Source organism: Urtica dioica, chromosome 10 (genome assembly GCF_054948205.1).
Source record: "Urtica dioica subsp. dioica isolate 48M chromosome 10, U.dioica_male_clone48M_v1_H2, whole genome shotgun sequence".
NCBI classification, from domain to species: domain Eukaryota; kingdom Viridiplantae; phylum Streptophyta; class Magnoliopsida; order Rosales; family Urticaceae; genus Urtica; species Urtica dioica.
This window is the reverse complement of record NC_142765.1, coordinates 25,959,898-26,082,633: the sequence shown is the minus strand read 5'-3', so window position 1 is coordinate 26,082,633 and position 122,736 is coordinate 25,959,898. Positions and strand designations below refer to the sequence as shown.

The window sequence follows — 122,736 nt, the reverse complement described above, 5'->3', positions numbered from 1 at the left end:
AACCAGGTCTTTGCTATCACCAGACACTTTAATCGGAGTTGTTGATCTGCCGTTGATCGGGAAGTTTGGGTGCGGCTGATCGCGGACAAGTCGGTCAGAGAGAAACCATACACGGCTCTGCTTCAGATATCGCCAGATTCTTCTAGCGTTCAAGAATGGTCCACGACCACTTAATCGGGTACGCGTCTTGCTCTTTCCGTAACACCTCTTCATATATAGTTAGGCTATGCATCTATGCATAATTTTAATCATTATTCTCAGCCTTGACCTCCTGATTTAGTTCCTACATTACGTACAAAAGGGAATATAACTTTCATATAATTTCTGGTTTTCTAATATTTTCATATATATAGATATAAAAAAATGATTGGTTATCCTCCCTGGCTGTTTTGACTGGCTCTAAAAAAAATTTAATGTTTTTTTTTCTCTTTTTCTTTTATTTTTTTTAAGTGCCGGCCGGCCAAAATGTTTTAAAAAAAAATTTCTTTACATTTTTGGTCAGTCAAAATATAGGGGAGCATAAGCAACATATGATTTTCAAATAAAACTATATATATGTATGATTTTCAAATAAAACTATATTTTTTTTTGCTGGAAGTATGTGTATTGTTATATTCCCCAAAATATTTTCTACCGAAGAATCTAATGTTGGAGATTGGAGTTGAGGATATTGATTAAAAGTATGCATAGATGTAATGTCTTCATAAATATTGGATATTGTTTTGGCATTAGATTTCTAACATATTTTTCTCGTGTCTTGTCAATAAATGAACTACAATGGCTTGATCCCGAGAGGGTATGTAGGCAGCTCAATTATGAGTGCAGCCACACTTGTTTACTTGCAGATCTATTTCCGGGGTTCGACGAAAAGCCCATTTTCCACGGGAAGGGTTACTGGATTTTCTTCAGGATCCGGGCCGCGGAGGATCGTCTCACAGAGCGCCGAGGCAGACATTACAGGTACAAACACATCAACCCTCTGCCACGCTCAGGAAGACCGAGTCATTGCCTTCCACGTCATCGATCCAGCAACCAATGGTAATTTTCTCTCTCTCTCTCTCTCTCTCTATATATATGTATATATCGCACTGTGTATATATATATATATATATATATCTCACTGTATATCTCTTTAACTGACTGTTTTTGGTTCAGACGGAACGATGTCGTGTTTGCTCTGTGTGCGAAGGCGTTTGCAATATCAAGCAGGTATTTTTTTTGTCGTTTCTTTTTGTTTGCTAACTTGAAAATGGATTCAGAGAAGTGTTGTCGTTTTTTATTTATTTTATTTTTGTATGATAATTGTTTATATTTTTTTTATATAGGCTGATGTGAACCTCAATGTTTATATTACTATCAAGAATCAACCACGATTGAATGTTGTGGTGTATAATTTTATATATACACTTTGTCTTACTTATTTTTTATTTTCTTCTCTCAGCCTGGACACGAAGCCCACGCTCTTTTGTCGAGTGCCTCGCAGCTCAAACTGTTCCCCCGGTCCATCGTTGAGGCGAAGAAGAAGCTCCGGATCAGATTGTGATCAAATGGTTCTCGCCGCCGATCAGCACCCAACCTCGCTCGCTCTGTGTGAGCTCAATCTGAAACTGACATAGTTGTCAAGGGAATGGAGTCTCGAATCAGAAGGTATGCTTATTTCCATCTAAAATGTTCGTTTCTTTTTTTTCTTTCCATCATAATCTATGGATAATCTTAATACGAAGTATCTTATTCTCACTTTCGATCTCCTAGTTAGGTTACTAAAGGGATTTAACTTTCATGTATTTTCAAGGTCTATTATTTTTTACATATGTATAAAAATTATTGATTAACCTCTCCCCTAAATGTTTTGGCTGGTTCTAAAAAATTTTGTCATAGGATTTTTTTTATTTTTTTTTTGGTAGTGGGTTTAGGTTGGTGGGCCGGCCGAGTGTCTAGGCGTCTATTTTTTAGAGTCTGTCAAAGCTTTGGGGATGTTAATCAATATCTATTTTAAAAAAAATAAAAAAAATTGTATGAAGTTGCATTCATTTATGTACTTTATTATTAAGATATATGATTGATGTATTATTACCGTACATCATACATATACTTATTGTTCAACTATTATGTTACATCAAATTTCTAACAACATTTTATTTCTTATCCCACACCTCAAATATGAACTACAAAGGCTTGATCCCTCTCTCTCTCTCTTCTGAAAAGAGGAGAGAGGGTATGTAGGCAGCTCAGTCTTGAGTGCAGCCATTCTTGCAGATGCATAAAAAAAGATTGTTGCTTTGCTTCAACAACAGCCATTCAGTCACTATTCTTATCTTGAGACAATTCCTCGGCCCTCAAGCTCCTTCTGCGAGGATGACGACCTTAAATGCAGGTTCTCTCTCTCTCTCTCTTTCTCTCTCTCTCTCTCTCTCTCTCTCTCTCTCTCTCTCTCCTAACCAGCTCTTTGCTATAACCAGACACTTTAATCAGAGTGGTTGATCGGGAAGTTTGGGTGCGGCTGATCGCGGACAAGTCGGTCAGAGAGAAGTCCATCGGAGTCTGAATGGGGTCCGGAAAAGGCCATGGCGGTGGTCGAGCGGGCTATGCTGACAACTGGCTGAATCAACACCAGCGAATCAGGTTCAATGCTTGCTTGTCCCTAATGTCTCTTCAGGAATAGTACATGCATTGATAACTAATGTGTTCTTAACCGATACTCAGCATTCAAAGGTGTGTATGGTCTTTCCCGTGGAGTTCTCTTTGTTTATAACTGAGAGGTATAGGAATGTGAGTTAATTTGTGCGTTTTGTATTCTCAAGATGTGCTGGATTTACATGAATCTGTAGCTTTTAGTGGGATTTATCACAGGCTATTTTGTAGAGTGCTTAAATGTATTGTAAGAAAAGAAGATGAAAGCAGTAGTGTTGTTTCTAATAAGAGCTTTTGATGCTTTGTGGCAGTGCCTTCGTGGGTGAACAAGGTTACAGAGACAATAAGGGATCCCAGGGTAGTGGTGAATCTCACTTACCGTAGTGCGTGGAAGTCCATATCATCTCTGGTAATGCTCATTCTCAAAAAACATGATAAGATTGAATAGGCTTTGTTTGTCTTCACTAGAAATAAGATAAGATTGTTGTGTGCCTAAAAATCATATTAGATGATGTGTTCTGTCTCGGGTACGTACGAATGGAGTCAATGCCTTCTTCATCACGCTCCACCCCTACAAAAGACACCAAAGAAAATGAGAGGTTTTGATTTTTTAACCATCATGTTAATAAAACGAGCAGTGTTGTATTGTTGTAGTTTAAAACAACGAGCTTTATTGTATTGTTGTAGTTCCATAGTTGTAGTTTTAAAAAAAGTGCATCTGTGAAACGAAATGCTAACATTTTTATTTGTCTTGGTTTAAGGTTTTCTGCCCCGAAGCACGGCAAAGGTACTGTCTCTTGTATACATGAATACCCCCACACAATGGAGACCGGAATGAGAATCAAGGTAAATAAAATCATTCTTTTTCTATTCTTCTTCCTATAGTGAGCTCAGGTCCGATGGACACTGCATAATACAATGAGCTAACTCTTAATTTTTTTTTTTATTTTTTTTTTATACTCTCGTGATAACACTTGCACTTTCGTTTAGGTGTTTTTTTGGGGTAGAGGGTTCAATACACATGCCATCTTCCCTGCGTGAAACTCTGAGCTGCTGACCCACGACCATTGAATTAGGTACAGTGCTTGCTATCTTTCAGCCTCTACGTAAACACATTATGCATAATCTTAGGATACTCAACTTCGATTTCCTTCACAAAATTCCTAAATTGATTACAAAAGGGAAAATAACGTGCATTTTCTTTCTGGCTTTCTTATTTTTTGTATACAAAAAAATTTGTTGGTTATCCTCCCCTTTATTTGTTTGACTGGCTTTAAATTTTTTTTTTTTTTTTAAACTGCCGGCCGGCCCAAATTTTTAAACTTTTTTTTTTGCTAGTCAAACTGTTAAGGGAGCATAATCAACCTCTTTCATTTTCAAATAAAACTCTATATATGTATCTTTTTTTTGCTGGAAGCATATGTATTGTTATATTCCCCATACATAATTTCTACCGAAGAATCTAATGTTGGAGATTGGAGTTGAGAATCTTGAGATTATGCGTTAATGTATCGTTTGACATTTTATATTGTTTTGGGATTTGGTTTCTAACATATTTTACTTTTCATGCGATTTCGGTATATGAACTACAATGGCTTGATCCCTCTCACTCTCCCCTAAAAAGAAGAGAGAGGGTATGTAGGCAGCTCATTTATGAGTGCAGCCGTAACTGCAGATACATGGAAGAAGCACCAAAAGAGCCGTAAGTGGACTGCATCGGCTTTCAAGGTCCAATTTCTCTCTCTCTCTCTCTCTCTCTCTCTCTCCCTCTCTCTCTCTGATTGATATCTTTAGGCTTTTCTTATTTAGTGGTTTCTTTCTTAATTGCAGAGATGTTCTCCTTTGCCGCCATGGCCAACACGTTATGGTAAGTAATTCCTTTGCAATGAGGCGTCTGTGATCACTGAAATAATTGGGATGCTTCCATCAGGTAGTCTTGGAGAATCGGCCTTTGGCCTAATAATCTCATTTCTAATTATGTAAACTTGCAATCTTTTGACTAGGTTCAGGGACCTGGAGTTTTTGAACCCATACACGGATCTGCTCCAGAGATCGCTATCGCCGGACAGCTTGGTAAACCCAGACTCTTCTAGCGTTCAACAAAGCTCCACGACCACTTAATCGGGTACGCGACTTGCTCTTTCCCTAACACCTCTTCATTTATAGCTAGGTTATGCATCTATGCATAATTTTAATCAGTACTCTCAACCTTGACCTCCTGATTTAGTTCCTACATTACGTACAAAAGGGAATATAACTTTCATATAATTTCTGGTTTTCTAATATTTTCATATATATAGATATAAAAAAAAAAATGATTGGTTATCCTCCCCTGGCTGTTTTGACTGACTCTAAAAAAAAATTTAATTTTATTTTTATTTTTTATTTTTTTTTAGTGCCGGCCGGCCAAAATGTTTTTTTTAAAAAAAATTCTTTTCATTTTTGGTCAGTCAAAATATAGGGGAGCATAAGCAACATATGATTTTCAAATAAAACTATATATATATGTATGATTTTCAAATAAAACTATATTTTTTTTGCTGGAAGTATGTGTATTGTTATATTCCCCAAAATATTTTCTACCGAAGAATCTAATGTTGGAGATTGGAGTTGAGGATATTGATTAAAATTATGCATAGATGTAATTTTTTCATATTTGTTTTATATTGTTTTGGAATTAGATTTCTAACATATTTTTCTCGTGTCTTGTCAATATATGAACTACAATGGCTTGATCCCGAGAGGGTATGTAGGCAGCTCAATTATGAGTGCAGCCATTACTTGCAGATCAGCTTGATGAAAAGCCCATATTCCGCGGGAAGGGTGTGGGATTTTCTTCAAGAATCTGAAGCAGGTTTTTCTTTTTCGTTTCTTTTTGTTTACTCACTTGAAAACTGATTCAGAGAAATGTGTCGTTTTTAATTTATTTTTTTGTTTATGATAGTTTATATTTTTTTATTTAGGTTGACCTGAAGCTCAAGGTTTGCAGTGGCAAATCCGTCAGAAAAGCTCTTATGAGAGAAGCTGAATCGCTCTCGTCGGCGGCTGAGTCTCCAAAGGTTTTTCTGCTACTACTACCGCAAGTTGCTGGAGAGAAGACAACTCGCTACTCACAGGTCGCTCTTGGTATGGACTCTCGATACCCATACAGATTTGATTTTCTATTGGTATTAGTCTACTAACAATAACAATAGAACGTGTGAGGGACTAGTTAGGATAAATGTTAGTATAAAATTAGAATACAAGCAGAATAACGGTTTGTACAAATTGTTCAACTGCTATTTTCTTTATCCTTATTAAATTTGTAGGTCACTGTATAATATGATAGTAGCTGGATTGTATAATAATTAGTTGTAGGCATAGCAGCTTATACCTTTAATGGTCTGTACAACTTGTGCAACCAATCTCTCCTTTTTTATGTCTATTTTTTTGCAGGTACTGTGCTACATTCAACTGAACAACAGTTGATGTACATTATCACAGGTTAGAATTATGGAGTATGTATTGTGACATTGATATTTAGAATTAGAAGCACACGCGCATAAATCTATGTAACAATAAGCTCATCTCTCTTCCCGTGGGGGAGATGGAGCTTGGTAGTATTAGAATCTCGTAGTAAGCTCGTCTCTCTTCCCGTGGGGGAGATGGAGCTTGGTAGTATTAGAATCTCGTAGTAAGCTCGTCTCTCTTCCCGGGGGATAGGCAGAGCTTGGTAGTATTAGTCTAGCAATAAGCTCGACTCTCTTCCCGGGGGAGAGATTGAGCTTGGTAGTTTTAGAATCGCACAATAAGCTTGTATCTCTTCCGGGGGGATAGGCAGAGCTCGGTAGTACTAGTCTAGCAATAAGCTCGACTCTCTTCCCGGGGGAGAGATTGAGCTTGGTAGTTTTAGAATCGCACAATAAGCTTGTATCTCTTCCCGGGGGAGATGAAGTTTGGTAGTACTAGTAACAGTAGAATGTGTTAGTTCCAGGTATAATAGTGTATACCTTTAATGGTCTTTAAACCATTCTCTCGTTTTTATGTCTATTTTTTGCAGGTACATGCAGATAGTAATTTCTAAACATAAGATCGCCTCTGTTCTCTGGGGTTGAGATAGAGTTTAGTAGTACTAGTCTAACAATAAGCTCGTCTCTCTTCATAGGGGAGATGAAGTTTGGTAGTATTAGTTTACTGAAAATAGAAAGTAAGGGCCGGTGAAGCTTAGTACTGTAGATGTAAATATATTGTAGTTAATTAAGATTATGCATTGTCATTTATATACTGTTCATTAGTATTAATATTTATGTTGAAAAGATTTCTAAATATTAAAATATGAACTACAATGGCTTGATCCCTCTTAAAAAGAGGGTATGTAGGCAGCTCAATTATGAGTGCAGCCACCTCTTTCCCCTTTTTTATTTGCAGGAACAAAAGTGTACACAACATTTTGAGGAGAGCCGCCGATGCGCCATAAAAAGAAGAGTCGGGTTTGTTTCTTTGATTTTTAAATATATTTGTGTTTCAGCGATGAACTCTCCTGGAATTGCTGATTATGTTGTGAATGTCTTTTTAGCTTATGTAGAATCGAAGGTGGTACTCCTCCTCTCGTTGAGCTTCTTGACTACCCATTCGGACCGTCGCTTTTAAGACGGACGAGAACAAAAAACAGGTATGAAACCAAACACGAACTAATATCCTTGCATTTTCTCTTGCTGGAAGATATACTCAATGTTCCAGGGTCAAAATCGAGTTTATGTATTGCAGATTTTGGCATTACCCACCCTTGTTCAAATGCTGCCATACACTACGAAGCGGTTTGCACTTGCCACATGTTTTCCCCCATGATACTCTGATGGTTTGCCTTTGAGCATTATCTGAAGTGGTCAAGTATTGCAGGTTGGTGTGATTTGTAATCTTGTCCACTCGTCTCCGGATATTAAGAAGGAAGTTATACTGTCTGGTGCATTACAACCTGTGATTGGGCTACTAGGGTAAATAACCATATTTTTATTTCTCTCATTGTTTTCTGTTTTCTTTTCCTGTGTTTTGTTTGTGTTCCTTCTTATTTGAATTGTCATCAATATTGGAACAGATTCGCATTGTAGAAAGGGGAGCTGTGAAGCCATTTGCTTGCGATGCTTCAGTCTTGAGGCTCACAACTGAAGGAGATGGCAGCTTTTGCAATCAAGAGGCTAAATCAGGTCCTTACTTAAATCTCTTTTAGGCATACAAGAGAGTTTCAATTGTCAGATTAGCAAATTCTTTGATTGTCACAGAACCAAATGTTTTGTTTGCAATCTGACCTACTTTTACATATTTTCATTCTTGACTTGGTTCAGGGACCTGGAGTTTTTGAACCCATACACGACTCTGCTCCAGAGATCGCTATCACCGGACAGCTTGGTAAACACACTCTTCTAGCGTTCAAGAAAGCTCCACGACCACTTAATCGGGTACGCGACTTGCTCTTTCCCTAACACTTCTTCATATATAGTTAGGTTATGCATCTATGCATAATTTTAATCAGTACTCTCAACCTTGACCTCCTGATTTAGTTCCTACATTACGTACAAAAGGGAATATAACTTTCATATAATTTCTGGTTTTCTAATATTTTCATGTATATAGATATAAAAAAAAATGATTGGTTATCCTCCCCTAGCTGTTTTGACTGGCTCTAATTTTTTTTTTTTTTTTTTTTTTTTTTTCAAGTGCCGGCCGGCCAAAATGTTTTTTTTTTTAAATTTCTTTTCATTTTTGGTCAGTCAAAATATAGGGGAGCATAAGCAACATATGATTTTCAAATAAAACTATATATTTTTTTTGCTGGAAGTATGTGTATTGTTATATTCCCCAAAATATTTTCTACCGAAGAATCTAATGTTGGAGATTGGAGTTGAGGATATTGATTAAAATTATGCATAGATGTAATTTTGTCATATTTGTTGTATATTGTTTTGGCATTAGATTTCTAACATATTTTACTTGTGTCTTGTCAATGTATGAACTACAATGGCTTGATCCCGAGAGGGTATGTAGGCAGCTCAATTATGAGTGCAGCCACACTTGTTTGCTTGCAGATCCATTTCCGGGGTTTGATGAAAAGCCCATTTTCCGCGTGAAGGGTATGGGATTTTCTTCCAGAATCTGAAGCAGGTTTTTCTTTGTTGTTTTTGTTTGGTTTTTACACTTGAAAACTGATTCAGAGAAATGTCGTCGTTTTTAATTTATTTTATTTTTGTTTATGATAGTTTATATTTTTTTTTATTTAGGTTGATCTGAGGCTCAAGGTTTGCAGGGGCAAATCTGTCGAAAAGCTCAAGGTTTGCAGGGGCAAATTCGTCAGAAAAGCTCAAGGTTTGTTGTTTAATTTCTCTCTTTTTTTTTTTTTTGGTATCAAATTTTTCTTATCTCATGACACGTTATTTTAATTCTTTATTTTGAAAAATTCAGCATCATAGGCTTTATGAATCAATTGTTAGCTTAATAACAAAGTTAGTTGAATAAAAGAAGTGAATAATTAGAAATATCATAAACGAAAATGATACTACGGTGGATTGGACAACAAATAGCATTATGACACTGGAAATCAAAAGAGACCATGGGATCGGGAAGTATTGGAGTGACATTTTAAAAGTAGGATATTTCAGTTGAACGATTCACAACAACAATGCATGAAATCAAGGTGAAAATTATATTGAATTAGCGTGCCAGAGGACGAAACTCGGAAACGATATCAGGACTTAACAAATCAGATTTTGAATGTGTGGAATTGGCTGCGAGGCAATCTTTGGCTTTGGTTCGCGAAAGCTCCAAAGCCAAACATTCCCTTAGTTCGGTCACTACACGGCTCATGTTTGGCCGTTCGCTAGTCTTCAGAGACACACAAGACAATGCTACCTCAACAAGTTTCCACGCCGAGGCCACATCGTAAACTCCTCGTAACTTTGGGTCGACAATGTCGTTTATGTTCCCATAACTCTCAATCATAAAACGCACCCATTGACTCAAGTGAGACTTATCATCTTGACCACCACTTATGGCGGGTCGGCATGTGATTATTTGTAGCAAAACCACCCCAAAGCTGTACACATCACTTTTCTCGTTTAACTTTCCGTTGTTTGCCAAACTGTGCAAGAGAAGAAAGAAAAATTAATTAGTACTTCGTTTTTCTACTGATTGACATGTAATTAAACATGACTAATGGTCAACCGGTTAACCTTTAACCTGTTTTCATGGTAAACTGATAACCTTTTATTTTATTTTCCAATTAACGGGTGTAACCATCTTTTCAGGTAATTGGATTTTCCTGGTTTTTTCTGGTTATTTTACCCTTGGTTAAAAAAAAGGGTTTAAAAAAAATATATTTGATCAAAAGGCCAATGTTTACTTGCAATAACAAAAAGTTAGAAAAAAAACTCACTGGGGGTCAAGATAGCCGGGGGTTCCGATGATATGCATTGTTGATACATGAGTTCCGTCTTCGGTTAGGAAGAACTTGGACAGCCCAAAATCAGCCAATTTCGCCTGAAAATTCTCGGAGATTAAGATGTTTGCGGCTTTGATATCTCTGTGGATTATGGGTGGCTTACACCCGTGGTGGAGATACTCCAACCCTACATTTTAGTGATATCAAATTAACAAAATTCGAAGATAGATTGACTAGTACGCAAAAATGATATATAAACAGATCACCAAATTTCTCACTAACCTTGTGCCGAGTCAATGGCTATTTGAAGCCTAGTTTCCCAACTCAAGAGCCGGTCTTTCTTACCTATTTATGTATTAAAGTAATTAAAGAAGGAAAATGAGACACATCAGCAATAGAAAAAGGTGAATAAAATAAAATAAAAATAAAGAGAGAAGTAATATTAAGTAAAAACGTTGCAAGTTCTCATGCTCTTTCGATGGGATTCCTAACATTCTCCTTATGATGATGAATTTTAATAAATGACACGTCAGTTTGGGCCGAATTTCAAAGATTGAATTGTATACCCGTTTAAGTGGTAAGTATCTTAGGTTACATATATATAAAAATCAATTGACAATGAGTGAAGTAACTCAGAACATTATAAATTTTTTTAGTTCTTATTCTATTTTCAATAAAGAACTTTTAATAAGTTTGAATAACACCTGAAAGATGTGATTCTAAATCTCCGTTGGCCATGTACTCGTAGATAAGGGCTCTCTTGTTTCCTTGATCGCAATATCCAACAAGGCTCGTCAATTTCCCATGGTAAACCGTCAAAAGTAGCTTAACCTGTAAACCGAAGTCAAATCTATGAAAATAAACTAGGAGTCAAAAAATCACATCATAAACAAATTACGAAGAGGGCCGTGCCTCAGCTTGAAAATTTTGATATTGGCTCTCTGACTCAAATGACTTTCTTCTATCGAACTCTCGAGACTGAATTGTACTCGCAGTCGCTTTCTCTGTAGGATGACTCAATTTCACAGCCACTTCTGTGCCGTCCACTAAAACACCGTGGTACACCGTTCCGAACCCACCTTTGCCCAAAACTCTCTCGAAGTTTCTCGTCATCTTGACAATCTCAGGGTATGTGCATTGCCGGTTTTTAGTCTCTGAGAAAGCCCTTCCCATGTTTATTTCTGATTCTCAATTGTTTAGTGATTCTCAATTGTTAGACCGTCTCCAACCACTCTATAAATAGAGTTGAATTGTTTCCAACCCAACTGTATTTCCCGCTCCATTATAGAGTGTATCAAAAGTGAAGCTCTATGAATAGATTGAGATTTTATATTATTATAATAATAATTTCATTATTTTCAAAACAACCTCAAAATACTCGGTTTCTATCTTTTATCTATAATAATATTAATTTAATAATAAAATAATTTGCGGTATAAAAATTAATTCCAAAACAATAAATAATAAAAATTAAAAATATAAAATATCAAAAACATACAAACTTGAAAATATATTATATTGATATTAATATGTTTTTTTCAGCTATTTAACTAACCAAACTCTTAAAATTTATTTTTACCTTGTTTCATTTTCTTTTTGAGTAGCCTGAAAATTACAACTGCTAATGCAAGTAAGATGAGCAATACACCGACTGATAAAGCGATCGGAACTAGGACTCTGATCTTCCTCTTCCTGCTCTTGTGACTGCACGGAGATGAGGAACACAGGTCTTGGTTTTCTTCAATGCTGTCACCGAGACGATGAGAGTTGATACGATAATTGACTTAAAATTTAAAAGTTTGAATACAATCCAGGTAAATGAATAGAGAAGAAGACCTTAACGAAAGCAAACCACTTTTCGATCTTAGGATGAGTTCAGATGGAACTACACCCGAAAGGTTGTTTTTCCTCAAGTTCCTGAACACAAAAATGAGCTATGAACTGAATAATGGAATTTAAATAACTAACATACGCCTCCTCAATAACTTACAGGACTCTAAGATTTGGCATCTTGGTCAAGAATTGAGGAACAAATCCTGTCAAATTGTTGTTTGACAAATCCCTGAAGGGAATCAAAGAAATCGATTACCGAATAACATGCTAAAAAAGTAACGGAAATTGCTCATAGTATTAGTAAATGGGATTTTTTTTTCTCCTAATCAAGGAATTTTTTTCCCCCTACTATTATTTGGTCTCACTATTTTCATGTTAAGTTCGTCCTGAAATACTGAGTTTCAGGATAGGTTCGTCATGAAAATATTGGAACCCACTTATACTAGGGGGAAAAAAAGAAAAAAAAGAAAAAAAACTTGATTAGAGGAAAAAATCACTTCATTTACTAATATTATAGCCATTATTAAAAATAATCACAAAATGAGCTACAGATTGTTATTCTTAGGTACTCACAAGGACTCCAACATATTAAGATCGCCTATGAATCTCGATATTTCACCAGTCAGTGCACTCGAAGACAAGTCTCTGGTGGTTAACAAAGATTAATGGAATACGTTGTAAAGCTTAATTATCAAAGTAATATCAACAAACAAATATTATTAAATTAAAAAAAAAGGTATTAGTGCAGGTACAGTGATGTGACTCTTGGAGGGGTTGAGCCATCGGCGCTACAATTCAAACCCGTCCACAAATAGTTCACCGGAAGACAAGGATCTCCGACCCAGTTCCTCTTCACTCCATAACCCGATTTCACGTTCCCAATTGCATCAACTAAAAATATTCATAGAGAAAGGAAACACTAGTTAACCATGCAAATAAATGGATAAAGGGAATTTTACGTAAAAATTACCAAATTCATGTCAATTACCCGAAATCAATCAAAAGTCCAAATTTGACTGACCTATTACTCGTAGGATTGTGCAAGAGACTATTATATCCCTCTAGGATTTCGCGACAACACTGTCACGAAATGTTTAAGGGGTATTTTTGTAAGAAATTTTTGGTCTCTCCTCAAATTAGTAATAGAGTCAAATTTGAAATTTTAATTAATTTTTGGTAATTGACATGAAATTGGTAATAATTAGGTGAAATTCCCCATAGATAAATGTATATATACCGTCATCTTCATCGGTCTCCAGCTGCGAAAAGTACACAATGTCGTAAATCTCAAATGCGTTTAGAAGCGGAGGCAAAGTCGAATTATCGAGCCTGTCCAAGGTAAGGGCGTAGCTCGATTCACCTCTCAAAGGTTTCGAAAACCAAATGGTGTGTGTTTGTAGATAATCGGGCCGGTGAGGGCGGTACAAAACTTTTCCATTGACATGGACGTCGAAGGTTCGCGATTGCTTGGGTTCGAGCCGTTGGATTTCGGCACAATGAAGAAAGACATAGAAACCATTGTTTACACGTCCAAACTCAAATTTAAAGAGCAAAGGAGCGCTCTCATTTTCCGGCGTCGCCGCGGTTTTCATCACGATATTGGGAGGTAGAAATTCATAATCGGTGTCGGTAGTACGCACATTTTCGGAAGTCGAAATTCCTCTCCATTTGGGGTCATTATATGGACTCCATACGCGATCGGAAATATCATTCGGATACCTAAATACATACATTTTTTTTTTAAATAATCACTTCAAACCAAAGGTTTCACTTACCGATACCGACACGAGATTTCTACTTCGCTAATATTCAAGTTACTGGTTGAAATACCGATGGGTAAATTACAATTATTTCAAAGATGAGATACCGATCGAGGGGTATACAGGTTACCGAAGAACATATAAGTAAATCAAAAGATAAATTAATGGAAATAATCATATATATATATATATATATATAAACTCATCAGAATCAAGAAATTAATAAAATTGAAACGTATACATATACATATATATGATGTATATCTATGATCATCAAAATTAAGGATATAAAAATATAATTAAAAGCCAAGTTCATACCTCAAGCACAAAAGAACGGCTCCTTTTGGTATATTTTTTTTTAAGTGCTTTTAAATTCTATATTTGAAAAAAGCTTATTTTTTTCAAAGACGGGCGTTTGTTAAAATCGTTTTTGAATTAGCTTTTGTTATTAGCAAAAGCATATTTAACATTTGGTAAAATAAATATGATTATAAAAAAGACCAAAATAGACGTCTCTTTAAATATTAGATAATAATTATATATTTAGTAATTCATACATATATTTATATATGCTAAAACCATGTAATTTAAAATTAAATATTAATATTTATATACAATCAATTATACATTTTTTTACTAAATGATAAAAGTCACTATATATATAAATGTGACCAAAATTTTAGATGTTCTGTATATATTTATACGTAATATACATCTACCAATGTGTATATATATATATATATATATATATATATATATATATAATAATAATAAACAGTAAGTAGTAAAAGTAGCTTTTCAAAATATATATATATATATATATATATATATATATATATATATATATACATGCATGTATTTTTTCGATCGTCGCACACTTGCACCGATAGATTTTAATAAAATAATTATGAGTTACCTGTATGATTCATTGGTACTTGAACCAGCATTGTATCGAACAAAGAGCCGCAACGATTCGTTTGGTTCATACTGGTATGTGTTGTTCTTGATGGGTCGGAGCTCAAGCGCGGATATGAAAGGAGTCCCGAATCCGGTGTTGGCCAGGCAAACCCGAACAAAGCTCCGACCCGGTGCGTGTATGATCTCCTTCACCTCAGGGGTCGCCGCGTCCACGAACTCAACGGTGTCCCACAAGTTCGGTCCCAAGTGGATATCGAACTTCGGGGCCGAGTTTTTGGCGTCGTAGTTTCCGTACAAGAACGTGGCTCGGATCAAGTATAGGCTTCCCTGTACGGTGTTTGTCGTGTAACAGTTTCGGTTTTCCTCAGGGAAGCTTTTCAGTGTCAGTAAATGCTGTTCTCTGTTGACTGTGTACTCCGGCGAGATGACTTGGCTCTCGCCACCGCTCACGAACGCCCCGTCTGACACGTAGGTTATATTGGTTTTCTCATCCGTGTACATGGAATTTCCCGTCAACCCACAGTCTATGCTAATAAACCCTGACCAATAATCGTAAGAAAAAAACAAGAAATTAGGCTCCAAGTTCATTTTAGCTTTGTTTCTAAAGTTCATGTGTCCACAGTTTTTATAAATTAAATAAATGTCTTAATTTTTTCTTTTTATTTTTATTTTTATTTTTTATCAGATGTAAAAACATTTATAATTCAGGATCCGGACCACCATTTTTAATAAACTCGGCACCATTGCTCTCGATGAATTGATTATGTTTTTGATTAACCATAGTTCATGAAAAAAATGGGTGATGTAACTAAATAGCCAATTTAAAGTTATGAATTTGCAAAATAGCCAAGGTTTATCTCAATTTAGTGAAATATCCAAAATGTGCAGCTGTCTGATTTAAAAAAAATAAATTTAATCCCAGATTATTATTTTTTTAAATGATAAATTGCTTATTATAATCGTAAAAAAATTTAATCTTGCCGGTAAAAAAATTTTGAAAACGTAAATTTGATTATTTTGCTGAAAAATTAAAACTTTGACTATTTTACTAATCAATAAGTTTCAAATGACTATTTTGTACAATTTTTCCTTAAAAAATCTATTGCATACGAATTTAAGAAGAAAAAAATCAGCCGTTTATTTAATTTTTAAACTTGTGGGCCGCATGAACTTTAATAATCGCCTTGAAATTGACTTCCAAGTACAGTTTACATATTAAGATCGAAATTTCTTGGTATACATATTGTAATGATTATTTCTTCTTTAAACAAATAAGGTCATTAGTCAGAATTTTAGGCCCCGTTTGGTTTACTTTTCCAAATCCATTTTATGTTTTCTGATTCTAAATTATAGAAAACAGTTTTAGAAAAACTGTTTGCTTATGTTTTTAGAAAACAGATTTAGAATCATGTTTTTTTTTTCTTTGAAATTTGTTTAGAAAACAGAAAACAATTAAAAGTTGTTTTCTATTTTATCTCTATATAATTGAATGGAAAACATAACCAAACAACATTTAAAATATTCTGAAACGAAATTCTAAATCTGTTTTTAAAATTTAAAAATTAGAATCAGAAAACAGAATTTAAAAACAGAAAACGAGTTTAGAAAACTAAACCAAACGGCCCCTTAACCATCTAGTTTAGTTAATGAGAATCAAAATGGTATCTCCATTAACTACTTAGAAGACAACAAGATCTAGTGCCTTTTATTTATTATTTTTTTTTTCAGCTGTGCATGTTGGCCAGATTTTTTTGCTGTCAAATATACAGACATTCACTGAAATTAAAAGTTATATACGGATTGACTGAATTTAATAGTTATATACGGATTTTTTTTGCTGTCAAATATACACCTATTTATATGAAAACGAAAATAATAGTTATTCACTGAAATTAATTTATCTCACTCAACGCAATTGTAAAAAAAAAGAAAGAAAGACCAACTACCTGATTGGTCCTGGGAATGAGCATCCGATACAAGTCTTTCATAGATAACAAGAAATAGTATTGCAATGCGTAAATTCTTGCCACAACTCATTGCTGATCTTGAGATCAGAACTGAGTTTGATTATATATCTGTTTAAGCTTAACAGAAGAGCTTGATTTTTTTCGTTTGCATATAGCTGTGAAGTTTGGTGATATATATTGAATTTTTGTCTCCCAACCAATCATTATTTAAGGAAGAAATCAAATTGCCAGGTCAACTCTTGTATTATATTTTTTATGCACTAAATGCTGCGATTATATTAGGGCGGGGAAAGTGACTGAATATAAAATATATGTTAGGTGATTTTGAAGAATAAGAATTATTTCTACTTTATTATTTGATTAGGCTTTTGTTCATTTTGTTTGGCTTGATTTATTAAAAACAAATTAACGCGACCACTTATAATTTGCTTGTTGCTAACATCCAATCCAAATATATCTCGCTCAATACCGTCACTAGCTAACATCTTCTAACTTGCCTGGAACAAGTATAATTGGGTCAAGTCATAAATTAATGCGTAAAAAAAATTCCAGATCACACTGTAATATTATTGGACGATTACCACCAATACCCACATGTTTTTTCTTTCTTCTATTCTTTAATAATCAATTAAAATATTGGTCCAAGGTAAATGTCCAGATAATCTCCATGTTAATTTCTTATAATTTTCCTAGATCTGGTCTTCTAATTAACCCTTTTTTTATACGCGCCGTTTCGCGTAGTAGATGTTGGAAAAACTAGTTCTTTTTTCAATAAATTGTTCAATAAATGATAAATCTCTTATTTATTAAAAGACAAATTAGTGTGTATTGAGAGAAATAGGTGGAAATAGAGTCTCATATTGTTGAAGTCGCAGGAGATGAGTTCCTTCTATATGTATGTCTAGATGAATAATTATTATTATTAAATGTTATGAGACCATATTGAGAGTCACACGAGCAAGGTGACGATGTTGGAGTCAGACTCTAGTGGCTTCTTATAAGCGCACTTGAGACACTTGAGCACGATGCACTTGGCATCGGTCAAGCCCGGCTGAGTTTTCGAAAATCGTCGCTCCACATTCGTATTTCTCTTCTTCTCTCCATAACATAAATTTAGAAATATTGTTCTTGACTACGTTTGGCTCTTTTAGTCTTTTCTAGCGGCTATGTATATCTTCTATGTGTTGCACCGGCCGGCGTTGGAGTTCAAATTCAAGGCCGAGGAGGAAGGTACTAAAAAGTTCTTAATCTCGAATTATTTTGGTTTCAAAATGTTAGATGATAAACCGGTTCTTTCACAAGTGCACTTTTACGTGGGGAAATAATCATCTCCAGTCGGAACACCGAACAACCACAGAGCACCTAACAGTATTGTTCGAGATGCAAATAAGTGACTATCATAACTGAAAGTATCATAAAAGTACTTGGTATGATTAAAGACTAATCAAAATACGCTTATAATGACCATGTAAGCACATATATATTTGCGAGAAGATAAGAACGGTTATCATTCACATACGATTTGAGTGGTTTCCAAAATAACTATCTAGAACGTGGGATTGATCCACTCACGCTGAAACATGAACCTATATATAAAAAGTACAAGACCCTGTGAGGAAAAAGGTAGACACTCATTTTTGCATAATACAACCACGATGCACAACTTTTCATCTGTTTTAACCTTTATATTAAATTTCTATGTAATTATATACTTCTGGTATTGAGATTCGTCTAATATAAGAACAATATTGTCTTCACAATTGTTATATCGATCAAGTATGTTCGGTATATACTTGTGATCGCCGAGATACTGGTTATATCTATTTCTTAGCATCCATAATTTGGGGGTAAAAGAGGGGATACATCGTTGAATTTTGATGGCGAGTTCGTCAACCACCCGGAGCGAAAGGAGATCCTCAAAGTGAAGAGCATGAGCAGATCAAACATGCGCGAGCGCATGAGTCAATGCGCTGCGCGCCGCAAAATCGAGTTTATGTATTGCAGATTTTGGCATTACCCACCCTTGTTCTAATGTTGCCATACACTACGAAGCGGTTTGCACTTGCCACATGTTTTCCCCCATGATACTCTGATGGTTTGCCTTTGAGCATTATCTGAAGTGGTCAAGTATTGCAGGTTGGTGTGATTTGTAATCTTGTCCGCTCGTCTCCGGATATTAAGAAAGAAGTTATACTATCTGGTGCATTACAACCTGTGATTGGGCTACTAGGGTAAATAACCATATTTTGATTTCTCTCATTGTTTTCTGTTTTCTTTTCCTGTGTTTTGTTTGTGCTCCTTCTTATTTGAATTGTCATCAATATTGGAAAAGATTCACATTGTACAAAGGGGAGGTGTGAAGCCATATTTGCTTGCGATGCTTCAGTCTTGAGGCTCACAACTGAAGGAGATGACAGCTTTTGCAATCAAGAGGCTAAATCAGGTCCCTACTTAATCTCCTTTAGGCATACAAGAGAGTTTCAATTGTCAGAACCAAATGTTTTGTTTCCAATCTCACCTACTTTTACATATTTCCATTCTTGACTTGGTTCAGGGACCTGGAGTTTTTGAACCCATACACGGCTTTGCTCCAGAGATCGCTATCGCCGGACAGCTTGGTAAACACCGACTCTTCTAGCCTTCAAGAAAGCTCCACGACCACTTAATCGGGTACGCGACTTGCTCTTTCCCTAACACTTCTTCATGTATAGTTAGGTTATGCATCTATGCATAATTTTAATCAGTACTCTCAACCTTGACCTCCTGATTTAGTTCCTACATTACGTACAAAAGGGAATATAACTTTCATATAATTTCTGGTTTTCTAATATTTTTCATATATATAGATATAAAAAAAATGATTGGTTATCCCCCCCTGGCTGTTTTGAGTGGCTCTAAAACAAATTTAATTTTTTTTCTCTTTTTTTTTTTCTTTTTTTATGTGCCAGCCGGCCAAAATGTTTTTTTAAAAAAAAAATTCTTTTCATTTTTGGTCAGTCAAAATATAGGGGAGCATAAGCAACATATGATTTTCAAATAAAACTATATATATATATATATATATATATATATATATATATATGTATGTATGATTTTCAAATAAAACTATATATTTTTTTTGCTAGAAGTATGTGTATTGTTATATTCCCCAAAATATTTTCTACCGAAGAATCTAATGTTGGAGATAGGAGTTGAGGATATTGATTAAAATTATGCATAGATGTAATTTTGTCATATTTGTTGTATATTGTTTTGGAATTAGATTTCTAACATATTTTACTCTTGTCTTGTCAATATATAAACTACAATGGCTTGATCCCGAGAGGGTATGTAGGCAGCTCAATTATGAGTGCAGCCACACTTGTTTGCTTGCAGATCCAATACGACATTCCCGTCAGCCATCTGAGAGACGAGCTTCACGACATTCCCGCTCTATTAAAGAGAATAAATTGAGATTTTATATTATTATATTAATAATTTCATTATTTTCAAAACAACCTTAAAATACTCGGTTTCTATCTTTTATCTATAATAATATTATTTTATAATAAATTAATTTGCTGCATACAATTAATTCCAATATGATAAATAATAATAGCACAAAATAAATTAAAAATATAAAATATAAAATATAAAAAAAAATATGCAAACTTGAAAATATATTATATATATATATATATATATATATATATATATTTTTTTTTTTTTTTCAGCTATTTAACGAAGCAAATTACTCTAATATTTAGTTTTACCTTGTTTCATTTTCTTTTTGAGTAGTCTGAAAATTACAACTGCTAATGCAAGTAAGATGAGCAATACACCGACTGATAAAGCGATCGGAACCAGGACTCTGATCTTCCTCTTCCTGCTCTTGTGACTGCACGGAGATGAGGAACACAGGTCTTGGTTTTCTTCAATGCTGTCACCGAGACGATGAGAGTTGATACGATAATTGACTTAAAATTTAAAAGTTTGAATACAATCCAGGTAAATGAATAGAGAAGAAGACCTTAACGAAAGCAAACCACTTTTCGATCTTAGGATGAGTTCAGATGGAACTACACCCGAAAGGTTGTTTTTCCTCAAGTTCCTGAACACAAAAATGAGCTATGAAACTGAATAATGGGATTTAAATAACTATGCGCCTCCTCAATAACTTACAGGACTCTAAGATTTGGCATCTTGGTCAAGAATTGAGGAACAAATCCTGTTAAATTGTTGTTTGACAAATCCCTGAAGGGAATCAAAGAAATCGATTACCGAATAACATGCTAATAAGATAACGGAAATTGCTCATAATATTAGTAAATGGGATGTTTTTTTTCTCCTAATCAAGGATTTTTTATCCCCTACGAATATTGGGTCTCACTATTTTCATGTTAAGTTCGTCCTGAAATACTGATTTTAGGATAAGTTCGTCATGAAAATATTGGAACCCACTAATACTAGGGGGGAAAAAAGACTTGATTAGAGGAAAAAATCACTTCATTTACTAATATTGAGGCCATTGTTAAAAAATAATCACAAAATGAGCTACAGTTATGATTGTTAGTCTTAAGTACTCACAAGGACTCCAACATATTAAGATCGCCTATGAATCTCGATATTTCACCACTCAGTGCACTCGAAGACAAGTCTCTGGTGGTGAACAAAGATTAATGGAATACGTTGTAAAGCTTAATTATTAAAGTAATATCAGCAAACAAATATTATTAAATTAAAAAAAAAGGTATTAGTGCAGGTACAGTGATGTGACTCTTGGAGGGTTGGAGCCATCGACGCTACAATTCAAACCCGTCCACAAATAGTTGACCGGAAGACAAGGATCTCCGACCCAGTTCCTCTTCACTCCATAACCCGATTTCACGTTCCCAATTGCATCAACTAAAAATATTCATAGAGACATCACCTAGACTGACTGTACAAAGGAAACACTAGTTAACCATGCAAATAAATGGATAATGGGAATTTTACGTAAAAATTACCAAATTCATGTCAATTACCCGAAATCAATCAAAAGTCCAAATTTCACTGTTCTATTACTCGTAGGATTGTGCAAAAGACTATTATATCCCTCATCCCTCTAGGATTTCGCGACAACACTGTCACGAAATGTTTGAGGGGTATTTTTATAAGAAATTTTTGGTCTCTCTCTTCCTCAAATTAGTAATAGATCAGTCAAATTTGAAATTTTAATTAATTTTTGGTAATTGACATGAAATTGGTAATAATTAGGTGAAATTCCCATAGATAAATATATATACCATCATCTTCATCGGTCTCTAGCTGCGAAAAGTACACAATGTCGTAAATCTCAAACGCGTTTAGAAGCGGAGGCAAAGTCGAATTATTGAACCGTTCCAAGGTAAGGGCGTAGCTCGATTCACCTCTCAAAGGTTTCGAAAACCAAATGGTGTGTGTTTGCAAATAATCGGGTCGGTGAGGGCGGTACAAAACTTTTCCATTGACTTTGACGTCGAAGGTTCGCGATTGGTTGGGTTCGAGCCGTTGGATTTCGGCACAATGAAGAAAGACATAGAAAGCAGTGTCTACACGTCCAAACTCAAATTTAAAGAGCAAGGGAGCGCTCTCATTTTCCGGCGTCGCCGCGGTGTTCATCACGATATTGGGAGGTAGGAATTCATAATCGGTGTTGGTAGTACGCACATTTTCGGAAGTCGAAATTCCTCTCCATTTGGGGTCATTATATGGACTCCATACGCGATCGGAAATATCATTCGGATACCTAAATACATACAATTTTTTTTTTAAATAATCACTTCAAACCAAAGGTTTCACTTACCGATACCGACCGTATCGAGATTTCGACTTCACTAATATTCAAGTCAAAGATGAGATACCGAGGGGTATACAGGTTACCGAAGAACATACGTAAATCAAAAGATAATTTAATGAAAATAATCAAGAAATTAATAAAATTGAAACATATACATATACATATATATGATGTATATCTATGATCATCAAAACTGAGGATATAAAAATATAATTAAAAGCCAAGTTCATACCTCATGTACAAAAGAACGGCTCCGTTTGGCATAGTTTTTTTTTAAAAGGGGTTTTAAATTCTATTTTTGAAAAAATCTTATTCTTTTTTCAAAGACATGCGTTTGTTAAAATCGTTTTTGAATTAGCTTTTGTTATTAGCAAAAACAGATTTAAAATTTGGTAAAATAAATATGATTATAAAAGAAGACCAAAATAAACTCTTTAAATATTATATAATAATTATATATTTAGTAATTCATACATATATTTATATATGCTTAAGACCATGTAATTTAAAATTAAATATTAATATTTATATATAATAAATTATATATTTTTTACTAAATAATAATTAATTAAATGATAAAAGTCACTATATATAGATATATATATATATATGTGACCCAAATAATTTTAGATGTTCTGTATAAATTTCTACGTAATATACATCTATCAATGTATATACATCTACCGATGTATATATATATATATATATATATATATATATATATATATATAGTTCACTTATCTATAATATTATGTATATAGATATTTATATATAGTTCACATTAAAAAATAATAATAATAAGTAGTTAGTGTAGCTTTTCAATATATATATATATATACATGCATGTATTTTTTCGTTGCACACTTGCACTGATAGATTTTAATAAAATAATTATGAGTTACCTGTATGATTCATTGGTAGTCGAGCCAGCATCGTATCGAACAAAGAGCCGTAACGATTCGTTTGGTTCATACTGGTATGTGTTGTTCTTGATGGGTCGGAGCTCAAGCGCGGATATGAAAGGAGTCCCGAATCCGGTGTTGGCCAGGCAAACCCGAACAAAGCTCCGACCCGGTGCGTGTATGATCTCCTTCACCTCAGGGGTCGCCGCGTCCACAAACTCAACGGTGTCCCACAAGTTTGGTCCCAAGTGGAGATCGAACTTCGGGGCCGAGTTTTTGGCGTCGTAGTTTCCGTACAAGAACGTGGCTCGGATCAAGTATAGGCTTCCCTGTGCGGTGTTTGTCGTGTAACAGTTTCGGTTTTCCTCAGGGAAGCTTTTCAGGGTCAGTAAATGCCGTTCTCCGTTGACGACTGTGTACTCCGGCGAGATGACTTTGTTCTCGCCACCGCTCACGAACGCCCCGTCTGACACGTAAGTTATTTTGGTTTTCTCATCCGTGTACGTGGAATTTTCCGTCAACCCACAGTCTATGCTAATAAACCCTGACCAATAATCGTAAGAAAAAAAAACAAGAAATTAGGCTCCAAGTTCATTTTAGCTTTGTTTCTAAAGTTCATGCCCACAGTTTTTATAAATTAAATAAATGTCTTAATTTTTTTCTTTTTATTTTTGTCCGGACCACCATTTTTAATAAACTTGGTATCATTAACCATAGTTCATGTAGCTAACTAGCCAATTTAAAATTATGAAATTTGCAAAATAATCAAAGTTTGTCTTAATTTAGTGAAATAATCAAAATGTGCAGCAATCTGATTTCAAAAAAAAAATTTGACTCCAAGATTAATGTTTTTGAAAGTGATAAATTGCTTATAATAATCGTAAAAAAATTTAATCTTAAAAAATTTTGAAAACATAAATTTGGCTACTTTGCTGAAAAGTTGAAATTTTAACTATTTACTAATCAATAAGTTTCAAATGATTATTTTGTATAATTTTTCCTAAAAAAATCTACTGCATATACGAATTTAAGAAGAAGAAAAAAATTAGACATTTATTTAATTTTTAAACTTGTGGGCACATGAACTTTAATTATCGCCTTGAAATGGACTTTCAAGTACAGTTTACATATTAAGATCGAAATTTCTTGGTATATATATTGGAATGATTATTTCTTCTTAAAACAAATAAGGTCACTAGTCAGAATTTTAACCATCAACTTTGATTAATGAGAATCAAAATGGTATCTCCATTAACTACTTTAGAAGACAACAGGATCTAGTGCCTTTTTTTTAGGATAAATTACATAAATGCTCCATGAACTTTTGAACATTTAACAACGTGGTCTCTACTTTTATTTTTCTTACAGCGTCACCCTTGAACTTTGACAATCTTACAAACTTAGTCATTCCGTCTATTTTTCTCAACAATCCATCCATTTTTGCCCATGTGATTGGCATGTGACTATTTAAACAGGGACAAAATTGTAAAATAACAAAAAAAATATTGATTTTCTAATTATTTAATATTATTAAAAATTATTATTTATTATATAAAAAAATAAATAAAAATAAAATAATTATGTAAAATAAAAATGAATTGTAAAAATGAATTATTATTTATTATTAATTTTCTAGTATCGTGAAAAAAAAAAGTATAATGGAAATGTATAAAAAAAAGTATTAAAAAAGACAACAAACAAAATGAAAAATAAATTTTTTTAATTTTAAATATAAAATAATTAAATAAAGGATATATAGGTAATTTTAAATATTCAAGTTATTACACAAGTTAAAATAGACGGAATATACTCCCAAAATTTGACAGAAGCACTAAGTTTGTAAGAATATGAAAGTTTAAGGGCGACGCTGTAAGAAAAATAAAAAGTATGGACCACGTTGTTAAATGGTCAAAAGTTCAGGGGGCATTTATGTAATTTATTTTGTTTTTTCAGCTATGCATGTTGGCCAGATTTTTTTGCTGTCAAATATACAGACATTCACTGAAATTAAAAGTTATATACGGATTGACTGAAATTAATAGTTATATACGGATTTTTTTTTGCTGTCAAATATACATCTATTAATATGAAAACGAAAATAATAGTTATTCACTGAAATTAATTTATCTCACTCAACGCAATTGTAAAAAAAAAAATAAGACCAACTACCTGATTGTTCCTGGGAATGAGCATCCGATACAAGTCTTTCATAGATAACAAGAAATAGTATTGCAATGCGTAAATTCTTGCCACAACTCATTGCTGATCAGAACTGAGTTTGATTATCTGTTAACCTTAACTGAATAGCTTGATTTTTTTCGTTTGCATATAGCTGTGAAGTTTGGTGATATATATTGAATTTTTGTCTCCCAACCAATCATTATTTAAGGAAGAAATCAAATTGCGTGGTCAACTCTTGTATTATTATTTTTATGCACTAAATGCTGAGATTATGTTAGGGCGGGGGAAAGTGACTGAATACAAAACATATCATATGTTAGGTGATTTCATTTTTGTTTGGCTTGATTTATTAAAAACAAATTAACGCGACCACTTAAAATTTGCTTGTAGCTAACATCCAAATATATCTCGCTCAGTACAGTCACTAGCTAACATCTTCTTAACTTGCCTGGAACAACCGAACAAGTATAATTCGGTCAAGTCATAAATTAATGCGTACAAAATTCCAGATCACACTGTAATATTATTGGACGATTACCACCAATACCCACATGTTTTTTCTTTCTTCTATTCTTTAATAATCAATTAAAATATTGGTCCAAGCAAATGTCCAGATAATCTCCATGTTAATTTCTTATAATTTTCCTAGATCTGGTCCTCTAATTAATTAACCCTTTTTTTATAAAGGATAAATTTCTTATTTATTAAAAGACAAATTAGTGTGTATTGAGAGAAATAGGTGGAAATAGAGTCTCATATTGTTGAAGTCGGAGGGAGATGAGTTCCTTCTATATGCATGTCTAGATGAATAATTATTATTAAATGTTATGAGACCATATTGAGAGCAGTCACACGAGCAAGGTGACGATGTCGGAGTCAGACTCCACATTCGTATTTCTCTTCTTCCCTCCATAGCATAAGTTTAGAAAATATTGTTCTTGACTACGTTCGGCTCTTTAAGTTTTTTCGGGCGGCTATGAATATCTTCTATGTGTTGCACCTGGCGTTGGAGTTCAAATTCAAGGCCGAGGAGAAAGGTACTAAAAAGTTCCTAATCTTGAGTTCTTTTGATTTCAAAATGTTGGATGATAAACTGGTTCTTTCAGAAGTGCACTTTTACGAGGAGAAATAATCATCTCCAGTCGGAACACCGAACAACCACAAAGCACCTAACAGTACCGTTTGAGGTGCAAATAAGTGAGGAAATATCAAGATCATAAGTTGAGGTCCGAGTACTGACTATCATAGCTGAAAGTATTAGAAAAGTATTTGGTGTAATTAAAGACAAATCAAAATACGCTTATAATGATCATGTAAGCACATATATTTGTGAGAAGATAAGAACGATTACTATTCACATACGGTTTAAGCGGTTACCAAATAACCGTCTACAACGTGGGATTGATCCACCCACGTTGAAACAGGAACCTATATATAAAAAGTACAAGACCCCAGGAGGAAAAAGGTAGACACTCATTTTTGCATAATACAACCACGATGCACAACTTTTCATCTGTTTTAACCTTTATATTAAATTTCTATGTAATTATATACTTCTGGTATTGAGATTCGTCTAATATAAGAACAATATTGTCTTCACAATTGTTATATCGATCAAGTATGTTCGGTATATACTTGTGATCGCTGAGATACTGGTTATATCTATTTCTTAGCATCCATAATTTGGCGCTAAAAGAGGGGATACATCGTTGAATTTTGATGGCGAGTTCGTCAACCACCTGGAGCGAAAGGAGATCCTCAAAGTGAAGAGCATGAGCAGATCAAACATGCTCGAGCGCATGAGTCAGTGCGCTGAGCCCGCTGGTCGCATGATGCGTACGGCAGCTCTTTGGCAAGCATGCGAGCGCGTCGCGCACTAGGATGGCACGGCACACCTGGCTTGGGAGCGGCATGCTCTGGAATTTGGGCAGGCCTGGACTGGATCCATTCTAAATGGGCTTTTTCGTCTTTATTGGTCCAAGTTGTTTTTTCCTTGTAGGTCTGTCCTGGGTCTTGAAGGGGAATTCTTTACAGTCCCAAAGAATTTATTATTTCGAATTTTTCGAGAATATATAACTAATAACAATACCCTTTGAGAGGTACATCGAAACGTTAAAACATTTTGTTAGAGACATAGCTAAACCAGAAGGCTTTATTGTCGAAGCTTACATGGTAGAAGAAGCTTTAACATTTGTCGCAAGGTATCTCGAAGATAAAAAAGATGTTGTTGAAGATCAAGCTCGTGAACTCTTTGTTTTCCAATATGAAAGTGTGTGCCTTATGGAAAGATAAACCCGATATAGCTAGACGAGAAACAAAGAGAGGTGGCGAAATGGTACATCTTGACCAATTGTACTGAAGTTGATCCGTATTTGGCATAATCTTTACCTCTAATTATTTTTCTATGTTTAATCCTATTGTTTTATCTATAATTGAGTAATGTTTTAAAAATCAGAGAACATTGGGAACTCATGAGAGAAACTGGAATAGATGATGTCGATGTAGCGCATAAGAATGAATTCAAAGTTTGGTTTGCGAAATGGGTAAACGCTAATACAACATGGTATGTATGTTTATATGATGCAATCACTGATTAATTACTTTGTTTTGTAACCAGATTTATTTCCTTGATGGCGCTAACGTGCCGCATCTATTGGTCATTTGGATGAGACTTTCTAGCTTTTTGATGGGACAATAGTCGCATCCAAAGATCTTATTTGTCTTAATGTTATGGAGACACTAAAATCGCGTAACATAAAGTATTATTATCGTAGTGAAAAAAAATTATATAAATGCCAAATATTAAGTATTTTTTGTTGCTAATACTCTTAAAAAAAAGGACTGGGTTGAAACCGTTGAAGTCATACGCAGGTATTGAGGACAATAATGTCATTAACTCTAAAATTTATGACGTAGTGATATGAAGTTCATGTCCACCGTAGCATACAATAAACCTTCTCGTACCAGATCATATTGGGGTTTTCATAAACCTCTGGCTTGCTCGTCAACTCGGATCCATCGCAATGGCAAACTCGACCTCAATCACCAAAGCCATAACCAAACTCCGACGAATCAACGGCGACCATTCTTCTCTCTCGCCTCTCTTCTACAGTTCTTCCGCTGCGGCTTCACTTCCCGAATCTCTCTCCGCGTCTTCGCTCGAATCCGTAGGTGAGTTCTTAGCTTCTCTGCTTCGCTCTCTTCTCTTCCTACTGATTCCGAGAAAATAATCAATCGATTTTTTATTTTTCATGTTTCGATGTGTAATTGACGCAGCAGAGAAAGAGAACAGGTCGAGATGGTCAAAATGGCTGTTGTTTCTTCCCGGGGCTATGTCTTTTGGTCTTGGAACTTGGCAGATCTTTAGAAGACAAGACAAGGTTTGTATACTGATCCCTTTGCTCATTTTATTGTTTCTAAAAATGGTACCTTAGTGTGGCGTATAAATTGTGTGTTCGCAATTGGATTAGCTTTTGTTTGGGGTTAAACTCTCCAGGATTCTAATGTTGATGATACTAAATGATTATTTTGATTCTTGGCTCGAATGAATACTTTAAATGAATGAAAACTTCCTTGGTAAAACTAATCAACAGAACCTATATACATATATATACATATATATTTGTTTTACTGAATGGAATGGGAGATAACCACCTCCAAAACTTAACAAATTTTAAAGATGTCTTTGCTATGTTTTTTTGCGAGGAAATACTCTCGAGTCAAAACATAAGCAGTTAGAGAAAAGGGGTTAAGTATAGATTATGGAATGAAAGTTTTGAGTTTTTGTGCTTTCAAAGGATATACGGTAATTTGTCCGAGTAATTAGCATATTTTGAACAGTTATGTAGTATAGTAATGAGCGATTTATTTTGCAGGTGGAACTGCTAGAGTATAGGAAGAAGAAGCTGGAACTGGAGCCATTGAAGTTGAACCAAGCGTTTGAATCTTCGGCCTCTTTGGATTTCAGAAGGGTTCTTTGCAACGGAGCTTTTGATGAGGGAAGATCAGTTTTCGTTGGTCCTCGCTCAAGAAGCATTTCGGGAGTCACAGAAAACGGCTACTATGTCATCACTCCCCTTGTCCCCAACCCTAGCCATCCCCACAGGCAAGTCTTTCTTTATCGTGTGAACTCCGTTCGAAGAATAACACTTCATAGCACATTTACCTTTTACTTATCATTTCCGAGATGTTACATTCAAATTTTGGTCCTATGTCAGTCAGCTTTAGCCTTCTCTTTGGTTGAGTATCAAGGACCAATAGTGTGCCTTTTTCGTACACATTTGAAGTTTTTTCCCTCTTCGTATTGTGGAAGAAAATATGCTTACTACAGTTGAATTCTTTTCACAGCGAAACTTGTTAATCCCTCTAAGCACTTTTTAGGTATCCAGTATTGCTTAGCAAAAGGTTAAGCATAGGATGTAACACAAGGTTTTTTAAAACATATAATCAATTCTCTAAGAACTTTTTTTTTGCTTTCCCTTCCTCATTCATCAGCCTGTTAAAATTAGGAGTTATTGGCAGCAAAAGTACCCATGTTTTCGGTTTGTTGCAATTTCAATACCCGTTCTTCAAAAGTTTCGGGGAAAGTACCTTATGTTACAAAATCCTACCTCCGTTAGTCCATGTCACATTAGAAAAGGATGGGAAGACACGTGTAAGGATGAGATGATTTTGGCAACAATGGGAAAGGTTTTTTAACTTTAAAAAGAACCATATACATGAGAAATCCCTATAAAAAAAGCCCGAAATTGATGAATCCCTAAACAAAAGCCCAAGTACTTTTGGAGTTGAGACCCGCCGCGGTTTGTCAGTTTCTTCGGTTGAGAACAACAGTGAACCGGAGAACATATTTTATGAAGCCCGAGAGAGGCACGTGGTTGAGAAAGATGAAACATGAAGTTTCTTAGTCGAGAGGTCTCTAACCCCAATGAAACGTCCGTTGAGGAAAGAAAGAACTCCACGTATGCTCAACAGGCTATAGCCCCAGGTCTGATGTTCCTGAGACGGTCACAGGCTCATGTGGGCCGAGTTTTGTTGAAGGGCAAGAGTAAGAGACATGTTACAGCGTTCAACTGGGAAACGATTTGTATGAACATCATGCTTGAGGATCTGAACTCATCCTATCCCGATGTGGACCCAATTCCTATTCCATGGCTGCCAGGATCATTTTTGCCGAGCCCAAGGGACATGAGCTCAAAAGATTATCAAGGGAATTCGTCTTTGACCACGAGTCAAGTTCAATCTTCTCAGGATCAGCACGATGGAGATTCCTTTGATTCACCTGTTTCGGCAACATCGATGGTCTCCAATTTGACAGCCAGCAGATACAATAATGATGTGGAGGCAGTGTTTCCTTCCACCCCCATCTTCTGAAGCGCGTAAAGATAGATTATTCAAGATGGGCGTTGGGTTCAAATCCGACGAGCCTTGCTGTTGCCCGAGAAAGGAGCGAGGTTACCACGATCAGACGACCATCTTGAACTCTCAAGAGTTTCAGCGGCCGTAATGGGTCCAGCGAACTTGCTGGACAATCTAAATACTTGGCCAGCCACGGTGGAAGCGAGTTCTAAGAGAGTGGTTGATCCGGCGAGAGGTCATCAAATCGATTCGATGAACCCGTCGTCGTCGAAGCCCGTGCTGAGGCTGATGGGTAAGAACTTGATGATCGGGAATCGAGATCAGGATACGTACCGTGTTTCAGCAGCAATCTTCATTGTTTCCAAAATAATGTCATGCTTAAACTTGTCTTCCCTCCATTGTTACCTAGAATTTTGTAACATTAGGTACTTTTCCTGCAGCTTTTAAAGAATGGGTATTAAACTCCAACAAACCATTATATTGGGTATTATTGCCGCCAATAACTCTAAAATTAATTGGGACATTTCATAAAACATGTTTTGCAATATTTTAGGTTTATTTAGTGCAAAATTTATTTGGCTCACAACACAAGCCGTACCTTGTACCAGCTTGCAATCAGCGGTTCTGGTGAACAGAGGGTGGGTTCCCAGGAGTTGGAGAGACAAGTCATTGCAAGTCCAACACGACAACAGGCACGAATCAAAGCCCGAATCTCATGAGATCCAAGAGACAGAGACAACCCCTTGGTGGAAGTTTTGGGCAAAGAAGCCTCAAGCTTCTCAGGTATCTTTTGTCATCAATAAATAAATAATGATATTGTTGATGAATAAGCATTTATATAAATCCCGTCAATAACTTTACAGGATCAATCTCCTCCTACCCATTCTTCTTCCGAGATCATTGGTATAGTCCGTGGGAGCGAGAATCCCAGCATATTTGTTCCCGAAAACGAACCACGTTCCGGTCAGTGGTTCTACGTGGACGTTCCTGCGATCGCTCGTGCGTGTGGGCTTCCTGAGGACACTCTATACATCGAAGACATCGATGAAAACGTTGATCCAAGTAACCCTTACCCTATACCAAAGGATGTGAATACGCTGATCCGATTTTCGGTCATGCCTCAGGACCATTTAAACTACACGTTGACATGGTATGGTTCTTGGCTTCCGCTTTTTGGCTTTCTTGATCGCTATGACAAACATGACTTGAATAATTGTGTCAAGTAGTTTGATTAGAAAACTCTTGCTATCTGTGTTATGGATTTCTTTGCATTTTGTTTGACCAGGTATTCGCTATCCGCTGCTGTCACATTTATGGCATTCAAGAGAATACGGCCGCCGAAAATACGCAGATAGCGATGCTATTTGCTCTGAAGCAGAGGCGAGATAGTTGTTCATTGTAAGGACAAACTTCTCGTTTCGGTTCATCATATTTCCTCATATTGAGGCTGTTTTGTTGGCAGTTTTCTGGTTCGCTAATGATGTTAGCTTCTTGGCTCATAATTAAGGGGGAACTTTCTTGCTAGCATGGGTTTTTTGTTCACCCCTTGCAAAGTGAAATATAAACTAATTGACAAGAAGTCAAGGGGACATTAAATAGTCTAATGAATGATTGTGCGATTTTTTTGGGACTCGGCTATCTGCAGGACACAGATTGTTGAAGGCTCGGAATTGGGAGTGTATCGGAGAACAGGGTATTTTGGAACCATGCCCTAAATGACCAAATAAATAAAGGCCTAATTTCCCAATTTTTATTACACTGGACAGAGGAGGATGAATAAATTTTCTTTTTATCCCTCTTTCAGCGCCCAATGATTTTATTTATTGCTATTATATTTATATTTGTTTTCTCAATAGAGAAAGGACGCTATATTGGAAATGGCGAGGTTTTGTTCAGCACATGCAAAATAAAGTAATGGGAATTTGGGAATGGAATGAAAGGTGAGGATGGACGACTTTTAAGATGTAGCAACTTCAAGTGGTAAACTTATGTTGCTAGTTCTGAACTGGTTTGTGTAGCTTCATTTGTATATATTCATTTTGAGCCAAGAAAGGATAATTGAGGAATAGACTGTTAATAGAGAAATACAACACACAGGTTTCTTCATTTTGTGTACACTTGGCATTGTTACAATGATGGCATCATTTCCACTGGAGTAAAAAACGACATCAATAACCACTTTGGCCCACTGCTCTTCTCACTGTCTCCACAAAGTAATACGACACTTTTTGTTTGTATTCAAGCTCTGACGAAACTCTCTCACAAGTGGACGTCCCAAGCTAAGCTACGTAGCTAGTTTTCACGAGTGTTTTAAGCTTTATTTTACATAGTTTGTTCCTTTACAAGACTTGTGCTCTTGAATGTTGAGAAGACATCATTCTTCATTAAACGTTTCTCATTCTACATGCTTTATAAATAATAAAAAAAATCACGCCTCTTCGGATGTTTTGAAAAAACTCGAGTTGCTAAACTCTCTCTCTCTCTCTCTCTCTCTCTCTCTCTCTCTCTCTCTCTCTCTCGGCCTACCTCTACGGTGACTCCAGCCGCCGATTTTCCTTTGGCCCTGGCTAATGAGAATCACAGGTTGTACTCTACAAGAAACCTTGAGGTGATAGAGCGGTTTATAATATCGGTTAGAGAAATGATCTATAAAGTAATATAATTAAAATGATATTCATCAAATATTCAAATAATACCTGGTTATTAGCAACGTTTATTGATTTAATAAGATCCAAATAGAAACAATAAGGAGATTATCGATAAATATATTCTTTATCTAAAAAATACTAAATTGAAAAATGCTTGATTTGCCTAAATTGAAAAATCATCTATCTTAGTTGTATTATAGCGCAAAACTGTTAGAAATATATATTTTACCGAGTCAGGCAATTGCTATCTATTCTTCCGTTCTTAATGATGATATTTTTTTTTTTTTAACTAAATGCCATCGTATAAAACATTTTGAAGTTCATTTAGAACTTATGACGAAGTTTGTTACAGCTTGCATAGTAGATAAGTAGAATGACTACAGAACCATGGTAACATATAAAAAAAAATCACTATAATTATATAATCATAACAAATTTCTAATCTCGTCAGTTCCCATTGTAAAGAAGAAGGAAAACATAAATAAGAAAAATATAAAAAGAAGCTACATGGTCAGGGTACGGACATGCTCCACAAACAAAGCACGATGAAACAAAATATTAAAGAACCTGTCAACTTTACACTACAAGCAAATTTATCATTTCCATTAATCGAAATCTTCGCTATTTACCATCAACTTGGATTTGCTTTCATTTTCAAACATAGACTATACAAGATTTTTTACATCGGAGAACTTGCCAAAGAATATAAATCAAAGAATATCACAAAAGAAAGCTATGGACTCAGCATCTACAGACAAACGGACTCACCAAAACCAAGGTAACAAAAGAGCAAGTTAATGAATTATATTAAAAAAAAAATTAACAAGACCAAGATCAAACAAAAGGCGGGTGCGGCTTCAAGAGATGCATCGTATATTTAAAGGCGAGGTGTTCATACCCGAATGGATTGCTTTCACCACAGTTACGAACTTGAACACACAGTCTTTAGACAGACACTTAAGTTTCCACGTTGGAGAATCTGAAGCTTTGCCAGATTTTCCTGAGAGATCCTGCGCATGAGCAAGAGCAAGAGCCAATGTCACGCAGTTGTTATCCTTGGCCTCCACAACCTGGAAAGCAAGTTCAGACACGGCTTTGAGGTTATACTTTCCTGATTTCTTCCCAAACCCAAAAATGTAAAGTTTTACAAAATAATTTCAGTTCATCAACGAAATACACTGCAAGAAAAAGAGATACAGCATTGTTATACGGGATTCTAGCAGTTTCAAGTTACCTCAAACAAAAAACACAGATCCTGAATACGAGATTTTTAAGGCCTATTTGTCAAGTGTGGGTACTTTATTTGACTAGTTTTATATATTACAGAAGGCAAACATCGATTATTTGATGTCGGAATATCCAAAAAAAAGTTTTGGGAGTTGATAGGGCTTACCATCTCCGATATGTCAGCAATAGAACAATATGCATCAAGTGTGAAGTATGAGGGCATCGATGACTCGACCAAAAGTGAGCCAAACTTTCTGAGGTCTTCAGCACAGAGAAGCAGATTGACCCCAGCAACAAACAAAGATCTAGGGACCCATGAATCCTCTACCCAATATCAGTACATCACCAAACATCAAAACAAGAAAAATTAGTAAAGAGTACCTTTTTTTAAAAATTTACTAGCAATACAGGAAAAGCTGTATTTTTCATACCTTAAAAGAAGAAGATAACCATCATGTTTTGTAATACTTTCTAGTCATACAGATAAAGATAACAACATACCTTCATGGTTGTAGTTCTGAAAGAGCACCATCGCATATTGGAATATGCTTACTTTGCAACCACCAAATATTTGTTTCTCAAACAAATTGAGCTGAATCTGCTCCACACTGCCATTTATATTTCCAAAACCAAAGTCTATTATAACAAAGTAAATGGCAACGTAAATCTAGAGTACTTGTTATAAGTGTAATCAATAGAAATGATATGAACAATGAGTTTCAAACATATACAGTAAAAAAAATTGATGATTACCTTTTGACAGAGCATTTGGAATCTGTTCCTGATGAACCAAACATATTTAAGACGCAAAATAAGTGTATGGACTTTTCAACACTTCTTGTGAGGAAAAGATAGGTCAAGCCCTTCTCAATAGACACCCTGACATAGCCCCAGAGAGAAAAAAAAATAACATTAGTAATCTGAACTTCTGCTAGTCTCCATAAATTTGGAAGAAATTTACACCTCACAAGCTGAAGTCCCACGCCAACTAAAACTTCTTTGATGTCTTCAACCCTATGACACGCCAGTAACCTTAAAACCGTTCCTGCATATCATGTTCATACTTAGCTTCAGCAAACAATAATCGTTTATGGTAAGAAACAAATATTCTTGAAAACAGATATTCAACAAAAATGGATTTGAAGACACGTAGAACTATAAATATAAATTGAACTTAATCAGGGAAACACTGATGAAACAAATGGATCTAACAAATATTCAATACAAACCTGACTTATCGTCAGCAGAGCCAATGAGCAATATATACAGCTTCCTTAAACTGCTCAGTACTAGAGCTACATCCCTGCATGTGGAATAATAAGAACCATGAGGAATAACCTCAAGAAATAATGTTTATATAGTTATTTGCTTCACTTGGAGGTTGCAGTGAACAACACCACCCTAGACTTGGAACACAAATACAATCAGTAGGTATCCAAAAATCAAAGAGGACCATAAGATGGTAATACTTTAAGGCATCAAACGAGACAACAAGAACTTGAGTAACCAATCCGCTAACTTTTTATTTTAAAGAGCACCCTAATTATAAATTAAAAGAGATACCTTTCCCTGCCCAAAGAATCCTGTTCGAGCATGCAGTTGCAGCGCATGAATTGGTTACAAATTTCCCGATTTCTTGAATCTGCAACATCCGAATTGAAGTAATTCTCGATGAAATCATCATTTGGTTGGATGCACCCCATGCTCGGCAACGTATGTTTATTTCCATCGGCATCACAAAATTGATTCTCCTCTCTTCTTACATCTGAATTAAAGCTCACATTCAATCCTTGGGCTGGTTCTATACCCCCAACGATGTTGCTATCGTCTTGCGCCGTAATAACCCTTCTTTTCGTTTGAGGTTTGCCTCTTTTGCCATGTAGCAGATCACTCTCCGCATCACCACAGCGAATCTCAGGACCTTCATCACTGCATGATTGGTACGGATCTTCTTTATTTTGCATGTCAGACGTTTTGCTAGCAAAATAATCGGCTGAGCATTGACCGTTTTCTTGTACACGATGTCTCTGATTATAATACTTGTCTTTAAATATATCAAAATATGGCTCCCTCTCAAGATATATATCTGTATTTGAAAAGTTCTCATTCAGTGGCTGGTCATCCTCACTACAGCTTGTATCACTATCTGATGACGCTACTGAATACGAGTCCTCTGAGAACTGCACAAATTCTTCCTCTAAACACTGACGCCGTTTAAGAATATCTTTCCGGTACTGTGGCGGCGATCCAGGCGGAGCAGATGAATGAGATTCTGAAATACTGTCAATTGCTGTCAATGGTGAAACGTTTGCATGTGATCTTTTAGCTTGTGCAGACAAACTGCTCGTTCTTTCATGTGGATAGCTTTTCAAATGCTCGTCCCTTGGATCCATTCTTTCGGGGAGAAATTCACCACTTGTTCCCATCACCCCAATTCCGTTCGAGTATTCCGAGCCAGTAGACTTATCCATGAAGGGTCTATCAGATTCTACAACGTTTGTAGAGCTCTCCTCTCCTGAAGCTTTGAGAGAATGTGGAGCACATCTTAAGATCTCATCTGTATGATTTTCTTGCCCAGTAAAAGGTGTGGTCCCACAATATTTAGCATGATCCACCAGGTTCTCATCGGGATGATCCATCCACTCTTTGACTTCCCGCAACCAGAGAACAGATCGGTCCTTCTTCATTTGCTCAACTTTATTCATCAGATCCGCAATTTCAGAATCCTCGTCGGACAAAACAGTTTCCTCTCTGCTTTGCACCTCATTATCAATGGACATAGAATCCTGATCAGAATATAGACTGGTGTTTTCTCCTTCACCCCCAATTAATGCAAGACGGGTCATTTTCTTCTGCATACATACGCATGAATAACATAGTTTATAACGGGCCATCTTAAATTATTATTATTGTTTCGATCATCATACTTACCCGCCTTCTGTTAGACCCCTCGCCTTTGGCATCATAGACTGCAGGAGAATAAAACCCAAAGCTGGCAGGTCGCTTCTGCCTCCTGGCAATTATGATTTGCCTCTTCCAGAATTCTCTGGTGCTGATTTCCTTATTATCTAATTTGAACTAATACGCCAAACAGCAAAGGAAAAGCAATTAGTACGGAAAAAATCTAGGTAAAAAAGTAGTCATCGCGCATGGAAAAAAAAGTCTCGAGATTTAAAGACCCAAGTGAGTTACTTTGTGTGGATGGTTGATGTAGCTGAACGCTTGTGGTCGGTACCATCGTGCACAGCATAATGGATTTCCCTCCAACCATAAAGTTCCTAGACATGGAAGTCCAACAAGGAACTCTAGTTGTGAAAAATTTGAAATAATATTGTAGGAAACATCAAGGTCCTCAAGTGACTTCAAATTCTCAATCCCATGCAATGTAGACAGAGCATTGTTCCTCAAAACAAGTTTAACAATATTACAGGAGACCTGCAAAAGTGCAACCAACACTGATGTGTACGGGTCCAATCTATTTCCTAAATCAGAGAAAGTGACGAGACGAACGAACGACGAACGATTCGTACCTGGTTGAACGAGGAAAGCGATCTGAGGTTATTGAAGCCGAGATCAAGGTGCTTCAATTTGAGACAATGGCGGAGATTATCGACCTTGGTGAGCTTGTTCCGGCTGAGGTCGAGAGTTTCGACAGCTGGGAGGAGATGCAACGACTCGTCCATGAGAAGCAGTCCATTACCGGCACACGACACGAAAGACAAACGCTTCCACTGAGGCGACTCCTTTACTTCCGCGAGCCTGCTCGCAAACACGTGCCTCAGAGCATCCTGGGCAAACAAACACTCTAAAATTCAACCATTTCTCACCAAAAACACTCTTAAAGATCAGTTAATTTAATTCATTTCAATCTCACAGTGGAATTATGACAAACGATCTTCTCCAACGTGTGCCTCAGCTCCAGCAATCCCTTGGCCGCCGAGGACGACAAATCGCATCCCCGCAGCTCCAGAACTCTAAGCCTCCCAAACGCCGCCAGCGACACCGGCGTCGGATCTCTCGCCGGCGGTGCCAGCACGGACACCACTTTGAGCGAGGTCAGGAGCCGGAGGATCCGCCGGAGCTGCTCCAGCGCGCGGTGGTCGCCGAGGTCGGACACGTACGCGCGCAGGTAATCCACCGGAGCTCCGGCGAGCAGGCCTTCGAGCTCGCCGAGGGCCTCGAGACGGGACTGGACGTAATGGAGTCCGGTGGGGTTGAGCTTCAGAACTAGGGTTCCGTCGATGAGCGGACCGGCGTTGCCGTCTACGAAGCGGACAAGCTTCTCCAGGTAGCGATCTCCGGTGACGATCGCCATTGCCGGTTGGTTCTTGGTGTCTAGAGAGAGAAAGGAGGTTTTGGAGGGATCGAGAGAGAAACGGCCATGGCCGAAGAAGAGAAGCGAAGCGATCAGAGAAACGACAATTCGCTGTAATGAAATCAACTGTTGGTTAAATCTCTCTCTCTCTCTCTCCACTAAATCACACGGTTTTGGTTTTGGGTCTAATAATAATTGAATTGAGTTGGTTCGTGGTTATTTTATTTTTATTTATTTGGAAGGAACCATTCGCGAGACACCTGGCCAGCATGCAAACAAAGTCGCGGGCCCACTACCACTGGCGCATAATGTCAGATCTTTTACATCATCTAACGGAAAATAAACAATTAAGACTCTTTTCTAACGGAAAACAAAGAATTATGATGGCTACTTGATCCTTTTAAACAGAACTAAAAATATTCAATACTAAGAAAAATTGATAATAATTTAATAGAACTATTAAAAAAAAAAACAGTTTAAACTCATCGTGATGATTTGAGACGAATTTTAACAACTAAAAGCTCAATTGGTCTAGTCATAAAAAAACTCATCAAAACTCGAAAGAGTCTAAAGATCATCTAAAACTAAAATTGACCCGAACGGTCAAGCTCACGCTCGCACACGCCACGACACTTCACATAGTGATTGAGCGCAATGCATGGCACGCCGCACCATGCCACCAACGCATCGCGCCCCTACGATGAGCCTTGCCTCTCTTGCGTGCCACGTCAAAACATCCGCTCGGGCCGAGACTTCGTCCAAGAGCCTTTTTAGTTCTCCTACTCACCATAAATATCAATCTCCTCAGAGAGATTCAAGTAACTTTTTCTAAACACTCTTTACTCGATTCCAGAGTCTTGAAACATTGTCGATTACATTCCGCACACAATTTCCTCTGATCGAGCCATAAATCTCCTAAACACTCTCTATAAATATCGGTTCCCCCACCTCAGGCATAGCAATTAGAATCATGTTGAGCGTCAGAGCGCGAGCCAAAGGCACTGTTACTAAGCCACTCTAAGCTTACTTTCTCTTCTTATTGTTATAAGATCTCTGCGACGAACGAAGAACGTTCTTGAGTCAGAGGAGCAACTCTCGTGACTTATGAGACTGAATGCCCGGTTCTGAAACTCCGTAGAGTAAATCTCCTTTGAGCCCAACTTGGAAGGAGGATAAGCAACTGTTGGTATCACCAAAATTCCATACACCCGCCTTGGACACATCCATTTGGTCCGACCTTGGGTCAAAGCACCCAAAGTCTTAAATTGTTGTCTGATTTATGGCGACAACATTTTGACGCTAGAAGGAGGGGGGACTTCTCGACTCAAACAGTCCGAAATATCTTCCAATCTTTAGTGGTGTTGCCCCAAGAACGCCATTAAATGTTTTATACACTCAATTTCGCCAAACAACATTTTGTCCCTATCGCCCTCAAACAAAAATGAAAACAACCTCATTTTACTTTGTCTCATCCGCTGGTCTCTTGTATTCCTCGCTTTCGATCATCATCCTTTTACTTTTTATTACAATCTTATTATTGTCTAATTTTAAATCTTCTACTTTACATAAAGTTTATTAGCAATGATGTCAATAAAAATGTTCAAATATCAACAAAATGTCAATAAATCTTCAAACGAATTTCGGAATTTTTCAAACCTTTATTTTTTTTTCAGATTTTTTTAAAATAATCATTGTTATTTACTTTACACACATATTGAAAAAAAAAAAAAACTTCACACACCAAACGAAAAATCTCTAACTTTGCTTTTGTTTACTTTTTGCGATCATTAAGTAAATAAAAAGAAATATATATCATTAAATATATTTTTATACAAATACATATAAAAGGTTCATAATTTTGGATTACTTTTAACATCGAATTTTAGTCTTAAAAGTATTGAATATCATAGTTAGGAATAATCCCAAAACATAAAAACGTATCTTCCTATTTATGTCGAACTTTGCTTTCACTAAATGGGCCAATTAGTCTAGTTCAATTCTTAGGAATGGGCCTAGGTCCAAAGAAGATTCCGCGAGGGGAGTTTAAGCGCCAAAATGTTTTGCAATTCGCAAGAAATCGAGAAAAGGAAAGTAGGAGGAAGAGAGAGTAGGGCGAGGGAGAGTGACCGAAATGGGAAACTAGGAAATGGAAACCAAATCAAGAAAGGGATTTTTGCACCGTTGGGAAAGATTTGTATACCTATATATATGTTTCTCGAGACAAGGAGAGAGATTAAGAGAGAGAGAGAGAGAGATTAAGAAGAAAAAAATTAGGGTTTCTAAAGCGAGAGAAAGAGCGAGAGAATTCTCTCATTGTTCTCGATCTTCGACGATTTCCTTGTCTGAACCGAACCCAAACAGTCTCATTGTTCTCGATCTTCTTCGACGAAGGGAAAACCAGGGAAACCCTAACAATCTAGAGGAAATCCATTTCTGGAGAACAAGGTGAAGCGTAGGTTTTGTCGAAGGTAAGGGTTAGTCTTCTCTTTTTCCCTTCTTTAACTTTCTAGGGTTTTCTTTGCGATTCGATTCTTGTGTCTAATTAGATCGCCGCTTCTTTGTATCCAGATCGAGGATCGGAGATAAAGTTTGTGGCTCGCATTTTCTACCTAATTAAATGAATGCCTTTTCGGTTTTGAAAGATAAAACCAAAATTTCTGAAGTTATGTTTCTTCTTTCCAGGAGATATATTGCGAGATGCTCTTCTCCTTCAGCCACAACACGACACGAAGCCCACGCTCCTCCATCGAGTCTTGCTCATACAGAAGAGGAAGTCAAGTCGACAATGGAGCTCAGGACGAGGTATATGGAGGGATATCTGTCCAAGTCAAGTAAGTTATCCCACTAACAGGAAAGGTGTGAAAGTTTTTAATCCTAAGTAATTTCACATTCTTGATAGCGATTGTGTTATTCGTTAGCATTACGATTGCTAATTCTTGTCAGTTTTGATGAGTTATATGGAGAATTCCTTCTGATCGGGATGATCCTTTTTGGGGCGGCGATGAACAATGAGATCATCAAGTTCAGAGTCCAAAAGAACGCTGGGCCCTTTTTAATGTTTTTAGTGATGTTGATGGCAACGCTAATTGCTTGTTATTTTTACTTTTGCAGGTCCATTACGCTGGAGTTGCTTTGTATATCATCATGGTAAAGTTGCTATCACTTCTTTCATGCTTTTTCATCATGTGTTGCTTCATTTCTGTTCTCATGTACATAAATACATCTAATAAACAAAGCCCACACTCCTTTTTTTTTTTTTTTTTTTTTTTTTCTGGCTAGGGAGGATAAGGGATTTGGATCTCAGCTCAGCCCAAGTCATTACATCACTAAAAAGGTAAGGACTAGGATGAGACGATGAGTTAATTAATTACTTCCTCTCAGACTTATTCACAACTATATCAAATACAAGTAATGTTTCATTGTTTCTTTTATAATTGTCTTTACTTTGCCACTCAAGGCGCTGAACAACCAGAAGTACAGAGAGCTCAGCCAGGAATTCCGCGACATCAGACTCATGACCGGTGAGTTATGTTCATCTTGAAGCATATATGAGTTTAAATAAACATTGAGTTTAATTTTTTCTGAAGTCTCAGACTTACATGATCACGTTTTAAATGAATAGCATAAACTCTAAGTTGTCTAGTGATTTCTACTTTATTTATTGATGGAGCTTTTGTTGTCTAAGTTATGCTTACACACGAAAATGGAAGTTCTTAGCTATGGAGTTTTTTTTTGGGGGGTAACAATTCCCTATTCCACTCATGTATCTGAGAGCTTCAATAACAATGTGTAAGCATTATTTTGAAAAACTATCCAAATGATTTTAATTTACTGTATTAGTGCTGCTTGTAGTTAGTACTTTCTCATACTATTACTAATTCTAGTCTCCTTTGACGAGGTATATGGAGGGACATTTGTCGAGTTCAAATCAGTTAATCCACTAAAAGGAAAGGTGTGCAATTTTTTACTACTATGTAGTTACTTATTATTATTATTAAAATGATGTTATACGTTCCCATTACAATTGCTAATTCTAGTCGGTTTTGACGAGGTAAATGGAGCTGAGTTCTCATCCTTCCTTAGCCTTGTAGCCACTGTTGATGCTGAAGGGGAATCCCTTCTGATTGGGAAGATCCTTTTCGGGCAGCGATGAACAATGGGTTCGTCAACTTAATAGGCAAAAATCACTTCATCCAACATTGGCTCCTTGATAATGTTTTCAGTGATGTTGATGCCAACATTGATGCTTGCTATTTTTTTTCCTCAGGTCAGTTATGGTGTCGGGCTGGAATTGCTTTGTTTAATATCAAGGTAAATTATTAGTTTCTTTGCTGCTTTCTATTGTTATCACATCTATCATGTTATCACTCTAATGTGCGTATTAGAAGAAGAAAAAATTTCGGAATCAGGGCTTGCGCATGATCGGATGGTTCTCGCTGCCGACCAGGACCAACCTCTCGCGCTCTGCGTGAGCACAATCTGAAACTGATATACTCATCAAATGAATGGAGTCTGGAATCATGGCAAAGATGAGTACATTACACCTGCTTCTTTGCTTAAATAGTTTATGTACGATCTTAATTACTAATGTGTTCTCAACTAAAGGGAAAATAACTTTCATAGAGTTTCTATTTTTTTTATATTTTTTTTAACTTAAATATACAAAATGGTTGATTATCCTCTCCCTGGCCCTTTTTTCTGGCTCTATAAAATTTTGTTAGGTTTTTTTTTTAGAGTTTAGGTTGTTAGGCCGGCCCGTGTGTTTAGACTTTTGTTTTTTTAGTTTCAGTAAAAAAATGTTGGGGGGGAGCCTAATCAACATATTTTCTTTTAAAATTATATGTATTATTTATTTTTTTGGCTGGAATTATATGTCTTGTTATTTTCCCCAAAATAATTTCTGCGAGTAATTGAATTAAAGAGTTTGGTACATGGCATATTGTATTTTATAATTTCTCATACAATTACTAATAGTATATTTCTTTGACGAGGTATATGGAGGGACTTTTGTCCACACTGACGATTGAGCTCATGAGATTGGGTATGTGGTTTCTTGGAAGGGATTAGCCAAGGAGTGGCTGATCATGCCAAAGATCAAGGAGTGACCTCATTTCTACAGCAGATTCGGATTGCAAGACGATCAGAGATGTTTTGGTTTTCTATTTTCTTTTCCCGTGTTTTGTTAGTGTTCCTTCTTATTTGATTTGTCATCAATATTGGAACAGATTCACATTGTACAAAGGGGAGGTGTGAAGCCATTGCTTGCGAAACCAGTGGCGGCCATTCGGACTGTCGCTTTTAAGATGGACGGGAACAAAAAACAGGTATGAAACAAAACACGAACTAATATCCTCGCATTTTCTCTTGCTGGAAGATATATTCAATGTTCCAGGGTCAAAATCGAGTTTATGTGTTGCAGATTTTGGCATTACCCACCCTTGTCCTAATGCTTATGTCTGATGATGTTGCCATACACTACGAAGAGGTTTGCACTTGGCACATGTAACCCCATGATACTCTGATGGTTTGTCCTATAAATAAATGTTTTGTTTACATTCTAACCTACTTTTACATATTTCCATTCTTGACTTGGTTCAGGGACCTGGAGTTTTTGAACCCATACACGGCTCTGCTTCAGATATCGCCAGACTCTTCTAGCGTTCAAGAAAGCTCCACGACCACTGAATCGGGTACGCGACTTGCTCTTTCCCTAACGTCTCTTCATATGTAGTTAGGCAATGCATCTATGCATAATTTTAATCAGAATTCTCAGCCTTGACCTCCTGATTTAGTTCTTACTTTTAATCAGAATGCTTGTTATATTTACTTTTGCAGGTCCATTACGCTGGAGTTGCTTTGTATATCATCATGGTAAAGTTGCTATAACTTCGTTCATGCTTTTTCATCATGTGTTGCTTCATTTCTGTTCTCATGTACATAAATACATCTAATAAACAAAACCCACACTCCTTTCTAAAAAAAAAAAAAAAAAAATTTTGATTCCCTGTTTTTTTTTTTTTTTCCTGGGTAGGGAGGATAGATTTGGATCTCAGCTCAGCCCAAGTCATTTCATCACTAAAAGGGTAAGAACTAGGATGAGAGGATGAGTTAATTAATTTCCTCAGACTTTTTCACAATTATATCAAATACAAGTAATGTTTCATTGTTTCTTTTATAATCGTTTTACTTTGCCACTCAAGGCGCTGAACAACCAGAAGTACAAAGAGCTCAGCCAGGAATTCCGCGACATCGGACTCGTGACCGGTGAGTTATGCTCATCTTGAAGCATATATGAGTTTAAATAAATATTGAGTTTATTCTAATTTTTTCTGAAGTCTCAGACTTACATGATCGCGTTTTAAATGAATAGCATAAACTCTAAGTTGTGTAGTGATTTCTACTTTATTTATTGATGGAACTTTTGATGTCTAAGTTATGCTTACACACGAAAATGGAAGTTCTTAGCTATGGAGATTTTTTTTTGGGGGGTAACAATTCCCTATTCCACTCATGTATCTGAGAGCTTCAATAACAATGTGTAAGCATCATTTTGAAAAACTATCCAAATGATTTTATTTGACATCATGCTTTAGTGTTTATAACATTTGTAGCCTGTTTATTTTAGTTTACTGTATTAGCGCTGCTTGGATTTGGTACTTTCTCATACAATTACTAATTCTAGTCTCCTTTGACGAGGTATATGGAAGGACATTTGTCAAGATCAAATCAGTTAATCCGCTAAAAAGGAAAGGTGTGCAATTTTTTAATGCTATGTAGTTGCTTATTATTATTATTATTTTAAATCAAATTGCTTCAATAACAAAGAGGGAGGGCTACCACGTGAATTAAACGAGAAAAGTCACGTGTGTGTAAGTCACCTCTAAAATAAATAAAAAAGAGGGAGGGCTACCACGTGAATTAAACAAGAAAAGTCGCGTGTGTGTAAGTCACCTCTAAAAAAAAAAATAAAGAGGGAGGGCTACCACGTGAATTAAACAAAAAAAGTCGCGTGTGTGTAAGTCACCTCTAAAAAAAAAAAATAAAGAGGGAGGGCTACCACGTGAATTAAACAAAAAAAGTCGCGTGTGTGTAAGTCACCTCTAAAAAAAGAAAATAAAGAGGGAGGGCTACCACGTGAATTAAACAAAAAAAGTCGCGTGTGTGTAAGTCACCTCAAAAAAAAAAAAAGAGGGAGGGCTACCACGTGAATTAAACAAATAAAGTCGCGTGTGTGTAAGTCACCTCTAAAAAAAAAATAAAGAGGGAGGGCTACCACGTAAATTAAACAAATAAAGTCACGTGTGTGTAAGTCACCTCTAAAAAAATAAATATAAAGAGGGAGGGCTACCACGTGAATTAAACGAAAAAAGTCACGTGTGTGTAAGTCACCTCTAAATTAAACAAAAAAGAAAAGAAAAAGAAAGAAGGGTTTGAGGTATTGTTTTACTGTGAACACAGTTAAATCTGGCTTTAGGTGATTGTTGTATACCATGGAAGTAGAAACCTGCCCCATTGAGGTTACATTTTTAATTACAGTTACTAATACTATTTTTTTTTTTTTTTTTTATGAGGTTCATGGAAAAGGAATCCTTTTGTGTTGAATAGCTTGTCCCACAAAAAGAAAGGTACGCAATTTATATTTGCTCTAAAGCATATATCATGTAATAGCATAGATTCTTAAGACTTGTAGTGTTTTCAACCTTGTTTGCATAACTTATTTTTTTTCAAGTTTTGCTTATTGACTAAAAAAAAGGTTTTTAGTGGACATGGAGTTTTTTTTTGGGGGACACAGTTCCCTGTTTCACTCTATGTACCTAAGAGCTGCCATAACAATTGGAGAGCCAAATTAGTGTATATAACTATTGTAGCCTTAACTTACTTAACCTTTAGTTGTATTGGGGCTTCTTATTGTATATAATACTCTTTCACTGCAACTACATGTTTAATTACTGTTACTAATACTACTTTTTTTGCGAGGTTCATGGAAAGGGATCCTTTTGTGTTAAATAGCTTGTCCCACAAAAAGAAAGGTACGCAATTTATATTTGTCTTAAATTATATATCATGTGATAGCGTAGATTCTTAAGACTTGTTTGCATAACATCTTTTCAAGGTTTGCGTACCGACTAAAAATGAGGTTTTTAGTAGACATGGAGGTTTTTTTTTGGGGGACACAGTTCCCCATTTCACTCTATGTACCTAAGAGCTGCCACAACAATTGGAGAACCAAATTAGTGTTTATAACTATCGTAGCCTGCGTATTTAACTTACTTAACCAATAGTTGTATTGGCACTTCTTATTATATATCATATTCTCTCATTGTTATTGCTTATCCTAGTAATTTATAACTTTTGACGAGGTACATGGGGGATGAGTTGTCCAACTAAATGAAGAAGGTATTGAATCTTTTACTACTATTTAATAGCATATTCTTGGTTAATATTATTTGTTAATTCCCAAAACAATTGCTAATTTTAGTCCCTTTTGACGATATATACGGTTGACGGGCTTAGGGACCTGAAGCTTTAGCGTTCAAGAAAGCTCCAATGTGGCGATGAGTATAGGTATTCTTAAGCTCCCTTTCAACCCTGCTGAAGCCAAAGCCGAAGCCGACCCTGCTGATTTACAACTTTGTGCCTCAGTCGCTGAAGTCAGAGTTTTGCCCGACTATCACAGGAGGCACGTTCTAACTACTTTGTTTCTTTTAGTATTTGTCACTCTAGGTGCGTATTGATCGTGTTGCATGAAATACATTGTTTCTTTTCCAGGTTTTCTTCGAATTTCTAGTAGCAAACAAAAGTGTAGTGTGCGATGCATTATCAATTATTTTATTTTTTGTTATAAAGGTCAAAACAAGGCTTGTCTACCTAGGCCAGGCTACTCTTGAACTGTTGAAGTGGAGGGTGTTCTGGGAAACCCATCTACTAGAGGTTTTCTCGGCTGATGATTCAAACTGGGAAACAAGGAGCTTTTACATACGGGTGAGTACTCTTGAGTTTCCTTGGCAAGAAAATGAATTCCCTAGCTCTTTATGCATCATGTATTATCTTTTGACTACGCTTATATGTGGGGCTCCATTACATTCAGACCTTCACTCTTTCGACTATAGAAAGTCGACAAATGCGGAGTACTGTTGAGAAGTTTCTTGTCGATAACCAAGTTGAGGTAATTAAATTTTCTTAATTATTGTTTGAGATAACGCAGAAACTCGGGAGTAAAGGCTAAGGGAACCGAATATGAGTCCCGTCAGCGGCTCTTGGATTGCACACAGATACCTGCACGCTCGTGCTCGACGCCCCCTTTGACTTCTCCGCTGCTTGCTCGCACATCTGCACCAAACACAGCTACTTTCATCTTCTACTCTATATTCCTATTTTTATTCCTTCATGAACTTGCCTGGATGACAGGGTCGCTGATATGACTTGGCCCCGGAAGCAGGGTTCGTGCTGGTGTTGTGAGTGTTGATGATTTCAAGCAGAAGAGACAGGGCTTCAATACCTCGAAGAAAGGCTTGTGCGCCGCATCGAGAGGGTGTCTAGACAGAGCGGTTTCTGTCCCGAGCAGCTCCGATATCTGTTTGATAACAAGCGAGTCAGAGTGGAAAGAAACTCTGCAATCACAAGTAGTGAGACAGGTAAGTACAATCTTACTCTTTTTAGTCTTCATGATAGCAATAGTCCATGAGTCTTGGCCATCATAGAAGCTAGTTTGCTCTTGTTTCTCTGACCGAGGCAGCGTCCGAAGAAAATTGTGGCGATGAGCTGACCAAGAACCACTGAAGAAGGTACGCTAATTGCTCTGTCCCTTACATCTCTTCATAGATAGTCTATAGGATTCTCAACTTTGACCTTCTTAATTAAATTCCTACATTTATTACAAAATCGAAAATGACTTTCATATTGTTTCTGGTTTCTTATTTTTTTTATATATATAAAAAAAATTGATTGGTTATCCTCCCTCTTAGCTCTTTTGACTGGCTCCAATTTTTTTTTTTTTTTTTTAAAAGTGCCGGCCGGCCCAAAATATTTGGTTTCAGTCAAAAGTGTTGGGAGAGCATAAGCTATCTATGATTTTCAAATAAAACTATATATGTATAATATATATTTTTTTTGCTGGAAGTGTGTATTGTTATATTCCCCAAAATAATTTCTACCGAAGAATCTAATTTTTGAGATTGGAGTTGAGGGTATTGATTAAGATGATATATTGTATATTGTTTTGTAGTAAGTTATTAACAGCTTTTACTTGTTTTTTCTTGTCGATATATGAACTACAAGGGCTTGATCCCTCTCTCTCTCTCTCTCTCCTAAAAAGAAGAGAGAGAGAGGGTATGTAGGCAGCTCAAATATGAGTGCAGCCATAATTTCAGATGTATGGAAGAAACACCAAAGGAGATTGTTTTTATGCTAAAACAACAGCTACCCAGCACTGCCTCGGCTTTCAAGGTCCTATTTCAGGCTCTCTCTCTCTCTCTCTCTCTCTCTCTTCTGATTTGATTGATATCTTTAGGTTTTCATATTAAGTGATTTTTTCTTCTGTATTGTTCTCAACTACACAGATGCTGTTCTACTTTGCCGCCACGACCAGTACTTTAACCGCTTGGAGTAGCTGATCTTCACCATCTGACGTTATGGTAAGTAATTCCCTTTTTACTATCAAGAATCAACCTCAATCGAATGTTGTGGTGTATACTGCTATAAATACACTTCTTCTTACCTATGATTTTATTTTCTTCTCTCAGCCACGACACAAAGCCCACGCTCATTCGTTGAGTGCCTTGCAGCTCAAGCTGTTCCCCCGGTTGTTGAGGCAAAGAAGAAGTTCCGGATCAGATCGTGATCGCCGCCGATCAGGACCCAGCCTTGCTCGCTCTGTGTGAGCACAATCTCAAACTGACATAGTTGTCAAGGGAAAGAAGTCTCGAATCAGATGGTATGCTTATCTCCATCTAAAATGTTTTTTTTTCATCATACATCTTCATTAACAATCATCTATGCACAATCTTAATACCGACGATACTTTCATGGATTACTCAAGGGATTCAACTTTCATGTATTTTCAAGGTCTATTATTTTTTATATAAAAAAATTATTGATTAACCTCTCCCTAAATGTTTTGGCTGGTTCTAAAAAAATTTGTCATAGGGTTTTTTTTTTTTTTAGGTAGAGGGTTTAGGTTGTTGGGCCGGCCGAGTGTTTAGAAGTCTATTTTTCAGAGTCTGTCAAAGCTTTTGGGGGATGTTAATCAATATTTATTTATTAAAAAATTAAAAAAATACTTATAAAACTATATGTATTATATCATTTTGGGTAAGAATTATATGAAGTTACATATTCCTTTACGTACTTTCTGAGAAAAAAATGCTTATTGTTCAACTATCATGTTACATGAAATTTCTAACAAATTTTTTGTTTCTTATCCCACCCCTCAAGTATGAACTACAAAGGCTTGATCCCTCTCTCTCTCCTAAAAAGAGGAGAGAGGGTATGTAGGCAGCTCGATCACCGAGTGCAGCCGATCCCCTCAATTTCATCTTTACTTGCATAGAAGCTCCCAGCACTGCCTCGGCTTTCAAGGTCCTATTTCAGGCTCTCTCTCTCTCTCTCTCTCTCTCTCTCTCTCTCTCTCTCTCTTCTGATTTGATTGATATCTTTAGGTTTTCATATTATGTGATTTTTTCTTCTGTATTGTTCTCAACTACACGGATGCTGTTCTACTTTGCCGCCACGACCAGTACTTTAACCTCTTGGAGTAGCTGATCTTCACCATCTGATGTTATGGTAAGTAATTCCCTTTTTACTATCAAGAATCAACCACAATCGAATGTTGTGGTGTATACTGCTATAAATACACTTCTTCTTACCTGTGATTTTATTTTCTTCTCTCAGCCACGACACGAAGCCCACGCTCATTCGTCGAGTGCCTCGCAGCTCAAGCTGTTCCCCGCCGTCGTTGAGGCGAAGAAGAAGTTCTGGATCAGATCGTTATCGCCGCCGATCAGGACCCAGCCTCGCTCGCTCTGTGTGACCACAATCTCAAACTGACATAGTTGTCTATGGAAAGAAGTCTCGAATCAGAAGGTATGCTTACTTCCATATAGAAAGTTTGTTTTTTTTTTCTTCTTTTTATCATACATATTCATTAATAATCGTCTATGGATAATCTTAATACCAACGATACTTTCATGGATTACTCGAGGGATTAAACTTTCATGTATTTTCAAGGTCTATTATTTTTTTTATAAATAAAAAATTATTGATTAACCTCTCCCTAAATGTTTTGGGTGGTTCTAAAAAATTTTGTCATAGGGTTTTTTTTTTTTTTTTTTGGGTAGAGGGTTTAGGTTGTTGGGCCGGCCGAGTGTTTAGAAGTCTATTTTTTAGAGTCTGTCAAAGCTTTTGGGGGATGTCAATCAATACCTATTTCTTAAAAAATAAAAAAAAATACTTATAAAACTATATGTATTATATCATTTTGGGTAAGAATTATATGAAGTTACATATTCCTTTATGTACTTTCTGTGAAAAAAAGCTGATTAGGAACCGTACATAATAAGCTAGTTCACTTATTATTAACCTTGTGATTGATTTATTGTTACTGTACATAATACATATTGTTCAACTATCATGTTACATGAAATTTCTAACAAATTTTTTGTTTCTTATCCCACCCCCCTCAAGTATGAACTACAAAGGCTTGATCCCTCTCTCTCTCTCTCCTAAAAAGAGTAGAGAGGGTATGTAGGCAGCTCGATCACCGAGTGCAGCCACCCAATTTCATTCTACAAAGGCATAGAAGGCTCCCACACAAGAGACATCAACATCCAGCTGCTGAAGCCGATCTCAGAAATCTGAGCCGCCGAGTCAACAACCCGACCCTTTTATCCAAAAGGTAATGAAAACCTTATCGCCACTCTTTTATCCAGGTTTTTTAAGTTTTCAATTCCGATTTTTTAAAAACAAACATACCCGAATTTTGGTTACTCGTTCAAATGGTTGTTCTTAGGTGGCCCCAAGTATGGCGGTTACTCTTCTTGATATGACAGCCCCGCGGATGTTCCGGACCGCCGAGTCACGGTTTGCGGACGAAGCCGATCTTGGAGATCAGAGTAGCCGAGCCAACAACGCGGTCCCACATCCAGCAGGAGTAGAAGCATGAGGACTCATCCGAGAAAGGTAGTTGTAATTCATGATGATTTGATGTATTTTTTTTTCTATTTGCTTGTGTGAGTTGATAACCCAATAAACCTATCAGTATCGGTAATGTCCAGTGATCGTGTCAACGTCGTTCCGAGGATCGTCGCCCAAATCGACTGTAAGTCTCTTATTGATGTTGATGCCAACGCAAATGCTATCACTTCTTTCATGCTTTTTCATCATGTGTTGATACATTTCTGTTCTATTCATTTCATCATGTGTTGTATATCATCATGCTTTTTTTTTTCTTTTTTTTTTTCTGGCTAGGGAGGATAAGGGATTTGGATCTCAGCTTAGTCCATGTCATTTCATCACTAAAAAGGTAAGAACTAGGATGAGACGATGAGTTAATTATTTACTTCCTCTCAGACTTGTTCACAACTATATCAAATACAAGTAATGTTTCATTGTTTCTTTTTTATAATTGTCTTTACTTTGCCACTCAAGGGGCTGAACAAGCAGAAGTACGGAGAGCTCAGCCAATTCCACGACATCAGACTCGTGACCGGTGAGTTATGTTCATCTTGAAGCGTATAGGAGTTTAAAGAAACATTGAGTTTATTCTAATTTTTTCTGAAGTCCCAGACTTACATGATCACGTTTTAAATGAATAGCATAAACTCTAAGTTGTGTAGTGATTTCTACTTTATTTATTGATGGAACTTTTGTTAAAGTTATGCTTACTCACGAAAATGGAATTTCTTAGCTATGGAGTTTTTTTTTGGGGGGTTACAACTCCCTATTCCACTCTTGTGTCTGAGAGCTTCTATAACAATGTGTAAGCATTATTTTGAAAAACTATCCAAATGAATTTATTTGGCATCATGATTTAGTGTTTATAACATTTGTAGCCTGTTTATTTTAATCTACAGTATTTGTGCTGCTTGTATTTAGTACTTTCTCATACAATTACTAATTCTAGTCTCCTTTGACGAGGTATATGGAGGGACATTTGTCAAGATCAAATCAGTTAATCCGCTAAAAAGGAAAGGTGTGCAATTTTTTAATGCTATGTAATTGCAAATTATTATTATTAAATGATGTTATACGTTCCCATTACAATTGCTAATTCTAGTCGGTTTTGACGAGGTAAATGGAGCTGAGTTCTCATCCTTCCTTAGCCTTGTCGCCACTGTTGATGCTGAAGGGGAATCCCTTCTGATTGGGACGATCCTTTTCGGGCAGCGATGAACAATGGGTTTGTCAACTTAATATGCAAAAAGCCCCTCATCCAACATTGGCTCCTTGTTAATGTTTTCAGTGATGTTGATGCCAACATTGATGCTTGCTATTTTTTTCTTCAGGTCAGTGCCGGGCTGGAATTGCTTTGTTTAATATCAAGGTAAATGATTAGTTTCTTTTCTGCTTTCTATTGTTATCTCATCTATCACGTTCTTTCTTTGTGTTCAGATATCGCTGGACTCTTCTAGCTTTCAAGAAAGCTCCACGACCACTGAATTGGGTACGCGACTTGCTTTTTCCCTAATGTCTCTTCATATGTAGTTAGGTTATGCATCTATGGATAATTTTAATCATTATTCTCTGCCTTGACCTCCTGATTTAGTTCCTACATTAAGTACAAAAGGGAATATAACTTTCATATTATTTCTGGCTTTCTTATTTTTTCATATTTATATATATATAAATAAAAAAAAAATGATTGGTTATCTTCCCCTGGTTGTTTTGACTGACTCTAATTTTTTTTTTTTTTTTTTTGTCTTTTACTTTTTTTAAGTGCCGGCCGGCCAAAATGTTTTAAAAGAATTTCTTTTTATTTTTGGTCAGTCAAAATATAGAGGAGCATAAGCAACATATGATTTTCTAATAAAACTATATTTAAGTATGATTTTCAAACAAAACTATAACTTTTTTTTATGGAAGTATGTGTATAGTTATATTCCCCAAAATATTTTCTACCGAAGAATCTAATGTTGGAGATTGGAGTTGAGGATATTGATTAAAATTATTCATAGATGTAATGTCTTCATATTTATTGTATATTGTTTTGGCATTAGATTTCTAACATATTTTACTTGTGTCTTGTCAATATATGAACTACAATGGCTTGATCCCGAGAGGGTATGTAGGCAGCTCAATTATGAGTGCAGCCACACTTGTTTGCTTTCAGATCGGTTTCATGAAAAGCTCAATTTCCGTGGGAAGGGTACAGGATTTTCTTCAAGAATATGATGCAGGTTTTTCTGTGTCGTTTTTGTTTTTTTTGTTTTTACACTTGAAAACTGATTCAGAGAAATGTGGTCGTTTTTAATTTATTTTATTTTTGTTTATGATAATTTTTTATATTTTTCTATTTAGGTTGACCTGAAGCTCTTGGTTTGCAGGGGCAAATCTGTCAGAAAAGGTCTTGTGAGAGAAGCCGAATCGCACTCGTCGGCGGCGGAGTCTCCAAAGGTTTTTCTGCTACTACTACCGCAAGTTACTGGAGAGAGAAGACAACTTGCTACTCACAGGTCGCTCTTGGTATGGACTCTCAATACCCATACAGATTTTATTTTCTATTGGTGTTGCATTTAATCTCGTGTGTAAATACTCAGCTAGGAAGCACTGTGGATCTGTGAGACGGTTTCCCCCCGAGAATTCAAGACAAGGTTGGAATCCCAGCAGGGGCGCTGGGAAGCAGCTCGAGGACGACAAGACTTTGGTTAGTGTAGTTGTAAGTTTTAGTGTTTAGTGCTATGGAGTTTGAATTAGAGTAGTTTGCAAAATGATCTGTAGGACCAATACAGATTGATATTGAAGAAGCCATCCGCCCCTACGCGAAGCTCGAGAATCTTATGCTGTATAAAGAATCTTATTGGTCTGAACATCTTGGCCCACAAAAAGAAAGGTATGTACATTATTATGTTCATCTTTATTTTAAATTACTATACGTTCATCCTGAAGCGTGCACACACAAGCTAAAAGAGGTTATTATTTTATATGATGTTTCAAACTCACATGACAACGTGTATAGGTTATTTGTCTGACAGCACAACAAAGGTCCATCTACGACCAAACGATTGATGGTCAACAAACTTCTCAATGGCTTCAACTATACTGTCTTTGCATATGGGCAGATGGTTAAGCCACCAGAAAAAACAACACAATGGAGTGCAGACTAAAAAACAAGGTAAATAAAAATGCCCCTTTTTGTTTGCCAGCCATTTGTGTTACTTCATTTATGTTCTCATGTGCATAGTAACATCTAGCAATTAAGCTCGTCTCTCTTCTTGGGGGAGAGATCGAGTTTGGTAGTGTTAGTCTACTAACAATAACAATAGAACGTGTGAGGGACTAGTTAGGATAAGTGTTAGTATAAAATTAGAATACAAGCAGAATAGCAGTTTGTTGAAATTGTGCAACTGCCATTTTCTTTTTCCTTATTAAATTTTTAGGTGCACTGTAAAATATGATAGTAGCTGGATTGTATAATAGTTAGTTGAAGGTATAGCAGCTTATATCTATAATGGTCTGTACAACTTGTGCAACCAATCTCTCCTTTTTTTCATGTCTATTTTTTGCAGGTACTGTGCTACATTCGATTAAACAATAGTTGATGTACATTATCCCAGGTTAGAATAAATGGAGTATGTATGTGACATTGGTATTTAGAATTAGAAGCGCACGCACATAACTCTATCTAACAATAAGCTCGTCTCTCTTCCCGTGGGGGAGATGGTGCTTGGTAGTATTAGAATCTCGTAGTAAGCTCGTCTCTCTTCCCGGGGGATAGGCAGAGCTTGGTAGTATTAGTCTAGTAATAAGCTCGACTCTCTTCCCGGGGGAGAGATTGAGCTTGGTAGTTTTAGAATCTCACAATAAGCTTGTATCTCTTCCCGGGGGATAGGCAGAGCTCGGTAGTATTAGTCTAGCAATAAGCTCGACTCTCTTCCCGGGGGAGAGATTGAGCTTGGTAGTTCTAGAATCGCACAATAAGCTTGTATCTCTTCCCGGGGGAGATGAAGTTTGGTAGTACTAGTAACAGTAGAATGTGTTAGTTCCAGGTATAATAGTGTATACCTTTAATGGTCTTTAAACCATTCTCTCGTTTTTATGTCTATTTTTTGCAGGTACGTGCAGATAGTAATTTCTAAACATAAGATCGCCTCTGTTCTCTGGGGTTGAGATAGAGTTTAGTAGTACTAGTCTAACAATAAGCTCGTCTCTCTTCACAGGGGAGAGATGAAGTTTGGTAGTATTAGTTTACTGAAAATAGAAAGGGCTGGTGAAGCTTAGTACTGTAGATGTAAATATATTGTAGTTAATTAAGATTATGCATTGTCATTTATATACTGTTTATTAGTATTAATATTTATGTTGAAAAGATTTCTAACTATTAAAATATGAACTACAATGGCTTGATCCCTCTTAAAAAGAGGGTATGTAGGCAGCTCAATTATGAGTGCAGCCACCACTTTCACGTTTTTTATTTGCAGGAACAAAAGTGTACACAACATTTTGAGGAGAGCCGCCGATGCGCCATAAAAAGAAGAGTCGGGTTTGTTTCTTTGATTTTTAAATATATTTGTGTTTCAGCGATGGACTCTCCTGGAATTGCTGATTATGTTGTGAATGTATTTTTTGCTTGTGTAGAATCGAAGGTGGTATTCGTCCTCTCGTTGAGCTTCTTGACTATCCAGACGCAAAGGTTCAGATAGCTTCTGCGGCTGCCATTTGGACCGTCGCTTTTAAGACGGACGAGAACAAAAAACAGGTATAAAACAAAACCCGAACTAATATTCTCAATTTTCTCTTGCTGGAAGATATATTCAATGTTCCTGGGTCAAAATCGAGTTTATGTATTGCAGATTTTGGCATTACCCACCCTTGTTCTAATGCTGCCATACACTACGAAGCGGTTTGCACTTCCCACATGTTTTCCCCCATGATACTCTGATGATTTGCCTTTGAGCATTATCTGAAGTGGTCAAGTATTGCAGGTTGGTGTGATTGGTAATCTTGTCCACTCGTCTCCGGATATTAAGAAGGAAGTTATACTGTCTGGTGCATTACAGCCTGTGATTGGGCTACTAGGGTAAATAACCATATTTTGATTCTCTCATTGTTTTCTGTTTTCTTTTCCTGGGTTTTGTTTGTGTTCCTTCTTATTTGAATTGTCATCAATATTGGAACAGATTCACATTGTACAAAGGGGAGCTGTGAAGCCATTTGCTTGCGATGCTTCAGTCTTGAGATTCACAACTGAAGGAGATGGCAGCTTTTGCAATCAAGAGGCTAAATCAGGTCCTTACTTAATATCCTTAAGGCATACAAGAGAGTTTCACTTGTCAGATTAGCAAATTCTTTAATTGTCCCAGAACCAAATGTTTTGTTTCCAATCTGACCTACTTTTACATATTTCCATTCTTGACTTGGTTCAGGGACCTGGAGTTTTTGAACCTATACACGGCTCTTCTCTGGAGATCGCTATTGCCGGACAGCTTGATAAACACAGACTCTTCTAGCATCATTCAAGAAAGCTCCACGACCACTTAATCGGGTACGCGACTTGCTCTTTCCCTAACACCTCTTCATTTATAGCTAGGTTATGCATCTATGCATAATTTTAATCAGTACTCTCAACCTTGACCTCCTGATTTAGTTCCTACATTACGTACAAAAGGGAATATAACTTTCATATAATTTCTGGTTTTCTAATATTTTCATATACATAGATATTACAAAAAATGATTGGTTATCCTCTCCTGGCTGTTTTGACTGGCTCTAAATTTTTTATTTTTAATTTTTTTAATTTTTTTATTTTTAGTGCCGGCCGGCCAAAATGTTTAAAAAAAAAATTTATTTTCATTTTTGGTCAGTCAAAATATAGGGGAGCATAAGCAACATATGATTTTCTAATAAAACCATATATAAGTATGATTTTCAAACAAAACTATATATATATTTTTTATGGAAGTATGTGTATAGTTAAATTCCCCAAAATATTTTCTACCGAAGAATCTAATGTTGGAGATTGGAGTTGAGGACATTGATTAAAATTATGGATAGATGTAATATTGTCGTATATATGTTATATTGTTTTGGCATTAGATTTCTAACATATTTTACTTGTGTCTTGTCAATATATGAACTACAATGGCTTGATCCCGAGAGGGTATGTAGGCAGCTCAATTATGAGTGCAGCCATTACTTGCAGATCGGTTTGATGAAAAGCCCATTTTCCGCTGGACCTTGAAGAACACTTGATACTTGCTTTGTTGTTTAGAAGAACATTCGTTCATTTTCCGACCACTTCATGCCTATTATTGTATATTAATTAATCTCGTCTCACCAATTCAATGACCCATATATAAGTTACGTAATTATGTTGTGTAGTAGCTATTGAAAAAGAAAATGAGCCTATATATTCTCACTACTTTCTTTTTGCTAGCTAATTGCTTATGATTCCCTGCTTTGCCATGTGTGCCTCTATCTTACATAATTATTTTTGCACTCAAAATTTGAAATATCATTCTCTCTTTCTTTTAATGATAACGCTTACATGCACAACCAATTTTGTGGATAATTTAATTGACTACACAAGGCTATATAGATTTATTTGTAATATTGGATGGGTCAATAGTCCTTGTTGCCGTTACCAAAGTAAAAACAGTCATACTGATATGATTGTGGTCACAATGTGGAAAGTGCTCAGACAGCGAAAGCTCAAACCAAGCAGTAATTAATTCACCGTATATGTTTATAATAACGAAGTGTATAAGATTATAAAAGCTTTTTCTTTCTATATATGATATAATAGATACGAGGGAGTGAAATATGCAAGTTGTATATTGAGTGAGTGTGCGAATAACTATAACAGATAAACGACATTTTAAGATTCGATTTCATTTGTCGTTTGCTTTGATTTGGACTTAACTTTAGACCAAGAAGAACTTGTCCGGCAAATAGTTATAACTTTAGACTAAGAAGTAGAAGTTTGATTTCATGGTCATTCAGTTTTAGCAATTTTCAAACCCCACCAAGTTTGGGAGAGGAGAGGACGATATGACGCGCTTGCTTCTCAACGTACGACTTGTAATAAGTTAATAAAAATAAAAACAAACAACGAAAATAATATCAAGTAATATAAATCATTCATGTATGACGTGGCAAGTTGTTTGAATGAATGAATCAATGAATCAAACACAGATTTGAACACCTTATCCATGCCTAACTAGCCCATTACAATGAACCGAACTCGACTCTCAACTCAACTTCGTTTGATCAATTAGTTTCTAGGCACAAACATCATAGCTAGTTGCCTAGTAGGAAACCAACTTTATTGTGTCAATTGGAAGAGAGAAAACGACAATTCAAAATTAAAGATGGGCCAATGTGCAAGAACCATATATACACTTCATTCTTCAATGTCTCTAAATCTAGTTCTCAACTCAACTGCAATATTATTAATTATTGCATACTATATATTGACCATATATTGGATTCAGAGCAAGGGCACATATTGTTCTGTTCTATGCATACTATAGTCTATAGATAAATGATGAATCAGAGGCAAAATTACAAACGAGAGGTCTTCAGCCTTATTAACTACACTGTAGATGATAACTGGATTTTTTTTGGACTTTTCTTTATTAATAAAATATATTAAACAAAAAATTCAAATTTCAAGTTTGTTGTCAAATTAAAAAAGGGTACAAATTATGAAGCAAAAGAATACGTGTAATATAAGCTAAGAGATGGTTTTGTTTGTAGTAAGCTTATACATACATATATATATATATATATATTTTTTTTTTTTTTATTTGTTGAAATCCATTGAGAACTCCGATATAGATAGCTATAATTAAAGTTGATGTTTTTGAGCTATCACATTCTGAAGTACTGCTCAAAGATTGGGTTTGTGACACCTATATTCGTTCATTGTAGGTGTTATAAAAACAAGAGAGTGAGTCAACAATCAACATCACCATGGATATACATACACACACATATATATCATGTATAATATGAATGTTAAAGAGAGATTCAAGGAATTTGGACATGCATTTTGATTCTCACCCACAAACTGTACACTATTCCATGCACAATTTTTTTTTTTTAATTTAGACACATCTCGTGCCTCCAATTACCTATCCTTTAACTTTGTCACACACCTTATACGTACATATTTTTAAATTATGCCAATATATATAGAAGGCTATGATTTTATTATACGAAATGAGAGTACATAATGTCGGTATATATATTCTTAGTTTATTTCTGGATAGATCTAGTGTATATGATTAGTCATGACAACGGGTTGGTAATTGAAACCCAATAATGGTGATATTGATATATATGGGCAGTGACGGATCTAGGATTTCAATCAAGGGGGGTCAAATTTGAGAAATATTTTTTAGGAGGGGCATTATTGAAAAAAAAACATACAAATTTGGGTCAAAAACATAATTATTAGTAAAATTTAGGGGTAAAATTATAAAAAAATATAAAAATTTAGGGTAAAAAAATAATTTTCAAAAATTGAGGGGGGGCATTGGCCCACCCTGGCCCCCACCTAGATCCGTCACTGTATATGGGTACACGTTCAAGTACCCCTAATAATATTGGGGTACCATATATAACAGAAATGGGGTATGTATGTATATATTCGTTGTGATTTGTAATTGTTGGAAGCATTCAAAAGTATAGATAAACTTTAATAAAAAGAGAAAAATATCTAACAGTTAGAATATAGTTTTATTAAAGAATAGTAATAATAGAGTAAGTACATCACTCAAGTGATGGCCTTTAAATAATGAAGCTTCACTCTTCATTTCTTCGACTCATATTCTCTGATCATACAAAAAGTCTTATCTTCAACTCTAGTAAATATGGGCACTAGTTTGAAGAGCGATTTCTTCGGTGATGATAATGATGATATGAATACATACACATGGAAATAATATCATGTTCTTCCTCTTCTTCTTCATGGTGTGGTGAGTTTGAGTTTCAACTAATCCCACCAATCACTCAAAAACAAGCTGCCACGTCATCAGCGGACGAGCTTTTCTACAGAGGAAACCTCATTCCTCTTCACCATTTCATTGAAGAAGAAACCTTCACAATCTTTCCCTTCACTACAAGACATACAAATTCTACCACTTCTGTCGACCAATCACCATTCGACACCTCATCACCTCCCGGGTCTGGTAGAGTGAGCTGCGAAGTAGCAGAGAATAATAATGACGATCATCATCATCATCTCCGATTAGTGTGTGTTTCTTCGACCAATGATGATCACAAGTCAAACACGACTGCATGGAAGATTGGGAAGAAGATCAGCAAGGCCTCAACGTCTTACCTGAAGTCCCTCTTCTTTCTGACACGTCATCATCACCACCAGCAACGCCGCATGTGAGTATGAATGCTGACACGTCAGCGAGGAAGTCATTCTCTGCCGTGATTCAAAGTCAAAGTCAAAGCTCTTCTTCTTCATCTCTGTCTTCGTCTTTCTCTATTGCTCACTGTAAACTCTCAAACACTTAATATGCTTTGTTGTTTCGAAGAACATTCATTTCTTTTCCGACCGATTCATGTTATTGCTTATTAATTAATTAATCCATCCATGTATGTACGTAATTATATTGTTGTGTACTATTATTGATCAAAAGAAAAAAGAATATCATATTTGATTTGAATCACTCTTTTTTCGTTTGTGCACGTAATTATGTTTTACGTAATTAATCCAGTCACGCTCTTTTCTATTTATTAATCTGAATCACTCTTATTTTATTGCTTTTGTGACTAATTTCATTATACATGCTCGCATGTGCATGCACGTGCCTTATTATGGTAGATCAAGAAGACTCAGTGAAATCGAGGTTGTAAAATGATAATGGTAACAAAACCAGGTCTTCTGTTTCTCCTTATAGATTCTCTATGTTTCTGAACCATATTTTTACCCATATCCTCTACATCACCACATGGGATAGTAAAGTAAATTAAACTACTGGAAAAATATAAGAGCTTTGTTTAAAAAAGAAATATTATATATATATAAGAACTATAATACTTAGTCTAAGTGGTCTCACTGTTGATTTTATTATCACTATATATATACGCTCTTGATTTGGCATACCATATGCCAATATATTATATCACCATCATTTCTATCATCATCTTTTAATGAAAAAATTGCGTGTGGGATATAATTTACCTGTACATCTTTTAATTATTATTTTTTCCCGAACGTCTTTTATTCATGTTGAAAAGCAATTAAGAAAGCTGTAAGATTGCTTTGAGGTCAAATCTATTTTCATTATGAAAAAGAAATGATCAACAGTTTTATTTTATTTTGATACACATGCATATATCTATTATTTAACTCCTTCATCACTCATTCCAGTCTACAAAGATTTTGATGCATTTTCCAATTCAAACATAATTTAATCGAGGCAGATTTATATATATATATATATATATATATATACAATGTTTATCAGGATATTCACGAGTCAATGAAGTGTTTTTTTTTTTCACAAACGATACAGACAGTTGAAAGTTGAAATAATAAATAAGAATATTAAAGCGACAATTTATATCATAAACGACGTTGGGAATACGAAAACGACAATTTATATCATAAACGACGTTGGGAATACAAAAACGACAATTTATATCATAAACGACGTTGGGAATACGAAAACAACAATTTATATCATAAACGACGTTGGGAATACGAAAACGACAATTTATATCATAAACGACGTTGGGAATACGAAAACGACAATTTATATCATAAACGACGTTTCGATACGAAAACGACGTTGGGAATACGAAAACGACAATTTATATCATAAACGACGTTGGGAATACGAAAACGGCAATTTTATATCATAAACGACGTTTCGATACGAAAACGACGTTGGGAATACGAAAACGACAATTTATTTCATAAACGACGTTGGGAATACGAAAACGCCAATTTTATAACATAAATGACGTTGGGAATACGAAAATGACAATTTATATCATAAATGACGTTGGGAATACGAAACCGACAATTTATATCATAAACGACGTTGGGAGTGGGAAAACAAGTGTAAAAAGGTTGATTTGGCCAATGCCCAAATAGCCCATGTAGTCTTTATTGGGTTCTAAGTCAGAGAATATGGGAAAGTATTGAGTATATAATCTGATGAAAAAACCCCCCAAACCTTATACTTTCTCACCACTTGTTTCTTCTCGTGTAATCCCATCATCTTCATCACCGTCATATAAGACATCCTCGCCGGCTTCGTCTCCGTCAACTTATGGTAATTTTATCAACAATTTTTTAGTTAGGTTTATGGTAATTTTGTTTGGTACGAGTGAATACTTTAGCACACATTCATTCATTTTCTTGATAAAACCTTAAAATATACAACCGACTCGTCTTCTTTTTCTCCGTCGCCGGCAGGTTTCCGATTCTTCTCCGTCGCTATGGAAATGAGCTTTGGATTCCTAATTTGCAATTTATTTGATGCTCAGTCAACGCTTGTAACGAAGGGAATCCATTAGAAAGCTTAGCCGCTTCACACAAGTGTCTCTCCTTCTTCCAATTCTTCCCGCCTGAAAGTGGGTACAAACGAGATTAGCTTTAATTTATGCCATTTAATGGACACGAGCATGAAATTCTATGTTAATCTCCGGATTTTCTGACACGAATTCTTAGACTTGTGATAAACTGTGTTGTGTCGAGTAGAGAATGAGAGGAATGTAGAGATTGAGTATAAGGAACAATAGCATCAGTTATGTCATGCAATTCTAACCATATTGTGGAACTTCAAGCCAATTATGTTCGTGCGAGTATCTCCATAAACACCAATTATTTCTCAAATGCTATATACTGTGAGTTTTCAGATGAATAGTTCTATCCTAATTGATAGAAGCTGTAAAACATGTCCTTTGTTTTGGCCATCACAAGCTGATAACAAATTTAGAGAATGATAGGACTGAGCATATGAGCAAGAATGCAAGAGGGATATGAGAATATCGGTGGTGGTTTGTGTTACGCCCCGAAACCAAGGCGTGAACTAAACGAAGATAAGCGATATTAAATATATTTTAGGATAAATTACAATAATACCCCTCAACTATGTCACTTGTAACGTTTCACCCCCTCTAATATGAAATCGTACATCAAAGACCTTGAAATCCTACATCGTAACGAGCACTTCATTCTGTTAAATGTTTAACATATTTTATGCTTACGTGGAATAACATTTAAGAGTAACTTATGTGTTGGACAATAAATTTACTTAAATACCCTTACTTATTTATTTATGTATTTTGCGACAATAAAAAATGACTATGAAGACACAGAGGCTAGAGCCTGTGAAGGCAAACTCTTGGCTGCAGAAACGACATCGTTTCCGTTTATCTTGCTTTGAAAGAAGAGGCAAGCGACTGTGCAGTCATCAACCTTGGACCTCAAGAACGTCCTCTTCCACGCGTTTCCGGCGGCCTCCACCACCCGCCATCGCCGCCTCCTTCTCATTCCCCTCCGCCACCGCTTTCCGCACTACCTCCGCCACTTGCCCGATCGCTATCACGTCCGAAACCTGCTCCGAAACAACCAAAGCCCAAAGTAAATATAAAAAAAATAAATTTTGTTTTGGTTAGGGTTTGAGTGTTTAACGGATTCCCACCCCGTCGGTGGCAAGGATGACGACTGATCGCCGGAGGAGATTTAGTGAGTGGAGATTTCCGGGACTGCGATTACGCCGTGAGATTCTTGGCGTTTGCTTGAGATTTCCGGGACTGCGATTACGCCGTGAGATTTCTGGGACTGCGACATATCAAAATCACTTCTTAGCATTTGTTTGAGATTATGTTGGTTGTATTTCTATTTCCGATTCTATTTCTCGCTCATCCTATGTTTGATCTATTTTCTGACTGAAGTCTTGCAAGAAGATCTCGTTGCTCTCTGATTCTTAATGTAAAAAATGGATTTTCTTTGGTTTTTCGTTATCACTATAAACATGTGTGACTATACATGGTGGAGGAGAAAATAATAATAATAATAACAATAATAAGGTTCACAAGAAGAACGCGGGCCTGGGAGATGGGAGAAATCGCCGAGCTCTCGGAGATATCGGAAATCTCGTCACAGATCGACCCATCACAAGGTTGGTCTGTTTATCAATAAATTCATTAGGCCTTGTCAAAATCTTATTTTACAGTAATAACTTTCTTTTCTTTCGATTTCAGGAGCTTTCGGGCACAGCTCTTGCGATTTCAGGAGCTTTCGGGCATAGCTCTGTCCATAGGCGCTTGCCTTCATAGGCTCTAGCCTCTGTGTCTTCATAGTCATCGGTTATCATTTTTTATTTTCACTTTTTTTTTACGTATAGCTATAAAAATACTTTTTTACCCTTAATGATTTCACACCGTTAAGTAGAATTTGACAGAAGGAGGTGCTCGTTACGATGTAGGATTTCAAGGTCTTTGATGTACGATTTCATTTTATAGGGGGTGAAACGTTATGAGCGACATAGTTGAGGGGGCATTGATGTAATTGTTATCGGCCCGATCCCGATCGAAGCTATTAAAAGGGAAAAAAGCAATCGGACTTGCCCTAGCCGTTAAATAGCCTCGGCCCAAGACCGAGCTCGACCTCGGCCTCACAAGCGACATCGGCCTCGCGAGCTCGACCTCGGCCTGGCGAGCTCGACCCCTGCCTCAGCTCGGCCTCGGCCTGGCGAGCTCGACCTCGGCCTCAGCTCGGCCTCGGCCTGGCGAGCTCGACCTCGGCCCCAGCTCGACCTTGGCCTGGCGAGCTCGACCTCGGCCTGACGAGCTCGACCCCGGCCTCAGCTCGACCTCGGCCTGGCGAGCTCGACCTCGGCCTCGGCTCGACCTCGGCCTGACGAGCTCGACCTCGGCCTCAGCTCGACCGTTCGACCTCGGCCTCACGAGCGACCTCGGCCTCGCGAGCTCGACCTCGGCCCCACGAGTTCGACCTCGGCCTCACAGGCCTATCCTCGGCCCTATGCCATCCTCGGCCGAGCCTGTGTTATCCTCGGCCAAGGGGCCCACCAATGACGCCAGCCCATCTTGTCCTCAGCCCAGGGGCACGCCAATGACGCCAGCCTATGTTATCCTCGGCCAGGGGGCACGTCAATAGCGCCAGTCTATGTTATCCCCTGCCGAGCCCATGCTATCCCCAGCCAAGGGGCCCACCAGTGACGCCACCCTTTGCTATCCTCGGCCGGACCTAATGCTATCCTCGGCCAAGGGCCGAACCCTATGCTATCCTCGGCCGGGCCTATGCTATCCTCGGCCAAGGGCCAAACCCATGCTATCCTCGGCCGAGGGGCCCACCAATGGCCCCTTGGTCGCCTATAAATACAAGAGGCCTTCCCTCTTCAAAAGGTAATCCAAGTTTAAGGACTGAAACGCTGCCGAACTCACCTTTCGCTCGTTTCTCTCAAGTCTCGGCCCCTAAACACTTAAACCCTCTATTATCCACCTCAATCCCACTAATGTTGAGCGTCGGAGAGGTAAACAGAGGCACCCCCTCTGTTTCCCCTTTTTAGCTCACGGTTCTCTCATCCTTTTCTAGGTACCCCGGCGAGCTCAGACACCACCGACAGCCAAGGGAAGATCCCGGCAACCAGGTCCGACACGCTCGAGCCCAGGCGAGGCCACTTGGTCCGGCCTTGGGTCTAACCGCCTGTGGCTCCTGAATCGTTGTCCGAAAAACGGCTAAACATCTCATAGTGTATACTCAGCTATTCACTTTACAGATTCAAAGATAAACAAAACAGAAATATAACAAACTTTTATATGCAAAAGCTTATATACAAACCTGTTAGACAACAAAATTGAAACTTCAAAAAAAAAAACTTGACGACGTTAAACTCCGATGTCGTTCTAACCCTTCTTCTCGTTTCCTGATTATAAGAAAAATTTGAGGAAAATGGGGTGAGCCCGAGGCCCAGTAGATGCTATAGTAATGGTTTGAGTAAAAATATTTTCGAAAATAATACTTTACTTTATCTTACTAATATTCTTGTCACGTGTAAATCATCATACACGTACAAATATACCTTGCAGAAATGTAAATGACAGAAATTTAAATTGTGTACTATCTCCTTATCCGCCCTGCTAACTTAACCCGTGACAGTCCTCTGATCAGAGCAAGGTACACTCTCCGCACCGTATAAGTGTGTGTGAATACGGCTTGTCCAGGATATACGAAACTTTTCTTTCATAGATACGGGATATATGTATAATATCGAAAATATTCTCAATTTTGTAATCTGATATTTCGATTTGAAATTCTGTCACATTTCGAAAACGATTACAACCACGTCATTGTCACAATTTTTTTTTACTAAAATCATAACCGATCAGACTTTTAATTAAATGACTCGAGCCGAGACTTTTCTCGTTCGATATCGATTAATTCAAATATATTCAAGGGTTCTCGGAATTAATTCTCGTCCTTGAGAATTTAATTTCTTTGATTAAATTCCGGAATATCTCATCGGGAAATAATTTATTATTCGAGACAAACTCGATAAATCATTTGTTTTATTATGAGATTTCTCCTTACCTTAATATATCTCAAATTAATTCGATAAACTTATTATTCCAACCTCAAAATGATGGAAATAATTATTAGAAAATTAATTACATAATTTTCTCTTCATTTTGATGAACTTAATTTACAACATGAATCTTAAAATTTCGAGTTACTACGGGTGTGGACAGTATTAGAGATACATGCTAATGTGGCATGCTGAGCTGGATGAATCAGTTGCTTTACTCTTCTACGCTTTCTATTCATCATTTAGTCTTTTCAATGTATTTCACATAAATAGATCTGAATACTCTGTAATGAACTAATGAAATCTTTCAGAAATAAACATAATTTGCTTCCGTGCAATTTTCTAGGCAGAGAGAGAAAATGAGATTTGATTTTACGTTTAGGACTTTAATTAACTCAATTATTTTGAAAATTTAAATAAAAAAGACAAAATTGGAAGCAAATATTTAGCTTAATCGCCGCATCATCAGAATTGACTATATTTCAAATAATCCTAAAATGTAGCTAGTTTGCAATTCCAACGTTTCAAGTTGGCTACTTCTTATAATTTTTCTATTTATTATAGTAAAGATGACTTAATAAGGCCAAATCTGATAACTATTAAGGAAAACGAATACGTTGGTAATTTATTAAGATTTTTATAATATGTAACAATTAGGAATAATAATTGAGGTTTTGAAAGCAATCAATAGTCGTCAAAAAGAGATTATTGGTGTTTAGCCTATTTGCTCCGTTTTCACTAATGGGCTGATTAGCCGAGGCCCAAAGAAAGAAAGATTCGGCGAAGAGAGTTTAAGCGCCAAAGTGAATTGCTAAGCGCCAAAACATATCGAGAAAAAAGGAAAGTAGACCGAATTGGGAAACTACGAAACGGAAACCAAATCAAGACTGAGTTTTTTTTATACCGTTGGGAAAGATTTCGATCGGCGATTATATATAGGTTCGCGAGGGAATGAGAGAGAGAAGCAGAAAAATAGGGTTTCTAGAGAGAGACTCTCTCTTGATTTTTGACGATGAGAAAAGCTAGCTCGTCTCTGAAGCCCTAGCTCGTCCGAAACGAAGGAAACCCTAAATTTTTTGAGGAAATCCATCGGAGAGAGGAAGAGACGACGAAGAACACGGCGGAGCGTGGAATCGTCCGATTAGGTAAGTTTCTTCTCTTTTTTCTGTGCTAGGTTTCTTCAACTTTGTACATAGGGTTTTATTTCAGTCTCGATTCTTTGTGTCTACCTAATTAATGGAAAACCTTTTCGGTTTTGAAAGAAAAAAAGGACTCAATTTCATGAATATTGATATCTCATTTGAACCATAGGACAAATCTTTTGACCGAAACTCTAATTTTCAAAAACTTTGTAGATTGTAACAATTTCTGATGGTTATGTATTTCTCTTTTATTTTTTCTTTCTTCAGAAGATATATTGCGAGACGATAATCGACATCAGTCACGACAACGAATCTCACGAGCCTTTGCCGAGTCTTCCTCAGGCGAGGCGAAGAAGAAGTTTGGGATGATTCTCGCTGCTGATCAAGACCAGCCTCTCTGCACGAGCACAATCTGAAACATTGATGTATGATTTTCCTTAGTTCCATTCTTGCATTAGTTCTTTAGGGGAAAATAACTCTCATATAATTTCCTGCTTTTTTTTAGTTATATATATACAAACCTGGTTGATTATCCACTCCCTAGCCGTTTTGGCTGGCTCTAAAAAACTTTGTTAGGTTTTTTTTTTTTTTTTTTTTTTTAGAGTTTAGGTTGTTAGGCCGGCCCGTGTGTCTAGACGTTTGTTTTTTAGATTCAGCCAAAAATGTTGGGGGGGGGGGGGGAGCCTAATCAACATATTTTCTTATGAAGCTATATGTATTGATATACTTTTTTTTTCTGTAATTATATGTATTGTTAATTTTCCCAAAATAATTTATGCAAGTAATTGAATTAACTAGTTTGGTATTGGGCATATTATATTGTGCCCCATAATTTCTCATACAATTACTAACACTATATATCTTTGACGAGGTATATGAAGGGACATTTGTCTGATTGGACAGAGTCGAGTCCACTATAGAGCTCAGGAGAAGGAGAAGAAGAAAAATAGAACAAGATCAGACTCTCCTTTCGACCGGAAAGTCCATCAGATCAGGTTAGGTTTTCTTTGTTGATTCTTGTGTCTAAATGAGTTGTTTTCGTAAGGCTTTTAAGAGGTTATCGTAATGGGCCTCTGTCGACGAGAATGCTTGTGAGTCAAAGAGAAGCAGCTTTACCACTGAAAGATTCGGATCAGAGATGTTTTGGTTTCCTGTTTTCTTTTACTGTGCTTTGTTTGTGTTCCTTATTTGATTTGTCATCAACATTGGAACAGATTCGCAACTGAAGAAGATGGCAGCTTTTTGAATCCATTCACGGCTCTTCTAGCGTTCAAGAAAGCTCCACGACCACTGAATCGGGTACGTGACTTGCTCTTTCCCTAACGCCTCTTCATATATAGTTAGGCTATGCATCTATGCATAGTTTTAATCAGTATTCTCAGCCTTGATCTCCTGATTTAGTTCCTACATTACGTACAAAAGGGAATATAACTTTCATATAATTTCTGGCTTTCTTATTTTTTAATATATATATATATAAAAAAATGATTGGTTATCCTCCCCTGGTTGTTTTGACTGACTCTAAAAAAAAATATTTTTTTTCTCTCTCTTTTTTTTTTTTTTTTTAAGTGCCGGCCGGCCAAAATGTTTTAAAAAAAATTTCTTTTCATTTTCGGTCAGTCAAAATACAGGGGAGCATAAGCAACATATGATTTTCAAACAAAACTATATATAAGTATGATTTTCAAACAAAACTATATATTTTTTTTGCTGGAAGTATGTGTATTGTTATATTCCCCAAAATATTTTCTACCGAAGAATCTAATGTTGGAGATTGGAGTTGAGGATATTGATTAACACTATGCATAGATGTATTGTCTTCATATTAATTGTATATCATTATGGCTTCAGATTTTTAACATATTTTACTCTTGTCTTGTGAATATATGAACTACAATGGCTTGATCCCGAGAGGGTATGTAGGCAGCTCAATTATTGAGTGCAGCCACACATGTTTGCTTGCAGATTCAAGATTTTCCGAGGGAACGGTATGGGATTTTCTTCAAGATTTGGGCCGCGGAGGATCGTACCGTAGTCTCATAGGAGCGCTGATGTTATGGTAAGTAATTCCCTTACAATTTCTGTTGAAGACTTGCTTTGTATTACACAATTTATTGATTGAAAACACTTGAAGATTCCACACTTATTTGCTGCAGAGCGCTGTGGCAGACAAAGACATGAACCCTCTGCCACGCTCAGGAAAGGCCGAAGAGCAAGGATGGGTTTAATTTACATATTGCAGAACATGACCCACGCTGCTTGAAAAACAAGGTACCGAAAACGAAAAAAGATTCCATCTTTAACTTTTTTAAACCATAAAGTTTGTATCTTTCAACTAAATTCACATATATATATTGACTTTCGGTCGAAGTGGTAAGAGTTCTTCTCTATTTCCCACGGTTAGGTTTATTCAACATTCTACCTGGGTTTTCTTTGAACCTTGATTATCGTATCTAATTAAATTGTTGTTTCCTTTTTTCTAGGTCAAAGATCGGAGACGAGCTCTGTGGCTCGCTTTTTCTACTAAATCGATGGTTATCGCCGCTGCTCAGGACCAGCCTCTCTCGCTCTGTGTGAGCACAATCTGAAACATTGATGTATGGTTTTCCTTAGTTCAATTCTTGCATTAGTTCTTTAGGGGAAAATAACTTTCATATATAATTTCATGTATATACAAAACTGGTTGATTATCCACTCCCTAGCCGTTTTGGCTGGCTCTAAAAAACTTTGTTAGATTTTTTTTTTAGAGTTTAGGTTGTTAGGCCGGCCCGTGTGTCTAGAAGTTTGTTTTTTAGGTTCAGTAAAAAATGTTGGGGGGGAGCCTAATCAACATATTTTCTTATGAAGCTATATGTATTGATATACTTTTTTTTTTTCTGTAATTATATGTATTGTTAATTTTCCCAAAATAATTTCTGCAAGTTATTGAATTAACGAGTTTGGTATTGGGCATATTATATCGTGCCCCATAATTTCTCATACAATTACTAACACTATATATCTTTGACGAGGTATATGAAGGGACATTTGTCTGATTGGACAGAGTCGAGTCCACTATAGAGCTCAGGAGAAGGAGAAGAAGAAAAATAGAACAAGATCAGACTCTCCTTTCGACCGGAAAGTCCATCAGATCAGGTTAGGTTTTCTTTGTTGATTCTTGTGTCTAAATGAGTTGTTTTCGTAAGGCTTTTAAGAGGTTATCGTAATGGGCCTCTGTCGACGAGAATGCTTGTGAGTCAAAGAGAAGCAGCTTTACCACTGAAAGATTCGGATCAGAGATGTTTTGGTTTCCTGTTTTCTTTTACTGTGCTTTGTTTGTGTTCCTTATTTGATTTGTCATCAACATTGGAACAGATTCGCAACTGAAGAAGATGGCAGCTTTTTGAATCCATTCACGGCTCTTCTAGCGTTCAAGAAAGCTCCACGACCACTGAATCGGGTACGTGACTTGCTCTTTCCCTAACGCCTCTTCATATATAGTTAGGCTATGCATCTATGCATAGTTTTAATCAATATTCTCAGCCTTGATCTCCTGATTTAGTTCCTACATTACGTACAAAAGGGAATATAACTTTCATATAATTTATGGCTTTCTTATTTTTTAATATATATATATATATAAAAAAATGATTGGTTATCCTCCCCTGGTTGTTTTGACTGACTCTAAAAAAAAATATTTTTTTTCTCTCTTTTTTTTTTTTTTTTTTTTTGAAGTGCCGGCCGGCCAAAATGTTTTAAATTTTTTTTTTTTTCATTTGGTCAGTCAAAATACAGGGGAGCATAAGCAACATATGATTTTCAAACAAAACTATATATAAGTACGATTTTCAAACAAAACTATATATTTTTTTTGCTGGAAGTATGTGTATTGTTATATTCCCCAAAATATTTTCTACCGAAGAATCTAATGTTGGAGATTGGAGTTGAGGATATTGATTAACACTATGCATAGATGTAATGTCTTCATATTAATTGTATATCATTTTGGCTTCAGATTTTTAACATATTTTACTCTTGTCTTGTGAATATATGAACTACAATGGCTTGATCCCGAGAGGGTATGTAGGCAGCTCAATTATGAGTGCAGCCACACTGGTTTACTTGCAGATCGGTTCTTTAAGCAGTTCTTGGCTTTCTTCAGAGTCAACACCCGAGAGGGTATGATGGCTCTCTCTCTCTCTCCCTTGTTTCATAGCCGCGCTCGTGAGGAACGAGATCATCGCAAACACCATCGGATCTTTCTTTTTTTGTGTGTGCAGATGACATAAAACCGTGGATGATTTGGGGGTACTATGAGTCTCCTATGATGTACGGGCAAAACAAAATTGCCATAAATGAGTTTCACGATGAAAGATGGAGCGCTGTAAGTTCTCTTAATGATGTACAGGTAAAACGCAATTGCAATAAACGCAATCTAACTAGCTTCTTGTTATTTTTGTTGTCGCATTACAGCCCGCAGGCATAAACAGCACGGTGGGGAAGGTCCTTTTGGACCAGAGAGGATTGTTCAAAGAGGAATATTGGTACTGGATTTGCATCGGAGCTCTCATGGGATTTTCTGTTATCTTCAACGCCTTCTTCGTCCTCGCGCTCACCTATTTGAGACGTAAGTATATAATATTCAATTCTTCAAATGTTCATCCTTTTGACTTGGTTTTTAAATGATAATTCTCAGCTTTCGGGGACACCAAGACTGTGATAACAGACGAGGAACCGAAGGGGTGGCAGAGTAACGTACCGTAGTATCACAGAGCGCTGATGTTACGGTAAGTGATTCTTTTACAATTTTGTTTTTTATTTATTCTGCATTTACACTTGAAACCAAGCAGTGATGCTTAATAATGCTATGTTTTGTGTGCTCTGCAGCAATGAAGGCATGCATTCATGAAGAACGTTTCTGGAAGACCTCATTCCGACACCAGTGCTGCTCAGTTGCAAGCAAGAAATTAAACAACACTTCCTTTTGTTATGGTAAGTGATTCATTTGCTATATTTTCAACTTTGATCTCCTAATTAGATACTTTCATGGATTACAAAAGGATATTAACTTTGATGTAATTTCGAGGTTTATTATTTTTATACATATATAAAAAAAATTATTGATTAACCTCTCCCTTACTGTATTGGCTTGTTCTAAAAAAAAATTTCATAGGGTTTTTTTTTTTTTAGTTGGCTAGAGGGTTTAGGTTGTTGGGCCGGCCGAGCGTTTAGGCGTCCATTTTTTAGAGTATGTCAATGCTTTTGGGAGATAATAATCAATATCTATTTCGTTAAATAAAAAATTCTTATAAAACTATATAATTATGTTTTTTTACTAAAAATTATATGAAGTTACATTCCTGTTTATGTGCTTTATGTGAAAAGTGCTGATTAGGAACCTAGTAATGCATATTAATGGTAGTTCTTTATTATCAATATTGTGCATTAATGTATTGTTACTGTATGTTTACTTATTCTTTAACACTATCTTACATCAAGGTTCTAACAATTTTTTATTTATTATCCCATCCCTCAAATCTGAACTACAAAGGCTTGATCCCTCTCTCTCTCTCATAAAGAGGAGAGAGAGAGAGAGAGAGGGTATGTAGGCAGCTCAGTCTTGACTCGAGTGCAGCCACCCAATCTACTTCTTTACTTGCAGACACAACGGACAGACTACATGGCATTCCCGTCAGCCATTGCAGAGACAAGCCTCTTTTAACTTACAGTGGAAAAACAAGGTTTCCAAAACAAAAAGCTCCGATCTTTTAACTTTTCTTCCAATAAAGTTTGAATCTTTGGACTAATTTCATGCAATTGCTGATCGATAATCTAACTTTAGTTGCAGGGTGGTACAACAACTTGTTGGGGGACTTCTTGAAGATGATAGAAATCCCTATATTGAGTACTGCTGAGAAGCGTCTTGTAGACAACCTAGTTGAGGTAAATTCGTTACTATATTGATGCAGAAAAAAGGTTCTTTTTGTAGTTCCAATATTGAAATTGTGCGCGTCTATACACTGATTGTATTTTGTGGTTAAGGTACAAGAATACGCAGGGACTGTTTTAGCTGGCCTAATGGAGGGTCCGAGGGTGTGCGATTGGAGTTAGGAACCGGACCTGGGTGGGGCCAGGCTCGGAAAGAGGGTAGGGAGACCGAACATGGGTGGGGCTAGGCTCGGGAAGGGGTGAGACCGAACTTCTGATTACTAACTTCTAACTACTAATTCACTAACTACTAACTTACTAACTCGTTATCTCATTAACTTTTTTTGTTGACGGTTTATTGTTTTGCAGGATGAAGTACTCTGCAGGCTTCTATGACCACTGATAGAAGCAGAGATTCGGATTGCAAGGTGATCAGAGATGTTTTGGTTTTCTGTTTTCTTTTCCTGTGCTTTGTTTGGGTTCCTTCTTATTTGATTTGTCATCAACAGTGGAACAGATTCACAACTGAAGAAGATGGCCTCTTCTAGCGTTCAAGAAAGCTCCACGACCACTGAATCAGGTACTTGACTTGCTCTTTCCCTAAAGTCTCTTCATACATAGTTAGGATATGCATCTATGCATAGTTTTAATCAGTATTCTCAGCCTTGACCTCTAATTTAGTTCCTACATTACGTACAAAAGGGAATATAACCTTCATATAATTTATGGTTTTCTAATATTTTCATATATATATTAAAAAAAATGATTGGTTATCTTCCCCTGGCTGTTTTGACTGGCTCTAAAAAAATTATTTTTATTTCTCTTTTTTTTTAAAAAAAATTAAGTGCCGGCCGGCCAAAATGTTTTTAAATTTTTTTTTTTTTTTTCATTTTCGGTCAGTCAAAATACAGGGGAGCATAAGCAACATATGATTTTCAAACAAAACTATATATATGTACAATTTTCAAATAAAACTATATATATTTTTTTGCTGGAAGTATGTGTATTGTTATATTCCCCAAAATATTTTCTACCGAAGAATCTAATGTTGGAGATTGGAGTTGAGGATATTGATTAAAAGTATGCATAGATGTATTGTCTTCATATTAATTGTATATCATTTTGGCATTAGATTTCTAATATATTTTACTCTTTGTCTTGTCAATATATGAACTACAATGGCTTGATCCCGAGAGGGTATGTAGGCAGCTCAATTATGAGTGCAGCCACACGTGTTTGCTTGCAGTTCGGTTTGATGAAAAGCCCATTTTCCGCGGAGTATCTTCTTCAAGACATTCTTATTAAATTTCTGTTATGGTACGGGATTTTCTTCAAGATCTGAGCCGCGGAGGATCGTACTGTTGTCTTACAGAGCGCCGATGTTATGGTAAGTAATTCCCTTACAATTTATGTTGAAGACTTGCTTTGTATTAGTTGTTTTAGTTAGCATTTTGAGTCTCCTGAAATTTTACTTGTGACCCTTAGCATATTGACTTGATCTATCGTTTCACTCTTATGAACAAAAATGAAAAGTCAATGAGCAAAACACTCCGTTACTAGGTCCTAGCATCTATTGTTTGTTTGTTTTCTTTAAACTATCATATAGTGTGAAATTAAGGGAAGATAATATTTAGCTTTGATTTGTGTGATTTTTTGCTTGGTCAATAATTTTTGTATTTATTTACTCTGCATCTACACTTCAAACTAAGCTGTGATGATTAATAATGAAGGCATGGATTCATGAAGAACGTTTCTGGAAGACCTCATTCCGACACCAGTTGCAAGCAAGAAATTTAACAACACTTCCTTTTGTTATGGTAAGTTATTCCTTTGCTATATTCTCAACTTTGATCACAAAAGAGAGCTATTGCTCACTGCAAACTCAAGTACCGCAATCAGTGAAGATCTCATGTACCTTCGAGGCGGAAGTCCTTACTCGTGAACGTTCAAATCGATTCCCTTGCCCTGATCTTTGGTCTTCAGAGTCTATCCCTCTCTTCCGAAAGGTAGCGGTCTGACTATAAGAATTTTGTTTAACCTTTTTTTTGTTTAGATATCATATGTGTATATATATATATATATATATATATATATATATATATATATATATATATATATATATTCAATTATTACTAGACTTCTGTTCGTCCTTAATAAACTATCTTGCTCACTTGAGCTGTCCATGGTTGTCACTTTCATACTAGCCTATAAATTCTTCCTTTGGTCTTAATTTTTTCTGAATAAAATGACGCGCAGGCTTGCTAGGAAATATTTTTTGAAGATGATATAAAGATGGCCATCCATGATTTCCAACTACATGCTAATAGCCGTTGCAAGTTTTTTTTTTTTTTTTTTTTTCTCTTTGTCATCTTACCCCGAAAATGGTCGGAGAGAATGGTTTTTTCGTCTCACCACCCCCCCAAGATCTATCGGAATCTCTTTTTCGTATAGGTCTGTGTCGGTTTACGACCCATATCTCAAATCACGCACCTCCACTCTCAGCCCATGCGCCCCACCTTCGACTTATGTTGTCTTTTTTCAGAATTTTCCGACTCCCACTATTTCGTCCTCTTCTCTTCTCGGCCTTTTTTTTAAGAGACAAAAATTCATTAAAAAGAAAAGAAAGAAAGCTTCGTCTAGAACAAATCAAAGTACAAGCTAGATCACGCTAGGCCAATCTCGCGAGAGATCAGAAAGACTCAAGCTGGAAATGTTCGAATTAAGGGTTGAAATCCATAAGCTGATAATCCTGAAGATATTGTCCTTAGAGGTCCTCGATTGAGGAAGCATTATCGTCAAAAATGCTTTTATTTGTCTGATTCCAAATACCCCAGCAAATCACCAAAAAAATTGTTTTGCGAAAACCGCTACTTTTTTCATTCCCCCTAATTTGAATGCTGTTTGGGAAAAGAAATTTAATGCTTTTGACCTTGCACAAAATATTCATTTTCATTTAACATACAGCTATATCAGCAATAAACATTGTCCCAAAAAAAAAGGCAGAGCAGCATGATCATATTTTAAACAATATCATATACTATATCAGCTCGTCTCACGCAATCACTGCATATATATGTCATTATATTATTGTTTTTTCTTTCGGTTGAAAATGTACGGACTATGCACAGTATAATTTTAGGGCGTGATTGTATAGCGTCGTCACTCATGGAATGGTGGACTAATAAATCGACGTGGCTTGGTACAATCTGAGTTCATCCACCCAATTCTCTGATTTTCATTGTCATATACCACTAGATGTCCGTGGAATGATATATCTGCAAATCGTGAAGTATTTCAGTATTTGATAATTCTAAGCTATAGAAAACAATAAATTTGTGAGTTGATCATAAATGGAGACGGGAAAAAAAATATTCTTGATCATGCTGATGGAAAGGATTAAACTCGGCCTAAGACACAAAGAGGCAACAACTTTTATATATATTATTACTTTGAGTTCATTAATTTATTTAATAGCTCATTATTAATGAATTTGAATATTATTTACAAGTAACAATATTTTTCATTTTTCTAAACCATGAAAAACGTCAATTTATCACTAATGCTGCTGAGGTATCACGGAAGAAATATTATGGTTTTTTTTTTCTTCTTATAAATAAGATGAGGTCTAGTTGAAATCTTGATATAAATTGTGACCAAAACGTCGACGAAGAATAATGGCCATTCCTTGATATATTTGAACCTGGCTTGTGTAGCAAGTAATAGAGCAAAAAGGAAATACTAAAAAAATGAAATATCTTGAGCTTTATAAAACTGACCTCCAAGTATGGTTGTAGTTCCATCATGTACTTTGCTACCATCTAGAATGCCCAAGCATACATTACCTTTGTTCTGCAAAAAAAGACTCGAAGTTTATCAGTGGGAAATAGTAACACTAATTGTTGACTACACGTGGATGCTTACACTAATTGTCAAGTAACCCTCTGGAGGAATTTGAAACTTGGTCGAGATGATCCACCATTTGCTCCCGAACTGAAGCGTTACAGGCTTGAAGTACTGCCTTACTTCACCAACGGATCTACGTGCCATATTGATAGAAAATACGAATACTAAACGAAAGGGTTGGTTCATAGATAACCATTCATGTGTTTTGAAATGATAATTACTTCTCGCGAGTGTTCACAGGAAGCATAAGTGCGTATTTCTAAGCCTCATACTGAGCTGAAAATTGCCACAGTATCTACTCATCTAATTTATTTTAATCTGCGATATAGCGGTTTTGAGCCTTCGATAACCATGGCATTTTAATAGTGCATTTCACACCAAAAAAAAAAAAAAAAAAAAAAAAAAAGAACGAAGTGAGAGCTCGGCTCTCGGGGAGTTTTAAAGAAAAATTTGAGAGCTTGACACTCAGAGCGGACAAGTCAGGAACTCTAATAATCTCACAGTAAAGATTTTAGAAAGATCGAACAAACTAGGTGACTAACTGGACCTTTCAATATTTCTCAAATCTGATAGTTGAAGGTATTACAATGAAAGCTACAAAGCATTCGAGAGGCTCGGAGTCTCTCCAAGCTTAGCTGAGCTCAGTAAAAATAGAAACGTGCCAAGTTTTTTTGTTTTACTTTATCAATCTCCAGTTTTAAGTTTAAAGAACTTCTAATTTATTAATCTTTATCTAGTTAATTCAGTTTTCAACTCTTGCATTTCAAAAGAATTCTTTGATTGTAAGACTTCATGCTTCCCAAAAATTGAGGAATTTTTGTTATTAAAATCAGTTCAGATAAGTAACTGAGAGTGAAGTCATCCGAATTTGTACTTGTGCTCGGGACAGTTCGAGAGCTTGGCTCTTAATAAGTATTGGAATGTGATTACCTGATTGCTGTTTCAGCTCGCCAACAAACTGGCAACAGTGGATCAGACAAATCTCGGACTAGCCCTGATGTGGAAACATCTTCTAGCTGCACCGATCGATGTGGTTGTATCAGAATCAGCTTTTTTTTTCTTTTTTTTACGAGCTCTTAGATAATGAAAGTCAAGCACTTACAGAAGCGATCAGATCGGAATACGCTGCACTTGTGAAGTACGTATAAGAACTACCGGTGTCAAACACCAACTGTCCAAATCCGCTGCCTTGGGCTCCTCGATTAAGCCCACTGTTTCCGTAAAGTATTTTTGTTATCTCTGCATGGTAGAAATCCCTATAAGAAGGTAGCACAAAAGTGGGTAAATATTCAGGACATCAAATCTTCATAAGATATAATGGGAAAGCATTAAATGAAGCACAATTAACAAAAATACAAGAGGTTACTGCAACCCAGAAAGCATTAAAAAAAAAAAAATGAAAAAAAAAAAAAAAAAATTGTATGGGATATACAAGCATAAGGGCTTAAAAACCAAATCGAAGGCAGTGAAAGGACTGAAGAGTAAAAGCGTGTGTACTGACATTGAAGGGCTGTCGAGCATAGGTATCCAAGACATCCCCCAATGCGGTACGAAATCATCTCCTAAGAACATATATCCGCCGCCGCTTATGTCAGCGCTGAGACAATGACCTACCACGTTCTTAATTATCCCTTTGCTCGCCAATTGCGATGGAAAACTGACTTTTGCTCGGCTCAGCCCAAGAATCCCATCCGTCTTTGCCAGAGAGTTCAAGAGCAAGCCTTGCTGATCATAGCCACACCTTGAGACAGTAACAGATTGTCGAAACTTGGTGAAAAAATGCAAACACTGCCGAGGTGTTTTTCGTGAAAAAAAAAAAAAAGAAAAAAAAAAGGAAGAGAGAAAAATACCCGAAGACCACATCGATGTTAGCGAGCGATCCATTTGACATCATGAGTCGAAGCTCGTCTTTGGCGAGAACGCCCAGCGAGGAGCTCTGATCCGCGTACTGAATCTCGTAGTCACACTGATGACAGGCTTCGCAATCACCGTTTTTCTGATTTCTCTGGATCTCGGTGCACAGCGAGTCTTTGTGAGGCACGAGATTGCCTCTGCGCGGTTTGTATAACGGGTTCGGTCCCTACATAAGCTGAATAATTAGATAATAGAATCTTCCTCGAGTTCAGCTAGAGAATGATGTTGTTATACCTTAGCGCAGCTTGTGCACGGTGCATCGCATTGGATCCATGTCAAGTCACTCCCGGTATCCATATCCAGAAAAAAAGGTCTCGGAGGATTTCCAACTAGAATGTACGTGTAGTACAATCTACGATCAAAACAATTAACCCAAAAATAAATTTACCTTTCTAAAAATCAAGTATCTTTCAATTTCATCTCACTCCATTTCACATTTATTTATTACCTTAATCAGACTTCTTAATGTCCAAAAACTTATTCTGAGTTCCTAATATGAACAAGCTTAATCAGACTTCCTAATAATGAGTTCAGCGTAACACCAAAAAAAAAAAAAAAAAACTGTTATTTTTGGCAAATTACCCATCTGGATAAACATTGCCTCTGACGGGAAAAATGGTGGATGAGTCAAGAGTATCCCCAGAAGAAGTGGAGACCAACTTGTTGTGGATATTCCCAGCCTTAGGTTGGTGATCGAACTCCTCAAACCTCCCGAGCTTAAGCAGAATATGATTCTTCCTACGGAGTCCAAGCTTGGGATACAAAGGGAACAGAAACGAGTCTGGTCCGTTGTCGTCGTCGTTTGACCTTCGAAGCTCCTCGACCACCCTCGGGTACACGTGGGTGTAGAGAGAGAGGGCGAAGAGAGAGATGCCCAGGAAGAGAACCAGCTTTCTCGGGAGCCCGAAGGAGAGTCCGAGCCTCGGGAATGGGGATCGGAGCTGTGGGTTTTCTTGGGGTGGTTGTGTTAGTGGAAGATGATGGCTTGGCATTGGGATTTGGGTTTGGGTTTGTTGGGTTTGTGTTTGTGTTGTGTGTGGACGATGATAAGAGTCAGAAGTGATAGTGAAAGCAGTTATGGTTTTGCCTAAAGAGGGGTTGTCTGGTGGCGGAAGAGAGATTATAACCACCCCTTTGATCTGAGGTTGCTCATCGGATTCCATTTCTCTCTCTCTCTCTCTCTCTCTCTGCAATTCAAGAGACTGATGTTGAAGAGGATCCGATGAGTTTTTGCTGTTGTTACGCTTTGGCCATGGAGGACTGAGTCGTAACTCGTAAGTCAAACTCCAAATAGTAATGTATAATATACCTGAATTTTTAGACTCTCGGGGAGGGAAGGTTCTTGGAATTTTCACTCAATAATAAAAATATTATTTCACAGTCATTGAGTTTGCAGTTTACTGTCCAGTTGGTCTAATTTTTATTTATATATTTATTTTCTTCTTTCTCCCCGTGTAGGGAAAATATCATTTTAGGGTATTTTGGGAAGTTTAAATTATTTTTATCATTTTGGAGTATTTATTTTGGGGAGTTTAAATTATTTTTTTTTTGGTAAAAAATAAAAAAAAAATGGGTGATATTTGTAATATAACATTTTTTAGGAGATGTATATGTCATTTATATTAAATTAAACTGAAGAGATATGTCTGATATTTCTAGAAATCGAAGAGATAAATCTCGCATTTCGATTAAACACGAGAGATACTCTCGATATTTTCCCTTACATCTATTCAATGCGACTGTACAATAATTTTCTTTTAAGAAAATGTAGTTGGCTTTAGAATTCTCCCAAGTCTCCCAATCCGTCTTCCGTTTTCGTCAATGCTTCCCCACAAAAAAATTAGCCACTAAACGATGTAGATCGAAGATGAGACCCTTTGGAAGTTTAAAACAACACATGACGTAACTCGGGATTGTTTGGATAACGGCTTTCAAAATAATCTATTTCCCCACCGCTGAAAAGAAAGTGCCCTTCCAACTTCGAATTTTCGTCCAAACTCTATCCCGAATATAATTGGAACACTTCCTTCTTGCGCCGTCCCACGACCATCAGTAGCCAAGGTACCGGTCGTGTCCTTCGATGTATCGAACCCCAAAGAGATAAGCAAAGGCTTCTTCCATTTCCGTAGTAATGCTCTTTCCAAAACACACCTCGGATTTGTCATAGTTGATCTCCTTCTCGGAAGCACGTACATATGTCTCAAGGCTCTCTTTGACCTCAAAGTTCTCCTCTATAGTAGCCTTAAAGAACACCAAGCAATCGTTCGCAAAGAACAAGTGGGAGACAAAGACCCCCGGATCCCCGAAGCATAGTCCTCGGATGAAAGATGGCTGAGAGACCCTCCGAACAAAAGAAGGAGAAGAAAGGGGAAAGAGGAGTATTTCTTTCAACCATCTTTTTTTCGCAACATCTCCAAGTATTTCAAGCCTTCCAAGTTAGTGAATTCGGCATTAGAATGCACATAAAAAATATTAGTTTCAAGTTTGGTTATTGAGCTTTGAGCTATTCACAAATGAAAAATGTTCAAGATTGAAACTTAGCAAGACGGATCAACTTTAGCTTATCATAAGCAAAAAATGAGTTGGTGGGACGCGAACATGCTATAACAAAAGATTCATATTTGCTTCGTGGTAACGATCATTTAACTCCAAGATTTACATATGACAGAATAAAACAAATGTATACACGAAAGTGATTAAAAATATATATATAGGGAAGATTACGCAACTACCTCTAAATGGACACATAACTCCCTAAATACCACGTATGAAATCATTTATACAATACCTCACAAGCAAGCTAAGAATCCAAACAAAAATGCCCTTGCCTACTACACTTTGTTTTGTTTTCGAGAACATTATCTTCCTTCTCTAGTCGCCAACGAGTCTGAAATAAAATTGTTTTCTAGCAAAGAGGATCGCTTGAAGCACACAGAAAAAGAGTTATTATCATAATTAAGAATGAGAGAGAGAGAGAGGTATTTTAAGTACCAAAAACATTCAACAATTAAGTAAGGGCGATTCCCTACGTGTATAATAGAGTTTTGACTTGGAGATTTCCTTACGATAAATCAGCTCAAGCACTGATTTCCGAGGCAAAGTAATTTTTGAAAAAGAGTTCAAATACGTAAATATTCGTTGGTATGCCTATCCTTTATAATATTTATGCTTATTCTTGAGAGCCCATCTTTCAGCTTTCTCAGGATATGAGCACGATATCAGGTTATAGGCATAATCTTGAATATGCTTATCAGGGGCTAAAAAACTAAACAGCATTTCAGTCATGCTTGTGAATACCAGTTTCAATCTCGACACAATAAATGCAATATGACAGCAAAACAAACAATCCAAAAAAGATGGGTGAATCCCAAAATGTTGCTCTGGTTTATTTTTTACGGTCTCACTGAACCAGTGCAGGTAAAATTAGAGAGGGTTTGCGAATCCAAAATCTCACCAGTAAACGACTACTGGGCAGAGCTTACTTGCATCTGCCTGACTCTGCGAGCACAATCTGCAAAACTCCGAACAAGATCGGCACATTTGAGAGGGTCTTTCATATGCTCCTTGTAGCACGCCAAACACGCCTCGTTCTCGGCCACGCACGGCAACGGTTTCTGATACGGAAGCTTGAACTCCTTATCTCGGAGCTCCTTGGCTCGCTGTGTAACTTCCTGGACCTTGTTCTCTTCCTGCCTCTGAAGCTTCTCAACGACCCTCTCGCTCTCTTGGAGGACCGACCGGATCGCTTCGAGCTCGGCTATGGCCGGCGGCGGGGCCGGTAGGAACACGGGAGCCTGAAGCGGCCATCCCGTGCCAGCTGGACCGCTCTTCGGTGCCTCGAATCCTTGGCTCGGGTTCGCTTTCGTTTGGGGTCGCTGAGGTTGAGGCAGCTTTGTCTTTGTTCTTTTGGTCTTCTTCTTCGATTTCTCTTCCCCGGCGGTGAGGCTATTTACTAGGTTGCTGCTGATTTGAATGCTAAAGTCGCCCATCTCTCGAAAGCTCTCGCCGATATATGATTCCTGGAAAATGAAAAAGAGATTTCCTGATTCAGAACCGAATAGTATTGACCTTCCTTTGCGAATTGCATGAAACTTCATTATCCTTTCTCATTTTTTTTCTGTTCTATTCAGCAAAAAAGAAAGGTGGCGATCTAGATTGCTTGCCTTTCTTTTCCATCAGAATCCAAAATCCATCACTACCTACGATATTCTTGAAAAATTCGACAGAATTTCACCGGAGCATTTCAATTGAACAGACTGAACTTGTACACGCAGACAGACTAATCACCTCTTAGGGTTTTTTTTTAAAAATACCAGATCTAACTACGTTACCACCAGAAACCAATAGCGTTGTACAGTCGAATATTTTAGAGATCATTTTTTAGTTGTGTACCTTCACCCACCATGCGTGCAATAAATTCGTCTAATTGAACACGGCCACGATTTTAAGCACACATTTTCAAGAAAACCAAAGCTCAAATTCGTTGTTCATAACTTACCAGAATTCACGGCAAAGGCTCGCGCGTGGTTTTTTCGTGGCGGTCTCGGAATGAAAATCAGAGCGAAATCACGAATTTAAATTTCGAGATACCAATGAGGAGATCGAGATTCCGGGGCAACGCGGTCAAGGAGAAAAGCCCAGGTGGTGGTGGTCGGCGGTGAGGGAGAGAGGCGACCGGAATTAAAATTGAAAGAGAATGTTAAAGAGACCTTTATCACCATTCGAGACCCTGTTATAGCCCTTGCAATTGAGGTCCTTTTTATATCTTTTATTACAATATTACCCGTCGATTGAGATGACGTGCCAATTAAACCAAAAGCACTTCGCTGATTTTAACATTTATCCGGATTTTTTTAAATTTGATAATTATGCAGTTTCGTGGAATCTCAAGTGTGAGTCCTTTTTAACTCATGTCAATTTGTATATGATTGTAAGAATTTCAACATTTTTATTTTGTCAAAGTCTTCGAAAGTCGGTACATTCCGCCGATCCTCGCTAAACTCTTGTCCTAAAACTCTTTTCCCTCTAGATCAATAAGGGATCTTGTTAATGCGTTATTTTTTTGCACCGAAAAATGAATCTCCAAGAGTAAAAAAAGATGCATGGCACGGATCCCAAAATGAGTTCACGACACAAAATTCAAGGCGGGTCTATAATCGTGACACAAGTCCCAAGACAAGCCCTTGATCGTGACACGACCATGGCAAAACACCAACCTCCTAGCTACAACTAAATCCTTGGGCGGACCTACTTGACGCACCCAAGTTCCTGATTGGACTCGACCAACCCTTCCGTCAGCTGAAAACCCGGGTCAATACCTTCACTGGCCCGGCCAACCCACCAGTCGGGCCGGAGAGCCGGGTCAATGCTTCCACCAACCTGGCCAACTCTCTTGTCGGGCTGGAAACTCGGGTTAAGACCTCCATCGACCCGGCCAATCCACATGATGGGTTGAGACTCGGGTCAAGGCTTCCACCGGCCCGATCAACTATCTTGTCACATAAAATTTTTGAAACATAAACTAAATTTTATTACTAAAGATATAATTTTTTTTTTCCTAAATTTTTTGTTCTTTTGATTAATAGTTTACTTTTTGAATTTTAAAAAATACTTATTTAAAAACAATTATAATTATAATTTGAGCTTTTTAACAAGTTCAAACTTGAGCTCAGGCCCGACCCTACTTGGTTTTGAATTGGGACTAAGGTCCTATTCCTCAAATCCGGTCCAAGCTTTTCACACCTTTAAACCCAATTAAGTCATGGCTTACGCTTACTATAAAAACAAAAGTAATAATTCATGTCCCGCTTTCACTTTCCGTGGCCCACGTGTGTGACCGTGGCATTATCTACTATTTTAAGCCAACTCTCACGTAGTTATCCACAACATGCTTGAATTTTATTTTCAACGTGGCAATTATAAATCACTCACTACATCATCTAAAATACTACTTCCATTCACTCGTGACCATCAATAATCCCACGCACCCATCCACTACTTGGATTCGGATGTCTGCCAATATGGGGCCGAGACCTCAAACAAGACGATCCAAAAAGTAAAAGTATCACATTTCAATGTCTCGCAAATGGCTACTCTTTATTCTTGATTAAAGATCTTTATTAGCTAATTGATTTTCAAACGAACAAACTTAGAGTGTCTCTCACACTCACTACGAATAATCAGCGCTAAGCGTAAAGTGAGGGGCTAGAGAGCCTCGGAGTAGGGACGGCAATAAGAGGCATCTTTTTCTTGAGAACGATCCCGAACTTTTCGGAGAGATCGAGGGTTTCTCCGGCGGGGAGGTCCCAGTCAAATGAGTGCAAGAGCGTGGCGAGAGTGTAGAGAACCATCCTCTCCGCCATGGCAACCCCGGCGCAGATCCTTCTCCCCGACCCGAACGGAAAGTAGGCGAAATCGGAGCCGGTGAAATCCATTATTCCCTTATCATCATCGCCGAGGAACCTCTCGGGGTCGAACCTCGAGGGGTCGTCCCACACGGAAGGGTCTCTGTGGATGGCCCACACGTTGACGAAGACGCGCGAGCCCGCCGGGACCGTGTGGGCCCCGACGGTGCAGTCGCGGCTCGGCGAGTGCGGGACCAGCAGCGGCAGAGTCGGGTGCAGCCTCAGGGCCTCCTTCATCACCGCCTGCAAGTAAAAAAGCCTATGAATGTGCGACTCTTCCACTACGCTCTCTTTCCCCACCACTTCGTCCACCTCTCTCTGCGCCTTCTTCATCATCTCCGGCTGCTTCATCAGCTCCGCCATCGCAAACTCTATCGTGTTCGACGACGTGTCGCTGCCTCCCACCACCATGTCCTGCACCGTCAAACAGAGAATCGATCAATCCTATCTCTATGTCGTCGCCGGAGAGATGGGTATTGAATGAGAAATTTCATTTTGTAAACTTAAAAATTATCAAAATATCAAGATTAGATCCATTAGTTTAATAATATTCGAAATTTGACTTTTGGATACTTTTCGGACAAAAATGTTCCTAAAAGTCCATTAATTTATACTTTGAAATGAGAGAGGAATGAAGAAAGTTTGAAACGAGAGAATAAGAAGGTTATATTTCAATGATATTTTTGTCCGAAAAGTGTAAAAAAAAATACAATTTAAGATATTATTAAACTATTGAATTTAGTCAAAATCTACAAAATGAAATTTCTCTATTAAATTACCATCAGCAAGGCCTTGACGTGGACGGTGGTCAACGGAGGCTTGGAGTCCTGTTCGTCCCTGAGCTTGAGCAAGTACTGCAAGAAGTCACTCTGCGCGGCGTCATCGCCGGCCGTCAAGCGGTTTCTGTGGGCGATCATGTCGTCGAAGATGCGGTCGAAGCGGGCGGCGATGATTCCCATCTCCTTGGCGACGCCCTGAAGGTCGAAGCGAGCCAGCGCCGGAAAGAAGTCGGAGAGGTTTGGCTTGCCGAGCAAGGCAGTCATACGAGACACCAGACCACGGAACTCCGGCCCGGCTCTCCCTTCCACGGCCCCGCCCCAGAGCATGCCGGTGATCACGTTCAGCGTGGCCGAGAAAGCGAGCTCGCCGACGTCCACGCTCGTCCCGGCCGGCAGAGAGTACATCCGCCCCACGGCGGCGCGGATTTCTCGGCGGCGGAGGCCGTAGACGGAGTCCAGCGTGGCGTTGCTGAGCACCTTGACGACGCAGACCTTCCTCAGCATCCTCCACTCGTCGCCGTACGGCGACCACACCACGTCCCTCCCGCCGCCGGTGGCCACGCGCCCCGCCGCCGGCACGTCGCGGTTGGCGAACGCCACGTCGTTGTCTCTCAGCACTTCCCGGGCCAGCGCCGGCGAGCTCACCACCACGCCCAGCTTCTGCCCCAGCCAGAGCCTGAATATCGGGCCGTGGGTCGAGGCCAGGCTCTGGAAGTGGCTGTGGAGCTCCGGCTCCAGGGACAGGAGGTTCCCGAACAAAGGAACGCCGCGCGGGCCCGGCGGAAGCCCGCGCCGATCTCCGCCGACGAGCTTGTAGAGGAGGAACGCCGCCGCCGCCGCCACCAGGGCGATCAGAGGAACCGCGTTCCGGGATGACGTCACGCAGCTTATCACATCTTGTGCGGTGCTCATCGTCGCCAGATGAGAGAAGAAGAATGAGATTAGAGGATGGACCGCTTTTGTCTTTGACTGACGTATAAGAGATCTCGTTTTATAATAGTTTTTGAGTTGCTAAAATATTAGTAAATTTGTCTCTACTCACTTTGGAATTCAAAAAATTAGAAAAATAACCGACTTCAACGTTTGATATTACTAAATAATAAAAGTTTGATAAATATTAAATAAATAACTATAAATATGATAATGATATTTACTTAATATTTATGTGTGAATATATAAAATTGATTATTTATTTAATATTTATTAAACATTGACTATTTAGCAATTCTCAATATTTACTTAAAGCTATTTTACTAAATTAACCTTAAAATAAAAAGTCGGCAGTGGCACGCAAACAAATCGGTATCTATCTAGATCGAGTGATTATAATTGAATTTTTTAATTTAAAAGAGTTATAAGTATTTTTCATCTTAATGTTTATATTTTTCTTGAATTGCTAATCACTACTTGACAAAACCGGACCGCTAAAATCAGTCCAATCGATGTAGAATGACTTATAGTATAGCTGTCCGGTTTTTGTTAAAATTAGTAATTGCACTGACATCTTTGTGAATTGTGATTAGCATTGAGATATGGGATAGAAGTCGTCTACTGCAGCCGAGTGGCCATACAACCTCTCAAAGTCTGAAACGCGTAGCTCTTCTTTGCATGCAAATTGCCTGCGCAGAGTCTGACCATTTTTTTTTTTTTTTAATTTCCTTACTTTCAATATGATTTTCTTCCTATAAGAGGATATTACGTTTATTAAATAAGTTAATGTTTATTTATGTAAATACTCATCTTCGTAGTTAATATATAATTAAAAAGATCATTTTCATATATGGTGCAAAATACTTTTTTCCCTCGTATTCTTACTTTCTGTCACACACCATCATAGGATCCTATCACTCAAGTAAATTTTACTTCATTAATTTTATACTATTTTTTATACCAAAAGAAATATTTTAAAAAAATATATTTTTAGTTTAATTAATTTAATTTAATTATCCACAAAGTACACAACTAATCTAAAATAGACTATTTGAGCCAAAAAAACTTTTCTTTTCTTTTTCTCCCTTCTTTTTAGCTATCAATATCAGGGACTATTTGCCTTCAATGAACGCCGATACCGAATCTCATTACAACTACAAGTACAAGCAACAATATATCCTTGCAAAACAAAAGTAATTCTCAGTCATCAAGTTTGAGCCAAAATTTAAAATATTCACGTGATGTATTTTTCCTGCTGCTCTTGTAGAAGCTTGGCTGAAGACTTGGCATCCAGATACAGTGAAGTCACTTCTTCGAGATCCGCCTATACAAAACAAGAGTTACTTTTTATGCACTCATTCATTCGATTTTGCTTTTGATTGGATCAACTGTGCACAAAATCACACAAGTATTCAGTTCAAATTGGTTATCATACATACCTTGCAAATGTTGTCCCGACCGTTCATTTTCGCCATGATGCTAGCTGGAGAGAGAAGCTGAACCGCATGTCTGATGATTGTGATTGCAACAACAACAATAGCTTTCAGAAGAAAGAACTAAGTAGCCAATCGAGAGATAATACGCTAAAATGTTAAAACCACTAAACCTTAAGGACGTTCTTTGTCCGATCTCCCCAAGGAAAGCCAAACTCTCCTCGTCGATACCAAGCTCCTCGACTTGAGCGCGTATCGCTAAGATCTAAGGCAGCCAATAAGATGAGATATTAGCGAGCAAAAAAGGTTGTTTCCCTTTCAACTCTCTCGACAGAAATTAGGTTTGTTATACCTTTATCATCTCTTCGGGACTATAAGTTTGTGTTCGAATAATGACCAGTCGGTCCAACAAGTCAACAGGTATTCCATGGGGGCTCGCCATATCTGTTCCTCTGAGCACAAACAAATATATAACACTTCAGAATTTATTACTTTTCACATTTCAACAGACAAATGTTTGGCTAAGAAATCGGTAACTAATGCAGAACGGTCAAACATTCATTTTACAGGGTAACGAGAAGAACAAAAATAGTGCGAACAAATATCACACGGCCATACCTCACATTGCAGATTCCTCTGTTTGTTGCAAATATAACAATGGGAGACAGTGAGCTCTCTAAAGCACGATTCAGATATGAAAAGCACTCCATATCAAGCATGTGTACCTGTTATTGCGAAGCATTCAACATTTAAGAACCTCAAGATTGCATAAACATTAAGCAAAATGAAATTTCTGCGTAAGAACCTCATCAATGAACAGAACTCCAGGAACAAGCTCCGCTACACCTTCATCAATATACCGGTTCACGACCTGAGACATATGGAATTTCGGTTAACGACCTGGGAGAGATTGAGTATATATTCACAACTGTAAGTGTGAAAAGCGTCTTCCTATGGAGAAGAAAATTCTAGTCTAGTTAAATTTTAGTTCAATCAGTCATTAATCCGAGTCGCTTTCATATTGTTTGCTAGACGTCAGCAAGTACTAGTTTATTTTATTCTGTAAATATTAGTTCCTGATTTCCAGGATTTAGTAAGGATATCTCTAGTTTAGTTTAAATATTTTATATAAACTATTAAAATGTATCATGTATCATCACGCGATTATCAATGAGCATTTATATTCTTTTCGCTCACAATTTTAATCATGCATAAAATCACCCTAGCAAAGGTGTTATATAAAAAACTTGATGCCACTAGACAGCCTCGAATGCATAGTTCTACCGTTGGCCCGGTCATAAGAGCATACGAATTTAACTAGTAGATAAATGACATCAACTATTGACTACAGAGAAATAATATTGACAGGTAAGAAGACGGTTTGCTGAAAGAAGGAAAAAAATCACCCTAGCAAAGGTGTTTTTTAAGAGATATACCAAACTCTTATTTATGTGCAATATAATTCACAGGCCACTTTATAATGACAAAGATGAAAACGTGTGCAAACACCAAGTATCTTCGAGAGAAGAGTCATTCTTATACTAATTCTGATGCATTACACTTTGGTGCTTCCCAATGAAAAAAAAAATAAAACTTTCAGGTCTCCGGCGAAAGAGAAAAATTGATTTAGCCTGACAACTCAGACAGTTCCTACCTTATTGATTTCCTGTCGTAACTTGTCGGTGATTTCTGTTTTTCTGGGCTTCATCATTTGACCCATCAAAGATAGTATATCTTGCCCACCTTGAGGCCGTGCATTTGCCGCATCGAGATCATGTAGAGTGACATCCTACAAATAAGAAAAAGTAGCAATAAATTATCAGCATATCACCTCAGAGACATCTTGTATTCCTAATGAAAATTTTACTAGCACCAGGATATTTATTTATCCAAGGAGAAGTAGTATTTTATACATAGAGCTTCCAAAACATAATAGAAATAGTTGAGTGGCATTCAAAATGAAACTTATTCAAAATGAAGCTTAGTCAAATAATTGATAGTCACGCCACATACTGTAACATGGGTATCATTTTTAGTACAATTGATAAATAAAAACTGGATCGACAAGCAAAGAAATCATGCCAAAGCTTAAGAAGCATTGATAACAAACACAAAGTGTAAAATAAAAACAAACCTGGACTATTTCTTTCTTTTTGTGAACCTCCCCTTTTGGAAGCGGAACATATTCTTCGGCTTCGAGGTCGAATTCGGTAGCAAAAGCATCACACCTACCAACCCGCTTCACAGCCCCGCTATTCGCTTCGATATATATCACATCCCCAACCGCTACCTTCAGATTTTATACAAAAAAAGCCATACTCAGTAACAGCAACGCAATACGTGCAAAGCAAGATAAACGAACCACCTTTTCCTTAATCAAGGCGTCGTAAATAGTTGGATCGAGTTTGAGTTGCTTCGTCCCCTTGACGGTTTTTAGTCCGATGATGACATGGCTAATGCTCTTTCCATAGCCACCTGTTACACTCTCTGTTTCTTCGGGTGAGAGTTCAGTAACCTGAAGACCCAAAAAAAAAAAAAAAAGGCTTTGAATCATCATTTTTGTTTAGAAGTGAAAACGGGAACACTGTTAGCGAGAAGAACGGAAAACTTGCCTCTCCTTCGTAGACCTCTTTATTCTCCTTGATACGGAGCCCGATAGCTCGGCGAAAATTCTCCATCAGAACCTCGGTTTTCTTCACTTCCGAGGAGTAGACCTCTGAGCCAACCATGGGGCAAAATGGGACCTGAACACATAAACCAGTCAGAGACATAAATACTCTTACCCTAAACGCTGTATGAGATTGACAGAGTGTACCTTTGTGCCGAGCTCGTGAGAGATACCGAGGGCAAGGGCGGTTTTTCCGGTGCCTGGAGGTCCGGCCATTAGAAGGGCTCGGCCAGCCATTTTCTTCTGCCGAATCATGTCCACGACCAGACCGCAAGCTTCTCGGGCCTCCGATTGACCCACGAACCCAGCTGCCCAAGGCACTGCTCTTCCATTCGCCTGAAAATGGTTCGAACCGGTGTCTTTACCTATTTCGTTCTCTTCTCATTTCGTGTAGTTGAATGGAAACAGAGAGTGAACCTTAAACCCTAGAGAGAGAGAGAGAGAGATGGTTTATCATTTACCTCGAGGCCAAGGCCTTTGATGTGCGTGTGAGTGGCTACGCGCTGCTTCTTGGTGGTCGATTGAACTTCCTCTATCTTCATCTTCTCCATTGACGCTCTCTCTCTCTCTCTCTCTCTCTCTCTATCTCTCTATCTCTCTCTCTCTCTACTGTTTTACGGCGGTCGCAGCTGAGAGAGAAAGGGAGGCGGGGAAGAAGGGCAAGCGAATTGATGAGAGTAATAAAAAGTCTATTTCAAAAAGTAAATCATTTCTTTTTAGATTATATAGTACAAAGAAAAGGATTAAAGTTATAAAAATAAAAATAAAAATAAAAATAAAAATAAATTGAAGGATTAAAGTTTTTTTTTTTTTTGAGTAAACGTGGCCGGTACCACGGCGTAATTCATTAGCAAGCCTCACTTATGGCGGAGGAATACCGTGGTTACAATGGGAAATATCATTGAGAACATCGTTCATCGCGCATGGCGGGACAAGCCCCAACCACCGCGACGCCGAAGTACAATTAAGCGCAAACCGGGCCAAAGAATGGGTCACGACATTACTAGAACGGGGAATATAGGCAACCTCAATAAGAGAAAAAAGGGACTTACAAGCCTTGATGTCCCCAAGGATAGTGCCAAGCTCCGTAGTCGGGGTAGCGGCTCTCTTCACGGCTTGAACTACTTCAAGACAATCTGATTGCACCACCATTCGGTCGTACCCAAGCTCCGCCGCCAACCGAAGGCCTCCCCGCATCGCAAAAGCCTCCGCAAGAACCGGAGAGAAACCGACGTTCTTCACCAAGATCTGCGACGCGATAACCCACCCTCGGTGGTCCCTAACACACATCCGGTCCCAATTTTTCCCCCGCGGGGAGTCAATGGCCGCATCAATACAAACATTCACCATACTTGGTCCCGGGGGCTGCCATTCCGACGTCGGTGGCACACGGCTCTCGGGGGGCAGCGGCCTAGGGGGGTTAGCTCTCCGGTAAGCATCAAGAAAACCCCTGGTCCATTCCACAAGTTCCTCTGGAGTCCACTTATCCTTTCCCGTTGAGACGTTGTTCCTATGATTCCAAATTTCCCAAACTAAGACAAGAAACAACTCCAAATTACTAACCTCAAGGGCCTCCAGGGTGGATACGAATAAAGAGGTAATGTTATCTCCTCGGAAAGAACACACTAAGTTCTCAAAGTTAGTGAGCTTCCAAACTTTCTGGGCCCACCGGCAGCCCCAAAAAGCGTGGCCGATCGACTCCGGGCCTCCGTGGCATACCGGGCATTTAGCGTCGAGAGTAACTTTCTGCCGAACAAGAATCGAGTTCACCGGAACCCAACCTTACACACTCTCCACACAAAAAATTTGACTTTAGGCGGAATTGAGAGCTTCCAAAGGGTCTTCCACCACGTTTTGGTACTCTCCGACGTGGAAACGGAGGCGATGGCTCGTCGGGTCGGATTAGAGGCCAATCGGTAGCCACTTTTGACCGAGTATTCCTCATCCTTAGAGAAGTGCCACCGGATGGTATCGGGCAACCCCTCGTCGGAAGTAGAAATGGCAAGGATATCTTCCGCGTCACGCCTAACAAACATCGCTCGGACCAATGCTTCATTCCACTGTCCGTATTGGTGCTTAAGTTCGGCCACGCGCATATCCTCGGGGATCGGAGGAGGGTCGGAGAGAGAAAAGGAGGGGGGACGGGGGATCCACCGGCTTCCTATAACAAAGGAACTTTCTCCATCCCCTACCTTACACCTCCAACCTTTATCGATGATCTCCTTCCCCCACATCAAACCGCGCCACATTGACGAGCTATCGGATGTACATTTAGCCTCCAAAAAGTAAACTGTTAGGGTAGTAGCTAGTCTCGAACACTCTCTCCACGAGGCTGCCCCGGTTCCGACAAAGTCTCACACATTTTTTAGCCACAAGGGCTTGATTAAACCGCTCCAAATCCCTTAAACCCAAACCCCCATCCGACTTGTGCGCCGTTAACTCCGACCATTTGCACCAATGAACTTTCTTTTCGTCTCCACTATTCCTCCACCAAAACTTTGCGATGACCTTGTGAATGTTTCCGATGAGAGTCTTCGGGAGGCGGAAGCAACTCGCAACGTACCCAGGGATGGCTTGGAGGACCGCCTTAATGAGCACCTCACGGCCTGTTTGACTAAACCAAATCCCCCTCCAATAATTTATTTTTTTCCCACACCCGATCACGAGCAAAGGCAAACAACTCGCAAGTACGGAGGCCGGTGAAGGTGGGCAGCCCTAAGTACTTCTTGTGGCAAGGGGTGATGGGCACTCCAAGGCTAGCTGCGACCGCTTGTTTGGACTCTTCCGAGACCGATCGGCCAAAGCAAACATCGGATTTGGTGAAGTTGATGGCTTGCCCCAAAACTGAAGAGTAGATGGAGAGACACCAGGCGACTTCTTCAGATGTGAGAGACACGGAGCTCGCCTCGCACGAACTTGACTCCCGAGATGAGGCCTCTTCTTTCTTTGTCCAAGAGGAGCCATGAAAGCCCCTCCGAACAAAATAGGAAGAGGAAAGGAGAGAGCGGGTCCCCTTGGCGGAGACCTCTCTCCGGCTTGATAAGTCCCCGGGGCGCCCCGTTGATGTTGACGGCAAACCGAACCGAGGTCACGCATCTCATGACCTTCTCGACCCAAACGCGATCAAAGCCCAAATTCAACATCACCGCTTCTAAGAAATCCAATTCCACTCGGTCGTAGGCTTTAGCCATATCGATCTTTAAGGCGGCGTAATTTCCGTTCCCAAATCGACCTCGCTTCATGGTATGGATCCCCTCAAAGCACACCATAACATTGTCGAAAATTTGGCGCCCCCCAACGAATGCCCGCTGATTTTCCGAGATCACCTTCTCCATGTGGCCCTTTAGACGAGATATGATGCATTTAGAAATCACTTTATAAGCAACGTTACAAAGGCTAATGGGACGAAATTCATTCACCATGGTAGGTTTATCAACTTTGGGGATCAAAGTGATAAGAGTATCGTTGAGCTCCGTGACCGGTTGTCCGTCGTTGAGAATACCCAACCACACCGCGGTCACGCGTTCCCCCACCACCTCCCAATTCTTTTGGTAGAAAAGAGCCGGAAAACCTTCCAAACCCGGGGCCTTTATAGGGTCCATAGAGAAAAGGGCCGTCTTCACCTCGTCCTCATCAAAGGGCCTTAGGAGGTCCCTATTAATCTCCGGCGTGACTCTTTCCTCCAAACCCGCAAGAACCTCCACGATACGAGTAGGGTCGGGCTTCGAAGAGCGGAAAATGTCCTCAAAGTAGGTGGAGATCACATCCTCAATACCCATTTCGTCGCCCCTCCACGAGCCGGACTCATCGAAAAGGCCCCGGATCTCATTCCTCTTCTTCCTCGTGGTAGCCTTGTGATAGAAAAGTTTCGAGTTTTTGTCCCCGCACTTCATCCAAGCCATCCGGCTCCTCTGTCGCCAATACACCTCGTCTTTCTCAATAAGGCAATTTAAGGATTAAAGTTGAACACTGAAAAATTTGCCTAAATAGAAAATTAAAACATGACAAAATGAGAAATTTAATTTTATATGTGAAGAGTTGTTCTCTTCTCTTTTGGTTGGTGGAGAATTCTATACGGTAAGGGAAGAGAATTTCAATTCCCTTACAAAAAGGGAAGAGAAATTCTCTTCTCTTATAAAAGAGAATTCATTCTCTTAAAAAAAACAAATAAAAAATATTTTTATTTAAATTTAATATTCATTAACGTTATTTTATTTGTAGTGTTTTTAGATGAAGGGTGTGTAATTGTTTCATGACATATAAGTGTGTTGTTTTATTTAATTGTGTGTTAATATATATATTTTTTTAAGGGAAACATGATCGGTATCACGTCATTTTATTAATAACCACTCGCTTGTGGCAGATGAATACGGTGGTTATACAAGTTATTAAAAAGCAAAAAAACAACATTTGAAAAGCAAAATTAAACAGAAATTACAAATAAAATACTAAAGGTTGGTAAGGTTTATGTCTGAGAATCGATTATCAAAGAGAAATTTTATTAATTGGACTCAATAATTGATTAAATATCAAGATTATACCTTAATTTTGAAAAATATATAAAAATGGACTTTTGATCCAAAATCGGACAAAAATACCCCTCTACCCATATACATTTCTCACTCTTCATTTTTATCATTTCAATCACACTCAAATCCACTCAAATCCTCTATACTTAAGCGGGTTTCAAAAGAATCATGGGTAAGATTAATAACTTAATCATTTTTACAAAGTTTATGATTGCATAAGATAAAATGTAGCAATAAAAATCGATCAGATCCGAAAACATAGTCCAAAATTCTGAGTTTTAACTTTTTTGTACGATTGTATACGATATGGTAGGATGAGATTTAACTTTTTTGTACGATGAAATTTATAAAAAAAAAATAAAAATTACGGTCTGTAGATGTTGTACGATACTGTAAGATTCTGTACGATGTTGTACGATACTGTACGATAGATAAACTAATTTTGCATAGTTTGACTTTTTTGCAATTTTTGTCATGGTTAACGGTACTTGGGAGAAGGAAGGAAACCAATGGATGTTCACCAATGCAGATACGCGTCCATTCGTAGTTTCGAATCATAATGGGGTAGTACACGAAAAACGTTCAACAACTTAAACCATCATACACTTTCAAATGGTGCCTGATTTTTAATATTATTTGCTTATTACATTTATGGTTACCTTAGTTTCTAAATTAATATACGTGTGATTGTCTTCTTAAAATAAAAAATAAAAAAAATGAAATAGTGTCTATCGATATGTTTATGGTTGAGCACGTGCTGTCAACTTGTCCATTTTCAATCACATGTATGGGTTTCTTCATCTTTTTTTTTTTAATCACAAAGATCATTTTTTTTAAGTTTACGAATTAATCTCTCTTATTTCTTTTATAATTTATCATAACCCAAAACATATTTCCAACAAGAGACATAATTTTTCTATATTTAAATTAAGCAAATCAACACAGATTAACTAAAAAAACAGTAGCTAATATCAATTCCAAGAAAATATAAATGTCAAATAATCTAATGAATTAGAAAGGTAAAATCAATTTCATGAAGTAAAATATTGTATCCATCTTTCAATATTATTTGTCTTTAGCTCATTTGGTTTTTCCAAAATTTGTAATTCTTGTTTTGATAAAACAAAAAATATCTTCTTAAAAAGTTTCAAACAATACAGATAAACAAGGGTATAGCAAATTGACCATTCTTAAACTTAGAATTGCAAATTAACCATTGTTTGAATATTTTTTGTTATGTACCATAGCCATCAGGACCAGAGGCTCCGATCAACAACCCATTTGGTCAGTTCGAAAGACGAGATCACTGATGAAAAGAAGGCTCAACACAAAAGGTTGCTGTGTCTGTGTCGTAGACAAAATGAGCTCAACCAAATGGACATCATGATCCATAATGTTGGATTTGTCTTTTCTTGAAAAAGTTTATTTATCATTCATGGTGTTGGATTTACGAAACATTAATTATGTAGCAATGTGAAACTACAAATTTGTCTATGGATCATTTTAAATTCATAACAATTTAGATAGTTGAGGTTATTTAAATATGCTAAATCAATTTTTCATATAAAAAGAAATTTAGATAGTTTAGACGGTGTGAAGAGGACTAGTGATATGTAGCCTGTTTGCTTTGTTTTGTTAATGGGCCCAAAGACGAGGCCCAAAGACGACTGCTGGGGGAGTTTAAGCGCCAAAATGATTTGCTAAGCGCCAAATAAAGGGAAATCAGAAAAAGGAAAGTAGGAATAGACAGAGAGAGAGAGAGGATTTGCGTGAGTGACTAGTCAGAAATCGGAAAACGGCAACCAAATGTTTTTGTACCGTTGGGAAAGAGTTTGATCAGTATATAAGTGTGTGTGAGAGAGAAACATAACTCATTTCCCTCGAGTTAGGGTTTCAAGGCTCTCTCTCTTCCGATCGTTCTGATAAAAAGCGCCGACGGACTAATCGAAGGTTATCTCTCTCTTCCGATCGTTCTGATAAAAGCGCCGACGGACTAATCGAAGGTTATCTCTCTCTCTCTCTCTCTCTCTCTCTAAATGGTTAGGGTTAATTTGAATGTTCAACTTGTTTATTGAAAAAAATAATCCTGAACTTGGTTAGGGTTTGAAGGCTTCTCACTCTACCGATCGTTCGAGTAAAAGCGCCGACGGGCTAATCGAAGGTCAGCTCTCTTTATCTCTCTTTCAAGATCGTTTCGGTTAAAGCGCCAACAAACAGCGTTGGTTAGGGTTAATTGTTTAACTTTTAATTCGGATGAGGCTGACCTAATCGGCAATCTTTTATCCAGTTTTTTTTTTGTTTGTTTCAAATTCAGATTTTCAGTTTCGTTTTCAAAAGAATTTTCCCAAATTTTGGTTGCTCGTTGAAATGGTTGTTCTTAGGTATACAGTTTTTTTTTGGTGGAATCTGATTCCCATTCCACTGTGTATTTTATGGCTGCCAGGACAACATGGAACCGGTATTTGGCAAAAGAAAAAAAATAACGATGGCTTTAAATTGAATTCTTGATCAAATTGCTTATGGTTTCTTCTTATTTTATTACTTTCTCATAGTTGTTTTTAATTTCTTGTTTTGACAAGGTGTATGGAGTGAAAATCCATGAACGTCGAGGACTTGCCGAGGCCGCGGTCGACAAGTTTTTCTCTCGGAAGAGGTACATGTTTTAATGTGAAATATCTGGTAGTTTCGTGGGTTTGGATAATTACTCCTTAATCCATGTTTAATAATCTCGATTCACTCGTTCGTTTAATTATTGGACAAAGACTTTAGTCAGATCAGAAACTGCATATCGTGCTCTTTGAAACTAGCAGGCTTTAATGATCAAGAATGTTAATCTTGTATTTGATTGATTATAATTTATGACAATTTAAAATCAAGAATGAACCGTAATCGAGTGTTGTAGTCTATACTGCTATAACTACACTTATTCTTATCTATGATTTTATTTTCTTCTCTTCAGCAATGGCACGAAGCCCACGCTCCTTTGTCGAGTGCCTTGCTGTTCCCCTGGTCCGTCGATGAGGCGAAGAAGAATTTCGAGATCAGATCGTGATCAAATGGTTCTCGCGGACGATCAAGACCCAACCTCTCTCGCTCAATCTCAAACTGACCTAGTTGTCAAATGAATGGAATCTCAAATCAGAAGGTATGCTTATTTCATCTAAACTGTTTGTTTTTCTCTTTACATGTTCATTAACAATCCTGTATGCATAATCTTAATACAAACTATCATATTTTCACCATATTTTCTCTTCCGCTAATATAATTAATTTCCCTTCCAGTTGCTTTACATGTTGCTCTGGGACATCGAACCCGTCACTGCCCTGTTTTGCATATGTTCCCCTCAGTTTTTCTGATCGACACACTAAGAAGACGGAGACGAAGAAGATTGTTTGCTTCTTCAACATGATCTTTTTCGGGTACATATTTTCCAGCCAAGCTTTTTATTTTCCATTAACAATCGTCTATGCATAATCTTAATACGAACTATCATATTTTCACCTTCGATCTCCTAGTTAGACACTTTCATGGATTACTAAAGGGATTAAACTTTCTTTTATTTTCAAGATCTATTATTTTTTACATATACAAAAAAATTATTGATTAACCTCTCCCATACTGTTTTTGCTGGTTCTGAAAAATTTGTCCGTAGGATTTTTTTTTTTTTGGGTAGAGGGGTTTAGGTTGTTGGGCCGGCCGAGTGTTTAGGCGTCTATTTTTCAGAATCTATCAAAGCTTTTGGGGGATGTTAATCAATATCTATTTCTTAAAAAAATTAAAATTCTAAAACTATATGTATTATATTTTTTTGGCTTAGAATTACATATATGCATTCCTTTATGTACTTTCTGTGAAAAAACTGATTAGGAACCTAGGTGCAGGTATACGATAGTTCACTTATTCTTAAGATTGTGCATTGATGTATTGTTACCGTACCAAAACTTATTGTTCAGCTATTATTTATTTGTCATCATATTACTATCTCACCCCTCAAATATGAACTACAATGGCTTGATCCCTTTCTCTCTCCTAAAAAGAAGAGAAAAGGGTATGTAGGCAGCTCAATTATGAGTGCAGCCATACTTTTTACTTTCAGATTCATGGAAGCACTAAAAAGATTTTTTCTTGGAGATAGAGATGATGATTGTGCTCCTCTTCATTTCAGGTAAAAAGATTGAGAAATTCCATTTATTTCATTTTTCTTGCTCTCTCGTTATTCTGTGTAACTAAAATGTGTCTGGATTCTACAAACAGGGCGTGCAGTGTAGGATGGAGCTTTTCATGCAATCGGCGACTTTAAATGTTTTTTCATCTTTTCTCTTATGGTGAGTAATAAGCCATCTCAATCTACAAAATGTTCAAATTTCTCATTTTTTTTAATAAAAAATTATCTTAATGCATCATCTTTTGCCTCTCCAGATTTAAAGAGAGAAAGAGATAGATCTCTGGTTTTAGCCTGTGAGAGTCAGCCTATGTCCTATAGTGCGTGATTATCAATCCTAATCCTATAAGAGTCTTTAAATCCTTCTTAGTTCTGATTTACTGTCTTCTTTTTTAAAGGTATGGAGGATAAGGCATATGGATCTGAGCTGTCAGCTATTGATGAAGTCATTTTCATCACTAACACGGTAAGAACTACTCAGTTGATTACTTCCCTTTCAAACTTATTGATAAATAGATCAAATCCAAGTGATGGCAGATTATTGACGGTTGTCTTTTTAATAGATATTTTTTTTATGGGTTATTCTCCTATTCTCATTGTTGTACTCGTGTTATGCCCCAATTCTTTATTCAGTAAGGACAATTTGCCAGCACGAGACGCTCGATCCTCAACTCCTTCGTCGAGCTCTTTGCTTTTACAGTGAGTTCAATCGTACTCTTTTTAGTCTTCATGATAGCAATAGTGCATGAGTTTTAGCCATAAAAGCTCTGATTTCCTTTTCTCAGGTACTTACGGTGCTGGCCGTGGCTGGAGTTTATCTGACCGAGGTGATGTTCAAGAAAGCTCTAATGTGGCGATGAGCCAACCGAGGACCATTGAAGAAGGTACTCTAATTTCTCTGTCCCTAACGCCGCTTCACAAGTAGTCTAGGATTCTCAACTTTGACCTCCTTAGTTAAATTCCTACATTAATTACAAAAGGGAAAACAACTTTCATATTAATTCTGGTTTTTTATATATATATATATAAATGATTGGTTATTCTCCCCTTAGCTCTTTTGACTGGCTCCAATTTTTTTTTTTTTTAAAAGTGCCGGCCGGCCCCAAATATTTGGTTGTCAGTCAAAAGTTGGGGGAGCATAAGCATCTATAATTTCAAATAAAACTATATATGTATTATTTTATTTTTTTGCTAGAAATTTATGTATTGTTATATTGCCTAACATAATTTCTACCGAAGAATTTAATTTTTGAGATTGCAGTTGAGAGTATTGATTAAGATCGTATACTGTTTATTGTTTCGGTAATAGAATTCTAACAGATTTTACTTGTTTTTTCTTGTCGATATATGAACTACAAGGGCTTGATCCCTCTCTCTCTCTCTCCCCTAAAAAGAGAGAGAAAGGGTATGTAGGCAGCTCAGTCTTGACTTGAGTGCAGCCACCCAATTTCATTCTTTACTTGCAGACACAAAAGACGGACTACATGGCATAGAAGCGCCACGCGTACCTGTTGTGGTAAAGATTAAGGTAATATTCAGAGCTTAGGTTATACGGCAATGACACACAATAAGTAGTTTTCTTACATACATTTTGCATTCAGATCTGTGACATGGTGATTGTTGCTCGGCCTTTGAATCTTACCCAAGTCATTCCAGATTTCTCTTTGAAGATCGTTTTGACTTCTCAACTTCTAACTCCGGTAAGGCAGACCTAATCGCCACTCTTTTTATCCAGTTTTTTTGTTTTAAATTCCGATTTTTTTCAGTTTCGTTTTCAAAACAATTTCCCCAAATTTTGGTTACTCGTTCAAATGGTTTTTCTTAGGTATACAGTTTTTTTTTTTTGTGTGGAATCTGATTCCCATTTCACTATGTATTTTAAGGCTGCCAGGACAACGTGGAACCAGTATTTGGAAAAAAAGTAAAAAAAATGATGGCTTAAAATTGATTTCTTAATTCAAGTGCTTCTTATTTTTCTTATTTTTACTATTTTCTCACCGCTGATACCAATTCTCCTGGTTTGACGAGGTGCATGAAGTGAAATCTTGACTATGCCAACCACCTAAAAGAAACAGCAGATCCAGAAGGTATGCTTATTTCCACCTAAACTGTTTGTTTATCTTTCCATAATACATCTTCATAAACAATCGTTTTTTTTTTTCTGACCACTAATATAAAAACGAACCCGTCACTGCCCTGTTTTGCATGTCTCTGATCGACACACTAAGAAGACAAAGACGAAGAATTGTTTGCTTCTTCAACATGATCTTTTTCGGGTACATATTTTCCAGCCAAGCTTTTTATTTTCCATGAACAATCGTCTATGCATAATTTTAATACGAACTATCATATTTTCACCTTCGATCTCCTAGTTAGACACTTTCATGGATTACTAAAGGGATTAAACTTTCTTTTATTTTCAAGATCTATTATTTTTTACATATACAAAAAAATTATTGATTAACCTCTCCCATACTGTTTTTGCTGGTTCTGAAAAATTTGTCCGTAGGATTTTTTTTTTTTTTTGGTAGAGGGGTTTAGGTTGTTGGGCCGGCCGAGTGTTTAGGCGTCTATTTTTCAGAATCTATCAAAGCTTTTGGGGGATGTTAATCAATATCTATTTCTTAAAAAAATTAAAATTCTAAAACTATATGTATTATATTTTTTTGGCTTAGAATTACATATATGCATTCCTTTATGTACTTTCTGTGAAAAAGCTGATTAGGAACCTAGGTGCAGGTATACGATAGTTCACTTATTCTTAAGATTGTGCATTGATGTATTGTTACCGTACCAAAACTTATTGTTCAGCTATTATTTATTTGTCATCATATTACTATCTCACCCCTCAAATATGAACTACAATGGCTTGATCCCTTTCTCTCTCCTAAAAAGAAGAGAAAAGGGTATGTAGGCAGCTCAATTATGAGTGCAGCCATACTTTTTACTTTCAGATTCATGGAAGCACTAAAAAGATTTTTTCTTGGAGATAGAGATGATGATTGTGCTCCTCTTCATTTCAGGTAAAAAGATTGAGAAATTCCATTTATTTCATTTTTCTTGCTCTCTAGTTATTCTGTGTAACTAAAATGTGTCTGGATTCTACAAACAGGGCGTGCAGTGTAGGATGGAGCTTTTCATGCAATCGGCGACTTTAAATGTTTTTTCATCTTTTCTCTTATGGTGAGTAATAAGCCATCTCAATCTACAAAATGTTCAAATTTCTCATTTTTTTTAATAAAAAATTATCTTAATGCATCATCTTTTGCCTCTCCAGATTTAAAGAGAGAAAGAGATAGATCTCTGGTTTTAGCCTGTGAGAGTCAGCCTATGTCCTATAGTGCGTGATTATCAATCCTAATCCTATAAGAGTCTTTAAATCCTTCTTAGTTCTGATTTACTGTCTTCTTTTTTAAAGGTATGGAGGATAAGGCATATGGATCTGAGCTGTCAGCTATTGATGAAGTCATTTTCATCACTAACACGGTAAGAACTACTCAGTTGATTACTTCCCTTTCAAACTTATTGATAAATAGATCAAATCCAAGTGATGGCAGATTATTGACGGTTGTCTTTTTAATAGATATTTTTTTTATGGGCTATTCTCCTATTCTCATTGTTGTACTCGTGTTATGCCCCCAATTCTTTATTCAGTAAGGACAATTTGCCAGCACGAGACGCTCGATCCTCAACTCCTTCGTCGAGCTCTTTGCTTTTACAGTGAGTTCAATCGTACTCTTTTTAGTCTTCATGACAGCAATAGTGCATGAGTTTTAGTCATAAAAGCTATTTACTCTGATTTCCTTGTCTCAGGTACTTATGGTGCTGGCCGTGGCTGGAGTTTATCTGACCGAGGCGACGTTCAAGAAAGCTTTAATGTGGCGATGAGCCAACCGAGGACCATTGAAGAAGGTACTCTAATTTCTCTGTCCCTATCGCCGCTTCACAAGTAGTTTAGGATTCTCAACTTTGACCTCCTTAGTTAAATTCCTACATTAATTACAAAAGGGAAAACAACTTTCATATTAATTCTGGTTTTTTTTTTTATATATATATATATAAATGATTGGTTATTCTCCCCTTAGCTCTTTTGACTGGCTCCAAATTTTTTTTTTTTAAAAAGTGCCGGCCGGCCCCAAATATTCGGTTGTCAGTCAAAAGTTGGGGGAGCATAAGCATCTATAATTTCAAATAAAACTATATATATATTATTTTGTTTTTTTTGCTAGAAATTTATGTATTGTTATATTGCCTAACATATTTTCTACAGAAGAATTTAATTTTTGAGATTGCGGTTGAGGGTATTGATTAAAATCGTATACTGTTTATTGTTTCGATAATAGAATTCTAACAGATTAAGATTGTCATTGCCCTGTTTTGCATATGTCCACCTCCGTTTTTCTGATCGACACACTAAGAAGACAAAGACGAAGACGAAGAAGATTGTTTGCTTCTTCAACATGATCTTTTTCGGGTACATATTTTCCAGCCAAGCTTTTTATTTTCCATTAACAATCGTCTATGCATAATCTTAATACGAACTATCATATTTTCACCTTCGATCTCCTAGTTAGACACTTTCATGGATTACTAAAGGGATTAAACTTTCTTTTATTTTCAAGATCTATTATTTTTTACATATACAAAAAAATTATTGATTAACCTCTCCCATACTGTTTTTGCTGGTTCTGAAAAATTTGTCCGTAGGATTTTTTTTTTTTTTTTTGGGTAGAGGGGTTTAGGTTGTTAGGCCGGCCGAGTGTTTAGGCGTCTATTTTTCAGAATCTATCAAAGCTTTTGGGGGATGTTAATCAATATCTATTTCTTAAAAAAAAAAAAACTTTTAAAACTATTATGTATTATATTTTTTTGGCTTAGAATTACATATATGCATTCCTTTATGTACTTTCTGTGAAAAATGCTGATTAGGAGCTTAGGTGCAGGTATACGGTAGTTCACTTATTATTAAGATTGTGCATTGACGTATTGTTACCGTACATATACTTAGTGTTCAGCTATTAATTATGTTACATCATATTACTATCTCACCCCTCAAATATGAACTACAAAGGCTTGATCCCTTTCTCTCTCCTAAAAAGAAGAGAAAAGGGTATGTAGGCAGCTCAATTATGAGTGCAGCCATACTTTTTACTTTCAGATTCATGGAAGCACTAAAAAGATTTTTTCTTGGAGATAGAGATGATGATTGTGCTCCTCTTCATTTCAGGTAAAAAGATTGAGAAATTCCAATTATTTCAGTTTTCTTGCTCTCTGGTTATTCTGTGTAACTAAAATGTGTCTGGATTCTACAAACAGGGCGTGCAGTGTAGGATTCTACAAAATGTTCAAATTTCACATTTTTTTAAAATAAAAAATCAACTTAATGCATCATTTTTTTATGGGTTATTCTCCTATTCTCATTGTTGTACTCGTGTTATGCCCCAATTCTTTATTCAGTAAGGACAATTTGCCAGCATGAGACGCTTGATCCTCAACTCCTTCGTCGAGCTCTTTGCTTTTACAGTGAGTTCAATCGTACTCTTTTTAGTCTTCATGATAGCAATAGTGCATGGGTTTTAGCCATAAAAGCTATTTATTCTGATTTCCTTGTCTCAGGTACTTATGGTGGTGGCCGTGGCTGGAGTTTATCTGACCGAGGCGAGGTTCAAGAAAGCTCTAATGTGGCGATGAGCCAACCGAGGACCATTGAAGAAGGTACTCTAATTTCTCTGTCCCTAACGCCGCTTCACAAGTAGTCTAGGATTCTCAACTTTGAACTCCTTAGTTAAATTCCTACATTAATTACAAAAGGGAAAACAACTTTCATATTAATTCTGGTTTATATATATATATATATATATATATATATATATATATATATATATATATATATATATATAAATGATTGGTTATTCTCCCCTTAGCTCTTTTGACTGGCTCCAATTTTTTTTTTTTAAAAGTGCCGGCCGGCCCCAAATATTTGGTTGTCAGTCAAAAGTTGGGGGAGCATAAGTATCTATAATTTCAAATAAAACTATATATGTATTAATTTTTTTTTTGCTAGAAGTTTATGTATTGTTATATTGCCTAACATAATTTCTACCGAAGAATTTAATTTTTGAGATTGCAGTTGAGAGTATTGATTAAGATCGTATACTGTTTATTGTTTCGGTAATAGAATTCTAGCAGATTTTACTTGTTTTTTCTTGTCGATATATGAACTACAAGGGCTTGATCCCTCTCTCTCTCTCTCTCTCTCTCTCCGAAAAAGAGAGAGAAAGGGTATGTAGGCAGCTCAGTCTTGACTTGAGTGCAGCCACCCAATTTCATTCTTTACTTGCAGACACAAAAGATAGACTACATGGCATAGAAGCTCCGTCAGCCATTGCAGAGACAAGCTTCTACGATTGCAAACACTTAACTCACAATGCTTGAAAAACAAGGTACCAAAAAAAGCTCCCATCTAGGTTTTGTTTGTTGATTATTTTGTCGAAATGAAATATTGTTTGCTTAGGTGATTCGGAACCCGGCCTTTGATGTTCAGAGATACGGTTTGAAGCCGACAAGGAATGGGCTTAATCAGACGAAGAAGATTGTTTGCTTCGTCAACATGATCTCTTTCAGGTACATATTTTTAATCCATTTATGAATTTTTTTTTCCCATTAACAATCGTCTATGCATAATCTTAATACGAACTATCATATTTTCACCTTCGATCTCCTAGTTAGATACTTTCATGGATTACTAAAGGGATTAAACTTTCATTTATTTTTTCAAGGTCTATTATTTTTTAAATATACAAAAAAATTATTGATTAACCTCTCCCAAAATGTTTTGGCTGGTTCTGAAAAATTTGTCGTAGGACTTTTTTTTATTTTTTATTTTTGGGTAGAGGGGTTTAGGTTGTTGGGCCGGCCGAGTGTTTAGGCGTCTATTTTTCAGAATCTATCAAAGCTTTTGGGGGATGTTAATCAATATCTATTTCTTAAAAAAAAAAACTTTTAAAACTATATGTATTATATTTTTTTGGCTTAGAATTACATATATGCATTCCTTTATGTATTTTCTGTGAAAAAAGCTGATTAGGAACCTAGGTGCAGGTATACGATAGTTCACTCATTATTAAGATTGTGCATTGATGTATTGTTACCGTACCGAAACTTATTATTCAGCTATTAATTATTTGTCATCATATTACTATCTGACCCCTCAAATATGAACTACAATGGCTTGATCCCTTTCTCTCTCCTAAAAAGAAGAGAAAAGGGTATGTAGGCAGCTCAATTATGAGTGCAGCCATATTTTTTTACTTTCAGATTCATGGAAGCACTAAAAAGATTGTTTCTTGGAGATAGAGATGATGATTGTTCTCCTCTTCATTTCAGGTAAAAAGATTGAGAAATTCCGTTTATTTCATTTTTCTTGCTCTCTGGTTATTCCATTTTATAAACTGTGTCGCATTTATTTTATTTTTATGTTTTTGCAGGTCACCCAAATGTTTTTACTCTGAACTACTTAGTGGCTTGATCAATTGGTGTATCAATTGTTTATTTGTCTGTTTTCATAATTTTGTTAGAATAGAAAATTATAAGTAAATGCGTTATTCATGTAAATTATTCGTTTTTTTTTTTCTTTTTTTGCTCTGAATGTAAATTAGTCATTTGTTTCCGAATATTATGGGATCTATATATTTTGGATTCCTTTCAGCGAGACAACGTTCTGAGCAACAAAACTTGAGCCATGCGAAATCAGACCTTTTTTTAATTTACTATTCATTATTTAATTAAAAGAAAAGTAGGGAGAAGATAAATAATCAGAAATGCTACAGTTTTCATTCTTCTTTTTTTTTTCCCTTCCTCAGAAATATTACAATTCTAGTGTAATGTATATTTGAGTTTTGATTGAGCTGCCTACTTACCCTTTCCGGGATTTTAAACAAATGTGTGGTCACTTTATTTTAATATAAGCCACCACAACTTTGGTTAACACACAAAAACAGTTGTAGTAAAAATGACCATAGGGTTCTTTCTAACCAATAAATTGTTTATTTAGGTAGGTAGATAATTTTTCTTAGATTTTTGTAGCTATTGTGAGTTTACTTTGTGTATCTAAATATAGAGTCTAAGTCTTGTATTCTCTGCTTAGCCCGAGGGGTTTGAAGCTTTTTAGTCCATTTTTGAGCTTGTGTATCAAGGCCTTGGTGTCTCGGTTTTGCTTTGCTGGTGGGCTCGCGTGCTAGATAGGCCTACGATCCTGGGCTTTGCATTTTCGTTTCACTTTTTTTTTTTTTTTTTTTTACTTTTTAGAGAGATTTAGAAGAATGAGAGAGTTTGAGAGTGATTTGTGAAAAAAGATGTGAGAAATAAGGGTTTATTTATAGAGAAAAAAATGAGGGGGTTAAAACACAATTTTTTTTTAATTTTTGGAGGTCCAACGTCCAAAAAAGGTTAATTTTTGGGCTCCAACGATCAAAAAATTTGAGCCATTAGATCTCCAACGGTCAACAATCCAATAGCTCGATTAAAAAAAAAAAATCAACCGTTGGAATAAAAGAGAAGAGGGAGAAGAAAATATTTTTTTGACTTCTCTTCTCTTTATTGCAAGGAGAAGATAATTTTATTTCCTCATTTAAGGAGATAAGAAATTTCTCTTCCCTAAAAGTAAAGAGATGGAAAGAGAATTCCTCATTAATTCTATTCTCCTTGTCCACGTTTACCTTGGTCCAAGACTTCGCCCACGGAAAAAAGTCCAACATATTGGATACAATTGAGCCAAACCCATCACAAAAAGAGAAATTACCGCAATTTGTTGACATGTATAAATTAACAAATGATAACACTGAAAAAATTTATTGATTGGTAGAGATAAATGTCAACAATCGACATAAATGGTTGACATAGATGACATGAATTGTTGACATATTTATCAGCAAATAATATAATTTGTTGATATTGTTTTCATCAAATCCATACCGTTTTCAGTTGTATGTCAAGTCAACAAATCTTTAACGCCAAACTCAAAGATGAAAACCATTTCAAAGAGTAAAACAAAAACACAACCCAACATAGAAACGGGAATAAATCAATTTTTAACACCAAATATTTTTTATAAAAAAAAAAAACCACCTAACAGACTTTTTTGAATGTGGTGTAACATTATTATTCAGACACATTATTTACTCATGTTGAGAGGTCACAAAGTTCTAAACAGAGAATTAAGAAATTAAAAAACAAAAACATGAAGAAGAAAAACCCACTCTCATAAAATCAATAACGGTTGTAATTCATCTCACACATATACATAGATAAATAAAGCTGGCAGAGGCATTTTATCAAACAGGTGTGAAACTTTATGGATGTCTCAATACGAAACTTTATGGATGTCTCAATACGAAACTTTATATAGTTAGATTATAATTTCAATTGAGGATAGTCGTGCTATTTCAGATTGTTTATTCTTATTTTAATGTGAACAAGTTATTTAAGTTGTAATTTCGTTATAAGCTATTTAGGCGCATTGGATTTCATAAAGAAAAATTTAATATAAAAGGATCAAGAGACTACAAAATCAATAATTTATCATTATTTTGTTCAGAAAAAAATAGTAAAATGACATAAGTGTCGCTTGTATAATAATTCACTATATATTTTTTATAAAGAAAAATAATGTGGTACTACGTGAGAATTAAAAAAAAAATTATATAAATATTGTCGAAACTCGAAATTATCACACAACAGTTGTAGGCAAAAACGATGGTACTATTTGTCATGCATCATCAACAGTATTTGTGATTAATACAACTTAAGTCCATAATTTAGTGCCTTAAAAAAAAATCCATAATTTGTAGGCAACATATTAATTAATATATCATGTGCTAATGACGATGATTGTAAATGAAATCCGGCTTAAATTGATACTAGAAGTCTCGAACACGTGTGGAACACGAGGCTTAGCATGGTATAATAGTAACGAGTAATAGCCTATACTGATCTAATTTTGCTAATACTTAATAACTAAACATATTGTTATAATAACATAACTATATATCCAACCTCTCAATACTTTCAACCCACATCTCTTCTTCTATATCCTTTCCTTTGCGACTATAATATATATAGTTAGTAGTTCTGATCAGATGTTACCAAACTCATTGTGGCTCAGTTCTCAATCTCTCCAGTTCCTGCTAAAACACCAACATAGAGTTATAATAATGGAGGACATGAGAGGAGTGACAATGTGATGAATATTACCTGGACTGGACACAATCTGTTTGCCTTTACTTGCCTTCTTTACCAGTCCCCACAAGAAGTTGTTCACTGAAATCAAAACCACAACAATCACACAGTGACTGTGAAGATAGTGACAGAGAAAAAAAAAAAAAAAAAAAAAAAAAAAAAAACTCACTCTCTCTGTCCGCTTTGAGCTGCTTGGACGTGAAGATAGTCAGCTCGTATTCGTCCACGCGACACGCCACGACCGACTCTTCGATCTCCATCCGCTCGAACAGCTTGTCGTATCTCGATCTACAACCCGATCGATCAAACACATATCTCACTCACGAAACGATTGCGAAATTCACAAGTGGGAAAACGAGACGTACGTGTCGGAGGCGTTATCGGACGGGAAGAAGTACAGCCCGACGTGGTCGAGACACAGGTCACCCAAATACTTGGCCCGAGGAATCATCTTCACTTGCAGAATCGGAGGAAGTTTTTGTAAGACTCGATACACTTGACGATGGACTTGGGTCGGAGTTTGAGCCTGGAAGCTCTCGATGATGATCTCCGATCGAGAACTAGCATCGACAACGCTTATACCACCCCTGTAAGAGAAAGAAGCTATGGTAACATTGAGAAAAAAAAAAAAAAAAAAACGAGCACGTGTGAGCGAAGAGAAAAGTTACCGACTTCCAAGTTCCGTCCGAAGAAGGAAGATATGCGCCGTAAAAACTGTGCAAATCTTCTAACCGTGCACCCAAACGATCATCTGACGAAATTTCATTTGGGAGAGCTGTATTATCACCCGGAGTACTGACATTAAGTGGTATCTGTGGGCTCGAAGCTTTGACCGTCTGACTCGACGTGTCAACTGTTTTACTACTCGGAGTCGGAGTGACGTGGAGTGGCCAAGCGTTTGTTTACATTCTGAACGGTAATATGATCCTCTACTCCGCGATAATAAAAGGGAAAAAAACGACAGGAAAACGAGAAACGACAGATGATTAAAAAACGACATGAAAACGAGAAACGACAGAAGATTAAAAAACGACATGAAAACGAGAAACGACAGAAGATTAAAAAACGACAGGAAAACGAGAAACGACAGAAGATTAAAAAACGACATGAAAACGAGAAGCGACAGAACATTAAAAACGCCAGGAAAACGAGAAACGACGGAAGATTAAAAAACGACAGGAAAACGAGAAACGACAGGAAAATAAGAAACGACAGGACAACGAGAAACGACTGAAGATGAAGTTGTTAGGAACTAGGAAGAGAGACGTTTCGTGGGTGACGTGGCCAAAGCAGGCGGCGATCTGGAGATCCGACGTGGGCGAAGTTTGAGAAGGCGGCGAGGAAGGTCTGTGAGAGAAGTTTTTCACTCGATGCTTTGTTTACATTCTGACTCGATGTGCCAAGCGTTTCGTTCCCTGAGAATGAGATGATCAAAAACACAGAAGCAATGTTAAATGCAGAGCAGTCTATGTCACCAAATCAATTAGATCACCTGGACGAATAGGAACGAGCGAGACATTAGCCTCGGAAGATCTTGGAGCACTGTAGATATCCGCTATAGCCTTCTCGCGAACAGGCGATCTAAATACAGACGTTGGCACTGAAGTAGAGATCAATTCAGAGACTCGTATAGCATGTAATCAATTACATTGTACATTTAAATACAAAATCAGAATTCCGGTTTTTATTGGTTTGCAAATCGTGTTTTGTTTTTGTTTTCCAACGCAGTTTATACCTTTAGCGAACTCGCGTGTCTAGGCAGAGAAGCGGTTGGTTTTCGCAGCCGGTCGGGGAAGAAGATCTTCCGGCTGAAACTCGAGTGCCTCTATCTCTTGGGAGACGCTGACGTGGCGCTCCCCGAGGCGAGCCTTATGACCTCATCGTGACCGATGAACTTCACTTTTCGGGTCGACAAGCAAAGAAATCATGCCAAAGCTTAAGAAGCATTGATAACAAACACAAAGTGTAAAATAAAAACAAACCTGGACTATTTCTTTCTTTTTGTGAACCTCCCCTTTTGGAAGCGGAACATATTCTTCGGCTTCGAGGTCGAATTCGGTAGCAAAAGCATCACACCTACCAACCCGCTTCACAGCCCCGCTATTCGCTTCGATATATATCACATCCCCAACCGCTACCTTCAGATTTTATACAAAAAAAGCCATACTCAGTAACAGCAACGCAATACGTGCAAAGCAAGATAAACGAACCACCTTTTCCTTAATCAAGGCGTCGTAAATAGTTGGATCGAGTTTGAGTTGCTTCGTCCCCTTGACGGTTTTTAGTCCGATGATGACATGGCTAATGCTCTTTCCATAGCCACCTGTTACACTCTCTGTTTCTTCGGGTGAGAGTTCAGTAACCTGAAGACCCAAAAAAAAAAAAAAAAGGCTTTGAATCATCATTTTTGTTTAGAAGTGAAAACGGGAACACTGTTAGCGAGAAGAACGGAAAACTTGCCTCTCCTTCGTAGACCTCTTTATTCTCCTTGATACGGAGCCCGATAGCTCGGCGAAAATTCTCCATCAGAACCTCGGTTTTCTTCACTTCCGAGGAGTAGACCTCTGAGCCAACCATGGGGCAAAATGGGACCTGAACACATAAACCAGTCAGAGACATAAATACTCTTACCCTAAACGCTGTATGAGATTGACAGAGTGTACCTTTGTGCCGAGCTCGTGAGAGATACCGAGGGCAAGGGCGGTTTTTCCGGTGCCTGGAGGTCCGGCCATTAGAAGGGCTCGGCCAGCCATTTTCTTCTGCCGAATCATGTCCACGACCAGACCGCAAGCTTCTCGGGCCTCCGATTGACCCACGAACCCAGCTGCCCAAGGCACTGCTCTTCCATTCGCCTGAAAATGGTTCGAACCGGTGTCTTTACCTATTTCGTTCTCTTCTCATTTCGTGTAGTTGAATGGAAACAGAGAGTGAACCTTAAACCCTAGAGAGAGAGAGAGAGAGATGGTTTATCATTTACCTCGAGGCCAAGGCCTTTGATGTGCGTGTGAGTGGCTACGCGCTGCTTCTTGGTGGTCGATTGAACTTCCTCTATCTTCATCTTCTCCATTGACGCTCTCTCTCTCTCTCTCTCTCTCTCTCTCTCTATCTCTCTATCTCTCTCTCTCTCTACTGTTTTACGGCGGTCGCAGCTGAGAGAGAAAGGGAGGCGGGGAAGAAGGGCAAGCGAATTGATGAGAGTAATAAAAAGTCTATTTCAAAAAGTAAATCATTTCTTTTTAGATTATATAGTACAAAGAAAAGGATTAAAGTTATAAAAATAAAAATTAATTGGAGGATTAAAGTTTTTTTTTTTTTTGAGTAAAATAATTGATAGTCACGCCACATACTGTAACATGGGTATCATTTTTAGTACAATTGATAAATAAAAACTGGATCGACAAGCAAAGAAATCATGCCAAAGCTTAAGAAGCATTGATAACAAACACAAAGTGTAAAATAAAAACAAACCTGGACTATTTCTTTCTTTTTGTGAACCTCCCCTTTTGGAAGCGGAACATATTCTTCGGCTTCGAGGTCGAATTCGGTAGCAAAAGCATCACACCTACCAACCCGCTTCACAGCCCCGCTATTTGCTTCGATATATATCACATCCCCAACTGCTACCTTCAGGTTTTATGCAAAAAAAGCCATACTCAGTAACAGCAACGCAATACGTGCAAAGCAAGATCAACGAACCACCTTTTCCTTAATCAAGGCGTCGTAAATAGTTGGGTCGAGTTTGAGTTGCTTGGTCCCTTTGACGGTTTTTAGCCCGATGATGACATGGCTAATGCTCTTTCCATAGCCACCTGTTACACTCTCTGTTTCTTCGGGTGAGAGTTCAGTAACCTGAAGACCAAAAAAAAAAAAAAGGCTTTGAATCATCATTTTTGTTTAGAAGTGAAACGGAAACACTGTGAGCGAGAAGAATGGAAAACTTGCCTCTCCTTCGTAGACCTCTTTATTCTCCTTGATACGGAGCCCGATAGCTCGGCGGAAATTCTCCATTAGAACCTCGGTTTTCTTCACTTCCGAGGAGTAGACCTCTGAGCCAACCATGGGGCAAAATGGGACCTGAACACATAAACCAGTCAGAGACATAAACACTCTTAACCCTAAATGCTGTATGAGATTGACAGAGTACCTTTGTGCCAAGCTCGTGAGAGATACCGAGGGCAAGAGCGGTTTTTCCGGTGCCTGGAGGTCCGGCCATTAGAAGGGCTCGGCCAGCCATTTTCTTCTGCCGAATCATGTCCACGACCAGACCGCAAGCTTCTCGGGCCTCCGATTGACCCACGAACCCAGCTGCCCAAGGCACTGCTCTTCCATTCGCCTGAAAATGGTTCGAACCGGTGTCTTTACCTATTTCGTTCTCTTCTCATTTCGTGTAGTTGAATGGAAACAGAGAGTAAACCCTAAACCCTAGAGAGAGAGAGAGAGATGGTTTATCAGTTACCTCAAGGCCAAGGCCTTTGATATGCGTGTGAGTGGCTACGCGCTGCTTCTTGGTGGTCGATTGAACTTCCTCTATCTTCATCTTCTCCATTGACTCTCTCTCTCTCTCTGTCTCTCTCTGTCTCTCTCTCTCTCCTGTTTTACGGCGGTCGCAGCTGAGAGAGAAAGGGAGGCGGGGAAGAAGGGCAAGCGAATTGATGGGAGTAATAAAAAGTCTATTTCAAAAAGTAAATCATTTCTTTTTAGATTATATAGTACAAAGAAAAGGATTAAAGTTATAAAAATAAAAATTAATTGGAGGATTAAAGTTTTTTTTTTTTTTGAGTAAACGTGGCCGCTACCACGGCGTAATTCATTAGCAAGCCTCACTTATGGCGGAGGAATACCGTGGTTACAATGTGAAATATCATTGAGAACCTCGTTCATCGTGCATGGCGGGGTAGTGCCAAGCTCAATAAGAGAAAAAAGGGACTTACAAGCCTTGATGTCCCCAAGGATAGTGCCAAGCTCCGTAGTCGGGGTAGCGGCTCTCTTCACGGCTTGAACTACTTCAAGACAATCTGATTGCACCACCACTCGGTCGTACCCAAGCTCCGCCGCCAACCGAAGGCCTCCCCGCATCGCAAAAGCCTCCGCAAGAACCGGAGAGAAACCGACGTTCTTCACCAAGATCCTCCGCGGGAGTCAATGGCCGCATCAATACAAACATTCACCATACTTGGTCCCGGGGGCTGCCATTCCGACGCCGGTGGCACACGGCTCTCGCGGGGCAGCGGCCTAGGGGGGTTAGCTCTCCGGTAAGCATCAAGAAAACCCCCGGTCCATTCCACAAGTTCCTCCGAAGTCCACTTATCCTTTCCCGTTGAGACGTTGTTCCTATGATTCCAAATTTCCCAAACTAAGACAAGAAACAACTCCAAATTACTAACCTCAAAGGACTCCAGGGTGGATACGAAGAAAGAGGTAATGTCATCTCCTCGCCTCCACTATTCCCCCACCAATACTTTGCGATGACCTTGTGAATGTTTCCGATGAGAGTCTTCGGGAGGCGGAAGCAACTCGCAACGTACCCAGGGATGGCTTGGAGGACCGCCTTAATAAGCACCTCACGGCCTGTTTGACTAAACCAAATCCCCCTCCAATAATTTCTTTTTTTCCAACACCCGATCACGAGCAAAGGCAAACAACTCGCAAGTACGGAGGCCGGTGAAGGTGGGCAGCCCTAAGTACTTCTTGTGGCAATGTGTGATGGGCACTCCAAGGCTAGCTGCGACCGCTTGTTTGGACTCGTCCGAGACCGATCGGCCAAAGCAAACATCGGATTTGGTGAAGTTGACGGCTTGCCCCAAAACCGAAGAGTAGATGGAGAGACACCGAGCGACTTCTTCAGATGTGAGAGACACGGAGCTCGCCTCGCCCGAACTTGACTCCCGAGATGAGGCCCCTTCTTTCTTTGTCCAAGCTGAGCCATGAAAGCCCCTCCGAACAAAATAGGAAGAGGAAAGGAGAGAGCGGGTCCCCTTGGCGGAGACCTCTCTCCGGCTTGATAAGTCCCCGGGGCGCCCCGTTGATGTTAACGGCAAACCGAACCGAGGTCACGCATCTCATGACCTTCTCGACCCAAACGCGATCAAAGCCCAAATTCAACATCACCGCTTCTAAGAAATCCTATTCCACTCGGTCGTAGGCTTTAGCCATATCGATCTTTAAGGCGGCGTAATTTCTGCTCCCAAATCGACCTCACTTCATGGTATGGATCCCCTCAAAGCACACCATAACATTGTCGAAAATTTGGCGCCCCCCAACGAATGCCCGCTGATTTTCCAAGATCACCTTCTCCATGTGGCCCTTTAGACGAGATACGATGCATTTAGAAATCACTTTATAAGCAACGTTACAAAGTAGGTGGAGATCACATCCTCAATACCCCTTTCATCGCCCCTCCACGAGCCGGACTCATCGAAAAGGCCCCGGATCTAATTCCTCTTCTTCCTCGTGGTAGCCTTGTGATAGAAAAGTTTCGAGTTTTTGTCCCCGCACTTCATCCAAGCCATCCGGCTCCTCTGCCGCCAATACACCTCGTCTTTCTCAATAAGGCAATTGAAGGATTAAAGTTGAACACTGAAAAATTTGCCTAAATAGAAAACTAAAACATGACAAAATGAGAAATTTAATTTTATATGTGAAGAGTTGTTCTCTTCTCTTTTGGTTGGTGGAGAATTCTATACGGTAAGGGAAGAGAATTTCAATTCCCTTACGAAAGGGAAGAGAAATTCTCTTCTCTTGTAAAAGAGAATTCATTTCTCTTAAAAAAAAACAAATTAAATATATTTTTATTTAAATTTAATATTCTTTAACGTTATTTTATTTATAGTGTTTTTAGATGAAGGGGCTGAAATGCAAAGTCATTTACTTGTGTGTGTAATTGTTTCATGACATATAAGTGTGTTGTTTTATTTAATTGTGTGTTAATATATATATTTTTTTAAGGGAAACATGATCGGTATCACGTCATTTTATTAATAACCACTCGCTTGTGGCGGAGGAATACGGTGGTTATACAAGTTATTAAAAAGCAAAAAAACAACATTTGAAAAGCAAAATTAAAAAGAAATTACAAATAAAATACTAAAGGTTGGTAAGGTTTATGTTTGAGAATTGATTATCAAAGAGAAATTTTATTAATTGGACTCAATAATTGATTAAATATCAAGATTAGACCTTAATTTTGAAAAATATCTAAAAATGGACTTTTGATCCAAAATCGGACAAAAATACCCCTCTAACCATATACATCTCTCACTCTTCATTTTTATCATTTCAATCACACTCAAATCCACTCAAATCCTCTCTACTTAAGCGGGTTTCAAAAGAATCATGGGTAAGATTAATAACTTAATCTTTTTTACAAAGTTTATGATTGCATAAGATAGAATGTAGCAATAAAAATCGATCAGATCCGAAAACATAGTCCAAAATCTGAGTTTTAACTTTTTTGTACGATTGTATACGATATGGTAGGATGAGATTTAACTTTTTTGTACGATGAAATTTATAAAAAAAATAAAAATTACGGTATGTAGATGTTGTACGATACTGTAAGATTCTGTACGATGTTGTACGATACTGTACGATAGATAAGCTAATTTTGCATAGTTTGACTTTTTTGCAATTTTTGTCATGGTTAACGGCACTTGGGAGAAGGAAGGACACCAATGGATGTTCACCAATGCAGATACGCGTCCATTCGTAGTTTCGAATCATAATGGGGTAGTACACGAAAAACGTTCAACAACTTAAACCATCATACACTTTCAAATGGTGCCTGATTTTTAATATTATTTGCTTATTACATTTATGGTTACCTTAGTTTCTAAAATAAATATACGTGTGATTGTCTTCTTAAAATAAAAAATAAAAAAATGAAATAGTGTCTATCGATATGTTTATGGTTGAGCACGTGCCTTCAACTTGTCCATTTTCAATCACATGTGTGGGTTTCTTCATCTTTTTTTTTTTAATCATAAAGATCATTTGTTTTAAGTTTACGAATTAATCTCTCTTATTTCTTTTATAATTTATCATAACCCAAAACATATTTCCAACAAGAGACATAATTTTTCTATATTTAAATTAAGCAAATCAACACAGATTAACTAAAAAAACAGTAGCTAATATCAATTCCAAGAAAATATAAATGTCAAATAATCTAATGAATTAGAAAGGTAAAATCAATTTCATGAAGTAAAATATTGTATCCATCTTTCAATATTATTTGTCTTTAGCTCATTTGGTTTTTTCAAAATTTGTAATTCTTGTTTTGATAAAACAAAAAATATCTTCATAAAAAGTTTCAAACAATACAGATAAACAAGGGTATAGCAAATTGACCATTCTTAAACTTAGAATTGCAAAGTAACCATTGTTTGAATATTTTTTGTTATGTACCATAGCCATCAGGACCAGAGGCTCCGATCAACAACCCATTTGGTCAGTTCGAAAGACGAGATCACATATGAAAATAAGGTTCAACACAGAAGGTTGCTGTGTCTGTGTCGTAGACAAAATGAGCTCAACCAGATGGACATCATGATCCATAATGTTGGATTTGTCTTTTCTTGAAAAAGTTTATTTATCAATCATGGTGTTGGATTTACGAAACATTAATTATGTAGCAATGTGAAACTACAAATTTGTCTATGGATCATTTTAAATACATAACAATTTAGATAGTTGAGGTTATTTAAAGATGCTAAATCAATTTTTCATATAAAAAGAAATTTAGATAGTTTAGAGGTGTGAAGAGGACTAGTGATATGTATGTAGCCTGTTTGCTTTTTTTTGTTAATGGGCCCAAAGACGAGGCCCAAAGACGACTGCTGGGGGAGTTTAAGCGCCAAAATGATTTGCTAAGCGCCAAATAAAGGGAAATCAGAAAAAGGAAAGTAGGAATAGACAGAGAGAGAGAGAGGATTTGCGTGAGTGACTAGTCAGAAATCGGAAAACGGAAACCAAATGTTTTTGTACCGTTGGGAAAGAGTTTGATCAGTATATAAGTGTGTGTGAGAGAGAAACATAACTCATTTCCCTCGAGTTAGGGTTTCAAGGCTCTCTCTCTTCCGATCGTTCTGATAAAAAGCGCCGACGGACTAATCGAAGGTTATCTCTCTCTCTTCCGATCGTTCTGATAAAAGCGCCGACGGACTAATCGAAGGTTATCTCTCTCTCTCTCTCTCTCTCTCTCTCTAAATGGTTAGGGTTAATTTGAATGTTCAACTTGTTTATTGAAAAAAAAAATCCTGAACTTGGTTAGGGTTTGAAGGCTTCTCACTCTACCGATCGTTCGAGTAAAAGCGCCGACGGGCTAATCGAAGGTCAGCTCTCTTTATCTCTCTTTCAAGATCGTTTCGGTTAAAGCGCCAACAAACAGCGTTGGTTAGGGTTAATTGTTTAACTTTTAATTCAGATGAGGCTGACCTAATCGGCAATCTTTTATCCAGTTTTTTTTTTGTTTGTTTCAAATTCAGATTTTCAGTTTCGTTTTCAAAAGAATTTTCCCAAATTTTGGTTGCTCGTTTAAATGGTTGTTCTTAGGTATACAGTTTTTTTTGGTGGAATCTGATTCCCATTCCACTGTGTATTTTATGGCTGCCAGGACAACATGGAACCGGTATTTGGGAAAAGAAAAAAAATAATGATGGCTTTAAATTGAATTCTTGATCAAATTGCTTATGGTTTCTTCTTATTTTATTACTTTCTCATAGTTGTTTTTAATTTCTTGTTTTGACAAGGTGTATGGAGTGAAAATCCATGAACGTCGAGGACTTGCCGAGGCCGCGGTCGACAAGTTTTTCTCTCGGAAGAGGTACATGTTTTAATGTGAAATATCTGGTAGTTTCGTGGGTTTGGATAATTACTCCTTAATCCATGTTTAATAATCTCGATTCACTCGTTCGTTTAATTATTGGACAAAGACTTTAGTCAGATCAGAAACTGCATATCGTGCTCTTTGAAACTAGCAGGCTTTAATGATCAAGAATGTTAATCTTGTATTTGATTGATTATAATTTATGACAATTTAAAATCAAGAATGAACCGCAATCGAGTGTTGTAGTCTATACTGCTATAACTACACTTATTCTTATCTATGATTTTATTTTCTTCTCTTCAGCAATGGCACGAAGCCCACGCTCCTTCGTCGAGTGCCTTGCTGTTCCCCCGGTCCGTCGATGAGGCGAAGAAGAATTTCGAGATCAGATCGTGATCAAATGGTTCTCGCGGACGATCAAGACCCAACCTCTCTCGCTCAATCTCAAACTGACCTAGTTGTCAAATGAATGGAATCTCAAATCAGAAGGTATGCTTATTTCATCTAAACTGTTTGTTTTTCTCTTTACATGTTCATTAACAATCCTGTATGCATAATCTTAATACAAACTATCATATTTTCACCATATTTTCTCTTCCGCTAATATAATTAATTTCCCTTCCAGTTGCTTTACATGTTGCTCTGGGACATCGAACCCGTCACTGCCCTGTTTTGCATATGTTCCCCTCAGTTTTTCTGATCGACACACTAAGAAGACGAAGACGAAGAAGATTGTTTGCTTCTTCAACATGATCTTTTTCGGGTACATATTTTCCAGCCAAGCTTTTTATTTTCCATTAACAATCATCTATGCATAATCTTAATACGAACTATCATATTTTCACCTTCGATCTCCTAGTTAGACACTTTCATGGATTACTAAAGGGATTAAACTTTCTTTTATTTTCAAGATCTATTATTTTTTACATATACAAAAAAATTATTGATTAACCTCTCCCATACTGTTTTTGCTGGTTCTGAAAAATTTGTCCGTAGGATTTTTTTTTTTTGGGTAGAGGGGTTTAGGTTGTTGGGCCGGCCGAGTGTTTAGGCGTCTATTTTTCAGAATCTATCAAAGCTTTTGGGGGATGTTAATCAATATCTATTTCTTAAAAAAAAAAAACTTTTAAAACTATATGTATTATATTTTTTTGGCTTAGAATTACATATATGCATTCCTTTATGTACTTTCTGTGAAAAAAGCTGATTAGAAACCTAGGTGCAG

At 37.3% G+C, this 122,736-nt stretch overlaps 13 protein-coding genes and 4 long non-coding RNA genes across 29 annotated transcripts; 8 read left to right on the top strand and 9 right to left on the bottom strand.

Annotated features, from left to right (window-relative positions):
• The first annotated feature begins 6,089 nt into the window (after nt 1-6,089).
• LOC149384550 (uncharacterized) lies at nt 6,090-8,389 on the top strand. The gene is made up of 6 exons (XR_016301824.1): nt 6,090-7,100; nt 7,187-7,282; nt 7,378-7,427; nt 7,510-7,604; nt 7,706-7,814; nt 7,953-8,389. It is a non-coding gene; the product is annotated as an uncharacterized LOC149384550 (long non-coding RNA).
• An 837-nt stretch (nt 8,390-9,226) lies between these two features.
• Nucleotides 9,227-16,590, bottom strand: LOC149384549 (putative LRR receptor-like serine/threonine-protein kinase At1g05700). The gene is made up of 14 exons (XM_089628056.1): nt 16,500-16,590; nt 14,552-15,092; nt 13,113-13,594; nt 12,628-12,766; nt 12,449-12,520; nt 12,033-12,104; nt 11,879-11,959; nt 11,622-11,788; nt 11,022-11,196; nt 10,955-10,979; nt 10,747-10,873; nt 10,325-10,387; nt 10,037-10,229; nt 9,227-9,742 (listed from the first exon to the last, which is right to left on the bottom strand). The coding sequence occupies exons 1-14, from the start codon at nt 16,588-16,590 to the stop codon at nt 9,316-9,318; spliced, it is 2,655 nt and encodes an 884-aa protein (XP_089484182.1). The 3' UTR covers nt 9,227-9,315.
• Nucleotides 16,591-18,180: 1,590 nt separating this feature from the next.
• On the top strand, nt 18,181-18,886 carry LOC149384548 (uncharacterized). The gene is made up of 3 exons (XR_016301795.1): nt 18,181-18,574; nt 18,657-18,751; nt 18,853-18,886. It is a non-coding gene; the product is annotated as an uncharacterized LOC149384548 (long non-coding RNA).
• A 973-nt stretch (nt 18,887-19,859) lies between these two features.
• Nucleotides 19,860-25,479, bottom strand: LOC149384547 (putative LRR receptor-like serine/threonine-protein kinase At1g05700). Its single transcript, XM_089628055.1, has 8 exons — nt 25,389-25,479; nt 23,220-23,763; nt 21,785-22,266; nt 21,266-21,404; nt 20,682-20,753; nt 20,530-20,610; nt 20,310-20,439; nt 19,860-19,952 (listed from the first exon to the last, which is right to left on the bottom strand). Exons 1-8 carry the CDS (start codon nt 25,477-25,479, stop codon nt 19,860-19,862), a joined length of 1,632 nt encoding a protein of 543 aa, XP_089484181.1.
• Nucleotides 25,480-28,383: 2,904 nt separating this feature from the next.
• Nucleotides 28,384-32,656, top strand: SURF1 (Surfeit locus 1 cytochrome c oxidase biogenesis protein). 3 transcript variants are annotated; one of them, XM_089629624.1, is made up of 7 exons: nt 28,384-28,571; nt 28,677-28,780; nt 29,276-29,505; nt 31,367-31,541; nt 31,622-31,908; nt 32,044-32,156; nt 32,404-32,656. In XM_089629624.1, the coding sequence occupies exons 1-6, from the start codon at nt 28,424-28,426 to the stop codon at nt 32,111-32,113; spliced, it is 1,014 nt and encodes a 337-aa protein (XP_089485750.1). In that variant the 5' UTR covers nt 28,384-28,423; the 3' UTR covers nt 32,114-32,156; nt 32,404-32,656. The 3 variants fall into 3 exon arrangements, with proteins under 3 accessions (XP_089485750.1, XP_089485749.1, XP_089485751.1); XM_089629623.1 differs by having other exon boundaries at nt 32,044-32,656; XM_089629625.1 differs by having other exon boundaries at nt 28,385-28,571; nt 28,680-28,780; nt 32,044-32,656.
• Nucleotides 32,657-33,981: 1,325 nt separating this feature from the next.
• Nucleotides 33,982-39,166, bottom strand: LOC149384545 (Outer arm dynein light chain 1 protein). Its single transcript, XM_089628548.1, has 11 exons — nt 38,508-39,166; nt 38,164-38,421; nt 37,826-38,068; nt 37,565-37,711; nt 36,197-37,485; nt 35,863-35,936; nt 35,597-35,678; nt 35,387-35,512; nt 35,135-35,241; nt 34,800-34,957; nt 33,982-34,476 (listed from the first exon to the last, which is right to left on the bottom strand). The coding sequence occupies exons 1-11, from the start codon at nt 38,946-38,948 to the stop codon at nt 34,264-34,266; spliced, it is 3,138 nt and encodes a 1,045-aa protein (XP_089484674.1). The 5' UTR covers nt 38,949-39,166; the 3' UTR covers nt 33,982-34,263.
• A 1,833-nt stretch (nt 39,167-40,999) lies between these two features.
• Nucleotides 41,000-43,494, top strand: LOC149384544 (uncharacterized). Its single transcript, XM_089628928.1, has 8 exons — nt 41,000-41,416; nt 41,631-41,779; nt 42,060-42,095; nt 42,228-42,282; nt 42,406-42,469; nt 42,634-42,900; nt 43,000-43,259; nt 43,358-43,494. Exons 2-6 carry the CDS (start codon nt 41,646-41,648, stop codon nt 42,663-42,665), a joined length of 321 nt encoding a protein of 106 aa, XP_089485054.1. The 5' UTR covers nt 41,000-41,416; nt 41,631-41,645; the 3' UTR covers nt 42,666-42,900; nt 43,000-43,259; nt 43,358-43,494.
• A 16-nt stretch (nt 43,495-43,510) lies between these two features.
• LOC149384541 (uncharacterized) lies at nt 43,511-53,335 on the top strand. Of its 4 annotated transcripts, none has more exons than XR_016301759.1 (7): nt 43,511-44,272; nt 44,368-44,450; nt 44,547-44,638; nt 44,784-44,819; nt 44,980-45,031; nt 45,149-45,212; nt 53,082-53,335. XR_016301759.1 is itself a non-coding variant. In XM_089628930.1 (6 exons), the coding sequence occupies exons 1-6, from the start codon at nt 44,252-44,254 to the stop codon at nt 52,597-52,599; spliced, it is 294 nt and encodes a 97-aa protein (XP_089485056.1). In that variant the 5' UTR covers nt 43,511-44,251; the 3' UTR covers nt 52,600-52,608. The 4 variants fall into 4 exon arrangements, 2 of the variants coding, with proteins under 2 accessions (XP_089485056.1, XP_089485055.1); XR_016301758.1 differs by lacking the exon at nt 53,082-53,335 and adding an exon at nt 45,656-45,992; XM_089628930.1 differs by lacking the exons at nt 44,980-45,031; nt 45,149-45,212; nt 53,082-53,335 and adding exons at nt 52,413-52,467; nt 52,593-52,608.
• Nucleotides 47,776-48,733, top strand: LOC149384543 (uncharacterized). Its single transcript, XR_016301846.1, has 3 exons — nt 47,776-47,930; nt 48,145-48,583; nt 48,685-48,733. It is a non-coding gene; the product is annotated as an uncharacterized LOC149384543 (long non-coding RNA).
• Nucleotides 49,229-51,570, top strand: LOC149384542 (uncharacterized). 2 transcript variants are annotated; one of them, XR_016301845.1, is made up of 3 exons: nt 49,229-49,394; nt 49,508-49,582; nt 50,838-51,570. It is a non-coding gene; the product is annotated as an uncharacterized LOC149384542 (long non-coding RNA). The 2 variants fall into 2 exon arrangements; XR_016301844.1 differs by lacking the exon at nt 50,838-51,570 and adding an exon at nt 49,691-49,857.
• A 1,805-nt stretch (nt 53,336-55,140) lies between the features above and the next one.
• Nucleotides 55,141-57,849, top strand: LOC149384540 (uncharacterized). 4 transcript variants are annotated; one of them, XM_089629217.1, is made up of 7 exons: nt 55,141-55,275; nt 56,582-56,643; nt 56,739-56,859; nt 56,954-57,003; nt 57,086-57,180; nt 57,281-57,389; nt 57,527-57,849. In XM_089629217.1, the coding sequence occupies exons 1-5, from the start codon at nt 55,252-55,254 to the stop codon at nt 57,093-57,095; spliced, it is 267 nt and encodes an 88-aa protein (XP_089485343.1). In that variant the 5' UTR covers nt 55,141-55,251; the 3' UTR covers nt 57,096-57,180; nt 57,281-57,389; nt 57,527-57,849. The 4 variants fall into 4 exon arrangements, 3 of the variants coding, with proteins under 3 accessions (XP_089485343.1, XP_089485342.1, XP_089485341.1); XM_089629216.1 differs by lacking the exon at nt 55,141-55,275 and having other exon boundaries at nt 56,369-56,643; nt 57,086-57,149; XM_089629215.1 differs by lacking the exon at nt 55,141-55,275 and having other exon boundaries at nt 56,369-56,643.
• Nucleotides 57,850-77,660: 19,811 nt separating this feature from the next.
• LOC149384539 (Eukaryotic aspartyl protease family protein) lies at nt 77,661-81,847 on the bottom strand. Its single transcript, XM_089629193.1, has 9 exons — nt 81,130-81,847; nt 80,782-80,899; nt 80,484-80,713; nt 80,135-80,374; nt 79,736-79,889; nt 79,564-79,649; nt 78,652-78,766; nt 78,507-78,579; nt 77,661-78,005 (listed from the first exon to the last, which is right to left on the bottom strand). Exons 1-9 carry the CDS (start codon nt 81,708-81,710, stop codon nt 77,890-77,892), a joined length of 1,713 nt encoding a protein of 570 aa, XP_089485319.1. The 5' UTR covers nt 81,711-81,847; the 3' UTR covers nt 77,661-77,889.
• Nucleotides 81,848-83,528: 1,681 nt separating this feature from the next.
• LOC149384538 (copper ion binding protein) lies at nt 83,529-85,274 on the bottom strand. Its single transcript, XM_089628063.1, has 2 exons — nt 85,046-85,274; nt 83,529-84,566 (listed from the first exon to the last, which is right to left on the bottom strand). The coding sequence occupies exon 2, from the start codon at nt 84,534-84,536 to the stop codon at nt 84,012-84,014; it is 525 nt and encodes a 174-aa protein (XP_089484189.1). The 5' UTR covers nt 84,537-84,566; nt 85,046-85,274; the 3' UTR covers nt 83,529-84,011.
• A 1,348-nt stretch (nt 85,275-86,622) lies between these two features.
• Nucleotides 86,623-88,719, bottom strand: LOC149384537 (geraniol 8-hydroxylase-like). Its single transcript, XM_089628695.1, has 2 exons — nt 87,731-88,719; nt 86,623-87,365 (listed from the first exon to the last, which is right to left on the bottom strand). Exons 1-2 carry the CDS (start codon nt 88,640-88,642, stop codon nt 86,733-86,735), a joined length of 1,545 nt encoding a protein of 514 aa, XP_089484821.1. The 5' UTR covers nt 88,643-88,719; the 3' UTR covers nt 86,623-86,732.
• Nucleotides 88,720-89,710: 991 nt separating this feature from the next.
• RIN1 (P-loop containing nucleoside triphosphate hydrolases superfamily protein) lies at nt 89,711-93,469 on the bottom strand. 2 transcript variants are annotated; one of them, XM_089628697.1, is made up of 13 exons: nt 93,372-93,469; nt 93,223-93,337; nt 92,909-93,097; nt 92,706-92,837; nt 92,459-92,608; nt 92,228-92,383; nt 91,748-91,882; nt 90,899-90,964; nt 90,712-90,818; nt 90,446-90,545; nt 90,267-90,358; nt 90,100-90,169; nt 89,711-89,984 (listed from the first exon to the last, which is right to left on the bottom strand). In XM_089628697.1, exons 2-13 carry the CDS (start codon nt 93,310-93,312, stop codon nt 89,895-89,897), a joined length of 1,377 nt encoding a protein of 458 aa, XP_089484823.1. In that variant the 5' UTR covers nt 93,313-93,337; nt 93,372-93,469; the 3' UTR covers nt 89,711-89,894. The 2 variants fall into 2 exon arrangements, with proteins under 2 accessions (XP_089484823.1, XP_089484822.1); XM_089628696.1 differs by having other exon boundaries at nt 93,223-93,469.
• An 18,592-nt stretch (nt 93,470-112,061) lies between these two features.
• LOC149384535 (ruvB-like protein 1) lies at nt 112,062-114,920 on the bottom strand. 3 transcript variants are annotated; one of them, XM_089628698.1, is made up of 9 exons: nt 114,666-114,920; nt 114,352-114,540; nt 114,149-114,280; nt 113,902-114,051; nt 113,671-113,826; nt 113,424-113,582; nt 113,181-113,288; nt 112,357-113,103; nt 112,062-112,275 (listed from the first exon to the last, which is right to left on the bottom strand). In XM_089628698.1, the coding sequence occupies exons 1-6, from the start codon at nt 114,753-114,755 to the stop codon at nt 113,514-113,516; spliced, it is 786 nt and encodes a 261-aa protein (XP_089484824.1). In that variant the 5' UTR covers nt 114,756-114,920; the 3' UTR covers nt 112,062-112,275; nt 112,357-113,103; nt 113,181-113,288; nt 113,424-113,513. The 3 variants fall into 3 exon arrangements, with proteins under 3 accessions (XP_089484824.1, XP_089484825.1, XP_089484826.1); XM_089628699.1 differs by lacking the exons at nt 113,181-113,288; nt 113,424-113,582 and having other exon boundaries at nt 112,357-112,617; XM_089628700.1 differs by lacking the exons at nt 112,062-112,275; nt 112,357-113,103; nt 113,181-113,288 and having other exon boundaries at nt 113,424-113,587.
• A 102-nt stretch (nt 114,921-115,022) lies between these two features.
• LOC149384534 (ruvB-like protein 1) lies at nt 115,023-116,381 on the bottom strand. Its single transcript, XM_089628054.1, has 6 exons — nt 116,145-116,381; nt 115,833-116,021; nt 115,631-115,762; nt 115,388-115,537; nt 115,157-115,312; nt 115,023-115,034 (listed from the first exon to the last, which is right to left on the bottom strand). The coding sequence occupies exons 1-6, from the start codon at nt 116,232-116,234 to the stop codon at nt 115,023-115,025; spliced, it is 729 nt and encodes a 242-aa protein (XP_089484180.1). The 5' UTR covers nt 116,235-116,381.
• Between the last annotated feature and the right edge of the window lie 6,355 nt (nt 116,382-122,736).

Bases quoted from the DNA above. Each gene is read 5' to 3' on its own strand.
- LOC149384549 (XM_089628056.1), bottom strand. From the start codon at position 16,590: ATGAGTTGTGGCAAGAATTTACGCATTGCAATACTATTTCTTGTTATC. The intron at 11,960-12,032 runs GTAAGTTATTGA...TTTTGTGTTCAG, and splicing joins ATGCCAAATCTTAGAGTCCT to GAACTTGAGGAAAAACAACC. The intron at 10,388-10,746 runs GTGTTATTCAAA...ATACATAAATAG, and splicing joins TTTAGAATCACATCTTTCAG to GTAAGAAAGACCGGCTCTTG.
- LOC149384547 (XM_089628055.1), bottom strand. From the start codon at position 25,479: ATGAGTTGTGGCAAGAATTTACGCATTGCAATACTATTTCTTGTTATC. The intron at 20,611-20,681 runs GTAAGTTATTGA...TTTTGTGTTCAG, and splicing joins ATGCCAAATCTTAGAGTCCT to GAACTTGAGGAAAAACAACC. The intron at 19,953-20,309 runs GTAATTTTCAGA...TCTCTTTAATAG, and splicing joins TCTTACTTGCATTAGCAGTT to AGCGGGAATGTCGTGAAGCT.
- SURF1 (XM_089629624.1), top strand. From the start codon at position 28,424: ATGGCAAACTCGACCTCAATCACCAAAGCCATAACCAAACTCCGACGA. The intron at 28,781-29,275 runs GTTTGTATACTG...TTTATTTTGCAG, and splicing joins TCTTTAGAAGACAAGACAAG to GTGGAACTGCTAGAGTATAG. The intron at 31,542-31,621 runs GTATCTTTTGTC...ATAACTTTACAG, and splicing joins AGAAGCCTCAAGCTTCTCAG to GATCAATCTCCTCCTACCCA.
- LOC149384545 (XM_089628548.1), bottom strand. From the start codon at position 38,948: ATGGCGATCGTCACCGGAGATCGCTACCTGGAGAAGCTTGTCCGCTTC. The intron at 38,069-38,163 runs GTACGAATCGTT...GCACTTTTGCAG, and splicing joins CGCTTTCCTCGTTCAACCAG to GTCTCCTGTAATATTGTTAA. The intron at 35,242-35,386 runs GTAATCATCAAT...TATAAATGGCAG, and splicing joins TCCAAATGCTCTGTCAAAAG to TGTGGAGCAGATTCAGCTCA.
- LOC149384544 (XM_089628928.1), top strand. From the start codon at position 41,646: ATGCTCTTCTCCTTCAGCCACAACACGACACGAAGCCCACGCTCCTCC. The intron at 41,780-42,059 runs GTAAGTTATCCC...TTACTTTTGCAG, and splicing joins GGGATATCTGTCCAAGTCAA to GTCCATTACGCTGGAGTTGC. The intron at 42,283-42,405 runs GTAAGGACTAGG...TTGCCACTCAAG, and splicing joins GTCATTACATCACTAAAAAG to GCGCTGAACAACCAGAAGTA.
- LOC149384541 (XM_089628929.1), top strand. From the start codon at position 44,252: ATGGACGGGAACAAAAAACAG. The intron at 44,451-44,546 runs GTAACCCCATGA...GACTTGGTTCAG, and splicing joins GAGGTTTGCACTTGGCACAT to GGACCTGGAGTTTTTGAACC. The intron at 44,639-44,783 runs GTACGCGACTTG...TTACTTTTGCAG, and splicing joins CTCCACGACCACTGAATCGG to GTCCATTACGCTGGAGTTGC.
- LOC149384540 (XM_089629216.1), top strand. From the start codon at position 56,489: ATGAACTACAATGGCTTGATCCCTCTTAAAAAGAGGGTATGTAGGCAG. The intron at 56,644-56,738 runs GTTTGTTTCTTT...TTGCTTGTGTAG, and splicing joins GCCATAAAAAGAAGAGTCGG to AATCGAAGGTGGTATTCGTC. The intron at 56,860-56,953 runs GTATAAAACAAA...TATGTATTGCAG, and splicing joins CGGACGAGAACAAAAAACAG to ATTTTGGCATTACCCACCCT.
- LOC149384539 (XM_089629193.1), bottom strand. From the start codon at position 81,710: ATGGAATCCGATGAGCAACCTCAGATCAAAGGGGTGGTTATAATCTCT. The intron at 80,714-80,781 runs GTATAACAACAT...CAGCTTATGTAG, and splicing joins CGTGCACAAGCTGCGCTAAG to GGACCGAACCCGTTATACAA. The intron at 79,890-80,134 runs GTCAGTACACAC...ACCTTCTTATAG, and splicing joins ATGCTCGACAGCCCTTCAAT to GGATTTCTACCATGCAGAGA.
- LOC149384538 (XM_089628063.1), bottom strand. From the start codon at position 84,536: ATGGGCGACTTTAGCATTCAAATCAGCAGCAACCTAGTAAATAGCCTC.
- LOC149384537 (XM_089628695.1), bottom strand. From the start codon at position 88,642: ATGAGCACCGCACAAGATGTGATAAGCTGCGTGACGTCATCCCGGAAC. The intron at 87,366-87,730 runs GTAATTTAATAG...TTGACGGTGCAG, and splicing joins ACGTCAAGGCCTTGCTGATG to GACATGGTGGTGGGAGGCAG.
- RIN1 (XM_089628696.1), bottom strand. From the start codon at position 93,312: ATGGAGAAGATGAAGATAGAGGAAGTTCAATCGACCACCAAGAAGCAG. The intron at 92,838-92,908 runs GTACACTCTGTC...TTATGTGTTCAG, and splicing joins CTCACGAGCTCGGCACAAAG to GTCCCATTTTGCCCCATGGT. The intron at 90,359-90,445 runs GTATAACAAACC...TGGCTGCCTTAG, and splicing joins GTCCCGAAGAGATGATAAAG to ATCTTAGCGATACGCGCTCA.
- LOC149384535 (XM_089628698.1), bottom strand. From the start codon at position 114,755: ATGGAGAAGATGAAGATAGAGGAAGTTCAATCGACCACCAAGAAGCAG. The intron at 114,541-114,665 runs GTAAATGATAAA...AACCATTTTCAG, and splicing joins TCAAAGGCCTTGGCCTCGAG to GCGAATGGAAGAGCAGTGCC. The intron at 114,052-114,148 runs GCAAGTTTTCCG...TTGGGTCTTCAG, and splicing joins AAGAGGTCTACGAAGGAGAG to GTTACTGAACTCTCACCCGA.
- LOC149384534 (XM_089628054.1), bottom strand. From the start codon at position 116,234: ATGGAGAAGATGAAGATAGAGGAAGTTCAATCGACCACCAAGAAGCAG. The intron at 116,022-116,144 runs GTAACTGATAAA...AACCATTTTCAG, and splicing joins TCAAAGGCCTTGGCCTTGAG to GCGAATGGAAGAGCAGTGCC. The intron at 115,538-115,630 runs GCAAGTTTTCCA...TTTGGTCTTCAG, and splicing joins AAGAGGTCTACGAAGGAGAG to GTTACTGAACTCTCACCCGA.